General features: G+C 41.9%; 3 protein-coding genes and 1 non-coding gene across 7 annotated transcripts; 2 read left to right on the plus strand and 2 right to left on the minus strand.

Annotated features, from left to right (window-relative positions):
• Nucleotides 290-76,786, minus strand: KNL1 (kinetochore scaffold 1). The gene is given in 29 exon segments (XM_021097610.1): nt 290-1,997; nt 1,999-2,095; nt 2,835-2,957; nt 3,868-3,986; nt 4,272-4,381; nt 5,547-5,615; nt 8,690-8,790; nt 9,809-9,910; nt 13,517-13,556; nt 13,723-13,800; nt 18,004-18,091; nt 20,029-20,145; nt 21,479-21,569; nt 24,178-24,293; nt 34,220-34,318; nt 35,063-35,130; nt 35,804-35,942; nt 39,049-39,449; nt 39,452-43,123; nt 43,126-44,104; nt 45,645-45,697; nt 49,834-49,871; nt 53,503-53,536; nt 53,779-53,831; nt 60,173-60,234; nt 66,749-66,808; nt 70,118-70,157; nt 71,484-71,536; nt 76,515-76,786. Coding segments are annotated over 28 exon segments (7,005 nt in total). The 5' UTR covers nt 71,519-71,536; nt 76,515-76,786; the 3' UTR covers nt 290-1,976.
• On the plus strand, nt 76,900-76,981 carry TRNAS-GCU. Its single transcript has one exon. It is a non-coding gene; the product is annotated as a tRNA-Ser (tRNA).
• On the minus strand, nt 88,988-94,771 carry RPUSD2 (RNA pseudouridylate synthase domain containing 2). The gene is given in 4 exon segments (XM_021097613.1): nt 88,988-89,928; nt 92,129-92,364; nt 92,367-92,424; nt 94,136-94,771. Coding segments are annotated over 4 exon segments (1,650 nt in total). The 5' UTR covers nt 94,757-94,771; the 3' UTR covers nt 88,988-89,193.
• On the plus strand, nt 100,904-112,544 carry C1H15orf57 (chromosome 1 C15orf57 homolog). 4 transcript variants are annotated; one of them, XM_021097619.1, is made up of 4 exons: nt 100,904-101,056; nt 103,249-103,504; nt 108,852-109,008; nt 111,570-112,544. In XM_021097619.1, the coding sequence occupies exons 2-4, from the start codon at nt 103,261-103,263 to the stop codon at nt 111,706-111,708; spliced, it is 540 nt and encodes a 179-aa protein (XP_020953278.1). In that variant the 5' UTR covers nt 100,904-101,056; nt 103,249-103,260; the 3' UTR covers nt 111,709-112,544. The 4 variants fall into 4 exon arrangements, with proteins under 4 accessions (XP_020953278.1, XP_020953287.1, XP_020953284.1 ...); XM_021097625.1 differs by having other exon boundaries at nt 100,913-101,056; nt 103,254-103,504; XM_021097621.1 differs by having other exon boundaries at nt 101,012-101,246.

Raw genomic sequence — 144,179 nt, forward strand, 5'->3', positions numbered from 1 at the left:
AAAAAGATTTCATATGGAGTTCCTGTCATGGCACAGTGGTTAACGAATCCGACTAGGAACCATGAGGTTGCGGGTTCGGTCCCTGCCCTTGCTCAGTGGGTTAATGATCCGGCGTTGCCTTGAGCTGTGGTGTAGGTCGCAGACGCGGCTCAGATCCCGAGTTGCTGTGGCTCTGGCATAGGCTGGCAGCTACAGCTCTGATTTGACCCCTAGCCTGGGAACCTCCATACGCCTCGGGAGCGGCCCAAGAAATGGCAAAAAGACAAAAAAAAAAAAAAAAAAAAAAAGATTTCATATAACAAACTTACTTTAATAGTGCAAAAAAAAATCTGCTTCCCATCAGTAAAGGAAAAACTTCCAAAGAATGTTATAAAAATAGCCAATACTTTGAACAAATACAAATGCAAATAACTAGAAAAAGTATTACAATTATGTACTTCAAACCCGAGAAAGCAGAGACCATTATTACAAGCCAAATGATTCTTTGAACTGTCCTTTCCAGGTTACCAAAATGCACAATACAAAACTTTTATTTTTTAGGCTTATAGAAAAGAAATAAAACAACTCCAGTAAGAAAACTAAGTTTCATGGGTAACAGACAATATTAGTGACTTTAAAAATTTTTCAAGAAGTTTGCAAAAATAGAGAACACCTACATCTTTATTTTTATGACAAATGAATTTTGACTTTTGAAGGTAAACGACCATTTGATCCTTTGAGTAATAGCTGAGAAAAAAAGCCAATCAAAAGGAAAGATAACATTCATAGGACCACAGGAATTTAACCTGATCCTGAAGGATAAAGCAAAATATTTAAAAATGCAAATATATCTTAGTTTAGACTTATAAGAATCAAATTATCATGATTAGGATTTGACTACAGATTGGGTAAGGTTTTTTCATATTTGTCTGTCTTATAGATAATACTGATCATTCAATATCAATGGATGTGCTCATTTTTGAGAAATGATAGTTTCATGAGGAACTTCAAAACAATTTTCTTTTACTGTTCTTCAGCGACACAGGGATTAACTATGGTTTGTACCTACTTCCTTCATTAAGGTCCTCAGATATTTTAATCTTATCTGAGTTTTCAAATAGGTGGATGTTCATATGAGAAGGGTATGGCTTCAGAACCAACACTAATATTAAGTTCATTACCATTGCTAGAACTTGACACAACTGGTGTTTTGGGTGTGATATTGTTTGAAGTTGGTTATTAAATAAAAGGAGACTGAGAATCTTCCTGTAAAGCATCCTTCAGAAAGATGAAAACAGCCCAGGCAGAAGGGTATCTCTCTATACAACTCTATGTATTTCTATATATATTTCCTCACTGTATCACAAACACAACAATATGTATATTTACATGTACGTATTGGGCCAAAAATTAATTAACTTTCCCTCAAAATTATACTTATTAGGAAAATACTAATCGACACTATATAAGAAGGCAAGGCCCTCAAGAAAAGATCACAACCATTGCAACAGCCGAGCGCTATTGCTTTCTCTTAACAACATCTCTGGAATGGAGAAAAAGGAGGATAAATAGTTTGTAGATAGACATGTCTACCCCAGAAATACCTGGTAGGCAGAAGCCAGCAACCTAAAAGTCATAGACCTGTATATGGGAAAATGGCTAATGTTTTTGTCAGTGGTGATGCTTCCTGTTATACTTCGAAGTTACTCCTTAGGGCTTGTACTAAAGCAGACAGCACAACTTTAGTTAGGAAAAATTTTCCCTAAGTGTTCTACTTCTTAAAACTTTGGTAGAAGGATGAGCAAGTTGATAGCAAGCTTTTTAAGGCCTTTCATCATTCCTGACTGCAGAGATTTAATAGTTACAAATTAACTATAACATTATCAAAAGGAATTTTACCAGGCTTCTGGAAACTAAAGATAAACAGCATGGCGACTCAGACTTAATATTCTTATCAAGTGTACTGTGCTTGATTGTTACAACTGTAGTCCACCGGTTTAGTGGTAGAAATGGCAATCAGTCCTGAAGCATACTTCGGTAAATTTCCTTGACTACATTCTTTAGGTAGTTGTCTTCCAGTGGCACTTTAGATAGAATGACAGCAATTTCATCTTGGCTGGAAAGAACAAAAGGTTAATTACTGTTTTTGGAAACTTGTCTTCATTTCAGTGGAATTCATGTTTTTGAGTATAGTCTCTGAGTCTCCTGGGAAGTACAAATAGGAATTTACGGAAATAATAAGATTGTCCAGTTTCAACTGAGATTCTAAAAATAAGGCCTAAGAATCAATTCTGTGTGTAATTGTGAGATATCTTGACTTATCTGCTTTCTCTGGCTATAAAAATCTAAACTGTTGGTGTTTGCTGTGGATTTGAGGCAGGCATATTCTAACCTCTGTCATCTTGCAAACTGTCAGCAGTGTGTCCAAAAAGTCACAAACTATACAGTAAAAATTAAATATTTTTAGGTCTGTTTCCATAAACTAATTGAGAAAAGAATTACGACTGCATAGCTTTTTAAGTGATAATTCTGTTTTTAAGGCTATAAAACTTGTTCAAATATTTTTTGGACTAAGCACATGCAGAGTTTTTTTCCTTCTTAATTCCTCTTTTAGGTAGGAGTTTCAAAAAGTAGAGCAAGTATTAAAGAATAGACCAAAAGTCTCTAGCAGCCACTGGATATAGCAATGAAGGTCACTGATTTTAAAAGAACAAATTCTTCAAAATGAAGTCAGAGAGCGGTGACATTTTGCTTTCACTATGATATATCCATTTTCTAACCACTTTGTTATATCAAAAGATATAACAAAGGAAAAAAAGTGGTTGGAAACCCTTTCCTGAGGGTCCTTTACTCACCCAATGTTTCCAAGGTGATTTTGAATAGAGAAAGATAATGGGACAGATGGATAATGGGCCGAAAGAGACAACGTTATCTCAAACTTGGCAAATGCTGCTGAGCTGGAGAATAAAAGCCTCAATCTGTAAAAAGACAAGATCCTCAATTAAAAATACAAAATGAAATTAGAATGAAATACAAATAGTTTCCTTTTATACTAGGTTGGGTTGTGAAACTTTGGTATACATCATTTCTTGTCCTTATCAAATGAAGAGAGGGTAAAACATCTGGAACAAGGTATGATGATGGTTGTACTTTCATTATTAGCAATGAAACTCATTAATAAAATAATTTTAATATGTTTTTGACTAATTACTTACTGTTATAGGTTGATTTGTGTCCCCTAAATATTCATGCGTGGAAGCCCTAACTTGCAGTTCCTCAGAATGTGACCTAATTTGTGAGTAGAGTTATTACAGATTTAATTAGTTAAGATGAGGTCCTTCTGGAGTAGAGTGGGCCCCTAATCCAAAATGACTGGTGTTCTAATAAAGAGGGGATATTTATTTATTTTTTTCCTTAGGCCACACCTGCAGCATGTAGAAGTTCCCGGAGCTAGGGGTCACACTGGAGCTGCAGCTGTCAGCCTACACCACAGCCACAGCAACGCCAGATCCCCGACCCACTGGGCAAGGCCAGGGATCGAACCTCTATCTTCCTGGATACTAGTCAGGTTCTTAACCCACTGAGCCACAGCGGGAACTTCAAAGGGGAAATTTGGACACAGACATGCACTCAGGAAGAACATCATGTGAAGATGAAAGGAGCTATTGGGATTATATATTTACAACCAAGGAATGCCAAAGACTGCCAGCAAATGAGCAGCAGTTAGGAGAGAGGCATAAAACAGATTCTCTTTCACAGCCATCAGAAGGAATTGATCCGCAAACAGCTTGATCTCAGACGTCCAACTCCAGAACTGTGAGACGAGAAATTTCTGTTGTCAGCCACCCAGTTTGTGTTATTTTGTTATAGCAGCCCTAATATACTTACTCAGTGTTGTTCACTTCTATGTTCATCAGGTTATAATTTGGTCCCCATCGTTTTAAAAACTCAATTTCTTCTCCAAGGAGTTTGCAATGGCTTACTACCTGTGAGATTTCTTGAAGCATCTGGGAAGAATTGAAAAAAGAAAAAAAAAAAAAAAAGTAAAAGATACAGCAGAAATTGGTACAACATTGAAAATCAACTATACTTTAAGAAAAAAAAGAAAAAGAAAAAAGATGAAAGTATGAAAACATTTAACTGGCTCTTTCATCCATGAAGAACCTCTAAAAGTTAAACAGTTTAATATGTTTATCATTTCAGGATCTACCATTACTTATATAAAATTTCATTTCTACATTTTTTGAGACAGTTAACATAATTTTCCTTTAAATATTTCAATCAGCATTTACCTTGGGTACCTGATGCTGTGTTGAACATTTCTTCTTCCAGGATTCCTGTTGATCAATATACTGGAAAATAAGGTTATGAACTAAAAGGGAGGAAGGTGGAGCTTTATCCCCTAAGGAAAGGGAAAAAAAATCAAAAGGAGGGTATTACTTATTATTCATATATTTTATATACATATAGAAATATTAATGAGAAATACCTTCAAAGTACTAGATGTATAAGCATACACTCCATTTTATTTTTAAACACAATAAATCAACATATATAGTGAACACAAGAAGTTCTGATATAAACTCAAGCTTTCATCGCATACAGAATAGAAGTTAGTTAAAAGTATAGGCTTCAATGTGACATAATCCTGAGTTTAAATTCCAGCTTTCCTTACTTCCTGAGTGATCCTAAGCACAACACTTACTTTGCTCTTTTTTTTTGTCTTTTTCCCTTTTCTAGGGCAGCTCCCGAGGCATATGGAGGTTCCCAGACTAGGGGTCGAATCAGAGCCATAGCCACCGGCCTATGCCAGAGCCACGGCAACGCGGGATCCGAGCCACGTCTGCAACCTACACCACAGCTCAACCTAACCCACTGAGCAAGGCCAGGGATCCAACCCGCAACCTCATGGTTCCTAGTCGGATTCGTTAAGCAATGAGCCACGATGGGAACTCCAACAGTTACTTCTTTTACGCTTTAGTTCCCTAACTATAAAAAGGGGAGTAGTGTTGATATAAATAATATACACACCTGATACAGAGTAAGTACTCATAATGATAAATTTTTGGGGGGTCTTTTTAGGGCTGCACCTGTGGCATATGGAAGTTCCCAGGCTAGGGGTCAAATAGGAGCTGTAGCTGCCGGCCTGTACCACAGCCACAGCAACTTGGGATCTGAGCCAAGTCTGTGACCTACACCACAGCTCATAGCAACGCTAGATCCTTAATCCACTGAGTGAAGCCAAGGATTCAACCTCCACCCTCATGGATACTATTTGGGTTTTTTACCACTGAGCCATGATGAGAACTCTGGTAATTCTTAAAGTATAGAAATAGCTATTATTAATCATTGCTCAAGATCTAGTAATAACTTTAAAAAATTTTCTGTTAAAACCCACCCAATATTTGGAATAATTTTCAAGTAGTTTTAGGTCTAATACACATTTCTAAGAATAAATTATTAATGTTGTTTTTGTTTATATTTAATTTAGTATGTAAAAGAGTTCTCAAGGAGCAATTTGTACTTATAATTTCCAATAAAGATTAGATTAAATGTTTGGAACTTACCATCTAACAGAGATTGAAAATGCAGGTCAACAATCTTCCTATAAGCTTTGTCCAGGAAAGGAAGACCAACTAGGAAGAACCAGAATTACCAGAATTATTGTCTGATTTATTATTCTCCGTATTTTAGAATCCTACTCTTTCTGGGTAGTAGTTTTTTCACAGGCAGTTGGAAGTTTATCCTTGAATTATTTTATTCTCTGTGTATGGTAATGTCTCCCCTAAGAATGCTGAACTACACTGAACTACACACACACACACACACACACACACACACACACACACACACACACACAAATTTGGCCATGCCCATGGCATTTGTAAGTTCCTGGCCCAGGGAGCAAACCTGAGCCACAGCAGGGACCTAAGTCACAGCAGTGGCAACGCTGGATCCTTAATAGGAACTATAGGGGGGACTCTCTGAACTATATTAACTGGTAGGCCTTTAAAGGAACTTTAAGGTGTGGTACATACTTTGTAAATTTATCAGGGCCTCCTTCTTTGACCCCTAACTTCTCTCTCTCTCTCTCTCTCTTTTTTTTTTTTTTTTTTTTTGTCTTTTTAGGGCAGCACCCACGGCATATGGAGATTCCCAGGCTAGGGGTAGAATCAGAGCTGTAGCTGCCAGCCTACACCACAGCCACAGCAACACTAGATGGAAGCTGCATCTGAGACCTTCACTGTAGCTCATGGCAATGCCAGATCCTTAACCCACTGTGCAAGGCCAGGAATCGAACCTGTGTCCTCATGGATAATAGATTCATTTCCTCTGAGCCATAATGGGAACTCCTGACCCCTAACTTCTATGCAAAGATAATATTATTTTCAGGAACCATATAAAGGAAATGACTATGACTTCCCCATACCTATTACAAATACAGTGAAAATGATTTATGCTTCCAGCATTACAGTAATAAGTTTTAGGTAGCCCGGAGGGCTGATTGTTCTCCCAGACACCAGAGTTATCTCTTGTCTCTCAAATTCTGATTCTTTTCACTTGGTTGAATATTTGCTATTTGGCACTATGGATACAATAGTGAAACAGACATAATCAATCTACGTTCTCAAGAAGTGTACAGCTCAGGGGGACATACAGATAATTGCACTAATAAACACACCAAGAAGTACAAAGTGTAATAAGTGCTATTAGGAAAACTGTAGGAAGAAATGAGAACATAAATTAGGAGTTCCCTTCATGGCTCAGCGGTTAACAAACCCAACTAGGATCCATGAGGATATGGGTTCAATCCCTGGCCTCGCTCAGTGGGTTAAGGATCTGGCGTTGCTGTGAGCTATGGTGTAGGTTGCAGATGCCGCTCTGATTCTGAGTTGCTGTAGCCATGACATAGGCTGGTGGTTGTAGCTTCAACTGGACCCCTAGCCTGGGAACTTCCACATGCTGCAAGTGTGGCCCTTAAAAAAAAAAACCCAAAAAAACTACCAGGAGAGGAAGCAGCAGAGGGAGTAAAAGGAGGGTCAGGGAAAACCTTCCTGAGAAAGTGATAATTTAGCTGAGCTTTTAAAGATTATTAGTAGACATTTATTTAGTGAAAAACAGGTGTTACGGTCTGAAAAGTCATATGCTGAAATCCTAATGTCCAATGCAATAGTATTGGGAGATGGGACTTTGGGGAGATGCTTAGATCATGAGGGTGAAACCCTCATGAATGGGATTAGTGCTCTTATAACAGAAACCCTAGAGAGGTAGCTAGGCCTTTGGTCATGTGAGGATACAATGAAAAGTGTGCAACCTCATAGAAGGCCCTCACCTGACCATGCTGGCATCATTACCTTGGACTTCTAATCTCCAGAACTGTGAGAAATCAATTTCTATTGTTTATAAGATACTCAATTTATGGTATTTTTTTTTTTTTAAATGCCAGCCTGGAAGGACTAAGACAGGAACAAGAACTTCCAGGCGTAAGAAACATCAGTATGAATGTCTTGAAGAGGATGGAATATGTCTGAGCATGAAAGACCATGATTTCTTAAAGAAATGAAATAAATCCACTGTGGCTGATATGCAGAGAACAGTATAAGATGAGGTAGGAAAAGGACGAAAAATTCAATTCATGCAGGGTCTTACAGGCTATATTAAGTATATTGATTATTAGTCTAAGAGTAGTAGGTGCATAATAAGATTTTCAATAATCACTATTGCTACAGGAAAGAAAAAGAACTGGAGAGGAAAAGGAGATGATTCAGAAAGACCAGCTAGAGTGTTACTGTAATCGTTTAGATTAGAGATGACTATTGACAGAGAGATACAAAAAAGCAGATGAGAGTTCCCCGGTGGCCTAGCAGTTAAGGATCTGGCCTTATCACTTCCATGGGTTGGGTCACTGATGTGGTACTTGTACAATCCCTGGCCCAGGAACTTCCATATGCCGCAGATATGGCCAAAGAGAAAAAGAAAGAAAAAAGTGGATGAATATTAAATCAAAATCAGTAAGTCTTATTTATGATTTAGATATGCTGGTGAGGAGGAAAGAGGTATAGAGTGATTCCTAAGTTTTAATTTTGGACTTGAATGGAAGTTAACGGTATTCATTTAGAAAAGGAACTTTTTTTTTTTTTGCCATTTCTTGGGCTGCTCCTGCGACATACGGAGGTTCCCAAGCTAGGGGTCTAATCGGAGCTTTAGCTGCCAGCTTACACCACAGCCACAGCAACGTGGGATCCAAGCCGCGTCTGCGACCCACACCACAGCTCACGGCAATGCCAGATCCTTAATCCACTAAGCAAGGGCAGGGATCGAACCCTCAACCTCATGGTTCCTAGTCGGATTCGTTAACCACTGCGCCACAACGGAAACTCCGGAACTTTTTTTTTTTTGGCTTCACCCGTGGCATGTGGGAGTTCCCAGGTCAGGAATTGTACAAGCACCACATCAGTGACCCAACCCATGGAAGTTACAATACCGGATCCTTAACCTGCTGTGCCATTAGGGAACCTCCTTATTTTACTTTTTATTTAAGAAAATAAAATTCCATTATCACTAATTATGGTTATTGCCTCTTTTAATATTTTCGGCAGTGCCTTCATTATGTCAATAGTTGTTATTATATTAAAATAAAGATATGAATCTTTAGTAAGTTTAGCCATACATTTATCTGCAGAGGAATTATTATACTCTTGCTACTCACCTGCTGGCTCTCCAAAGGTAATGGTGAGTTCTATTGTGTCATAAAGAAAGGTGAATATAGCTTGGTCATCACTCCACTCCATGATTTCCCATTCAGTCAAGCTGAAAAGAGATAAACAAGACAAAAAAACATTTTTTGAAATAAGAGGATTAACTTTTGATATCACCTGAACAGTAACATGAGCAGATGCTGGAGTTGTCTACTGGCTTAGGAAATAATCATTATTTTAATTCAAATATTGTGAATGTACAAACTTATGTGTTTGAAAGAAATAAGAACCGACTCAATCTTTGTTTGTATATCAGAGAAAAACCAAGAATAGGCAATATAAAATATTAAGTATTTTTAAATTATGATTCTTTTTTTTTTGGTCTTTTGTGTTTTTAGGGCCACACCCAAAGCATATGGAGGTTCCCAGGCTAGGGGTTCAATCGAAGCTGTATCTGCCAGCCTACGCCATAGCCACAGCAACGCAGGATCTCAGCCACATCTTCGACCTACACCACAGGTCACAGCAACGGTGGATCCTTAACCCACTGAACGAGGCTAGGGATGGAACCCGAAACCTCATGGTTCCTAGTAGGATTCATTTCCACTGCGCTACAATGGGAACTCCTAAATTACAATTCTATGGCTTTCCCACTTTGTATACTTTCAGCTCTTTCAGCTTAGTGTTGTGTATATTACCTCTTTTTTTTTTTGTCTTTTGTCTTTTTGTTGTTGTTGTTGTTGTTGTTGCTATTTCTTGGGCCGCTCCCACGGCATATGGAGGTTCCCAGGCTAGGGGTTGAAATGGAGCTGTAGCCACCAGCCTACGCCAGAGCCACAGCAACGCGGGATCCGAGCCGCATCTGCAACCTACACCGCAGCTCACGGCAACGCCGGATCGTTAACCCACTGAGCAAGGGCAGGGACCGAACCCGCAACCTCATGGTTCCTAGTCGGATTCGTTAACCACTGCGCCATGACGGGAACTCCTTTTTTTCTTTTTGAGGATGCATTGTATTATAGGTTAAAAAATGATACACTTTATAAATACATGTCTATTGCACTAGTGGATTTACACAACCATGAAGGCACAGGATAAAACACAAATTAATGCCACCTGCTTTTCCTTACCTCAACTGATCCAGTAGCTCTTCAGTTCTGCTTATTTGTTTTTGCACAAAGTCTATTTGAGTAAGTGTCTGCTCTTTCTGTATCTCCAGTTCTAACAGATTTCTGCAAATCAAACCAGGTATTTACAGAAAGATAGAGCCATTGTTAGAAAATTCAGACTTCATTAAAATAAAAGCTTATGACAAACACTTGGAGTTCCCACTATGGCACAGTGGGTTAATGATCTGGCTTGTCCAGGAACTTCCAAGGGCAGCAAGGGCAACAGAAAAAAGAAAAGAAAAAGAAAAAAGAGAAAAAAGGAGCTGAGGTTAAAATCTTGTGCTAAATGGCTTCCTAGTGAGGTGAATGCAATCCATTTTGCATTGTTTGTTTGTTGATAAGCATTAAATTAGAAGTATGGGCCTAATTAGGAAAGGCCTAAATCTCAAATTGGGGTCCATAAAGATATCCTCAGGGGTTTATATTTCCTTTAAGATTATTATTAGACTTCCTGTGTGGCTCACAACATAACTACTCAGTGTTGCTTCTACAGTGGCTGTGGCTCCACCCCTGGCTCAGGAACTTCCATATGCCACAGGTGTGGCCACTTGCTTCAGATTCAATGAAATCCCTATCAAATTACCAAGAACATTTTTCACAGAACTAGAACAAAATATTTTAAAGTTTGTTTGGAAGCACAAAAGACCCAGAATAGCCAAAGACATTCTCAAAAAGAAAAATGGAGCTGGACGAATCAGGCTTCCTGACTTCAGACTCTACTACAAAGCAACAGTCCTCAAAACTGTATGGTACTGGCACAAAGACAGAAATATAGATCAGTGAAACAGGATAGAAAGCCCATAATTAAACCCATGCACCTACAATCAACTAATCTGTGACAAAGGAGGCAAGAATATACAATGGATAAAAGACAGCTTGTTCAGTAAGTGGTGCTGGGAAAACTGGACAGTCACATGGAAAAGAATGAAATTAGAACACCATACACAAAAATAAACTCAAAATGGATTAGAGACCTAGATATAAGACCAGACACTATAAAACCCTTAGAGGAAAACATAGGCCAAACACTCTCTGACATAAACAACAGTAAACATCTTCTCAGATCCACCTCTTAGAGTAATGACAGTAAAAATAAAAATAAATGGGATCTAATCAAACTTAAAAGTTTCTGCACAGCAAAGGAAACCCTAAACAAAACGAAAAGAAAACCCACAGAATGGGAGAAAATATTTGCAATGAATCAACTGACAAGGGATTCATCTCCAAAATTTATAAACACCTCCTATAGCTCAATACCAAAAAAATGAACAACCCCATCAAAAAAACGGGCAGAAGATCTAAACAGACAATTCTCCAAAGATGACACACGGATGGCCAAAAAACACATGAAAAAATGTTCAACATCACTCATTATTAGAGAAATGCACATCAAAACCACTATGAGGTACCACCTTACACCAGCCAGCATGGTCATCATCAAAATGTCTACAAACAATAAGTGCTGGAGAGGGTGTGGAGAAAAAGGAACCCTAGTACACTGTTGGTGGGACTGTAAATTGGTGCAACCACTGTGAAAACAGGATGGAGATTCCTCAGAAAGCTAAAAATAGAACTACCATTTGATCCAGCAATCCCATTCCGGGGCATCTATACAGAGAAAACCATGACTCGCAAAGACACAGGTACTCTGATGTCCATTGCAGCACTACTTTGAATAGCCAAGACATGGAAACAACCTAAATGTCCATCAACAGAGGAGTGGATCAAGAAGATGTGGTACATATACACAATGGAATACTACTCAGCCATTAAAAGAAATGAAATACCAGCATTTTTAGCAACATGGATGGACCTAGAAATTATCATGCTAAGTGAAGTCAGTCAGATATGAGACACCAACATCAAATGCTCTCACTAACATGTGGAATCTGAAAAAAGGACAGAATGAACTTCTTTGCAGAACAGATACTGACTCACAGACTTTGAAAAACCTATGGTTTCCAAAGGAGACAGGTTGGGGGTGGGGGGATGCACTGGGGTTGTAGGATGGAAATCCTATAAAACTGGGTTGTGATGATCATGGCACAACTATAAATGTAATAAATTCATCAAATAATAAAAAAAAATTTTAAATAAGATTAAAATTTACATTTTCATTTTGATGTGAAAAATATAAGAATAATGTAGATGATAAGAATGTCCACTTTAAAACAGAAACATACCATAATTCTGGTGCCTGTATTTGGTTTTGTTTAGTTTACTAGAGCTAAATAGTACTTTTATTTTGTTATTTTGTTAGCTTCAATTTAATTTTAGCCAAATCTTATCACCTGTCAAATAAATGTTGCCAGTTGGAATTTTTTTTTTTTCGGTCTTTTGTCTTTTTAGGGTCCCACCCACGGCATATGGAAGTTCCCAGGCTAGGGGTCCTATCAGAGATGTAGCCACTGGCCTACACCAGAGCCATAGCAACGCAGGATCGGAGTCATGTCTGTGACCTACACCACAGCTCATGGCAACACCAGATCCCCAACCCACTGAGAGAGGCCAGGGATCAAATCTGCGTCCTCATGGATGCTAGTTGGGTTTGTTAACAGCTGAGCCATGACGGAAACTCATGGAATTTTATTGGTTTTGCCATTATTTGTATTATCATTATCATTATTTGCTTTTTAGGGCAATACCCCCGGCATATGTAAGTTTCCAGGTTACGGGTTGAATTGAAGCTACAGCTGCCAGCCTACACCACAGCCACAGCAATACGGGACCTGAGCCATGTCTGTAACTTACATCACAGCTCACAGCAACCCCAGATCCTTAACCCACAACCTCATGGATCCTAGTCAGGTTCCTTAACCAGTGAGCCACAAAGGGTACTCCCTGTCATTATTTGTATCTGCTTTTAGTCTTATAGTTAAATAAGATCCATGAGTATATGAAATACATACTTCATTTTATATTTATTTATATATATATAATATTTATTTTTACCATGAAAACACAGTTTAATGCTAGGTTTATTTTCTTTGCTTTTCAGGGCTGAACCCTAGGCACATAGAAGTTCCCATGTTAGGGGCTGAAATGGAGCTAGAGCTGCTGGCCTATACCACAGCCACAGCAATGCAGGATCCAAGCTGCACCACAGCTCGAGGCAATGCCAGATCCCCAACCCACTGACTGAGGCCAGGGATTGAACCCACATCCTCATGGATACTAGTTGAAATCGTTTCCACTGTGCCACAGTGGGAATTTCTAGGTTTATTTTAAGAAGCTCCTGATAGTATTCAAGTTTGAGACATAGTACCTTGGATTAATGTTCTGTAAACAATAGAAAATACTGTTGACTATATGGCTTCCAAGGTTAAGTTCAAAGTGGAACAGAAGCTCTGACTCACCCTTAGTCAATACTAATGTCCTCAATCTTATCAGTTTCTAGAGGTGGGAAGTCATTTATCCATGTAAAGCTTAGTACATTTTCTTTTCCTTTTTTTTTTTTAACAGCTGCACCTGGGACATATGGACATTCTGGGCTAGGGGTCAAACTGGAGCTGCAGCTGTGGCCTATTCCACAGCTTACAGCAATGCCAGATCCTTAACCCACTGAGTCAGGCCAGGAATCAAACCCACATCCTCAGAGAGACAACATTAACCTGGTGAGCCACAAGAGAACTGCTAGAATATTTTCTAACATTCAAACTGAAGGCTAACCTTTGAAGTTTTTCTTCCTCAGTTTTCAGCTGTCCCAGTTCTTTGAAAAAGAAAAAGAAAAACAAATCTATCAGAATGTACACATTAAAATATTGCTACAAAAATCATGTTTTATTGAAAAGTCTATCTCACTAATCTCACCTAAATAAACAAATTCAGAACAGAGAATTCACCCTCCCATTTATCTCCTTAATTAATTCAGTTACCTTTCTCGGCAGCTCTCACTTTAGAATCCCATTCTTCCATAGGAATGTTTTTCTGTTCATCCTCCAAACTCTTAGTTTCTAAAGTAGACAACATGCATTAGAATAACTCAGTCAAAAATAAACAACCAGAGATGAAAAGAAGAGATGGTCCCAAAATAAAGTGTTAAGAGTATTTTATAAACATTTGTCTTTTTCCACCTTTCCCTGACAAAAAAGCACTAAACTATAACAATAATACTTTCATATGAAGACCTGCTTATAGTGGCAGATTAAGAACTTTGAGCCATATGATGATCTCCAATAGTAGCTTCTCAGGGGACACTTTGAGATGGAAATTGTTTATATATAATTTACATATATCAAAGTTGTTAGGCAACCCCATGGACTAAGAAGGAACAGATACACATATACAATGTACACACACATTTAAATTTTTTAATTTGTTTCTGAAACCTCGAAATCATTCTTAAAAGCCCTATGTCTCTCTATATCCAAACCAAGTCTGGATTTTTACCACAAAAATATTTTCCAGATCTGGAGTTCTTGTTGTGACTCAGTGGGTTAAGAACCCAACTAGTATCCATGAGGATGTGGGTTCGATCCCTGACCTCACTCAGTGGGTTAAGGATCCAGTGCTGCCACAAGCATAGGTTGCAGATGTAGCTTGGATCTGGTGTTGCTGTGGCTGTGGTGGAAGCTGGCACCTGCAGCTCCAGTTCAACCCGTACTCAGGGAACTTCCGTATGCCGCAGGTGCAGCCCTAAAAAGGAAAAAGAAAAAAAATTTTCTGAATCTTTTTCTTCATCACCACCAGGCTCCCTTAATATAAGCTCTTGTCTTAAACATACTATTCCAATAACTATTTGCTCTTGATCTACTCAAATCCAGTATCTACACTGTAGCCAGTGCTTAACATCCTTCAAAGGATATTCACTGTTCTTAGAAAAATTTAAACTCCTTAAGAGGTCCTCCTTGGCCTGGCCCCTAAAGCTAACATCTCCAGCTTTATCTCAGACTATATTCCCTTTCGTTCTCTCTATTCTAGACACATTGGCCTTATTTCAGACCCTTGTACTTGAAATAGTCTTTCCCACAAAAGGGCTTCTGCATGTGCTATTCATAGTGAACAGTCTGCTTTCTGCTTCCTTATACTGAATAGTCTGCTCTCCTGTTGATTCTTACTTTAAGATTCTTACTCAGTCTTCAGATCTTAGCTGAAATGCCATTTCCTCAGAGGGAAGCCTCTCTTGACCTAATTAGGCCAGATTTCTGTACCAGGAACTTAGAGTACCCCATGTATCCACTCTTCTACAGCAGTTAGCATAAAACTATGTATTTAATTCTTATAATCTTTTCTAGACTAGATGCTCCACAAGTGCATAAAGCTTTGTTTTTAAACACCGTAGTATTCTTAGCACTGGCACATAATGGGTACTCAATAATTTGCTCAAGGCACAATGAAGAAAGAAGAAAGAAATAGGAAGCCATTCAGTGGTACTCAGAGAAGGAGTGTGTTTTGGCTTTAGAAATTCCAGCCCTAATGGCTTCTATTATTTTAATTATTACTTTAATTTATTTTATTTTTGTCTTTTTGCCTTTTTAGAGCTGCACTCTCAGCATATGAAGGTTCCCAGACTAGGGGTCCAATCAGAGCTGTAGCTGCAGGCCTACACCACAGCCACAGCAACACCAGATCCAAGCTGCATCTGTGACTACACCACAGCTCATGGTAATGCCAGATCCTTAACTGAGCGAGGCCAGGGATCGAACCTGCAACCTCATGGATGCTAGTCAGGTTTGCTAACTCTTGAGCCACAATGGGAACTCCTATTATTTTTTCGTAAAGTGAAAAAGCAAGGTAATGAACAAAAGGATGGGACAGTTTAAGACTAAGGAATTCATATACTTATTACCAATTCAATGCAGAAAACATATACCAGGCACTTATTCTGTGCAAAGCATAGTGCTAAAAACTTTGAAGACATGAGAAATAAAAGTGGATATTTCCCCCCATGTGGCTTACAATTTAATTAGGAAAATAAACTATACAAAGGTAACTATAATTACTTAATGTGATAGGTACTATAAGAAGTACTAACAAAATAGCCACAGTAGCTCAAGGGAGACAGGGAACACATCGTTTGGTAAAAAATAGAAGAATGCATGAGGCAAAGACAAAGTGGCAGGAATGCATAGAAATGACAAGATTTGGCTGAAATTAGTATGTGTAAGGGAATAATAGTATACCATGTAAGAAAGGAATATCTGAAAATGATTGTACAGAATGTTAAATGTCAAGCTCAGGAGTTTTGACTTTATTTTGTAATAAATGGAAAGACAGAAAAGTTTTCCAAGGGATAACAATGAAAACTGTCCTTCATAATTATTAATCTGGCAGAAATGTGCAGGTTGGACTGGAAAGACATAGAATGAAATTAAGAGTGTAGGAGTTCCCGTCGTGGCGCAGTGGTTAACGAATCCGACTAGGAACCATGAGGTTGCGGGTTCGGTCCCTGCCCTTGCTCAGTGGGTTAACGATCCGGCGTTGCCGTGAGCTGTGGTGTAGGTTGCAGATGCGGCTCGGATCCCGCGTTGCTGTGACTCTGGCGTAGGCCGGTGGCTACAGCTCCGATACAGCCCCTAGCCTGGGAACCTCCATATGCCGCGGCAGCGGCCCAAGAAATAGCAACAACAACAACAACAACAACAAAAAAAAGACAAAAAGACCAAAAAAAAAAAAAAAAAGAGTGTAGAAAGATTAGAAGGCTTAAAACAGCACGTCAGAATTAATGACAACCTTAATGGGAATGGGAAAGAATACAGATGTTGAAGAAGCAGAAATGCAGAATTTGATATGAGAGACTCAAAAATAATAAAAGTTTTGAGCCTTTTACAATATACTAGAATGATGATGCCATTAATAAGGATGGAGAAACATCATAGAACTAGTTTTCCGATTTTATTTTGGAAATAGAAGACAATAAATTTAATTTTTTTTTTCACAAAATATTTAAGGTGCTTAAGGACATTTTTCTTTCTCGGCTTAGCTTGCAGCAACTTGATGTGGAATCTCAGCTCCCGCACCAGGGACTGAACCAGGGCTGCAGCCGTGAAAATGCTGAATCCTAACTATTAGACCACCAGGGAACTCCCCCTGCCCCCTTTTTTCCTTAAGAACATTTTTTTCTCACTTATGTCAATTTTTATTGTTATATATTCCAGATTATTCTATTTAGTTAACTTTTTAAAATCTTTTTTTTTCATTATTATTTAAGTATAGTTGATTTACAATGTTGTGTCCTCTAAAAAAACATTTTTGCAGAGAGATTCAACAGGAAACTGGAAATGTTGTCTGGAACCAAAGATAAAGAGGCTAAAGACGCCCTCACCCAAAGTGACTGTGAGCCACTTAAGGGCAAAAATTTGTGTTATATAGTATCTTTTTTCTGATGCTAAGCATGGTTTCTGCCATGTGGTAGGTGCTCAACAAATGCTTGATGAATTTAACTAAATTTGGGCATTATTTATATAAACCTAATTGTTAAGGCAGATGAAAGCCTTAGGAGAAAGAATATAGAAATAAGTAGATGATAAAAATCTGTCCCCATACAAGGAGTTAGAGAAGGGCCAATAGACGAGCTAAAAGGTACAACCAGGAGAAAATAATAGGGTCAGGGAAGTGCATTATCATAGAGTTCAGGTAGAAGAAAGTGTCAGGAAAAAAAGAATAACCAGGGGGTTCCCTGGTAGTTTATCAGTTAAGGATCCTGCATTGTCACTGCTGTGGCTCAGGTCACTGCCATGGTGAGGGTTGATCCCAGGCGTGAGATGAATAACCAGCATTGTCAAACGCTAAAAGAGATCAACATGACTAAGGACTGAGAGCTATCAAATTTGATGATTATGTGAAACTTTATGATCTGTGAAAAAGCAGTTTCAGGACAATACTAACAAACTGGAATTATGGGAGGTCAAATTGAAAGGATAGATAATTTTCAAATAGAAATAAATTCATTTATTTAAAAAACAAATAAAAAAAAAACATAAAAACCCAACAACACAAGATTATGGTCTAGGTTATGAAGAGCTTTCCAAAGAGACTTATTCTCTTGGGCATCTCTTGTTGATTGTGATATGAATGACCACAGAAAAGGAGCTCTAATTTAATGTCTCAAACTGATACTACAAGCCTTCAGCATAGTACTACCAGCAATGTGTACTATAAGGAAGCATTTAGATACAATTAAATTTTCTTTTGGAAAAGTATTCAAGGTACTTTACCTATTTCCACCTCAGTGAGACAGTCATCCATCTTCTTAAGTATGTTGTCCATCTGGTCTATCCTTATCTGAAGTTTCTCCCTCTCATTCTAAACATACAATTTTACAGACTGTCAAGTTAAACCTCCAAACAAAACACTGTAACATTAAAAATGGTTCAAATTGCTAACATAACTGCTGTGTCTATATCATGAACAGACAAATCTTAAAATGAAGATCAAAGATTCAAGTCTGGTCTTAATTTTTTTTTTCTTTTATTTTTAAAAAAGGCTTCATAACAGATTGTGGGAGTTTCTGCTATGGCACAGTGGGTTAAGGATCTGGCATTAGTGCAGCTGTGGCATAGATCATAGGTCCAGCTCGGATTTGATCCCTAGCCTAGGAATTTCCACATGCCATGGGGACAGCCAAGAGGAAAAAAAGAGCCTTCATAACAGATTAATATAAATTCATTTTTGTACTTTCCTTTATTTCAGCATTTTCATGTAACATGAGCTGCTAATATACATTAATTAAAAAAAAAAAAAAAAAGATTTCAGAAGTCCCCATTGTGGCTCAGCAGAAATGAACCCAACTAGTATTCTTGAGGATGTGGCCCCATTCAGTGGGTTAAGGATCCAGCACTGCAGTGAACTGCAGTATAGGTTACAGGCAAGGCTTGGATCTGGAGTTGCTATGGCTATGGTGTAGGCCAGTGGCTGAGCTCTGATTTGACCCCTAGCCTGGGAACTTTCATATGCCACACCTGCAGCACCTCCCCCTAAAAAAAAGATTTCATAAAAAATATTGTATGGCCAAACATGGGAAACACTGGTCAAATATAATTATAGCATTTTTTTCCTTTTAGACTAGAAAAAAAATTTTCCGACCTTAGATTATAATATGCTAGCTATTATATTTCTCCAAAAGGGGGACACACCATGTAATATTTCCCAGACTTATTTACCAATGTAAAGTTTTTTTTTTGGAGGAACTTTCTTAAAAGATGATCATTTTGGGAAATGCTACTTTATTTTTATTTCTTCTATTTATTATTTTTTCTGTGGCATGTGGAAGTCCCCAGGCCAAGGACTGAACCCTTGCCACAGCAGCAACCCAAGCCACTGTGGTGATAACGCCAGATCTCTAACCTGCTGCACTAGAAGAGAACTCCAGGAAATGTTACCTTAAATACATGAACACGCATACATAACCAAGTATGGACTATGAGGAAGATACTACTACACCATAGTCCTTAGCACTGGAATATCAAAATCGTATAGTTTTATTTCACTATGTAAAATATAGATAACAAATGAGATGAGGCGTAGAGCCATATTAGTAAATATATTGTAGAATTACTGAGGATGCCAGGATTTGCTACTTTTCATAAACTGAACCCCATGTCTAATGAATAATTTTTAAGTTTTTTGTTTATTTTTTTTATTTTTTGTTTTTCAGGGCCACAATTGCAGAATATATGTTTCTAGGCTAGGGGTTGAATTAAAGTTGTAGCTGCCGGCCTATGCCCGCAGCCATAGCAACGTAGTGTGTGAGCTGCATCTTCGACCTGCACCACAGCTCACGTAACACAGATCGAGGCAAGGAATCAAACCCACGTCCTCATGGATACTAGTCAGGTTCGTTACCACCACGTCACCATGGGAACTCCATTTTTTTTTTTTTTTTTTTGCTTTTTAGGGTCGCACCCGCAGAATATGGAGGTTCCCAGGCTAGGGGTCCAATTGGAACTACAGCTGCCGCCTACACCACAGCCACAGTAATAGAGGATCCAAACCACATCTTCGACCTACACCACAGCTCATAGCAATACCAGATCCTTAACCCACTGAGAAAGGGCAGGGATCGAACCCACAACCTCATGGTTACTAGTTGTTTCCACTGCGCCACGATGGCAACTCCGGGAACTCTAATTTTTAAGTTTTGGCCCAACTCTCATTCACATGTCTCCTAAGGAACATTCATCATATTCCACAACCACTATGAAGTAATTATAATAGCTAAGCTCTTAAGTGTCTCGAATTACCTGAGCCGATTGTACCAGCTTGCTATATAGAGCCACTTTTCCTTGATGAGTGAAGATTTTAGTTATCTTGGTAAAACGCGATTTTATTTTGTTCAGGTGAGTGCCAAAGGCCTTGAGCTGTAAGGCAAAGTTAAAGACTATAATTCATTAAAACAAATGAGTTAGAAAAGGCAAATAGTCTGAGAGGCTGGTTGAACTGCCACATGCTAAGCTATGCCCATTCTAGACTGTGATTCTTTTTTTTTTTTTTGTCTTTTTACCATTTCTTGGGCCGCTCCTGCAGCATATGGAGTTTCCCAGGCTAGGGGTCTAATCAGAGCTGTAGCTGCCAGCCTAAGCCAGAGCCACAGCAACGCTGGATCCGAGCCGCGTCTGTGACCTACACCACAGCTCACGGCAACGCCGGATCCTTAACCCACTGAGCAGGGCCAGGGATTGAACCCACAGCCTCATGGTTCCTAGTCGGATTCATTAACCACTGCGCCACGACGGGAACTCCTAGACTCTGATTCTTAAGGCTTCTAATTTGGCAATTTAATTCCATTGAATAATTAAAGAAGAGAAACAAAGATTTCAATTTTTTTTTTTTTTTTTTTTTGGTCTTTTTGTCTTTTCTAGGGCCGCACCTGAGGCATATGGAGGTTCCCAGGCTAGGGCTCTAATCAGAGCTACAGCTGCCAGCCACACCACAGCCACAGCAATGCCAGATCCTTAACCCACTGAGTGAGGCCAGGGATTGAACCTGCAACTTCATGGTTCCTAGTTGGATTCATTAACCACTGAACCATGACAGGAACTCCTGATTCCTTCTTTTAATTAATTTATATTACAAATTAGAAAATGACAGGTTTTTAGCTAATAAAACCTTTGCATATATTAGGATAAATATAAATTGAGTTCCTTATTATTTAATTAATTAATCTATCCTCCATCTATCTAAGTGAAAGGCAAATAAGAATGAGGGAACTCTAAATAAATTTCAGGAGTTCCCGTCGTGGCACAGTGGTTAATGAATCCGACTAGGAACCATGAGGTTGCGGGTTCGGTCCCTGCCCTTGCTCAGTGGGTTAATGATCCGGCGTTGCCGTGAGCTGTGGTGTAGGTTGCAGATGCGGCTTGGATCCTGCGTTGCTGTGGCTCTGGCGTAGGCCAGCGGCTACAGCTCCAATTGGACCCCTAGCCTGGGAACCTCCATATACCGCGGGAGCGGCCCAAGAAATAGCAAAAAATACAAAAAAAAAAAAAAAAATTCAAATATATTTCATATATTAAATTGATCACTTAGTGTTTGAAAAGATTATATATTAACAATGACTCGTATATAATAAAACCTAGTTAACATATTACATCTGAGAAGTAAATTAAATACTCATCACTAATTACTAGTTTCACAATAAACATTGTTCAAAATGTCTACACTGATTCCATTCAGAAAATGAAACAAAAGTACCTCCTCATCAGAGCAGTGTCTCATTCTTTCCCACAGGTTCCTATTTACATCAGTCAATAGTTTATCTTGGTTCAGTGCAGAAAGCTTTAATCTGAAATACAGAAAAGTTAATTAGCATGGAGCTCAGAATTTAGCTATAATGAATCAACTTGGATCTGTAGGCGTACTTAATTTAATTTTTCCTAGTTCTTTTCTACATAAAGTAGGGAATTCACTCAGAAACAGTAGCCAGCCTGATTTGTTCTTTTTCTTTTTTTCACTTTTTTTTTTTTGAGGGCCCCACCAGCAGCATATGGAAGGTCCCAGGCTAGGGGTCTAATTGGAGCTACAGCTGCCAGCCTACACCCCACAGCCACAGCAAACAGGGATCCGAGGTTCGTCTTCGACCTACACCACAGCTTACAGCAATGTCAGATCCTTAACCCACTGAGCAAGGCCAGGGATTGAACCCATATCCTCATGGATCCTAGTTGGGTTCATTAACTGCTGAGCTGTGAAGAGAACTCCCGTGCCAGCCTGATTATTTCAACACTTGTAGAACAGTTCTAGGATGTTATGATTCAAAAATGTCTCTGCCAAATAGAAATCTCATCCTCCAAAATGAAAAAAAATTGTCTTTTTTGGGGCCACAACTGAGGCATATGGAAGTTCCCAAGCTAAGGGTTGAATCAGAGCTACAGCTGCCGGCCTACACCACAGCAACTCAGGATCCAAGCTGCGTCTGCAACCTACACCACAGCTCATGGCCACAATGGATCCTTAACCGACTGAGCAAGGCCAGGGATCGAACCCAGGTCCTCATGGATACCAGTTGGGTTCGGTAACCACTGAACCATGATGGGAACTCCAAAGTGAAAATATGTTGCTTATAAAGAATCCTCAGAGTTCCCATCGTGGCGCAATGGTTAACGAATCCGACTAGGAACCATGAGGTTGCGGGTTTGGTCTCTGGCCTTGCTCAGTTGGTTGGGGATATGGCATTGCCGTGAGCTGTGGTGTAGGTCACAGACGCGGCTCGGATTCCGCGTTGCTGTGGCTCTGGTGTAGGCTGGTGGCTACAGCTCTGATTGGACCCTTAGCCTGGGAATCTCCATATGCCGTGGGAGCGGCCCAAGAAAAGGCAAAAAGGCAAAAAGACAAAAAAAAAAAAAAAAAGAGAATCCTCAAGGCCTGCGAATGCATAATTATTCAAAGTTGTAGCTTTTATTTTAAGTAAAAGTTCCAATTCAGTTCAAAGTCTTATCTCACCTTTATAAGAATAGCATTTAAAAAAAGCAGCAATGCTATTTATTAGTCTCTTGTTAATAAGCAGAGGAAATAAATTTTTATCAGATGATCTTATATTCATGCACATAGGTGCAAAATCAAACAGTAGAGCACATTTAACAGACCTCATTGTATGCAAGATCTACTTATTCAAAACAAAACATTCTCAGACAAATCTTGAGACATCCAACTCTTTTAAACAACATGAAGATAAGAAATCTGTCTTGTTCATGATGAACCTCAGGACTTAGTACAGAGGCACATAGTAGGTGCTCCATATTTATTTCTTTAATAAACAAACCAGAATCAGGCAAATCAAATCTTCAGGACTTTAACAGCATCATAAATTTCTAGTTTTAAAGCTACTTAACTCCTTTAATTTTAATTTTTAATTTTTTAAATTTTTTGTCTTTTTGCCATTTCTTGGGCCACTTCTGTGGCATATGGAGGTTCCCAGGCTAGGGGTCGAATCAGAGCTGTAGCCACTGTCCCACGCCAGAGCCACAGCAACGTGGGATCTGAGCCGCGTCTGTGACCTACACCACAGCTCACAGCAACGCCGGATCCTCAACCCGCTGAGCAAGGCCAGGGATCGAACCAGAAACCTCATGGTTCCTAGTCGGATTCATTAACCACTGTGCCACGACGGGAACTCCATCCTTTTAACTTAATTTATTGAGGTAACAATGGCTTATAATATGTAAGTTTCATGTGTACATTATATTTTGATATTGCTCACACCAAAAGCTTTAAAAATGATTCTTAAGAGTTATTCTATTTATTTTCAGTTTGTAAGATTCAACTTTAGTTCAGCAATTCTAGGTAAGTATGATATAAACATTATTTTGGGTTGCAAGTTCTGATTTACCTGCGAGAATCTGGATATATCTAATTTGTACTCTGCAGCATCTACTTATACCAAACCACTAAGCTTAGTCTGAGTAAACCATATACTTTTATAAATGTAAATTAAGGGCAAATGTGATAAAATCATGAACTCAAAGGCAATCATGAGTTTAGGCACATATAAATCTCTAACGGGTACTATCTTCTTTTAAAGATTTTTTTTTTTGCAATCAGTTTGTTATCATAACCTAATAATTATTGTTTATTAAGGACCTACTCTTTGCTAAGAATGGCATGAAAACTTTCATATACACTATTTCTACTGCTCATTTCTCCCTACTGAGTAGCTATTAATACCCTCAATTCACAGATGTGGAAATGAGGGTTAAATGACTTACATAAGGTTATACAGCTAATGCTATCCAAGAATGAACTTTCATCTGACTACAAAGCTCTTTCCCACATTCCATATGACACTGCCAATTAATGCTGTCAGTTTTTCCTATGCCAGTGTTACTCTAGTCAAACCCCGGCACACAAATTATTCACCCATCCAACAAAACATAAAAAAATGAAAACTTTCATACTCTTCAATCTTCTGGCGAAGAGCTTCACAATCTTCTCTATAAATCTGTATTTTGGGCCGGTAAACACATTGACTTAACATCAGGTCTTCTGGAGTAGGTGGTGTGTTTACAGTAAACTGGAAAAAAAAAAAAAATTCCCTCAAAAGCAGTATTTTGAGGACAAAACCATGCTCAAGAACTGTTTCAAGTCTGAGTGCCTATTTTATTTATTTATTTATTTATTTTTCTTCTTAAGGCTGCAGCTACAGCATATGGAGGTTCCCAGGCTAGGGGTCGAATCAGAGCCGCAGCTGCCAGACTACACCACTACCACAGCAACGCAGGATCCAAGGTGCGTCTGCAACCCACACCACAGCTCGTGGTAACACTGAATGCTTAACCCACTGAGCAAGGCCAGGGATTGAACACATGTCCTCATTGATACTAGTCAGGTTTGTTAACCACTGAATCCTTATGGGAACTCCTCAGAGTGCCTATCTGTAAAAATTATGCAGGAATTCTGTAGTGGCGTAGCAGAAATGAATCCAACTAGGAACCATGAGGTTTCAGATTCGATCCCTAGCCTCGCTCAGAGGGTTAAGAATCTGGCGTTGGAGTTCCTGTCGTGGCTCAGTGGTTAACGAATCCGACTAGGAACCATGAGGTCGCGGGTTCGGTCCCTGCCCTTGCTCAGTGGGTTAACGATCCGGCGTTGCTGTGAGCTGTGGTGTAGGTTGCAGATGCGGCTCGGATCCCGAGTTGCTGTGGCTCTGGCGTAGGCCGGTGGCTACAGCTCCGATACAACCCCTAGCCTGGGAACCTCCATATGCCGCGGGAGCGGCCCAAGAGATAGCAACAACAACAACAACAAAAAGACTAAAGACCAAAAAAAAAAAAAAAATCTGGCGTTGCTATGAACTGTGGTGTAAGTCACAGACTCGACTCGGATCTGGTGTTGCTGGGGCGCTGGTGTAGGCCAGCAGCAACAGCTCCGACTGGATCCTTAGCCTGGGAACCTTCATATGCCCCAGGTGCAGTCCTAAAAACACAAAAGAAAAAAATAAATTAAAAAAATAATAATAAATAAATAATATACAAAGAAAAATTGGAAAAATTCCAATTTTTTTGTTTTTACGTTTTTTTTACAGATGAACCAGAAGCATATGGAAGTTCCCAGGCTAGGGGCTGAACTGGACCTGCAGCTGCAGGCCTACGGCAAGGCAGGATTCAAGCCTCATCTGCAACCTACAGTGCAGCTTTCGGCAATGCCATATCCTTAACCCACTGAGCAAGGCCAGGGATTGAACATGTGTCCTCACAGAGACAACATCAGGTCCTAATTAACCTGCTGAGCCATAATGGACACTCCCAAAAACTGTTAAGCTACTAGTTGGAAACTGAAATCAAGTCTCTGAGGTCAAAGTCCATTTCTTTTTCTCTCCCTCTCTCTCTCTTTTTTTTTTTTTTTTTGTCTTTTTGCCATTTCTTTGGCCGCTCCCGGGACATGTGGAGGTTCCCAGGCTAGGGGTCTAATTGGAGCTGTAGCCGCCAGCCTACACCAGAGCCACAGCAACGCGGGATCCGAGCCGAGTTTGCAACCTACACCAGAGCTCACGGCAACGCCGGATCCCCAACCCACTGAGCAAGGCCAGGGACTGAACCCGCAACTTCATGGTTCCTAGTCGGATTCGTTAACCACTGCACCAAGACGGAAACTCCCCAAAGTCCATTTCTCATAGATGTTGACAGAAACTGGATGTTTCACACAAAGTACTGAAAATGATTTGAAAATGACTACATGTTAACTTGTCAATTATACTTTGATAAAGCTGGGGAAGGGGGAGGAAAATGGCTACATAATATTCTTATAATATCAATACCTGAAAATTCAAATTTACCAGGAGCCTCTTCATTAAAGGAAAGAAAAAAGATGCCAATTTCCCAGATTATCCTTTTCTATTCTCTTTCTCTATTCCTGATCCTTACTTCTATCCTAGGTTGTACTCAAACTTTTCTGGCATATGTAAAGTAAGACAGTAAAAATTTGGTTATTTTTAAAAAGTCTTGGAGTTCCCATCATGGTGCAGCAAAATGAATCCAACTGGGAACCATGAGGTTGCAGGTTCGATCCCTGGCCTTGCTCAGTGGGTTAAGGATCCAGCGTTACATGAGCTGTGTGGTGTTGCAGACGTGGCTCGGATCTGGTGGTGTTGTGGCTCTGGCATAGGCTGACAGCCACAGCTCTGATTAGACCCCAGCCTGGAAACCTCCATATGTTGCAGGTGGGGCCCTAAAAAAGACAAAAGACAAACAAACAAACAAACAAACTATATATATATATATATATATATATATATATATATATATTCATTTATAAAGATCTTATAGCTCTAATACTATCACTTTTGGATGTCCTTGAAGCAACTGCAAAAACCAAGTCAGCTCATTCCAAATAAAAATCAAACTAAACAGGAGTTCCTGTCGTGGCACAGTGGTTAATGAATCTGACTACGAACTATGAGGTTGAGAGTTCGATCCCCAGCCTTGCTCAGCGGGTTAAGGATCTGGCGTTGCCATGAGCTGTGGTGTAGGTTGCAGACATGGCTCAGATCCCACGTTGCTGTGGCTCTGGTGTAGGCTGAAGACTACAGCTCCGATTCAACCTCTAGCCTGGGAACCTCCATATGCCGTGGGAAGTGGCCTTGGAAAAGGCAAAAAGACAACAACAACAACAAGTCAAACTAAACAATATCCCACAACTGTCCATTATTCATAGGCAGTGTGGCACGGAACAAATTGTTTTACCACTATGCTTTGGTCTTCTTATCTATAACATGGGCACAAAATTAACCAACCTATTAAGATTAAAGTAAAAACTGTATTTATTTTATTTATTTTCTTTTTTCGTCTTTTGTCTTTTTAGGGCCGCACCTGTGGCACATGGAGGTTCCCAGGCTAAGGGTTGAATCGGAGCTATGGCTTCGGCCTACATCACAGCCACAGCAACGTAGGATCCAAGCTGCGTCTGAGACCTACACCACAGCTCACGGCAACGCCGGATCCTTAACCCACTGAGCAAGGCCAGGGATCAAACTTGCAACCTCATGGTTCCTAGTCAGATTCATTAACCACTGTGCCTAGACGGGAACTCCAAGTTGTATTTATTTTAAAGGTACCAAAGCTCAGGGCCTGCTAAAGTAATATAACAAATGTTAGTTTCCTTTTATTCTCCCTTTTTAGTTGATAAAATAAAAGGAAATACGAATGAAGTTTTAATCTGCTTTCTCTATCTATAACAAGCTTTCCAACAGATGTGCTAAGAAAGTATAAAGTGCTAAAAGCAAAACAAACAAAAAAAGTGCTAAGAGCAACTATAATTGAAGTATTTTTTAGGCAAAATTTATAAGCAAAAATCAAAGCTCAATGCTTCTCAAAAAGAAATGGCCAACAACTGGAGTTCCCATTGTGGCGCATTGGAAACAAATCCAACTAGCATCAATGAGAAAGCGGGTTCAATCCCTGGCCTTGCTCAGTGGGTTGAAGGGTCTGGCATTGCCGTGAGCTGTGGTTTAGGTCGCAGACATGGCTCAGATCCTTTGTTGCTGTGGCTATGGCGTAGACCAGAAGCTGTAATTTTAATTTTGACATTAGCTTGAGAACTTCCATATGCTGCAGATATGGCCCTAAAAAGCCAAAAAAAAAAAAAAAAAAAAAAAAAAGAACAAAAGAAAGAAATGGCAACACTAGATTTCTTTCTTTCTTTCTTTTTTGATCTGAGGCATGTAGAAGCTCCCAGGCCAGGGATTAAACCTATGTCATAGCAGTGACAACACCAAATCCTTAACCACTAGGCCACCAGAGAACTCCAGATTTTCTCAAAGAAATCAAGCCTCCTTGGGAAATTGTCTGATTGTCCTTCATAGAGGAGCCAAATACTTGATAAAGGAGTATTTCTCTTTATATTAGTATTTGGACAAGAAATGAAAAAAACTAAGAAAACTAGGATATCATTATTTCACAAGTCCCAATGAATTACTGGATAGTGATCTTTTTTTGCCACACCTGCACCCTGCAGAAATTCCCAGCAACAGCAGTGACAACATCATATCCTCAACATGTAGAGACACTGGAGAACTCACAGGTAATGATTATTAATGGATGATCATCACATCATCACCAGATATTATCTCCTGATGGAAGTACAGATATAAAGTAAACTTGAAAAACAAATCATCTGATAAAGCCTCTACCAATTACAAAAAATACAAAAGACAGAGGAATGCATTGAAATGAAAGTTTGAATATGCACAATGGACAAAATTTGTACTTACCACTGGATAGAAAACCTGGTTTCAACATTAAAAAAAAAAGAGAGAGAGAAAGAGAAATACAGAAGAGGACCTTATACTTTAAAAGACAATTGAGAGAGAAAGCTATCAACTGTTTAAAATGTTTGGACTTCACTCAAAAAGATACATGTGCCCCAATGTTCATTGGAGCACTATATACAATAGCCAAGACATGGAAGCAACCTAAATATCCATCGACAGAGGAGTGGATGAAGAAGATGTAGTACATATACATATAGAATATTACTCAGCCACAAAAGGAATGAAATAATGGCATTTGCAGCAATGTGGATGGACCTAGAAATTAGCATGCTAAGTGAAGTTAGTCAGTCACAAACATCATATCCTATCACATGCGGAATCTAAAAAAAGGATATGATGAACTTATTTCCAGAATAGAAACAGACTCACAGACTTTGAAAAACTTATGGTTACCAAGGGAGATAGGTTGGGGGTGAGGGATGGAAATGTTCTAAAATTAGGTTGTGATCATGGCTGTACAGGTATAAAAATAATAAAACTCACTGAATTAAAAAATGTCGGGGAGTCCCTGTCATAGTGCAGTGGAAACGAATCCGACTAGGAACCATGAGGTTGCGAGTTCAAGCCCTGGCCTCGCACAGTAGGTTAAGGACCCAGCATTGCCGTGAGCTGAGGTGTAGGTCACAGATGTGGCTTGGATCTGGCATTGCTGTGGCTGTGGCATAGGCCAGCGGCTACAGCTCCAATTAGACTCCTAGGCTGGGAACCTCCATGTGCCACGGGTATGGCTCTAGAAAAGACAAACAAAAAAAAAAAAAAAAAAAAAAAAAATTAAAGAAATAGAAAAAAATTTTCCCCTGTGATGAGAACTCTTGGATTTGCTCTTATAACAACTTTCTTATATGACATACAACAGTTTTAATTATATTTATCAAGTTGTACCTTCTATCCCTAGTACTTATTTATCTTACAATTGGAAGTTTGTATCTTTTCACTGCCTTGATCCAATTCCCCTTCTTTTCACCCATCCCCTTACCCCGCCCCTGGTAACTCCAAATCTGATCTCTTTCTTTCTTTCTTTTTTTTTTTTTTATTATCTTTTTGCCCTTTCTAGGGCCACTTCCTGTGGTATATGGAGGTTCCCAGGCTAGGGGTCTAATCGGAGCTGTAGCTGCCGGCCTACGCCAGAGCCACAGCAACACCAGATCCAAGCCACGTCTGCGACCTACACCACAACTTGGCAACGCCGGATCCTTAACCCACTGAGTGAGGCCAGGGATTGAACCTGCAACCTTATGGTTCCTAGTCAGATTCGTTTCCGTGTGCCACGACGGGAACTCCCTGATCTCTTTTATGAGTTTATTTTTGAAATAAAATTGACCTACAACACTATTATTAGTTCTTATTACACAATACAGTGATTTGATATTTCTATATAGAACCTTTGCTGGTGCTGCCAGCCCAGCTCCCGCAAACACACATATGGGTGCTGTACATTTGTCTATGAGGGCTGCTACTCATCCCCCACCTGTCTCAAGAAGACTATCCCCAGTTCTCCTCTAAAAGAAACTCACAGGAGTTCCCACTGTGGCTCAGCAGACTCTGACTAGTATCCATCAGAACGTCGGTTTGATCCCTGGCCTCGCTTGGTGGGTTAAGGTACTGGTGTTGTCATGAGATGCAGTGTAGGTCACAGATGCATTTCAGATCCCGCGTTGCTGTGGCTGCAGCATAGTCTGGTGGCTACAGTTCCAATTTGACCCCTAGCCTGGGAACCTCCATATGCCATAGGTGTGGACCTTTGGAAAAAAAAAAAAAAAATTTAAAGGAGAGTCCGTCATGGCTAAGCAGTTAACGAACCTTACTAGCATCCATGAGGATCCAGGTTTGAAATCTGGCCTCCCTCAGTGGGTCAAGGATCCGGTGCCATGAGCTGTGGTGTAGGTTGCAGACATGGCTCGGATCTGGCGTTGCTGTGGCTGTGGAGGAGGCCAACAGCTGTAGCTCCGATTTGACCCCTAGCCTGGGAATCTCCATGTGCCTTGGGTGTGGCTCTAGAATGCCTACACGCATACACACACATAAATAAATAAAAAATTTTAAAAATTAAAAAAAAAAAAAAAAAAAAAAAAGACTCACAGTCATCCAAGTCCTGGAACAGATAGAGAAGCCCATAGCTGTGAACCTCATTTTCTATGACCCATGCATACTCCATTTCTTTGTCCTTTCTCTACTTTGGGATTTTAAAATTTCTTTCCTGATACAGCATGAACTCCCTTATCATCTTGATGGGTCTGCTCCCAGAAGTACTCCCCTAGCACTGCCTCCTCCTGAACTCTGCAAGGCCTGAGACGAAAGAGGAAAACTCATACCCTTAAAGATTAGCCCTCTTCTGGAGTTCCTGTCGTGGGTCAGTGGTTAACAAATCCAACTAGGAACCATGAGGTTGTGGGTTCAATCCCTGGCCTTGCTCAGGGGGTTAAGGATCTGGCATTGCCATGAGCTGTGGTGTAGGTCGCGGCGGCAGCAGCTCCAATCCGGCATTGCTATGGCTGTGGTATAGGCTGGCGGCTAGAGCTCCAATTGGACCCTAGCCTGGGAACCTCCATATGCTGTGGGAGTGGCCCTAGAAAAGGCAAAAAAAAGACAAAAAAAAAAGATTAGCCCTCTTCCACTCTACCAGCATCCTCTTTGTTCCTCCTTTTCCCCTGTGCTTTCTCTGGTCCTTAGGTTACTCTTTCTGCTTTTCCTAAGAAGGGTGTAGACTCTAAATGCATATCAAGGCACCTTTCTACTCCCCATCTACAGCTGAGGCAAGGAGATGCTAGTGAGAAGCGGCACTATGTTGATAAGAATGATGAGGTTGGAGTCCCCGTCGTGGCAAAGTGGTTAACGAATCTGACTAGGAACCATTCGGCTATGGGTTCAATCCCTGGCCCTGCTCAGTGGGTTAAGGATCCGGCGTTGCCGTGAGCTGTGGTGTAGGTCACAGATGCGGCTTGGATCTGGTGTTGCTGTGGCTCTGGTGTAGACAAGTGGCTACAGCTCCAATTTGACCCCTAGCTTGGGAACCTCCATATGCCGCAGGAAGTGGCCCTAGAAAAGGCAAAAAGACCAAAAAAAAAGAATGATGAGGTTGGGGATGCATGACTATCTTCCCAGTTTCCATCTTTGACTTACTTCTCATATTTAGATACATAATCCTCCTGCAACTGATTTTTCTCTAAACAGCTTTATTGAGATCTAATTTATACATCCTATAATTCACCCACTGAAATATACAACTAAACGATTTAAAAATATATTAACAGGGTTGTACGACATCAATCAAAAGCTAATTTTAGAGCATTTTCATTCCCCTAAAAGAAATTTGATACCAATTATCTGTCATTTTCCATTCTCCTCCAGTCCCATCCCAGCCCCAAGTAACCATTAAGCAGTTCACTTTCTGGCTATTAATAATGCTCGTGTACAAGTTTTTGTGAGGATATATGTATTCAGTTCTTTTGGGTATATGCCTTGAAGCAGAACTGCTGGATCATATAATAATTTTATGTTTAACTTTTTCAGGAAATATCCAACTGTTTTCTAAAGTGGCTACATCATTTTCAGTCCTACCAGCGATATATGAAAATTCCAATTTCTCCACATCCTTGCCAATACTTATTTTCTATCTTTCTGACTACAGTTATCCTATCAGGTGTGAAACAGTAACTATTTCATTTCATTTTTTTATTTTTAGGGCCACACGTGTGGCATATGGAGGTCCCCAGGCTAGGGGGTCAAATTGGAGCTGCAGCTGCTGACCTATGCCACAGCAACGCAGGATCCAAGCTGTATCTGTGACCTGCACGATAGCTCACGGCAATGGTGGATCCTTAACCCACAAAATGAGGCCAGGGATAGAACCCAAATCCTCATGGATGCTAGTAGGGATACTAACTTGTTACTGCTGAGCCATAAAAGGAACTCCTCAACTCATTTTAATTTGCATTTTCTTAATGACTAATGATGCTGAATATGATTTGTTTTTTGGTCATATGCATATTTTCTTTTTTTTTAATTTTTATTTACTTATTTACTTATTTTTGCTTTTTAGGGCCACATCTGCAGCATATGGAGGTTCCCAGGCTAGGGGTCCAATCAGAGGTACAACTGCCAGCCTACACCACAGCCACAGCAATGCAGGATCTGAGCCGCATCTGTGACCTACACCACAGCTCACAGCAACACCAGATCCTTAACCCACTGAGCAAGGCCAGGAATCAAACCCACAACCTCATGGTTTCTTGATTCGTTTCTGCTCCACGATGAGAATTTCCATTCGCATATTTTCTTTGGAGAGATGTCTATTCTGATACTTTGAATATTTTTTATTTTTACTGATTTTTGTTTTCTCTTCAGGACCACACCTCTGGCATATGAAAGTTCCTGGGCCAAGGAGTTCCCACTGTGGCTCAGTGGAAGCAAATTTGACTGGTTTCTATGAGGATGCAGGTTCAATCCCTGGCCTTGCTCAGTGGGTTGAGAATCTACTGTTGCCATGAGCTTTGGTGTAGGGCGCAGACACAGCTCAAATCTCACATTGCTGTGGCTGTGGCCTACATCAGTAGCTCCGATTCCACCCCTAGCCTGGGAACTTCCATATGCCACAAGTGTGGGCCTAAAAAAGCAAAAAAAAAAAAAAAAAAAAAAAAGAAAGTTCCCAGGTAGACGTTGAATCAGAGCTGTAGTTGCTGGCCTATGCCATGACCACAGTAACGCCAGATCCAAGCCACATCTGTGATCTACACAGCAGCTCATGGCACCACCAGATCCTTAACCCAAGTCCTCATGGATACTAGTTCAGTGTTACTGCTGAGCTACAACAGGAACTCTGTATATATCTTTATTTTGAAAAATGTTTATTAAAAACTTCTGCTATAGTTGGTTTTTTTTGTGTTTGTCTTTTCTTTTTAGGGCCGCACCCACAGCATACGGAGGTTCCCACACTAGGGGTCAAATCGGAGCTGTAGCTGCTGGTCTATGACACAGCAATGCCAGATCTGAGCCTCATCTGCGACTTATACCACAGCTCACAGCAATCCTGGATCCTTAACCCACTAAGCAAGGCCAGGGATCAAACCCATATCCGACATGGATACTAGTTTGTTAACCATTGAGCCATCGTGACAAAAACTCCAGGTTTTTATAATAGGAAAATAATAGGAAAAAGCATGCATTCAGGAAAATGTATAAAAAACAAAATAGACGGCAAGAAATGACAACAAAAATTCACTTTTCAAAATTTGTGATTTTTTTTTTTTTCTTGCTTTTTAGGGTCTGCATATGGAAGTTCCCAGACTAGGGGTTGAACTGGAGCTACAGCTGCCGGCCTACCCCACAGCCACAGCAACATCAGGTCCAAGCGTCGTCTGCAGCCTACACCACAGCTCAGAGCAATGCCGGATCCTTGATCCACGGAGCAAGGCCAGGGATCGAACCCACTTCCTCATGGACACTAGTTGGGTTTGTTTCTGCTGTGCCACAATGGGAACTCCACATGGTATTTAAAAAAAATCAATTTTATGCTAACTCCAAATGTATCTTCTGTAGGACACTTTCTGTAGGAATTATGTGCTTCCTTAGATTCTTTTTTTGTTTTTTAATAAATGCTTACTTTGATGTAGTTTAAAAAGCAAGTATAATATATTTTAACTAAGATAACTATTTTGCCAAGAAATTGAACTTACTTTGGCCGGGAGATTGCTCTGTCGGGGTTTCTGTATTAGAATGTGGACCTGAAGAAGTATGAAGAACTCCTTTATTGTTATTCTTCCATCTCTGAATTTCTGAGGAAAGAGAAAAAAAGTTTGCATTCAAGGTGAGGAGCTCATTTTGACTACAACCACTTCATTTGTTTCTAAATAGCTTAAAGTACTTTGCATATATTTGTGGAAATATTACCTAGAGAGTTGTAGGCTACAGTTGAGCAGATTTTATCTAATATTCTTTCTTTCTTTTCCGTTTTTTGCTTTTTAGGGCCACACTCGTGGCATATGGAGGTCCCTAGGGTAGGGTTTGAATTAGAGTTATACCCATCGGCCTACGCCACAGCCATAGCAACAGCAACTCAGGATCCAAGCCGCGTCTTCAAACCTACACCACAGTTAACCTCAACGCCAGATCCTTAACCCACTGAGAGAGGGCAGGGATCGAACCTATGTCCTCATGGACACTAGTCAGATTCATTTCTGTTGAGCATGACAGGAACTCCTAATATTATTTCTTAAGGTTATTCAGTAACAGTAGAATTGAGATCTCCCAATTGTGTTTTTTACTCCATATAATTAATTGCCATGTTGGGTCTTTATAAAAAAAAAAAAAAAACCCTAAAAACTAGTTTTATGTATATTTGAAATATTTCATAGTTTAGTTCAGTGAAAAATGTCTTTGGTAATTTGATAGGGATTGCACTGAATACATAAATTGCCTTGGGTAGTATAGCCAAAAATATTTCACATTAAAAAAATTAAACAAGAGAAAATAAAATTAGGAAGTCAGTTGCATTAGAAATGAGAAATATTTTAACATACCTCCATCAAGCTCTGCTCACAAACAGTATCTCTGAGAAACTGTGATTCTATCTGAGTACTGGGGTGTGCTAAAAGTAAAGCAAATTCAGGTGAAGAACAAGTCAAAATTAAACTTAATTTTAGTTACCTTTTAGGTTTATGTATATTTCATGCTTTTTAAAAATTTTCTTTTTATGGCTGCACCTGCACCATATGAAAATTCCCGGGCTAGGGGTCAAATCAGAGCTGCAGCTGCTGGCCTCTGCCACAGCCACAGCAATGCCACATTGGAGCCACATCTGCAACCAAAGCCACTGCTCACGGCAACACTAGATCCTTAACCCACTGAGCAAGGCTAGGGATCAAACCTGCATCCTCACAGATACTATGTTGGATTCTTAACCCCCTGAGCCACAGTGGGAACTCCTGGTTTGTGTTCTTAAAGCTATCTACTAGGATCTTTTTGGAAAGACGGTTGTAAGACAGGGTGTATTACAGTTTGAAGGCTCAATTTAATGTTTCTATACTAATTCAAAGCTTCTTAAGAAAATCACTTCTATAATATGACACTTCTCAGTTTATTAAAATAACTAAGAATTAAAAATAAACTATCATTTTACTTATTGACTATTTATAACTCGTAAAAAGCTGTAACTTGTAAAAAGCTTATACAAATTTCAAATATCTCCTGAATTGAAATACATTTATTATTAGCCAGGTAAGCAGATGATTTCGATTATTTAGCCTTTTTGAAGGTCTTACTGCTAACGTCCAGAGAGGTCCCATCAGCTTTGATTGAATCCAGAGAACTGCTGCAACTAGATGGAGTCCTGCTCAGGCTTTTTATCAACACACTGTTAGCATTTTTATCTATATCCTCTTCAGCATGGTGATCAAAAATCTGAAATGATCAATAAATATCATAAGGATAAAGTCATAACACTGTATACTTATGATTAAATGTTTGTTGAATGCTAAGAGAAACACTTTTTTTTTTTGTCTTTTTAGGGTCACACCTATGCGGCATATGGAAGTTCTCAGGCTAGGAGTCGAATCAGAGCTGTAGCTGCCAGCCTATATCACAGCCACAGCAACGCCAGCATCCAAGCTGCATCTGCGATCACACCACAGATCATGGCAGCACCAGATCCTTAACCCACTGAGCAAGGCCAGGGATTGAACCTGAGTCCTCTTGGGATCTTAGTCGGGTTCGTTACCCCTGAGCCATGACAGGAACTCCCAAGAGAAATACTTCTAACACAAAACTTATCCTCTGATCATATAAAATACCTTAGTAGAGAATTAGAATAAATTACAGCCAAATTATTAGGCTTTTAGAGTTTGAAGTAATTTTATTTAAAAATATATAGAAATAAATAGAGCTCCTTATAAAGAAACTGTCAAGAAAATGAATCTGACAGAATATTTAAAAACTTATTGATGTCTGATGGAAATTTCTGAAAAACACAATTTAGAGACAGTTCCATTAATACAGTATATACTTCCTCACAGTTTTCTATTTCCTTTGTTTTGTTTTTTTTATTTCCTTTGTTTTTAACCATCTTACAAAAATGTTCATTTAAAAGCACCCTAGCTCCTTAAGAGTTCTGTGGGATACTGGTTTTTTCTTTTTGAAGTGGTTTCATTTCACCAGTAACTAAAACTGGAGTAAACCAAAAGAAGTAGATTAGAAAAACACTCCTCAAAGCTGTTTCTCATGTCTTATTAGCAGAAAGTCTTCAAAACAGAATTCTTAAATTTTCCAGTAGATATTGAATTCACTGAGATACTCAAAGGAAATGAAACTTATTAACGTCAACAAAGCTTCATTAATTCACTTTCATGTATTTGCCATTAAATCAATTTATTATTTAAATATATATATATAGTAATAACTTCAGGCATTATACTGCATAAGCAAATGGTTTCTCAGAGGTATTTAGGTTACAGCCAGATCCTATGAGCTACCAAATGTTGACCATTCAATTACTCAACTACTGGCCACCAGGGTCAGGGCTACCACACTGCAAAAAACCAGAACAGAATAATGGTTGTATATGGTGGCCTGTCTAGAATATAGAGAAGAAACTTATTCCCAGGCTTTAGTACTTCCTTCCCCAAGGGATCAAGATTCCTTTGGCTGAAGTCAAATAAGTCATATGGTCCCTATCATTTTAACCAATTGACTTTATAGGCCGTATTTATCTGCCTTCTTACGTTTTTAAGGACAATATAGTCTAGGATGCATGCTCCATGAGAATAGATTTTTGTTTGTAAATTCCCACTGGTGCATTCCCAGGACTTAAACAGAACCTAGGACATATTAGACCCTCAAAAAAATTTATTAAACAAAATAATACAATAATAATAATAATAAATATTTATTATACAAAATAATAAAATTATATCTATGAAATAATTTTCATAGAAGCTACTCAGTTATCAATTTCATATTACCGATACTACTTTCAAAGTTTCACAGATGAACCATTTCCTCAGGGCCTCACCTTATGGAACCACTGAAATCATCTTCTAAGCTTACTTGGTTCTCAAAAGTGTTTAAACTTTGTCTATGAACTTATGATACTTCCTAATCTTTATTTCTCCACCCTATAAAACAGTTTGAGTGATAGGTTGTATTCTCCCCAAGTTATCCAAATCATAGTGTTCCCTCAACATTAAATTTTTTTTTTTTTTTTTTTTTTTTTGTCTTTTTGCCTTTTCTAGGGCCGTTCCCGCAGTATATGGAGGTTCCCAGGCTACGGGTCCAGTTGGAGCCGGCCTACGCCACAGTCATAGCAACTCGGGATCCAAGCTGCATCTGCAACTTATACCACAGCTCACAGCAATGCTGGATCCTTAACCCACTGAGCAAGGCCAGGGATTGAACCTGCAACCTCATGGTTCCCAGTCAGATTCATTCATCACTGAGCCATGTCGGGAATTCCTATGTCTTTTTAAATAAACACAAAATCTCATTTACTTCACTTTGAGATACTGGGCTTGGTCTAGGCATTCTCCCTTCCTCAAAAGAAATGGACTCTCCCAGCTTCTATGTATCCTCATTAGCCAAGAAAATTCAGTCCAGCTTTTCTTTATGAAATTCACATCTTTACCCTCCAAATATTTTAACACTGAAGATGACTTTTGGAACTACACATACAATGCCTAGAGATTATCATATGCAAAGCAACAATAACAAATCATTAGAAGTGATAGAATATTTAGAATTACACAATTTCAACACTAATTTTTGTACTACTTTCCGTGTCATTTTTTTGTGCCCATCTGTCACTTCAAATTGTGTTTAAGTCTAGCTGCTGGTCAATTAATTTCTTAAGATTCTACATAGGGTATTTCTCTAGGCCTATAATTGAAAATGACCAATTCATACTTAACCAAGACTAAAATTAAAATTCAATACTCATAATTTTTTACTTTTTTTTTTTTTAAGGGCTGCACCTTTGGCATATAGAAGTTCCCAGGCTAGGAGTCTAATGGGAGCTACAGCTGTGGTCACCACCACAGCCACAGCAATTCAGGATCTGAGCCGCACCTGTCATCTACACCACAGCTCAAGGCAACGCCAGATCCCCAACCCACCAAGTGAGGCCAGGGACTGAACCTGCATCCTCATGGAGCTTAGCTGGATTTGTTACCACTGAGCCACAAAGGAACCAATGCTCACAATTTTTTTTTTTTTTTTTTTTTTTTTTTGCCTTTTCTAGGGCTGCTTCCTATGGCATGCGGAGGTTCCTAGGCTAGGGGTCTAATCAGAGCTGTAGCCGCTGGCCTGAGCCTGAGCCACAGAAACACGGGATCTGAGCCACGTCTGTGACCTACACCACAGCTCACAGCAATGCTGGATCCTTAACCCACTGAGCAAGGCCAGGGATCGAACCCGCAACCTAGTGGTTCCTAGTCAGATTCATTAATTACTGCGACGATGGGAACTCCACATAATTTTTTTAAAAAAGAACATTTCTTAGTTTTAAGACAGAGCTCACCTCCTGATCTTGTGCAGTATCATTAAACCTAATCTCACTTTTTCTGATTTTTTTCTCATTCTGAATATCATCTTCTTCTTCTTGTACCCAGGTTCTTTTCTGGCTATTGCAGCCTTCTTCCATTTTATTTTCAGATGGTGAAATCTCTTTTTGGTATGTCTCAGTCAAGGCGTTTTCCTCAGTATCTATGCTAATAGAATCTGACAAATTAATCTCACCAGGATATATAGGGAGATTTTCCTTATTTATATATTGAGAGGGACTTAAGTCCAGTTTAGCTGCAACAAATCCAGTGCCTGAATCCTTACTGGAGACTGGCTGAGTTTCCAAGTGATTTAAATCAGTTGTTTCTGCTGGAATCTGCTTCAGGTCATCAATACCGGTGACACTACAATTTCTTTGTTTGGCAGTCTGGGCAAAAATATACCCAAAGAACATCTCTTCACTTTATCTTTTACAACTGTCATTGACGGTACAGAATTAGTTTCAGCTCTATTATGAGAAATTTTATTTTCTTCATCTCTATCATCTTTAACATTGCTAGACACTATGTTAACATTATGTATTTCTGTAGCTTGCACTATACTTATATCACTGTGCGCCTTATTTACTAATTCAAGTAATTGTTCTGGAGAAGGTGGTATATGAACTGGTTGGAAATCTAAAAATTCTTCATTTTTTCCATTCAAATTATTCAGATTTGGTTTGACAGTACTAAAATTTGCAGCATTTGATACCATTACAGGATCTGATGTCTCTCTAGGATTGATAGGAGTTAGAACTTGCTTAGTCAAGTCTGAGTTACTATGGAAATCGATAACTACATTACATTTGGCAGTTTGAATATTTTTCTTCAGTTCTTTTTCTGAAATAAACTGTTTCTCATTATTGAGCATTTTAGAGTCATTTTCACATGAAAGTACAGAAGAATTTCCTCTAACAATATTTACATTCTTATTTCCAGCTTTAGACAAAACTGATTCATCTTTATTGACAATCCTCTGTTCTTGTTGAGGTGAAGGAGGTAACTGGGTTGACCGATGCTGCTGAGAAGCAACACAAATATCATCAACAAAGGCCTCCATCTGATCCCTTGAAAACTTAAAAGATACTCGCTTTGAGTTAAGTTTAGTCATCTCCCCCAAATCTTCACCACCAAGTAAAGTTTCATTAGCTGGTAGATTTGAGGGCTCCTTAATCAGATCTTGATCTTTGAGCACTGTTATGACACGGTCTAACTGTCCTTGGGTATTAGTTTGAACAACTTTTTCCTTCTCTAACAAAGAACAGGGAGCAGAAAGAGGCAGTCCATCAGATTTCAAATAATGTTCACTGGCCAAATTAGTTGCACAAGCAAGATCATTTTGCACCGGGCAATAACTGGCTTTTACATTTTTATCACATAAGGACATGGCATTCCCCTCCAAATTATCAAAAAGGGAAGTAACATTAGGTAAACAGGAATAATTATCACCAGATCCAAAAATAGAAGCTGCAGGACTGTTTGTAAAATCCACATTTCTTCTATCTCTACTATTTAAGTGACAGCTTTCAATTTTGGGTTTTTCTAGTGTACAGGCCTGGCCTGCAACTTTCATGACCTTTTCATTGATAGCAGTGCTATGGAATTTGATTTCTGTTTCACATTGACCTCCAGACAATGTATTAGTAGGAACACAGGTTATCACATGATGCTTTTGCTCAGGGTGGAGAACAATTTTGTTTCCTACAGCCAATGTTTGTTCTTTAGTGATTTCTTGAACAGAGCTATCATCCTTGGGAAAAGAAACACCCAAGGTTTTTTCTTTTGCTGTTCCAAATTTAGGGCACTCTTGAAGTATTTTCTCTGTGGCTTGGCAATCAATGAAAACAGTGTGGGACTTAGTACCTTCCAGATCACTGTGATTATCTACAAACATTACAGTTTTGTCTGCAGGCCTAGTGGTTATTTTATCTGGTGAGACAGTTTTACATTCTAAGACAGTTGTGTGACTTCTGGTGATCTCCATGTCATCCTGCCCACATGTATACAAAACAGTTTTGGAAGTTCCTTCCAAAGGCACCAAACGGGAATCCTCTCTATCTTCAGGAACACATTTGTTATTTATTTCCGTTGTACAACTCTGGATGACATCCATATCATTTTCATCATTCTTTGAAAATGCTATGGTCTTGTCATTCTTGAGGCTAAGGCTTTTCCTTCTCTGACTTTTGTCTGACAGGTGTTCATTCTGAAATCCAGACTGTTGTACATTTTTGTCATTTTTCCAAATGGCTGATTTATTAGATACTTCCACGTTATCATCAGCTATAAATGCTACAGCTTTCTCTAAAGGATGACTATTAGACCATTCCCCTGGTAGTAGCTGGATGACTTTTGCTACTGAACAATCATTTTCATCATTCTCTGGAAAGAAAACTCTCCCCTCAGCAGAAGTTGGCGTCACTTTTGATTTTCCTAGGCTTTTTCTTTTGGATAGTTCAAAGTTAGGTTGGTCTGGAAGCAAAGTTCTCCCCTTTGCTTGGTAGTCGATGAAAACAGTGTGGGATTTTGTCATTTCTAGTTCTTCATGATTATCTACAAACACTACAGTTTTGTCTATAGGCCTAGTGGTTATTTTATCTGGTGAGACAGGTTTACATTCTATGGCAGTTGTGTGGCTTCTGGTGATCTCCATGTCATTCTGCCCACATGTATACAAAACAGTTTTAGAAGTTCCTCCCAAAGGCACCAAATGGGAATCATGTTCATCCAATAAAGGTCTATGGTTTATTTCTACTGTATAACTCTGGGTGATATCCATATCATTCTCATCTCCCTCTGAAAATACAATAGTCTTATCAATTTTTAGTCTGCCAAGACTTTTCCTTCCACAAATTTTGATGTCTTGCTTTTCATTCAGAATTCCAGTTTTCTGTCTATTTTTGCCCTCAGATAAATCCATGGTATCATTAGAAATAAATACTCTTGTTTTTTCTATAGGACTTTCATTACATTTTTCAACTTTCACAGCTATCTGCCTATTTACTGTTGTTAGCTGATTGTTAGTGTCTTCTAAATTAGTCTTACCCAGTTCTAGAACTTCAGAAGGACCAAATCCAATGAAACCAGTGTGACTTTTGATTAAATCTATATTTTGCCCCTTCTTTGAACAAATAATTATCTCATTGTGAGAACAGTCAGGCATGGAATTGCCTACACTTTTCCTCAGTGACTCAGGCAGTTCAGAATTCTGGCCTGATACAGATTCCACTGTTTGATTGTTAACAGCAATATTATGACTTCTCATGGCAGACTGTCCTTTGGATGAAAATAATGGCTTTGTAGTAGGAAACAAAGATTGCTCACAAGAAATAGTATTTCTGTTATTTCCCAGTTGTACTTGTTTATCAAGACCTCCACCAGAGTATACTATACTATGGCTCACTGCTATGTCCTGGTGCATATCAGGTGACTGAGGAGAATTTTTATCAAGACAGGGTGCAATCTTCAAAACTTGATCTTTTTCCTTGTCCCAGGTATCAGTTGGTATGTTTTTAGATATTATGTTTGTTTTCTGAGATAATTCAATATGACCTTTGGTCATTTCTTCCCATTCATCGGAAGGACTTTTGCTATGAAAGTGAGATTTACTGACATTCACAGATGCCAAACTGTAAGAGGCAAGAGGTGACTGACTTCCTAAATTAGCTGTGTGACTTTTAGTCAACTCCATATCTTTATCTGTGAAGATTTCAGTCTTTTTGTCAGTCAATGAAATAAATAAAGGATTTTCCAAGCTCTGCTGCAATCTTTCCTTAGATACAAGGGGCTTTGAGCTACAATTTACTTTCATTTCCCCATCCTCCGACATAATTATATGATCTGGGGGCACCATTTCTTTTTCAGATACTGATGCAGCTGCTCTCTGTACATTTGTCTCATCTTGTTTAAAAATTTGATTGTCTATTGCAACTGTGTGACTCTTGGTAATGTCCATGCTATCCTCTCCTGAATAAACAGTTTTCTCTCTGAGAAGAGAGAAGGCATCTGGACTGGGATATATTTTAGAATAATTACTGTCATGCTTTAGCAATTTTTTTCCTCCCTCATACTTGAGAGACACTTGGTTAGTTCCATTGCATCATTACAAGTAGAATAGAAACATGTCTTAGAATCTTGAATAGCTGGACTGGAACATATAGATCCTGGGATCATGTCCAATGTTCTGATATCTTGGTTGGATGTCTGTGTAACTGTCTGAATTTCTATCCCTGTAATATGACTTCTGGTAATACGTATTTCACCATTAGGGTTTAAGGAAGGGTCTTGAAAAGCATCATTCAGTTTATCCTTAAAGGCTATCTTCTGTCCTGGGGCTTTAGTTCCATAACCTGTTGAAACATCCATCATGACATTCTGAGTTTGATTTTCTATATCAGACAGATTACGTGTTGAAGGTAACTTCTGTATAGTGTGGTTAACTGTCAAGTCCATTAAGTCATTGCCATAAATTGTACCATCATCACCTTTAAATTCCCTTACACTGGCCTCACTTGATGTGGGAACCAAAGTCTGAATATTGGCTGTATGACAATGGGTAAAATTCATCTCATCATCTTGTTCTCTAAAGAATCTAGTCATATTATTGCTATTTTCATCTACACTAAGAGATACATGCATTTGATGTATAGAGGAGGCCCCATTTGAGTCTTTGGAATGAAAATCCATCTCAGAATTTTCTTTATCAGGTCCTGTAAAAGGAGAAGCATTCAATTTTCCTATTTTCAATTTTTTTACAAAATCATTGAAATTTCTTTTCTTTTCTGAGGAAGAGTTTCGATCCATGGGAAATTTTAATTCTTCCTTCATTTTTGAATCCTCGGTGTGGAGCTTTAAGTTAGCCAGAAATGATGTGGTATCTATCTTGGTGGACTTTTCACTTTTCGTACAATCTAAAAGGCCTTTGGTAATCATCACAGTGTGACTTGCTGTCATGTCCATTTGGTTTTCATCTGAAAAGATGACTGTCTGGTCATTTGCATGTTTCCTTTCATGGCTGTATTCTGTTAAAATCTACAACAAAAGCAACATATATCAGATCAAATGCTAAGTTCTAAAAAGGTATTTTACAACATGTACCATGTAGAGAGTATTATATAAATAATTCAAAATAATGGTTTCATAATACATTGGTTAGTTTGAATCAATGGTGTGGTGTATAGCAAATAATTTTTTTTTTCTTTTTCGAGGGCTGCACACACAGCATATGGAGTTTCCCAGGCTAGGGGTCTAATCGGAGCTATAGCCGCCAGCCTATGCCAGAGCCACAGCAACGCGGGATCCAAGCCTCATCTGCAACCTACACCACAGCTCACGGCACCGCTGGATCATTAACCCACTGAACAAGGCCAGGGATCGAACACACAATCGCATGGTTCCTAGTTGGATTTGTTAACCACTGAGCCATGACAGGAACTCCTATTTTTAGTGTTTTTAACAAATAAAAAGTTAAATTATATACCCATTAGAATGACTAAAAAATAAAAAGACTGACAGTAGCAAATGTAATTATAATGAAAATTCTGATTACTGTATTAGGTCATTCTCATTCTAAGTAGAAAAGACTTGGGGAGTGCCAGTCATGGCTGAGTGGTAATAAACCTGAGGATGTGGGTTCAAGCCCTGGCCTAGCTCGGTGGGTTAAGGGTCTGACATTGCTGTGAGCTGTGGTGTACATCATAGACATGGCTTGGATCTGGCATTGCTGTGGCACAGGCCAATAGTTATAGCTCCAATTCAACCCCTAGCCTGGGAACTTCCATATGCCGCAGATGTGGCCCTAAAAAAAAGAAAAAGACTTGGAAGGAATAAGTGCATGATGGCTAATTTAGAATATACTCTATACTCTTAGGGATTGGGTTTTCCTGAAGATAGTGGTTTTAACTGTAAGGACATGATCTAACTCTTTGCTACTCAAAGTATGGTCTGTGGACCAATGCACTAGTATCACCTAGGAGACTGTTAGACGTATAGAACCTCAGGACCTATCCCAGATCTGCTAGATAATCTATATTTTAACAAAATCCTGAGATGATTCATATGCCCATTAAAGTCTGAGAAGTCCTGATAAATTAAATATATTTCCCTATTATTTAAACTAGCAGTGATTTAATTATGCTTAGTTAACTAGAAAGCTGGGTAGTTTTTCTAACCTATGCTGGTCCACATTGGTAAGTAATCCCTAAATCATGTCATTACCTTTAATTTTTTTCTGTCTTAAGTTTTATTTTTTATTTTTTGTCTTTTTTCTTTTGCCTTTTCTAGGGCCACTCCCGCAGCATATTGAGGTTCCCAGGCTAGGGGTCCAATTGGAGCTATAGTTGCCAGCCTACGCCAGAGCCACAGCAATGCAGGATCCGAGCCACGTCTGCGACCTACACCACAGCTCACGGCAACACCGGATCTTTAACCCACTGAACAAGGCCAGGGATCGAACCGAAACCTCATGGTTCTTAGTTGGATTCGTTAACCACTGAGCCATGATGGGAACTCCTGTCTTAAGTTTTAACCATCAAGGAAGATTAAAATATGAAGCACTTGCATGAACTCATACCTCTTTCTGCTGCATCTGGGTCTGAATGGGAGCACAAAGCAATGTATTCATCCCTATTGAGTAAAAAGAAAAACAGTGGGTCAATGACAAAAATATGTATCACCAAGAGCCTGATTTTCCTTTTCTTGGGTGCTTCATCAGTTGTAAGTATTAACTAAAGTTTTTTTAGTTGCTACATCCTTCCTAAGGACTAAGGTATTAAATTTCACTAAGACTTTTAATTGTCCCATTTTAGAAACAGAGAGATCAATGATTACTGTATTTTCTGTGTGACTGAAATATTTTCAGAATGTGGTAGAGATTTTGAAAGGTGAGATTCTAAAGGTGGAAAGTATAAACTACTTATTTTCTTCCTTCACTTTTCCATTTATTTTCTGAACAGAAGTTACATAGTAAAGAGTACCGATAAGATTGAAATGTTAAGACTAAATTTTTGAAGTATCTTTTATACTATGTAAGGACTCTTGATGTTCCCTTTGTAAAATGAGATGTGCATTTTACAAAAATAATTCAAGAGAAAGACAAGAAGATAGATTCAAGAGAAGATGAACCAATGAGGAAGCTACTCTAACTGTACAGATACAACATGTTCAAAGTTTATGTTAACGCAAGAGACAATAAGAATGGAAATAAGAAATTATATTCAAGATACTTTTTCTTTTTTTGGCCACCTCTCGACATATGGAGTTCCTGCACCAGGGATTAGACACAAGCCACAGTTGCAACAACACCAGATCCTTTTAAACCACTGTTCTGGGTCAGGAATTGAACCTGCATCCGGCACTGCAGAGATGCCACTGATCCCGCTGCACCACAGCAGGAACCCAAGACATTTTAGATGTGAAATATAAAGGTTTAGGTGATGGGACTTTGGAAATAAGGAAGGGTCTGAAGATGCTATAATAAAATAAGAAATACATGCAAAATAAAGTTTAAAAGCAAATCTTCAGAGTATTTTAAAGAGTTTATGGAAAACTCAACTGAATATGATGAATTATAGGCTTTGAGTTTTTTTGGCTTTTTAGTGCCGCACCTGTGGCATACAGAGGTTCCCAGGCAAGGGGTTGCTTCGGAGCTATAACTGCCAGCTTACACCACAGTCACAGCAACACAGGATCTGAGATGCGTCTGCAACCTACACCACAGCTTACAGCAACGCCGGATCCTTAACCCACTGAGCAAGACCAGGGATTGAACCTTCAACCTCATGGATGCTAGTCAAATTCATAAACTGCTGAGCCACGACAGGAACTCCCAAATTATAGGCTTTTTATTAAACATCTCCAGAGTTCCTGCTGTGACTCAGAGGGTTAAGAATCTGACATAGCGTCTATAAGGATGCAAGTTCAACACCTGGTCCCACTCAGTGCATTACGGATCTGGCATTGCTGTAAGCTGCAGCATAGGTCACAGGTTTGGCTCAGATCTGGCGCTGCCATGGCCATGGAGCAGGCCAGCAACCCCTAGCCTGGGATCTTCAATACACTGCAGGTATGGCCATAAAAAGAAAATGTCATATTTATAAATCAAGCTTCCCCTCAATTATTTAACAAATATTGATTCAGAATCTGTTATGTGTCCCCAAATTCAACTATATACTAAACCACAAAGAACAAAATTTCTAGACTTAAAAGAGTTCATAGTTTAATAAGAGAGCCAAAAGTAAATACCTAAAATATAGTATAATAAATGCTACAATAGACTGAGAAATAAAAGGGGTGTTGTGCGAGCATAAAACAGAGCGACTAACTCCGTGGTTTTATTTAGCAAAGGCTCAATTTAACCCAATACTACTTAATGTATGATGCCAGTCTGTGAACCACTTATAAGATAAGGAGCTTGAAGCTGATATAAAATTCCTTTCATGGAGTTCCCATGTGGCTCAGTGGTTAACAAATCTGACTAGGAACCATGAGGTTGCGGGTTCGATCCCTAGCCTTGCTCAATGGGTGGAGGATCCGGCATTGCCGTGAGCTATGGTGTAGGTTGCAGACGCGGCTCGGATCCCGAGTTGCTGTGGCTCTGGTGTAGGTGGGCAGCTACAGCTCCGATTAGATCCCTAGCCTGGGAACCTCCATATGCCATGGGAGTGGCCCAAGAAAATGGCAAAAAGACCAAAAAAAAAAAAAAAAAAAAAAAAAAATTCCTTTCATAAGTAAAGTTTTGCTAAAAAAAAAAAAAAAAAAAAAAAAGCCAGCTAACTAAACAGTAGCTTACTGTCTAGTGGATTTACATTCTAGTACAGCTCATTTTCTGTCATGGACCATAAGTTTGTGGACTGGCTACTTTGAATAGCACTAAAGTTAGAAGTGAAAACTGGAGTTCCCGTCGTGGCGCAGTGGTTAAAGAATCCGACTAGGAACCATGAGGTTGCGGGTTCAGTCCTTGGCCTTGCTCAGTGGGTTAACCATCCGGCGTTGCCGTGAGCTGTGGTGTAGGTTGCAGACACGGCTCGGATCCCGCGTTGCTGTGGCTCTGGTGTAGGCCGGTGGCTATAGCTCTGATTCAACCCCTAGCCTGGGAACCTCCATATGCCGCGGGAGCGGCCCAAGAAATAGCAACAACAACAACAACAACAAAAAAAAAAGAAGTGAAAACTAAGTGAAAGATGAGAAGACTGTTAGACAAACTGGATTAGGAAGATCACTTTAGGTAGAGGAAATAGTATTTACAAATGGATACAAGCAGAAGAAAAGTCTACATGGGCATCTGCAAGCAGGTATTCATGGGCTAGAGCACAGGATACTTACATAAGACTAGAGATAAGGCTGGAGAAGAAAACAAGCCAAATTATTAAACGCTTTCTCAGTTTATGCTAATGAGTTTTGGTTTTAACCTGTAAGCAAAAAAGTGTCACTGAAGAACTTTAAGCTGGGAGGTAATATAATCAGATTCAGAAATATGTCAAATACATTAGAAGGATAAGAAACTAAATACAATAGCCCAAGAAAGAAGAGTGAGAACTTGAATTCAAATACTGACAGAAGGAACAGAGAATAAGTAACATAGGTGCAAGATATTTAGGAGACAGAATTGAAACAGAGTAGGGGCAAATGGATAGCAGAAAGAAAAAAAAATTCTTGACTTGAGTTAACGACTGAGCTAGTGGGAGTTCAAGACAGAGGACAAGAGGAACAGCAGGTGTGAGAGAAATATAAGTAAGTTTGTGACATTTTAAGTTACAGATTTTGTATAAATATCAACACTCTTTCCATATATTTTGCTCATGGTTGTCTTACATATCACTTTTCAAGGAATCTAGATGAAGAAAAATATGTATGATAAGAAAATATTCTGATGGCCAACAAACACATGAAAAAATGCTCAACATCGTTGATCATAAGAGAAATGCAAATCAAAACTACCATGAGATACCACCTCACACCAGTCAGAATGGCCATCATTAATAAATCCACAAATAACAAGTGCTGGAGGGGCTGTGGAGAAAAGGGAACCCTCCTGCACTGCTGATGGGAATGTAAACTGGTACAGTCACTATGAAGAACCGTTTGGAGATACCTTAGAAATCTATACATAGAACTTCCATATGACCCCACAATCCCACTCTTGGGCATCTATCCGGACAAAACTCTACTTAAAAGAGACATATGCACCCGCATGTTCATTGCAGCACTATTCACAATAGCCAGGACATGGAAACAACCCAAATGTCCATCGACAGATGACTGGATTCGGAAGATGTGGTATATATACACAATGGAATACTACTCAGCCATAAAAAAGGATGACATCATGCCATTTGCAGCAACATGGATGGAACTAGAGAATCTCATACTGAGTGAAATGAGCCAGAAAGACAAAGACAAATACCATATGATATCACTCATAACTGGAATCTAATATCCAGCACAAATGAACATCTCCTCAGAAAAGAAAATCATGGACTTGGAGAAGAGACTTATGGTTGCCTGATGGGAGGGGGAGGGAGTGGAAGGGATCGGGAGCTTGGGCTTATCAGACACAACCTAGAATAGATTTACAAGGAGATCCTGCTGAATAGCATTGAGAACTATGTCTAGATACTCATGTTGCAACAGAAGAAAGGGTGGGGGAAAAAACTGTAACTGCAATGTATACATCTAAGGATAACCTGACCCCCTTGCTGTACAGTGGGAAAATAAAAAAAAAAAAAAAAAAAAAGAAAAGAAAATATTCTGATCATACTCACCAGTAATTTCACAATGATTTTCTTCTGGGTTGTTATTCCTAAAAATTGAAAAGTAATCTCAAAATCTCTAATTTGGATAATTATCAAGAATCACAACAGCTAAAAGTGTAGGGAAGGTTTTCACAGGGTGACTGGTAGACAACTCCAAAAATATCTTTAAAAAAAAGACTCATCTAGGAGTTTCCATTGTGGCTCAGGAGGTTAAGGACCTGGTATTCTCTCTGTGAGGATGTGGGTTTGATCCCTGGCCTTGCTCAGTGGGTTAAGGATGAGGCATTGCTCCGAGCTGTGGTGTAGGTCACAGATGTGACTCAGATCCTATGTTGCTGTGGCTGTGGTGTAGGCCTTAGCTGCAGCTCTGATTCAGCCCCTGGCCCAGGAACTCCCACAGGCAGAAAAAGACTCATCTAATACTAACAGAAAAAAAATTACAAAACAATTAAAGGACCTTACCATTAAATTTTTTCAGAAATCAAAGTTGCAAGAATATTATAAAAAATGCCTAATACACATCCTGTTTATTGTCTTAAAATGGCCTATTAAGCAACTCATTTTCTAGAAATTTAGCTTTTAAAAAAAGGTAAGTAAAAGGAAACAACCTAAATATCCATCAATGGGGAGCTGACTAAATTGCTGGTGCAGACAAACAACAGATTGTAATAGACTGAGGACAGATCTGTATGTAACAACATTAACAAAGTGGTGTTGCCACAGCTGAGGTGCAGGCTGCAATTGCAGTGTAGGTTCGATCCCTGGCCAGGGAATTTCAACATGCCAGAGCTATAGCCAAAAAAAAAAAAAAAAAGGCTAAAGATAAATATGCACTTGGATAGGCATTCCTGTCGTGGAGCAGCAGAAGCATTTCAAATCTGACTAGGAACCATGAGGTTTGATCCCTGGCCTCGCTCAGTGGGGCTGAAGATCTGACATTGCCGTGAGCTGTGGTGTAGGTCGAAGACTCGGCTCGGATCCTGAGTTGCTGTGGCTGTGGCATAGGCCAGCAGCTGTAGCTCCAATTGGACCCCTAGCCTGGGAACCTCCATATGTCACGGGTGCAGCCCTAAAATGCAAAATAAATAAATAAAGACATAAAAAAATATACACTTGGATATACGTAAAAGCTATAATCCAATATAAACTAAAAATTAAGTGGAAAAAAGATAAACATGCACTTGGATATACAAACAAAATTTCTGCGTAGTTTCTGTCATAGCTCAGTGCAAACGAATCTGACTAGCATCCATGAGGATGCAGGTTCCATCTCTGGTCTCACTCATGGGGTTAAGGATCCAGCATTGCCATGAGCTTTAGTGTAGGTCGAAGACGTGGCTCAGATCTGGTGGCTGCTGTGCCTGTGGAGTAGGCTGATGGCTAAAGCACCGATTTGACCCCTAGCCTAAGAATCTCCATATGTCACAGGTGCAGCCCAAAAAAAGCAAAAAAAAAAGAAATCTGCAGGGACATCCAAGATACAGCAGTGGCTATCTATGAGGAGCCTAAGCAATATGACTTAGAGATCCTTCTGTATCAGCATATGAAGAGCATCTTTTTTTTTTTTTTTTTCAGCTCAAAACTAGTCAATAAGATGGAAAAATTGTTATTTATTTAACCAGTCCCTTACTGATGGGCCTTTAGAATCTTTCACATCTTTTACTATTAAAATAAACATTGCAGTGAATAACTTTATTTTTTTATTTTTTTTGTCTTTTTGCTATTTCTTGGGCCGCTCCCACGGCATATGGAGGTTCCCAGGCTAGGGGTTGAATCAGAGCTATAGCCACCGGCCTACACCAGAGCCACAGCAACGCGGGATCCGAGCCGTGTCTGCAACCTACACCACAGCTCACGGCAACGCCGGATGGTTAACCCACTGAGCAAGGCCAAGGACTGAACCTGCAACCTCATGGTTCCTAGTCAGATTCTTTAACCACTGCGCCACGACGGGAACTCCTGCAGTGAATAACTTTATATACTCATCATTTAAAACACTTACGAGCATATTGGTAGGATAAATTCTGAGACATGACATTGCTAAGCCAAAGGGTATGTGCATTTAAAACTTTGAATGATACTGCCAACTGCTTTCTACAATTTATACCCACTAATTGCCAAACGCCTTCTATAATTTATACCTATATTCTTAACTGATTAGACAAAAAATTATATCTGAATATACTTAAGTTTGTATTTTCCTTATGATGAAGAAACTTGCTAAAAAAATTATTATACTGTATTTACAATGTTCTCTCAATTTCTGCTGTACAGCAAAGTGACCCAATTATATGTGTGTGTTTATATATATATATACACATTCTTTTTTTCACATAAGCATCTTTTCATTTGTACAAGCCCTACTGCTATTTAATTTTTGTATTAACTTTATAATAAGAAAAAACTAATTCAATGAGAAAAATATGAAGACTTGGTATTTATCATTTTGTACTACCTGATGCATTTATTTATTTATTTGTTTTTGTTTTGTTTTGTTTTGTTTTGTTTTAGGGTCACACATGTGGCATATGGAAGTTCCCAGACTAGGGGTCAAATCACAGCTGCATCTGCAACCTACACCCCAAATCACAGCAGCACCAGATCATTAACCTACTGAGCAGGACCAGGGATTAAACCCAAATTCTCATGGATACTAGTTGGGTTTGCTACCCCTGAGCCACAACAGGGGCACCTAATGTATTTAAGGATTTACATGTGAAAGTAGAGTAATTCATCACTCTTAAAAGAATATACTGAATAATACACATACTTATCAGCTATAGCAGTATATTAAACTACACAAAGAATTTGCTTTCTTTTTTTGTGTGTGTGTATGTCTTTTTGCCTTTTCTTGGGCCGCTCCCGCGGCATATGGAGGTTCCCAGGCTAGGGGTCGAATCGGAGCTGTAGCCACCAGCCTATGCCAGAGTCACAGCAACGCAGGATCCGAGCCATGTCTGCGACCTACACCACAGCTCATGGCAACGCCGGATCGTTAACCCACTGAGCAAGGGCAGGGATCGAACCTGCAACCTCATAGTTCCTAGTCGGATTCGTTAACCACTGCACCACGATGGGAACTCCAGAATTTGCTTTCTGAATTAATCCTAAGTCTCCCACATAAAGGAGATGAAAATAAAAAATAAAAATAATATAACCTTAAAAAACACTTCAAAAAGAGGAATACATAATTTCTTTCTTTTTTTTTTTTTTTTTGCTGTGCCTACAGCATGCAGAAATTTCCAGGCCAGGGATCAAACCTATGCCAGAGCAGTGACCCAAATCATTGTAGTGACAATGCCAGATCCTTAACCCACTAGACCACAAGAGAACTCTGGAACGTACAATATTTTTTTTTTTTTTTTGTCTTTTGTTGTTGTTGTTGCTATTTCTTGGGCCGCTCCCACGGCATATGGAGGTTCCCAGGCTAGGGGTCTAATCAGAGCTGTAGCCACCAGCCTACGCCAGAGCCACAGCAACTCGGGATCGGAGCCACGTCTGCAACCTACACCACAGCTCACAGCAACGCCGGATCGTTAACCCACTGAGCAAGGGCAGGGACCGAACCCGCAACCTCATGGTTCTTAGTCGGATTCGTTAACCACTGCGCCACGACAGGAACTCCCAAGGAACGTACAATTTTTAAAGAATAATTTGTATCACATTTTTCTTACTTACTGTATAATTAGAATATTTCCTCCTGTTTCTGTTTCTACAAATAAAGAAAAGATTAAAGGTTTTCAATAACACACCAATAGAGCATTAGAAAAATTCCTTAAAGACATTAACAACAATAAAGGAAATCACTAACCATGTACCTTACTTTCTGGCCTCCATGGCTCAAGTTACACTTTTTTAAGCAATAAGATGGATATTAAGTTATACCAATTATCTGCTTAGCCACTCATGATTATGCAGAAAACAGATTTAGCAGGATTATAGTAACAAACTTACCTGCAATTTCTGACTTTTTCACCATTTTCATGTGAGATTCTGTCTGGAAAACCCTAGAAAAAAATAGATTACTAAAGGAGTTCTTGCTGTGGCACAGTGGGTTAAGACTCCGACTACAGTGGCTCAGGTCTCTGCAGAGACATGGGTTCAATCCCCAGCCCAATGCAGTGGGTTAAAGAGCCAGTGGTGCCACAGCCATGGCTTAGGTGGCAGCTGCAGCTCAGATTCAATCCCTGGCCCAGGAACTTCCATATGCTGCAGGTATAACCAAAAAAGAAAAAAAGGGGGTGGGGGTGGAGGCAGATCTAAATAGACATTTCTCCAAAGAAGAAACAGATAGGAGGTCCTGTCATGGCTCAGTGGTTAATGAATCCAACGAGGAACCATGAGGTTTAGGATTCGATCCCTGGCCTTGCTCAGTGGGTTAAGGATCTGGCATTGCCATGAGTGTGATGTAGGTTGCAGACATGGCTCAGATCTTGCATTGCTGTGGCTCTGGCGTAGGCCAGCAGCTGTAGCTCTGATTAGACCCCTAGACTGGGAACCTCTATATACGGCAGGTGAGGCTCTAGAAAAAGACAAAAATAAAAAATAAAAAAAAGGAGAAATAGGTAGCCAAAAGGCACATGGAAAGATGCTCAACATCACTAATTATTAGAGAAGTGCAAATCAAAACTATAAGAGGTATCAGCTCATACTGGTCAGCATGGCCACTATCAAAAAGTCCACCAATGATAAATGTTGGGAGAGAGTTTGGAGATAAAGGAACCCTCTTATGCTGTGGTTAGAATATAATAAAGCCACTATGGAAAACAGTATGGAACTTCCTTAAAAAACTATAATCAGAATTACTATATGACCATGCAATCCCACTCCTGGGCATATATTCAAAGAAAACCTTATTTTGAAAAGTTGCATGTAACCCAATGTTCACTGCAGCACTATTTACAACAGCCAAGACGTGGAAGCAACCTAAATGTCCACTGACAGATAAATGGATAAAGAAGATGTGGTACATATATACAATGGAATACTACTCAGCCATAAGAAAGGATAAAATAATGCCATTTGCAGCAACATGGTGGCTAGAGATTATCATACTAAGTGAAGTAAGCCAAAGACAAACATCATACATTTGGAATCTCAAAAAAGTGATACAAATGAACTTATATACAAAACACAAATAGACCCACAGACACAGAAAACAAAAAAAAATTTTAAAGGCTATTGAGAGAGTTTCCATCCTGGCTCAGCGGAAATGAATCTGACTAGCATCCATGAGGATGCAGGTTCGATCCCTGGCCTCACTCAGTGGGTTAAGGACCCATCGAAGCTGTGAGCTGTGGTATAGGTCACAGACTTGGCTTGGATCTGAAATTGCTGTGGCTGTGGTATAGCCCAGCGGCTACAGCTCCAATTGGACCCCCAGCCTGAGATACTCTATGTTGCAGGTGTGGCCCTACAAATACAAAAAAAAATTTTTTTTAATTAAAAATTTAAAAATTAAAAAGTAAAAGTCTTCACAGCTAAAAAGTTATCTATGAACAAACAAGAGAAAAGCAAAGATAATTATAAAGTTATCCAACATATTAAGTTTCACAGCAAAAAAGTATTAAAACTAAAAAAGGTTGCTACGACACAATAAGAGGGAAGTTACCAATGAAAACTAATAATAACCCAAATTACATGTAAAGAAAAAACACAGAGGAAAAAAAAAAACGAAAGCAATATAAAGAAGGAAATGTGGAAATACATATATAGATGACTTAAGATCTAAATTTTAGAACACTACATATTAGGTAGGCAAAGAGGAAATTACAAATGTATACAATTTAATTAAAAAACATACTCAAAAAGACCAAAAAAAAAGAGTTCCTGTCGTGGCTCATTGGTTAACGAATCTGACTAGGAACCATGAGGTTGTGGGTTCAATCCCTAACCTCCCTCAGTGGGTTAAGCATCCAGCGTTGCTGTGAGCTGTGGTGTGGGTTGCAGATGCGGCTCGGATCCCGAGTTGCTGTGGCTCTGGCGTAGGCTGGCGTCTACAGCTCTGATTAGACCCCTAGCCTGGGAACCTCTATATGCCACGGGAACAGCCCTAGAAAAGGCAAAAAGACAAAAAAAAAAAAAAAAAAAAAAAGCTAGGGAGCTCCTGTTGTGGCTCAGCAGTAATGAACCTAAGGATGTATCCATGAGGATGCATGCTTGATCCCTGGCCCTGCTCAGCGGGTTAAGGATCCGGTGTTGCCATGAACTGTGGTGTAGGTGCAGACAAGGCTCAGATACAGTGGCATTGCTGTGGCTGTGGTGTAGGCCAGCAGCTGCAGCTCTGATTTGACCCCTGGGAACCTCCATGTGCTGAAGAGCAAAAAATAATAATAATACTAAATTTAAAAAATAAAAAGCATATTTAGGAAACATATGAAGACAACTAATGGAAAGGGCAAAATAATTCTTTCATTTTTCTGTAAATTTATCTTTATTATGGTTGTTCCTTATATTCTCACTTTTTTTTTTTTTTTGGCTTTTTTTCTAGAGCCGCATTCGTGGCACATGAAGTTCCCAGGCTAGGGGTCAAATCGGAGCTGCAACTGCCAGCCTACACCACAGCCATAGCAATGCAGGATCCAAGCTACGTCTGCAACTTAAACCACAGCTCGAAGCAACCCTGGATCCCTGACCCACTGAGGATGGTCAGGTATTGAACCGGCATCCTTGTGGATACTAGTCAGATTTGTTTCCGCTGCAGCACAATGGGAACTCCCTTTGCACTCTAATTTTTTTTTTTTTCATCCTACACAGTATTTACAATGTAAGGAAAGCATACAAAGGTATAATCTGTTACAAAAATTATTTATGAACTTAGAAGGACTTATGCTTTAATAACCCAAAATTTAAAGGGTTCGACCACACAAAAACTTTAAAATATTTTCTTCCATATTGCCTAGGTAGATGAGAAAATTTTTTAAAAAAATTCAAAATGAGAAGAAAAAAGCATACATGAAAAAAATACAGAAAAATAGTGATGACGGAGTACAAATTAAAATGACTAAGTCAAGGAACATTAATCAGCCATTAAAAAGAATGAAATACCCGCAGTTTTAGCAATTACCATGCTAAGTGAGGTCAGCCATACAATGAGACACCAACACCAAATGCTTTCACTGACATGTGGAATCTGAAAAAAGGACAGACTGAACTTTGCAGAACAGATGCTGACTCACAGACATTGAAAACCTTATGGTCTCGGAGGAGACAGTTTGGGGATGGGGGGATGTACTTGGGTTGTGGGATGGAAATCCTGTGAAATTAGATTGTTATGATCATTATTATACAACTACAGATGTGATAAATTCATTTGAGTAATAAATAAATTTTTAAAAAATTTAAAAATACAATGACTAAATAAAAAATCAATTAAGTCAGCTAAAAATAAGTGCTAAAATCTAATCTTTATATAGTGTCTTAGGAAAAAAGGTACATTAGTAGAAGTACTAAAACCAATAACAAAAATGTAATAATGACTACATAACTACCACTTTTTTTTTTTTTTTTTTAAGACTGCACATACAGGATCTGAGTCTTGTCTGTGTCCTACACCACAGCTCAAGACAACAGCAGATCCTTAACTCACTGAGTGAGCCCTGGGATCAAACCCGAGTCCTCATGGATACTAGCTGGGTTCATTACCACTGAGCCACAACAAGAACTCCACAACTACGTCTTTTAAGCCTGGCTATTCTACTTTGGGGAATATAACCTAAAAAAAGTAACTCAAAAGAAAAAAATAATTTTTTTTTTTTTTTGTCTTTTTAGGGCCACACTTGTGGTATATGGAAGTTCCCAGGCTAGGAGTTCTATTGGAGCTGTAGCTCCAGCCTACACCAGAGCCACAGCTACTCCAGATCAGAGCCGTGTCTGTGACCTACACTATAGCTCAAGGCAATGCCAGATACTTAACCCACTGAACAAGGCCAGGGATCAAACCCAAGTCCTCATGGATGCTAGTCAGGTTCGTTAACCACTGAGCCAAGACAGGAATTCCTGAAAAAAAAAAAATTTACATAAAAATATCTAACACACCACAGGAAATAATCAAATCTTAACAAAAATTAAAAATTGTTATTTTTACCTTAACATTATTTCTAAAGCAAGCATATTTAAGAAAAGTCAGTCTGAAACAAATGGGAGAACAAATGAGTTATGACATCAAACCTCTGCCACACCTGTTCAAGGAGTACACAGAAACATTCAAGGCTTGCAATAGGTGTATGGATATACTGTGGAGATGGACTCATTAGGTTTCATAGCATGGTGCCATTAAACATTCTGAATCATTCGAGTAACTAATGGTTCAGATTCCATGATCAGAAAGCCATATTTACATTATAGTTTGTTTGTTTGTTTGTTTGTTTGTTTTTTTGCCATTTCTAGGGCCGCTCCTGCAGCATATGGAGGTTCCCAGGCTAGGGGTCGAATTGGAGCTGCAGCCACCAGCCTACGCCAGAGCCACAGCAACATGGGATCCGAGCTGCGTCTGCAACCTGCACCACAGCTCACGGCAATGCCGGATCCCCAACCCACTGAGTAAGGCCAGGGATCGAACCTGCAACCTCATGGTTCCTAGTCGGATTCGTTAACCACTGAGCCACGACAGGAACTCCTATAATTACTTCTTCAGTAAAAATGCTTATAAGGAATGCCTTGATCTTATAAGGAATGTCTTTTGATTTGCTCTTATTCATTTGATTTTTTTCTCACAAAATATTTAGTAGCAGCATTCTTATTTACACACAAATCTCTAGTGAACCTGTTTAGTTTTAAAGCCTATCTCTAAGAGATCAACCCATTTCTTGGAGGTCCCATTGTGGCTCTGCAGGTTAAAGACCAGACACTGTCTCTAAAGGATGCACATTCCATGCTTGGCCTCACTGAGTGGGTTAAGGATCCAACAGGGCCACAAGCTTCAGCACAGGTTGCAGATGTGGCTCAGAACCTGCACTGCTATGGCTTCAGTGTAGGCTGGCCACTGCAGCTCCTTTTCGACCCCTAACCCAGGAACTTTCATATGCTACAGATGTGGCCCTAAAAAGAAAAATAGTAATAATAATTTAAAAAACTACATATAGAACAATCATATGATCCAGCAATCCCACTCCTTAGCACATACCTGGACTATAATTCTATAATTCTTTTTTTTTGGCTACACCCACAGCATGTGGAGTTCCCCAGCCAGAGGTTGAACCCATGCTGCAAATGAGACCTGTGCCATAGCTGTAGCAACACTGGATCCTTAATGTGCTATGCCATGAAAGAACTTGCTATACAATTCTTTATTTTTATTTTTAGGGCCACACCTGCGGCATATGGAGTTCCCAGGCTAGGGGTCCAAACAGAGCCACAGCTGCCAGCCACAGCCACATGGGACCTGAGCCAAGTCTGTGACCTACACCACAGCTCAAGGCAACACAGGATCCGTAACCCACTAAGTGAGGCCAGGGATCGAACCTGCAACCTCATGGTTCCTAGTCAGATTTGTTTCCACTGTGCCACGATAGGAATGCCTCTTTATTTATTTATTTTTAATTAATAATATTTTTTTTGACAATTCTTAATTTAGCATCCTTCAGTAATGTTTTATTTTTTATACACTATTAATTAATTTACAGCAATAAAATATAACACAATGGAAAAAAGAATATTTCTCTGGTTATTATTTTTATATAGAAAATAAATTAATTTCCACATATTAATTGTGTATCTTACTACTTACTGTTAATAGAGCTATTTCAATTGATACTCTAGGAATTCCCTAATATTTAATCATTCAATCTGCAAAGGTAATAGATTTATCCCCATCTTTCCAATTTTTATAACTCCATTTTCTCTGTCTAGTATTTTTGTTGGTTAGCACTTCCAATAAGATAAGTAACAGCTGTCATGATTTTATAGGGGATGCTTTCCATGTTTCTCTTTTCAGTATAATGCTAAATAAAAGCCTTTTTTTTTTTTTTGTCTTTTTCTTGAGCCGCTCCCTCGGCATATGGAGGTTCCCAGGCTAGGGGTCGAATTGGAGCTGTAGTCACCAGTCTACACACCAGAACAACAGCAACGCGAAATCCGAGCCGCATCTGCAACCTACACCACAGCTCACGGCAACGCCAGATCCTTTTACCCACTGAGCAAGGGCAGGGATCGAACCCACAGCCTCATGGCTCCTAGTCGGATTCGTTAACCACTGCGCCACGACGGGAACTCCAATAAAAGCCTTTTAAACAATAATTTTCTAATGTTTATCTAATAGAAACACAAATTATCTAAATCAGTTAGTACCAGCATATTTGGTATAACATAAAAAAAATTATCTGTAACATTATTTCTCATTTCAACTTACTTTATAGTATCTGCAAAGCTGACTCGACGAGAATTTTTCTTATTTCTGAAAGCATTGGATTCCTAAGGGCAGAGAACAGACGGTATGATTCTTAATGAAACCAGTCTCCAGAGTACTACAGACAGAGATCAGGTCTTATTCTAATTATTATGTTATTAATTTTGATAATTAATTTTATTCTCAAAAAAACTCCATTATAGAAGCACTTAACATGAATATGATTTTCAGTGTGAATGATAATAAGCCCACTGACACAAACAACATATATTTAAGGAAGGTGATGACTATCTTTATTTTTTCTTTTTGGCCGCCCACAGGCATATGGAGTTCCTACGCCAGGGATCAAATCCAAGCCTCAATTTCAACCTAAGCCACAGCTGTGGCAACGCTGTATCCTTAACCCACTGTGTGGGGCCAAGAATTGAACCTGCATCCCAGAGCTCCCAAGATGCCACTGATATTATTGGACCACATCTGGAACTCGGAATTACTGTCTTTTTACTTACCTTTTCTCTCCTCTTTAAATGACTGGTTACTTTGCTATAAAATAGAAGAAAGACTGGAGACAAAACAAGCAATATATTACCTAATATGGTAAACTTACTACACTATTTTTAAGATTAAAAAAATTTTTAGGAGTTTCTGTTGTGGCTCAGCGGGTTATGAACCTAACTAGCGTCCATGAGGATGCAGGTTCGATCACTGGCCTCACTCTGTCAGTTAAGGATCCAGCACTGCCCTGAGCTCTGGCGTAGGTCACAGACATGGCTCGGATCTGGGGTTGCTGTGGCTGTGGCCTAGACTGGCAGCTGCAGCTCAGATTCAACCCCTAGCCCAGAAACTTCCATATGCTGAGGTTGCACCTATAATTAAAAAAAAAAATTATATTGTGGTAAAACACAATTAATATGAAATTTGCCATCTTAACCATGGTTTTTTGGTAGTATTTTTACTTTTTCTATTGTAGTTGATTTACAATGTCCTATCAATTTCTGCTGTACAGCAAACTGACCCAATCATACATTAACCACATTTTAAGTTTATTTATTTTTTATTTTTTGGCCACATCCAAAGCATGTGGAAGTTCCCAGGTCAGGAACTGAACCCATGCCACAGCAGTGATCCAGGCCACCATAGTGACAACATCAGACCCTTAACCTGATGCATCAAAAAGAAATTCCGTTAACTATATTTTAAATTTAAAATTTTTATTTTATTAGGGTAAGAACACTTAACAAGATCTACCCTCTTAGGAGTTCCCTCTGTGGTGCCGTGAGATAAAGATCTGGCATTGCTACAGCTACAGCATAGGTCACAGCTGTAGCTTGTATCTGATCCCTGGCCAGAGAACTTCCATACACCATGGGTACAGTCAAAAAAGAGAAGCCAGAAAAAAAAAAAAAAAAAAAAACCTACCCCACTTAACATATTTTTAAGTGTACAATATTGTTAACTATAGGAACAATGTTGTATAGCAGATCTCTAGAACTTATTCATCCTGCACAGGTGAATCTTTGTACCTGTTGATGAACAACTCCCCATTTTTCCCTCCTCTCTGCCCCTGGCAAACACTATTCTCCTTACTTTCTTTTCTTTTTCTTTTTTTGTCTTTTTAGGGCCACACCCATGGCACTTGCTATTTTCTGTTTTTTTGGTTTTTTTTAATAGTCCATCCTAATGGATACAAGTCGCTATCTCACTATGGTTTTGACTTGCGTTTCTGCAATGATTAGTGATGCATCTTTTCCTTATAATATGCTATTTTTATTTTCCCTCATCTTAACAAGGAAAAACTTTTTTTTTTTTTTTTTTTAGGGCTGCACCTTTGGCATATGGAAGTTCCCAGGCTATGAGTTGAATTGGAGCTGCAGCTGCTGGCCTACACCACAGCCACAAAGGATCTAAGCTGCATCTGCAAACTACACCGCAGCTCACGGCAACACTGGATCCTTAACCCACTTAGCAATGCCAGGGATCAAATACCTATACGAATTGGATTCACAACTGCTGAGCCAATATGGAAGCTCCACAAACATTTTTATTCACATAGATATTAAATACAAAAAGCAAAAGATGAGGAATCCCTCCATGGCCCAGTGGCTTAAGAATCCGACTGCAAGGGCTTGGGGTGCTGCAGAGATGGAGGTTTGATCCCCAGCCAGGTGCAGTGGGTTAAAGGATCTGACATTGCTGCACCTGCAGCAGAGGTTACCACTATGGCTTAGATTCAATCCCTGGCCTGGGAACTCCTATATGCCTCAGGTACGGCCATAAAAATTTTAGCCCCCCCCCAAAAAAAATCCATAGGGAATTTTACAGTGTTAGTTTGGGATAACTAAGCATAAGTTTTATCATAACAAAGAATCAGGAATGTTCATCATCTCTGTTAAGATCCTGGCAGACAATACAGGCAGCATTAAACCTAATAATAATAGGCTGAAATTTGTGTGGTATATTGGAAAAGAGCACTGAGTTTGAAATTAGGAGATTAGAGCTTCAATTTAAAGTCTGCACTAACTAGCTACGTGAGCTTAGACAAAATATGTAACCTCTCTGGACCTCATATCTCTCTTCTATATAATGAAGGAATTAGTTCCAAAATTACTATTGAGATTCTGTTAGTTTTAAAGCTCTATGGAGTTCCCGTGGTGGCTCAGTGGTTAACAAACCCGACTAGCATCCATGAGGACACAGGGTCAATCCCTGGCCTCACTCAGTGGATTAAGGATCCGGTATTGTCGTAAGCTGTGGTGTAGGTTGCAGACATGGCTGAGATCTGGTGTTGCTGTGGCTGTGGTGTAGACCGGCACCTGTAGCTCTGATTGGACCCCTAGCCTGGGAACCTCTATATGCTATGGGTGCAGCCCTAAAAAAAAAAAAAAAAAAAAAAAGGAATCAATTAAATAAGCCAGTATACAGAAATAAAAGGGGGAAAATAAGTCTATTGTAAAAGCAACTATGAACACAAGGAACAGCAAAAGGTCAAACATGAAGAATGAAGATGTTTAAAAAGGACTTCAAAATCATAAAATATGGGGAAGGAAAGAAAATCTAGACTCTTTTTTTTAAGATTAAAAAAAGCCTATATGACTATCAGGCTAAAGCAAGCAGATATAGGAAAGCATTAACATACAGGGCAACCACAAATCAAAACAAAATATTACATCCACAAAATCTAAAAAGGACACAAGCATAAAACAAAATCATCCAACCAAAAAAAGGAGAAACACAGAATCAACTGGAAAACAAGGTTTAAAATGGCAATAAATATATATTTATCAATAATTACCTTAAATGTCAATAGACTGATCCAATCAAAAGACATACAATGGAGTTCCTGTCGCAGCCCAGTGGTTAACGAATCTGACAAGGAACCATGAGGTTGCGGGTTCGATCCCTGGCCTCACTCAGTGGGTTAAGGATCCGGCATTCCCATGAGCTGTGGTGTAGGTCGCAGACATGGCTCGGATCCCACATTGCTGTGGCGTAGGCCGGCAGCTACAGCTCTGATTCGACCCCTAGCCTGGGAACATCCATATGCTGCTACAGCGGCCCAAGAAATGGCAAAAAGACAAAAACAAACAAACAAACAAATAAACAAAAAACAGACATACAGTGACAGACTGGATAAAAAAAAAAAAAGCCTACAATATGATGTCTACAAGAGATGTAACTTAGGGCAAAGGATACATAAACTGCAAGTGAGAGGATGGGAAAAGGTATTTCATGCAAATGGAAAAGACAGCAAGGCAGGAGTTGCAATACTCATATCAGACAAAATAGACTTTAAAACTAAGGCCATAAAGAAAGACAAAGAAGGACACTATTTAATGAGAAAAGGATCCATTAAAGAAGAGGATATTATAATCATCAATACATATGTCCCTAATATAGGAGCACTCAGATACATACAACAACTACTAACAGACATAAAAGGAGAAATTTATGGGAATACAATAACAGTGAGAGATTTTAACACCCCATTCACATCAATGGCAAAATCCTCTAGATGGAAGATCAATAAGGCAACAGAAATCCTAAATGACACAACAGAAAAGTTAGACTTAATGGAATTTTTAGGACATTACATCCAAAAAAATCAGAATATACCTTCTTTTCAAGTGCACATGGAACATTCTCAAGGACTGACCACATACTGACGCACAAAACTAACCTAAACAAATTTAAGAGTACGGAAATTATTTCAAGTATCTTCTCTAACCACAATGGCATGAAACTAGAAATCAACCACAAGAAAAGAAATGAGAAGAAAAAAAAAAAAAAAGGAGTTCCAGTCGTGGCGCAGTGGTTAACGAATCCTACTAGGAACCATGAGGTTGCGGGTTCAATCCCTGCCCTTGCTCAGTGGGTTAACGATCTGGTGTTGCTGTGAGCTGTGGTGTAGGTTACAGACGCGGCTCGGATCTGGTGTTGCTGTGCCTGTGGCAAAGGCTGGCGGCTACAGCTCCAATTCAACTCCTAGCCTGGGAACCTCCATATGCCGCTGAAAGTGGCCCTAGAAAAGGCAAAAAGACAAAAAATAAATAAATTAATTAAAAAAAAAGAAATGAGAAAAAACTGACTACATGGAGACTTAAGGACATGCTACTAAAAAAACAATGAGTCAACTTGGAAATCAATGAGAAATTAAAAAATACCTCAAGACAGGAGTTCCCACTGTGGCACAGCAGAAACAAATCCGAAGAGGAACCATGAGGTTATGAGTCTGATCCCTGGCCTTGCTCAGTGGGTTAAGGATCTGGTGTTGCCATGAGCCTCTGGTATACGTCACAGACGCAGCTTGGATTCTGCATTGCTGTGGCTGTAGCTGTGGCTGTGGCCAGCAGTTGTAGCTCCAAATGGACCCCTAGCCTGGGAACCTCCATATGCCACAGGAGATGCCCTAAAAAAAAAAAGGAGTTCCCGTCGTGGTGCAGTGGTTAACGAATCCGACTAGGAACCATGAGGTTGCAGGTTCGGTCCCTGCCCTTGCTCAGTGGGTTAATCCGGCATTGCCGTGAGCTGTGGTGTAGGTTGCAGATGTGGCTCGGATCCCGCATTGCTGTGGCTCTGGCATAGGCCGGTGGCTACAGCTCCAATTAGACCCCTAGCCTGGGAACCTCCATATGCCATGGGAGTGGCCCAAGAAATAGCAAAAAGACAAAAATAAATAAATAAATAAATCAGTGCACTCACTAAAAAACAAAAAAACAAAAAAAAACTCAAGACAAATGATAATGAAAACACACCCATTCAAAATCTATGGGATGCCACAAAAGCAATGCTTAGTGGGAAGTTCATAGCAATGGAGGCCTTCCTCAAAAAAGAAGAAAAATCTCAAATCAACAACTTAACCCACCACCTAAAAGAATTAGAAAAAGAAAAACAAACAAAACTTAACGTCAGCAGAAAGAAGGAAATCACAAAGATCAAAGGAGAAGCAATAAACATTGTGACACTTGAAAAAAATAAATAAATAAAAATAAAGATCAGAGAAGAAATCAATAAAATAGATATTCAAAATACAACAGGAAAAAAATCAATAAAACCAAGAGCTGGTTGAGAGAGTAAACAAAATTGAAAATAAACAAAATAAGAAATGAAAAAAAAAAAAAATGAAAAAAAAAAAGGAGTTCCCGTCGTGGCTCAGTGGTTAACGAATCCGACTAGGAACCATGAGGTTGCGGGTTCGGTCCCTGCCCTTGCTCAGTGGGTTAACGATCCGGCGTTGCCGTGAGCTGTGGTGTAGGTTGCAGACGCGGCTCGGATCCCGCGTTGCTGTGGCTCTGACGTAGGCCGGTGGCTACAGCTCTGATTCAACCCCTAGCCTGGGAACCTCCATATGCCGTGGGAGCGGCCCAAGAAATAGCAACAACAACAACAACAACAACAACAACAACAAAAATAAAAAAATAAAAAATAAATAAAAATAAATAAAAATAAATTAAAAAAAAAGAAATGAAGATGGAGAAATCTTAACAAACACTGCAGAAATAAAAAAAAACCATAGGAGAGTACTATGAACAATTATATGCCAACAAATTTGACAACCTAGAAGAAATGGACAACCTTCTAGAGACTTACAGCCTGCCAAAACTGAATCAAGAAGAAATAGATCAACTGAACAGACTGATCACTAGAAATGAAACTGAATATGTCATGAAAACACTCCCTACAGAAGTTCCCGTTATGGCTCAGTGATTAACAAATCCGACTAAATCTAGTCACTTGCGATGGAACATGATGGAGGATAATGTGAAAAAAAGAATGCATGTGCACATACATACATACACACACACACACACACACACACACACACATATATGAATGACTGGGTCACTTTGCTATACAGCAGAAGTTGACAGAACAACGTAAATAAACCGTAATAGAAAAAATTAAAAAAAAAAAAGGATCCTGCCTTGTCGCAGCTTGGATTTGATCCCTAGTCTGGGAACACCATGTGCTGCTGGGTGGCCAAAAAAAAAAAAAAAAAAAAAGAGTAAAAATAAATTAAATCAATCAATCAATCAATTACTGAAAACAGTCATCTATAAGGCACTTGTACTTGAGACTTACCTGAATAGTTTCATTCCCACTTCTGAGGTCCTGAAGAGGGCTCCTTGGGGGTTTCAAAATCTAGAAGTAAGAAAATTATTCAAGAAAACCTGCCATATCTATTAATAGTCACCTCATTTCAAGTTATACCATGAGTAGAAAGGTAGAGATGCTACAATTCATGTAAAAACCTCTAAAACTCGTTATATTCATATTGCTCAGTGCTACACTTTGTGGCTAATTTAAATATTCCCTTCTTCTTTCCCACATTCCCCAATTACTTTGCCTACTCTCATTCTATGTAGTTGGGGTAAACCTCTACCCCAACTGTAGGGTTCAACAGTTAGCCCTGGCCAAGAAAAATCTGCACATGATATTCTGTGCTCAACAGTGACTGGTTTAGTAATGAGGACTTGACCCATATCAAGATAATTGAGCCAACACAATGCAGTCCTGAGTATTATGGGTTTTTCTTTTATCTTGAGGAAATACACACTATTTTTCATATAGAACTTAAAAGTTGGGCGAGCTAGATATACTGTAGTAATCACAGGCAGAAAGCCTGGAGTTCCTGTTATGGTGCAGTAGAAATGAACCTGACTAGAACCCATGAGGATGAGGGTTTGATCCCTGGCCTCACTCAGCGGGGTGGGGATCTGATGTTGTTGTGACCTGTGGTGTAGGTTGCAGATGTGGCCTGGATCCTGTGTTGCTGTGGCTGTAGTATAGGCTGGCAACTATAGCCCTGATTTAACTGCTAGCCTGGGAACTTCCATATGCTGTGGGTGCAGCCCTAAGAAGCAAAAAAAAAAAAAAAGGTGGGGAGTTCCCGTCGTGGCGCAGTGGTTAACGAATCCAACTAGGAACCATGAGGTCGCGGGTTCGGTCCCTGCCCTTGCTCAGTGGGTTAATGATCCTGCGTTGCTGTGGCTCTGGCGTAGGCCGGTGGCTACAGCTCCGATTCAACCCCTAGCCTGGGAATCTCCATATGCTGAGGGAGCGGCCCAAGAAACAGCAACAACAACAAAAGACAAAAAAAAAAAAAAAAAAAAAAAAAAAAAGGTGGGGAGAAAGCCTGTCAGATAATAGATTACCCAGAGAAAGTGATCAGAGTATAAAAAATAAATAAAAGGAGGAGTTCCTGTCATGGTGCAGCAGAAATGAATCCGACAAGGAACCACAAGGTTGTGGATTCAATCCCTGGCCTTGGAGTTACTGTTGTGGTGCAGCAGAAATGAATCCAACTAGGAACCATGAGGTTGCGGGTTCGATTCCTGGCCTTGCTCAGTGGGTTAAGGATCCGGCGTTGCCGTGAGCTGTGGTGTAGGCTGCAGATGTGACTTGGATCTGGCATTGCTATGGCTCTGGCCAGCGGCTACAGCTCCGATTAGACCCCTAACCTGGGAACCACCATATGCCTCGGGTGTGGCCCTAAAAGGACGAAAGGACAAACAAACAAGCAAAAAATCCCTGGCCTTACTCAGTGTGTTAAAGATCCAGTGTTGCCGTGAGCTATGGCTGCAGACTCAGCTCGGATGTGGTGTTGCTGTGGTGTAGGCCAACAGCTACAGCTCTGATTAGACCCCTAGCCTGGGAACCTCCATATGCCGCAGGTGCAGCCCTAGAAAGCCAAAAAAAATCAAAGGAAATCCCAGTATTGGTGATCATGTCCAGCACTTTCACTGTAAGTTATCTCCGTGACAGACATCTTCAGGGCAAACATTTTCACTGCATAACTAATTGCCCTATAGCAATTTTGCAATAAAAGAGGATATAAATAAAAGGATATAATGAGGAGTTTCCATGTGGCTCAGTGGGTTGGGGATCCCATGTTGTGATCACTGCAGTGGTTGGGGTTGCTGCTGTGGCACAGGTTTGATCTGTGGCCCAGGAACTTCCATATGCCACAGGTTTAGCCATAAAAAGAAAAAAAATTTGTTTAAATAAAAAAGAAAAATTTGGAGTTCCCATCGTGGCTCAGTGGTTAACGAATCTGACTAGCATCCATGAGGATGCAGGTTCAATCCCTGGCCTTGCTCAGTGGGTTAAGGATCCAGTGTTGCCATGAGCTGTGGTGTAGGTCGAAGACACAGCTTGGATCTGGCATTGTTATGGCTGTTGTGCAGGCCGGCGGCTACAGTTTCAATTCAAACCCTAGCCTGGAACCCTCTATATGCTGCGGATGTGGCCCTAAAAATCAAAAATAAATAAATAAATAAATAAGAAAAATTTTAAAAAGAGAAAGGAAAGAATGTGTGATTCATGGCAATACTACACAAATAATTTATTTTATTTTGTGGGTTGTATTTAAGCACTTGTTTCTGTCTTTTGCTCACAGTATTTTATATGTTTTTAATTTACTGATTCGTTCATTTTCTTCATTTGGCATCACACTTTTTCTTTTTCACTAAAACTTCTCCCTTCATTAAGACAGGTTATCACTTTCCAAATACTAGGATGCATATTTGTAACTAAGCTTTGTATTGCATTGTGAAAGCCTTCAACAATGCAGTTTGTTCTTGGCATACTGTTATATGTCTGTTGAGAGAGATTCCAAAATTCTATGGGAAATGTGGGTTCAACTCTGCTTTGGAGACCCTTGGCCTCTCTCAGATTCACGTAATATAAAAATGAAAGTATTGCATCAATGAAGAAATGAAACCAAACTGTCAATTAGTTACTTAACCTTAATGGCAAAATTGCACTATTGCCAATTAATTATGTGGCAAAAAAGCTTTGTGGCAAAGATGCTTACGAACAACAATAGTTAGAACCATTAGTGCTATTGTTGGAACACCTGGTCAGTTATGTTGTGCCTAACAACATCCCTATCTTTGGATTTTTTTTTAGTTTCTAACAATAAATTTTGTGCTTAAATCAGTTTGAATTATATTATTTTGTATCCTGCTACAGCTTTGTACACAAGTTCAAATATACATATATTATATGTATATATATATATATATTTGTGCCACAGCAAGAATTCCAATGTTTGAGTCTTTATCCAGAGAGCAAGAGAAGCCAGTGGGGTTGGGATGGTGATACCACAGTCAGAATTACTGGGGTATAGGAGTTCTCGTGGTGGCTCAGTGGTTAACGAACCTAAGAACCCCGAGGTTGCAGGTTCGATCCCTGGTCTCGCTCAGCAAGTTAAGTATCCAGCATTGCCATGAACTATGGTGTAGGTCACAGGGGGGGCTCGGATCCTGCATTGCTGTGGCTGTGGCGTAGGCTGGCAGCTACAGCTCTGATTAGACCCCTAGCCTAACCTCCATATGCCATGGGTGCCGCCCTAAAAAGCAAAAAAAATATATGCATATATATTACTGGCATATATACTCATCATTAGATAAAAAGTAACAATTATTAGTTTAAATAAGTATTTCTTACTGAGGAATGTCGTCTTCTAACAGGTCTTTCAACACTGTCACTGAAAGAGGAAAAAAAATTTACATATACATCAGTAAAAGACTGAATTTCTAAAACTCATCATTACAACATCCCTTACACGCTTTTAAACTGGTCATCACTTTCATTTAATAAAATGTGAAAAGTTTACAGACTTAAACTCAGTATTTAGAAAGTCAATGTTTTAAAATACATATGGGGAGTTGCCGTCGTGGCGCAGTGGTTAACGAATCCAACTAGGAACCATGAGGTTGCGGGTTCGGTCCCTGCCCTTGCTCAGTGGGTTAACGATCCGGCGTTGCCATGAGCTGTGGTGTAGGTCGCAGACGCGGCTCGGATCCTGCGTTGCTGTGGCTCTGGCGTAGGCTGGCAGCTACAGCTCCGATTAGACCCCTAGCCTAGGAACCTCCATGTGCCGCAGGAGCGGCCCAAGAAATGGCAAAAAGACAAAAAATAAATAAATAAATAAAAATTAAATAAATAAATAAAATAAAATACATATGGTATACCACTAGTACAATACTATTTACCTATTGATAAAAGTAAAATTATAAGATAAATAGACCATAAATCAAGAGACTATAAGCTCTAGTTTGACAACTGTGTGATTTTTAGACTGGGTTTGAATATTCAAATGGCAAAGAAGGGCCAAACAGATAATTTAGCAGCTGCAAGAAAAATAAGTGATGTTCATACTATAAAGGTCTGACCATCATGCTATGTTACTCCACTCAAGTTAACTGCTGCCAAGAAATAACATGAGCCCAGTAAAACTGTGGGCTGAACAGCCACCAGTTTGTAATGCCAACTTTAGGCAAATCATTTAATTTCCTTGGCCCTCAATTTTCTCATCCTTAAATTGAAGAGATGGGAGGTGGTCTCTAAAGTCCCTCTCAGATTTGACTCTAGATGAGTTTATATAAAGATATGGCAAGGAGTGCTGTTACTTTGTAATACTTACTTCTTTTCCCTGGAACAGAATGGGAAAAGGTTTCAGAAGTTATCAACATGTCTTACTAATTGAGAAGGTATCTTGGATAAAGAGTTTAAGGAGTTCCCATCGTGGCACAGTGATTAACGAATCCGACCAGAAACCATGAGGTTGCGGGTTCGATCCCTGGCCTTGCTCAGTGGGTTGAGGATCTGGCGTTGCCATGAGCTGTGGTGTAGACTGCAGACACGGCTCGGATCCCGAGTTGCTGTGACTCTGACGTAGGCCGGTGGCTACAGCTCTGATTCGACCCCTAGCCTGGGAACTTCCATATGCTGCAGGAGCAGCCCAAGAAATGGCAAAAAGACAAAAAAAAAAAAAGAATTTAATATTTTTAGCTGCATATCATGCACTTACTTTTCTTCATTAGCCTCTGAAGACATCCCATCCATTTCTGAAGAAAAATTTTTCTGTAACAAATAAACAGTATGAGAAAACGTGAAAAAAAAAATGAAAGAGAAATGATAAACTATGAAGAGATTAAGAGCAGAGTTGTGATTTCAGGATTACGTTCTGTGGGAAGGCCAAAAAAAGGAAGGAAGGAAAAACTTCACTATGGGGCTATGAAATGAGAAATTCTGAGTAGTTTAAAGCACTCTGTTACGGAGTTCCCATTTATGGCTCAGCAGTTAACGAACCTGACTAGTATCCATGAGGACATGGATTTGACCCCTGGCCTCGCTCAGTGATGGCTGGGATCCTGAGTTGCTGTGGCTGTGGTAGGCTGGCAGCTACAGCTCTGATTCAACCCCCAGCCTGGGAACTTCCATATCCTGTGGGTGCAGTCCTAAAAAGACAAAACAAACAAACAAACAAAAAAAACCTACTCTGGGAGTTCCCGTCGAGGTGCAGTGGCTAACGAATCCGACTAGGAACCATGAGGTTGCGGGTTCGGTCCCTGCCCTTGCTCAGTGGGTTAACGATCCGGCGTTGCCGTGAGCTGTGGTGTAGGTTGCAGACGAGGCTCGGATCCTGCGTTGCTGTGGCTCTGGTGTAAGCCAGGGGCTACAGCTCCGATTCGACCCCTAGCTTGGGAACCTCCATATGCCGCGGGAGCAGCCCAAAGAAATAGCAAAAAAACCCCAAAAAAACCTACTCTGTTATAATTACCACTTCTGGAAAAATTCTTATATTCAAGATGAAATCAGTGACTATTTCCAATTGTGAGGATAGGGATTTCAGTGGTTCAAATCAAAATTTGCCCAACTTTATAAGAGTTATGGATTATATAGTAATTCAATCTCAAAATATAATCAATCAAGCATCAAAATAATGGATTTGCATAAAACGCAAATTTATGAAAATTTAACTTTACTCAGCAAAAAAAATTTTAAGACATAAAAATAACATTTTAAATAGCAGAGTTGATTATACTTACAATCCCAAAGCATATGGAAGTTTGAGGGTAGGGGTGGAAAAGGAGCTACAGCTGGCTGCCTACACCACAGCCATAGCAATGTGGGATCCGCGTTGTTGCTGTTAAGTCTGCATTGTTTTAAGTCCGAGTTGTTGTTGTAAGTCTGCAACCTATACCACAGCTCATGGCAACACCAGATCCTTAACCCACTGAGCGAGGCCAGAGATCAAACCCGCATCCTCATGGATCCTAGTTGAATTCATTTCCGCTGCCCCACAAAACTTCATTTGTAAAATGCTGTTATAGTTGAACTTTTGATCACTGCCACATTATCTGATTATTGACTGGTTCCAAAATTGTGCACCTGGCGCACAGGGAGGGGAGCTATAGCAGATTCACAAAGGTATTCCGGGATATTTTAAATTTTTGAGATTAACAACAATTCTCAATATCTATCCAGCACTACTAGCTCAAAACAGTACTCATTCATATTACATTAGTTTTCATAACATACTATTGCAAAGCTAGATTTTTGGCAGTTGCTGTAATATAGAGCAAGTACATTTTACCAGTGAGGTACAGGAAATGAGGGTGGCAGTATCCAATCTGATTCTAAGATTTAAAAGCTGTTCAACAGACACACATAACCAATAATAAATAATTGAATAAAATAAAATACTATCTTTCCCTTAAATTTATGTGTAGTTTCAAATGGCTACCAAATGATTAGGATTGCCTAATAAAATTTTTTTTTTTGCTATCCCGGTGGCATATGGAAGTTTCCAGGCTAGGGATTGAACCTGTGTCACAGCAGCAACCCAAGCTACTGCAGTGACAACGCTGGATCCTTAATCTGCTGCATCACAATGAAATAAGAGTTTTAACTAAAGAACAACCCCCCCTTGGCTAAAGAGGCAGCTGCAAGCCTTTCCAGCTATGCTTCTCACTATACCACCCTCCTAGTAACAATGTAACAACTGTGTGCCCTATGTCCAAGCCAGCAGCACTGCTAATCATGTACCCAGCATTGCTTATCAGTTCTGCTTCTGCACCTTGCTTGCTCAATTTCTTAGGGAGGAACACTGTCTGCTTGGGGATGGGGGAGGTCTGGGATGCTTACATGGGAAAATGAAGACCCTGTAGTGTATAAAAGTTAATGAGAACAAAGACCTGGTGCTCAGACTCTGGAGGTGACTCCTCTGAGCCCGCACCAGTGCTGAATAAACCTTGCTTTTCCATATCTCTGAGTGCTGTTTGTCTCCTTCCACTGCCACGGTTTTTGTGGTTTCCACAACAACAAGAGAATTTCAATAACAACTTTTAAAATTGTGTGGACTAGAGTTCCCATTGTGGCTCAGCAATTCCAAACCCGACTAGTACACATGAGGATTCCGGTTTGATCCCTGGCCTCCCTCAGTGGGTTAAGAATCCAGTGTTTCTATGAACTGTGGTATAGGTCAAAGACATGGCTCAGATCCCACGTTGCTGTGGCTGTGCTGTAGGCAGGCAGCTGCAGCTCTGATTCAGTCCCTAGCCTGGGAACTTGGGTGTGAAACTTAGCCTGCGGAACTTACGCCGCAGGTGTGGTCCTAAAAAGCAAAAAAAGCAAAAAAATAAAATAAAAGTAACAAATTTAAAAAATATAAAATTGTCTGGACTTAATCACTTAATAGATGCAACTGTTAAGTATTTCTTTTGGCCTAAGGGCACCGCGAGCCAAGAAAGTTTGGGAACTGTTAGTCTAAATAATCCAGAGGCCCACAAGCTGTAGCTGCTAGGTCAAATGTGCCCTTAACAGCAGCGTTTTACATTTTACATGGGTTGTAGACAACAAAATGAAAAGCAAAGAAAGAAGAAATGTGATGAGATCATGCAGACTACCGAGCCTGCAAAGCCTGAAATATTTACTAACTGGCTATCTGTCCACTCCTTCATTTACACTACCACTATCTAGAGACAATATGCTTCAGTGTCCAGTGATAGAGGCTCTAGACTTGTGGTGTTCAAAACAGTAAAACAGTAGCTATTAGCTATTTAAATTTAAATTAATTAAAAAGAAATAAAATTTAAAATACAGTTCTTCAGTCACAATAGCCACATTTCAGTTGCTCAACAGTAACATATGACTAATGTATAGTGCTGGACAGTACAGAAATAAAATATTACCATTAACATTGAAAGTTTTATTGGATAGCACTGTCCTACTATCAATTATCTAGAGTATCTTCTACTATCTCTTACTTAGCATTAAACACATCAACACTACCACTCCCACTCCAAACATTTTTACTCAGTTTACATCTACTTGTCATCTCATAAACATTTCCAGCCATTCAGAGTCAAGGAAAATCATATTGCTTTGAACCCAACCTTTAATTAGCAAAATCTTACAATGCATTAACTCCCCATCTCTATAAATCATTCTTCAAGTACCACCTCAAATGCCACTGTCTCAAGAAACCTCCTTTAGTCTCCAATGCCAAAAAGCATCAAATAAGCTCTCCTATTCTGTGCTCCTATAATCCTTTAGAATATCCTACAATCCTTTACATAGTCTTGTCTTATAATTACTTGTGCATATTAATTCTTTGCTTTCTGAACTGTAAACTCTAGATGAGGGACTGAATCATCTGCTCCTGGCCCCAGTACAAGACAACAAGGAACCCAACGCATATCTGAGGAATTCGATTGCTCCAATTCAACTGAAAACTTCAATCTTAATAACTAAAGAAAGCTCTGCTTGGAGTTCCCATCGTTGCTCAGCGGTTAACGAATTCAACTAGAAACCAAGAGGTTGGCGGTTCGATCCCTGGCCTTGCTCAGTGGGTTAAGGATCCTGCGTTGCCATGAACTGTGGTGTAGGTTGCAGACTCGGCTCGGATCCCACGTTGCTGTGGCTCTGGTGTAGGCCGGTGGCTGGTGGCTGCAGCTCCGATTCGACCCCTAGCCTGGGAACCTCCATGTGCTGCGGGAGCGGCCCAAGAAATGGCAAAAAGACCAAAAATTAAAAAAATAAAGTAAGCTCTGCTTTTGTCTTCTCTGTCCCATTTCAATAAACCTCTTTTAAATTCCAATCGGCGGCGACAGCAGATGTAAAATGGATATACACAGAATGGATAAGGTCCTAGAGTGTAGCACAGGGAAATATATTGAGTAGCCTGTAATAAACTATTATGGAAAAGAATATTAAAAAGAATGTATATATTATATATATGTGTGTATATATATATATCTGAATCACTGTAAGTAGAAATTACACAACTTTGTAAGTCAACTATACCTCAATTTCTAAAAAATGCAAATAAATCATTTATGTAAAAAAAATTCCAATCAGCAATATATTTTTGCAGAACCTTTTTCTTCACTTCTAGTATTGAGATAAACAGCAAGAAAAGGTTCTTTAATTCTGGCCTAAAAGATATTTGTGGCGAACTAACACTGGCTTTATTAGTTAATGTTGTTCCATCCGAAGGAAACCAAAATTTGCTTAGTGCTGCTGTCACTCGGCTCAGACACTATAAATAAACTACAAGCGGGGAGTTTAAATTCACCTACTGCTGTCACTTCATTTACAGCCAAGAAAAGACTGAGTACAAAATGCCAACAGCCGTGAGTTCCCTCGGGAAGAGAACTCAAGGGCGAAGAAGGGTCCCGAAGCCCTGACAGAAGATGGCGGGGCGGGGCAAGGCGCCGCGGACTAGCGACCTCGGGCGGCCCGAGGGGCCCAGGTGTAGATGGTGACTGCTAGGGAGGAGGGAGGAGGAAGGCGGCAAGACGTGCAGGCCGAGGTCAGAAAAGAAAGAGCCCAGCACCCGGGCAGAATCTTTTCTACTCAGCCGCGCGCGTTCCGAGGTAGCCTGGCTGTAGCAGCGTCCCCTACCTCCCACCCGGGGACCTTCCGACCGCACGTACAAAATCTAAGGTAACCCCTCCCCAGAAGTCCAGGACGAAACTTACCCGCTGCGGCCCAAGTGCTTGACAAAAATCCCAGACTTGTTTGGGGTCAGCACACTTCCCTAGAAGCTACTCACCGCCGCCTCAGGACATCACCTCACAACGCCCAGCAGCCTCAGCGCAGCATTCAAATCTAACCGCCTAGCTGAAGCGCATGCGCAAAGCCGCTCCACGCTTCGGCTCCGCCCCCTAGGCTCCAGAGCTTTTCTAAGACTCCTTTAATGAAACTTCCTTTCAAGCCAATTTTATTTCTTTCAGGGTTATCTCATTTTCTATCGAATCTTCCTTTGTCCTTCCCTACTGCAAATCCCGCACAGCATGGGAGCGGCCATCTTCTTTTTATTTCTTGCTGTAAAAAATTATCGGATCTTTGCTTCCGTACAAAATGGTGGCTTCCATTATATTACGTCACATCCCCCTCGTGTTACTCCCTATAGCTACCGGGAAGATTTAGGCTTCTGGGACGAGGTGGCCGAGTGGTTAAGGCGATGGACTGCTAATCCATTGTGCTCTGCACGCGTGGGTTCGAATCCCATCCTCGTCGAAAATAGCTTTTGCCTCTGAGATAAACTCAAATTTGCCTACAGAATGGAAACAGTTGAATATTCATTTCTGGTAGAATAAACTAGTCAATTTAGTACCTCCGGTTGGACTCTTTGAAAGACGGGTTTTGGAGCACTCTGACATCATAGATAAAGAAAATGGAGAGAAAGAGACTCTGGGAATTAGAGTTTAATTAAAAATGGATTTAATTTAATTTCTCATTTTCTTTTTTTTTTTTAATTCTGTTCTCTCCATCCTGAACAGCATTCTCCAGCCCCCCAACTCAATGACACCTTAGGATGCAGCCTGGGCATTACCTACTGAGGAACCCTTCCGGGCTTGGTGCCCCCATTTTTCCTCCCCAAATTTTCTGAACAATCATTTTCTGCAGTGTCTCACCTCCCTGACATACTAACAGCTCCTAGAGGGTGAGGGCATGTCTCTTTTCTCCACATCTCTACAACATAGCAAAAACTCTGCCACAAAACAGCATTTTAAAATATTTGCTGAGTAAATATATGTTTTTTAAGGGAGCAAGGAATTAGTCTGATTTTAAAAATAATAACCATGATGCTAAAAATATGTCTGGAAGAGACTAACAAGGTAGTTAGTCCCTCTTCAGTAAATGCATATCAGAGGCACCTTCTGAAAGCATGACAACTTTGCTTGACAGCCATCCTGGTGAAACTTGTAGCCTATGACTAACTAAGCAAGAGATTGTGTTTGAGGAGATGGGGGTGATCTGGATCCCCATGAAGCAGTGAGGCAGAAAGGGGCACAGGGAGAGAGCAGAAACAGAATAACCTGGGAATGACCTTACCACCTCCTATGAAGGGAGACATTTATCCAGAGGATTTTCATTTCTTGTTAATGAAGTACGCAACAGTGAGTAAAATTCTGCAATTATTCCTATTCTTGTATGTTCAATGGTCTGCTCCATATTAATTAACTCAGCCTCTGAATGAGGGACTTTGATTACTGTGGACTCTTACCCCAAGGTTTCCAATATCTGTCCTTACTATGAAATATCAGGTTTCACTTCCAAAGCTAGCAAGGGGCACTGTTCAGGATTTTCTTTCAGCCCCCAGCAGGCTGCAGGTACTTAAGAAAAGTATACAACATTAAAAAGATGTTGACAACACATGGAGACTTGGTAGTATCCAGGAGCCAGAGGCTGAAGACACAGCTGCCTTTCCAGAGGAGAAAGTTTTAATTCCTCTCTTGGATTTAAGCAGGGAGGGAAAAACAGGAAGTACAAAACGAACAGAGATTCTTCTCTTGAAAAGTCGTCAGGCATCATATTTAAAAACTTTCATTTATCCAGTACCACAATGAATTTCAGCACTTGAACTCACCATAACATTGTGATCATGATAGACATTTTTACTACCCCATTTTACAGATGAGGTCACTGAAAGATAAACTTACCCAAGGTTATAAAGCTTCTGAAATTGCAGAAAAGGCATTGTAACCCAAGTGTGTCAAACTCCGGTGGCTCTCAACCACCATCCTTTACTGTGCTGGAAATTAGGAAGTAGCACTCATCGATCTCTTGCAGTAATGGTTTACACATTCTCTCTGCACTGTATGGTACCCCAGAACCTGGCAACTGGCAAGTGTCTTCACCAAAGTTTTCAGTCCTGAAGGTGGAAGGCAGCTGCCACTGCTCGCAGGCTCCAGTGGCTCCTCCCTCATCAATCCAAATCTCTTAGGAACGTTGATACCTCCCCGGGCTGAGGGCTGAGGGCTGAGGGCTGGGGGCATCTCAGCACCTGCCTTCAGCCTTGCTCTCCAATCCATTTGCCACCCTGCTAGGAAGGGTTTCTACTTGGATTCTACACATTCCCAAGGGGTCCATGGATAAAATGCAATTATTTTGGTGGGGAAAAAAATTGCAGGTTTATTTTCATTGAAAGCACTTCCTTCAATACAGGTAAGCAACAAACTACAGTAATATTAACCTTACCTGTGATTTTGTCACCAATAGAAAAAGCAGATGGAGTTCCCAACGTGGCGCAGTGGTTAAAGAATCTGACTAGTGAACCATGAGGTTGTGAGTTCGATCCCTGGCCTTGCTCAGTGGGCTGATGATCCAGAGTTGCTGTGAGCTGTGGTGTAGGTTGCAGACCCGGCTCGGATCTGGTGTTGCTGTGCCTGAGCCATAGGCTGGCGGCTACAGCTCCAATTAGACCCCTAGCCTGGGAACCTCCATATGCCACAGGAGTGGCCCTAGAAAAGACAAAAAAAAAAAAAAAAAAAAAAGGAAATAACAGATATTATTATATCAGATCACTGTTATTGCTTAATGCTCATTGCTACTACTTCAAAATAATGGTAGTTATTAGATATGCCATCAGATCTTGTAATGCTATTCATTCATAAGGAAGTAACTGCATTATATTATTGTATCATAGATTTTTAAACTATTTTGATAGCTGTATTCCAACTTGGTTGACTTTATATCCAACAATTTTATGCATTTAGAAACAATATTCTGGAGTTCCTATTGTGGCGCAGCAGAAACGAATCTGACTAGTATACTTGAGGATGTGGGTTTGACCCTGACCTCACTCAGTGGGTCAGGGATCTAGTGTGGCTGTGAGCTATGGTTGTAGATGCAGCTCAGATCTTGCATTGCTGTGGCTGTGGTGTAGGCCAGCGGCTGAAGCTAGGATTCTCCCCTAGCCTGTGAACTTCCATATGCCACAGGTGTGACCCAAAAAGCAAAAAACATAAAAAAAATATATTCTAAGAAGGGGCTCATAGGCTTCACCAGACTGCCAAAGGTCTATGTCACAAAAAAATTAAGAGCCCCTGAGGACTTTTCTAATGTGCCTTCAAGACATTGACCTTAACCTTAACTGCCCCCCCCCGCCCCAACCAGGCCTTTTTCCAAGACCTTTGCAGATGCTTTACCACTTCCTCTCCCTGGATCATGCTTCTGCTGCCCCCCACAGCCCCTTTCCATCAACCCCTGCCTGGCTGGCGCCTGCTTCTCTCTCTCTCTCTTTTTTTTTTTTTTTTGTCTTTTTGCCTCTTCTAGGGCCACTCCCACAGCTAGGGCCACTCCCACAGCATATGGAGGTTCCCAGGCTAGGGGTCTAATCTGAGTTATAGCCACTGGCCTTCAACACAGGATCCAAACCACGTCTGCGACCCATACCACAGCTCATGGCAACGCTGGATCCTTAACCCCCTGAGCAAGGCCAGGGATCGAACCCTCAGCCTCTTGGTTCCTAGTTGGATTCGTCAGCCACCAAGCCATGACGGGAACTCCCTGCTTCTCTTTCTGATCTCAGCTTAAATGTTATCTCCATCAAGATTACCAGGAGCTCCCGTTGTGGTGCAGTGGTTAACGAATCCGACTAGGAACGATGAGGTTGAGGGTTTGGTCCCTGGCCTTGCTCAGTGGGTTAACGATCCGGCGTTGCCGTGAGCTGTGGTGTAGGTTGCCGTGACCTGTGGTGTAGGTTGCAGACGCGGCTCGGATCCTGTGTTGCTGCTGCTGTGGCTCTGGCATAGGCCAGTGGCTACAGCTCCTATTCAACCCCTAGGGAACCTCCATGTGCCGTGGGAGCGGCCCTAGAAGAGACAAAAAAGAAAAAAAAAAAAGATTCCCCTCGCCCTACAACCTGCAGCTCCTTAGGTTTCTCTCTCCTAGTCCAATGCTCTCTTGTTTCTGGGGCTTTGTACCCCTCATAGATGCTCCTGTAGCTTCCTGTGTTTCCCCAGCCCATTGCCAGAGTGAACTTAAATTGCCCAATGGTACTGCAGCCTCTCTAAAGGCTGGTAAGACTGCATCATTTTTCTGAGTTTTGTCTTCTTTTCACAGTGATGACTTCCTGGAAAATTGATAAGGTGTATCAATATGTCTAGTATCTATAAATAAAAAGTGTGTGGGGGGATTTCACATCATAGCTCAGTGGGAACGAATCTGACTTGTATCCATGAGGATACAGATTCAATCCCTGGCCTTGCTCACTGGGTTAAGGATCTGGTGTTACTGTGAACTGTGGTGTAAGTCGCAGAAATGGCTCGGATCTGGCATTGCTGTGGTGTAGGCTGGCAGCTGCAGCTATGACTTGACCCCTAGCCTGGGCACTTCCATATGCCATAGGTGTGGCCCTAAAAAAAGACTAAAAAAAAAGGCGAGTGGGTTATTTTCTCAAAGGAAAATCTTCAGCTATAGAGCTATAGAAGTTCTGAAAATATAAAGCACTGGAAGTGTCTAGAGGGAAAAAAAAGAAAAGAAATTGTGTGTAGAAGCTCAATTTTCTAGTCCTCAGTTTACATGTTTTTTCATGTATAGTTCATTTGCGGTTACTTTCATATGAAATTAGAACAAGTCCTGGCTCTGACAGTTTCCATTTTTGCATTTCTATGATCTTTGATGTATAAGAACTGTGTTTATTACCTCTTTCTAAGAGAATCAAAAGGATTAAGGCTAACACAGAGGGTGAAGTGAAGTCTCCATAAAACCCAGAGAAGAGATTGTAAAACTCATCTTTGGATCCTGTCTGGAGTCACAGCTGGGGAAAATAAGAAAGAAAGAAAGGGAAAAAAGGATTAACAACATGCCAGATTATTTAAAAGCCCCCAGGGATGGGATGGGGGGACAACACTTGCCTTAGTAGTGGAAAAAGGAATTTATAAGAATGGAAGGCAGTAAAAGAGTTAAAGGCGCCATCTACTGGAGAAGCTGCAACTGACGACTTGGACAAGATGGTTCTGTGGGAATGGCTGCTACATTTGGAAAGATCCCCATTACTCTCCCAAACTTGTCAACAAATTACAGCTCAAAGAGGTAGTTCTCCGTTAATATCAGGGTTCTTCACAAGTCCTATCCTGAACTACTGCAGACCCCTTGAAGACCACAAAAGAAAGAACCATTGCACAGCCAAATGCATTACCAAGATATTCCAGCTCTTTTACTACTTCAGTGCTAGGGAATGGGTTTTCATTCTCCAAGTCCAGCTTCAAGAAGACCCATTCTCTCTGGAGAATGAGGTGTTCTTGGAACTGTCCAGTGTTTGTTGATGATGCTCTGCCTCCTGGGCAAGGTCCTATGTGTCAGCAGCCCTCATGGACAAAGCTGACACATAAGGAAGAAGTAAAATCCAGTGAAGTGTGTGTGTGTGTGTGTGTGTGTGTGTGTGTGCGCGCGCACGCGCCCCCAGTTTCTTAAACCCATACCTAGAGTTTTTTTTTAAACCCAGACCTAGGGGTGCAAGACTTGCAAAGTTTGGTTTTGACAATGAAGTGAATTCAGTCTGTACCTGAAAACCCAGAGAAGAGATTGTAAAACTCATCTTTGGGTCCTGTCTTGTCACAGCTGGGGAAATGTCCCACTCACCATCTCTGGAAACAGTCATGACAAGACCTGGAGAGGTTCAAGAATGAATACGGGGAGTTCCCGTCGTGGCGCAGTGGTTAATGAATCCGACTAGGAACCATGAGGTTGCGGGTTCGGTCCCTGCCCTTGCTCAGTGGGTTAACGATCCGGCGTTGCCGTGAGCTGTGGTGTAGGTTGCAGACGCGGCTCGGATCCCACGTTGCTGTGGCTCTGGTGTAGGCTGGCGGCTACAGCTCCGATTAGACCCCTAGCCTGGGAATCTCCATATGCCGCGGGAGCGGCCCAAGAAATAGCAACAACAACAACAACAACAACAAAAAAAAGACAAAAAAAAAAAAAAAAAAAGAATGAATACGGGCATTTGAGTCTGCAGCACCAACCCAAGTCATTCCCTGAGCTGCATGCTATTACAGGAAAACATCCACCTTGCTATAATAACTTCTAGGAATGCTTACTGAGCTGAAAATAAAACAATAGTTTCATACTGAAGATCAATAAAGGAAAAATTGAAAACTAGTTTATAGTAAACTTGCTTAGGAAAGACCAACTTAATGAATGCCAATAGACTAAGGGAAAGGGGGAATAACACTTGCTATATCCCATGCTTTCTCTCTTCTGCAAAGATTGTTCTGGATAGTTAAAAAGCAACAGTTACACCTTTCCCTCTCATCACAGTGAGGATGAGCAATGCCCCAGATTTCAAATTTCAAAATTTTTATTTGAAATCTCCAGAATGAAGTAAAACTAGGTCAAACCCAATTTCAGTGGGGGTAAAATCAATGGATGAAGGCAAGACCTGAGGACATGACTGATGAGTCCATGGTGTTAAAAACAGAAGCAATAACTCCTTTTCTCATTGTGGTACTGTGAAGGAATAAGTTTTTCATATTTCTCTTTGGACTGAATAAAAGGTCATTGACTGAGTACTTTTTTCCCCTCTTTCTCACAGTTCCTCTTTCTTGAATATTTCTATCTGAATCTTTTGATTTTGATTTGTATTTATCAATTCTAGATCAAATTCCTTCAGTAAATGCTTAGAAATGTTATAATGGATAAATGAAGGCAGTGCTTGTTCTGAACTATGACAACATACTGAGTGATAAAAATAGACCATGAATGATTCCAAGTCATCTAAATGATCAACTTCCTATTGGTTGCTAATATAGCCATAGATTTAAAATTCTGACTTAAAAAAACCTTTTTTTTTCTTTTTGGCTTTTTAGGGCCGCACCCACGACATATGGAGGTTCCCAGGCTAGGGGTCGAGTTGGACCTGTAGCCGGTGGCCTACGCCACAGCCACACCAGATCCAAGCTGCATCTGAGAACTACACCACAGCTCATGGCAATGCCAGAGCCTTAACCCACTGAGCAAGGCCAGGGATTGAAGTTGCTTCCTCATGGATACTAGTCGGATTCATTTCCTCTGAGCCGTGATAGCAACTACTTAAATTCTTGGATGATACATAAACTTGACATCTGAAAAAAGTTTTTTTTTTTTTCCTTTTAGCTTTTAGAAAATTAAAATAGCTCCTTGACAGTAGTTTCTGGGTACTCCCTAAAAGGATTACTTCAAATTAACTGTCCTTTCAATGACTATCGGTTATCATTTTTTGGTATAACCTAGCAAGGAACAGAGGCAACCTTTATTTTAGCCCATAATACAGGACTTAATTTTTTAACTTCTTTTGGCTTAAACAACAGATATTATCTCAGAGCTCTAAAGACTAGAAGTATGAGATCAAGGTGTCAGTGGGATTGGTTCCATCTATGGGCCACAAGAGTGAATCTGTTCCATGTCTCTTTTCTAGGTTATGGTGTTTTGCTGGCAATGTTTGACATTCCTTTGCTTGTAAAATTCTTTTTTTTTTTTTTTTTTTTTTTTGGCTGTGCCCACCAACATGCAGTCCAGGGATTCAAACCCAAGCCACACCCACTATAAGTGCCAAATCTTTAACTTGCTAGACCACCAGGTAAATCCTAAAATTCTTAATCTTTATAATTTTGCCTCAATTCTGATTCGGGACAATTTAGCATTTAGGATGAAATATAAAACTATCCTTTTAAAAATTTTAACCTACCTTAACGCCAACATTTCAAATGTTGGAAGGTTTATAAGAAAAAAGAACCAGGGAGTTCCTGTTGTGGCGCAGTGGTTAACGAATCTGACTAGGAACCATGAGGTTGCGGGTTCGGTCCCTGCCCTTGCTCAGTGGCATTGCCGTGAGCTGTGGTGTAGGTTGCAGACGCGGCATTGCCGTGAGCTGTGGTGTAGGTTGCAGACGCGGCTGTGGTGTAGGTTGCAGGTTGCGGGTTCGGTCCCTGCCCTTGCTCAGTGGCATTGCCGTGAGCTGTGGTGTAGGTTGCAGACGCGGCATTGCCGTGAGCTGTGGTGTAGGTTGCAGACGCGGCTGTGGTGTAGGTTGCAGGTTGCGGGTTCGGTCCCTGCCCTTGCTCAGTGGCATTGCCGTGAGCTGTGGTGTAGGTTGCAGATCCGGCATTGCCATGAGCTGTGGTGTAGGTTGCAGACGCGGCTCGGATCCAGTGTTGCTGTGGCTCTGGCGTAGGCCAGTGGCTACAGCTCCGATGCAACCCCTAACCTGGGAACCTCCATATGCCGCAGCAGCGGCCCAAGAAATAGCAAAAAGACAAAAAAAAAAAAAAAAAGAAAGAAAAAAGAACCAGAAAAATTTTATCACTTGTTTACCTACTGAAGTATTTTCAAGAATTTTGTGCCTAGGAGTTCCTGTCGTGGAGCAGCGGAAATGAATCCCACCAGGAACCATGAGGTTGCAGGTTCGATCCCCAGCCTCGCTCAGTGGGTTAAGGATCCGGTGTTGCAGTGAGCCGTGGTGTAGGCTGCAGCTCAGATCTGGCATTGCTATAGCTCTGGTATAGGCCGGCAGCTACAGCTCTGATTAGACCCCTAGCCTGGGAACCTCCATATGCTTCGGGTGTGGCCCTAAAAAAAGGACAAAAAGGCAAGAATTTTGTGTCTAGATGCCATATTAATCAAGTGTTAGAAAATGCAGTGCACAAGGCTCTCTGTGTCTAAAAGCATGTCAAAAATCTGGAATACCAGAACCATAAACTGCTTTTAGATCCCTCAGCTCTTTTAAAGCTATGATAAAGCAGCACTATTTGAATCTACTAAGGCATATTAAAGTGGTGAGTCACTTTTGCACATTATTGTATATTGTTTCTCATTACTGTCTCCAAAATCCTAGACAAAGGATGCTCTCTTTCCATCCCTGATGAAAATGACTCATGGTCTAGGGACTAGCTAGGTAAAGTAGATTTGGGAGTTGTGCAGTGGGTGAAGAGAGTCACTATTTCAGATATAACTAAAGGTTAAGAGAAGAGAGAGAGAGCTCTTTGAACACTTCTTATTTAAAAATTTTTATCTTGGAGTTCCCATGTTGGCTCAGTGGTAACAAACCTGACTAGTATCCAAGAGGATGCGGGCTCCATCCCTGGCCTTGCTCAGTGGGGTTAAGGATCCAGTGTTGCCGTGAACTGTGGAGTAGGTCGCAGACGTGGCTCAGATCCCAAGTTGCGGTACAGGCCGGCAGCTGTAACTACAATTGGACCCCTAGCCTGGGAACTTCCATATGCCATGGGAATGGCCCTAAAAAGACAAAAATAAGTAATTAAAAAAATTTTTATCTTGAAAGATATTACACATACAATGATATAATACATACATGTAATATATTGTGTATGTATAGTTTAAAAGAATAAAACCAATACAATGTATATCCAAGCCAGGTTAAGAAACAGAATTATTACCAGCAACTTTGAAGCTTCCTGTGTCCCTCTGCTGGTATCCTCTTGCCAAAGAGAAGACTACTTCACTAAATTTTTTTTTTTAATTTTATGACTGCGCCCACAGCATATGGAAGTTCCTACTCCTTTAACCCACTGCACTGGAGACAGACCCTGCACCTCCACAGCAACCCAGCAGTCAGATTCTTAACCCACTGTGCCATGGTGGGAACTCCCTAAATTGTGTTAATCACCTTTTTACTTTCCTTATATGTATATATATACATAAATGTTTGCCTGTTTTTGAATTTTATATAAATGGAATCATTTTTTTTTTAATTTTTAGTTTTTGTCTTTTCAGGGACTGGAATCTTTTTTTTTTTTTTTTTTTTTGGTCTTTTCTGGGGCCACACCCATGGCATATGAAGGTTCCCAGGCTAGGGGTCTAATCAGAGCTGTAGCTGCCAGCCTACACCAGAGCCACAGCAACTCAGGATTCAAGCTGTGTCTGCGACCTACACCACAGCTCATGGCAACGCCAGATCCTTAACCCACAGAGCAAGGCCAGGGATCAAACCCACAAACCTCATGGTTCCTAGTCAGATTCATTTCCGCTGTGCCACGACGACTGAGAACTCCTAAATGGAATATTATTCATCTGTTACTTCTTTCACTCAACAGTTTTATCCATATAATTCATTCATTTGCACTGCTACTTAGTATATAATTGTCTGAATTCTTACAAACAGATATTTCAGTTGTTTCCAGTTTTTTGCTATTTTAAGAATGTTACTGTGAATGTTCTTATACATGTCTCCTGAGGTACATGTGTGTTTCTCTAGGTCTATAACCTGAAATGGAATCAATAGTTATGTGCATGTGCATGTTCAACTTTACTAGGCAATTCTTTTTTTTTTTTTTAAGGGCTGCACCTGCAGCAGATGGAAGTTCCCAGGCTAGGGGTCGAATCCAAACTAGCTGCCAGCCTACGCCACAGCCACAGCAATGCCATTTGAGCCAAATCTGCAGTCTATGCCACATCTTGTGGCAATGCCAGGTCCTTAAAGAGGCCAAGAATTGAACCTATATCCTCATGGATACTAGCTGGGTTCTTAATCTGCTGAACCACAACAGGAACTCCAATTCTTAACTATTTTGGTGTGGTTAATGGTTGATAAAAATGTGGCCGTTTTGAAAACATGGACAAGTTTCACATGAAAGGAAGAGAGTACAAAAAGGGTTTGGAGGGTAGGAAAACAAGAATCATAATCATAGACAATATTGTTTGCCATGTGCAAAGCAGGTGTTCTAAGTAGAATGAGTTCCTTGGTGATGATAACTCTGACTGCAATAAACTTATCCATCCAAAATCTGGTCACATTCCTTAGGCTGTTCTGCTCCCATTTTTGGTTTTCAATAATCCTATGTTCTAAAAAATCCAGTCCTGAGGACCAGTGATCCAAAGCCTAAAGTGGCTCTGAAATGAGGCCATTTTCTCTAAAGCCTTCAGGAGCAAAACTGACCCAGGCAAACCTAGGTCATCCATTGAGAGATGCAGACATTCCGGGAAACCCATGATTCCAACACACAGTTAGAACTAAAGCCAGCCTTGAAAATGCAGCTGCCTGACCAGTTCTTTCATAGTCACTATATTCAGCTGCTTCTGCCTCTCACACTACTTACTGATGGAAATTGGTATAATCTTTTTGGAGGGCAGTATGGTATTACCAGCAAATTCACTTCTGGGTATACATCTGAAGGAATTAAAATCAGCATCTCAAAATGGTATCTGTACCTCCTATTCATTGCAGCATTATTTACAATAGCCAAAACATCAAAACAACCTAAGCATCTAAAGATGGATGACTACAATGGAGTATTACTCAGCTAGAAAGAAGGAAATGAATGGAACTTGAGGGCATTATGCTAAGTGAAATAAGACAAAGAAAGATAAATACCATATGATCTCTCTTCTATGTGGAATCTAAATATATATTTATATAAATATATAAAAAAATCATATATTTGATAAGGGGTTAATACCCAGAATGTGTAAAGAATTCCTTCATTTCAACAACACAAAATCAAATAACCCAATTAAAAAATACAAAAAGAACTCAAATATGCTGCTGTGGAAAAGTTTGGTGACTCCTCAAAAAAATAAAAAGAATTACCATATGACCCAACAATTCCACTGCTTAGTATATAAAGAATGGAAAACATATTCAAACAAAAATTTGCACACAAATGTTCACAGCAGCACTATTCACAACAGCCAAAGGGTGGTTTGTAACACTGAAAACATGCTAAACAAAAGACAACAGATACAAAAGGTCATATATTATATGATTCCATTTGTATGAAATATCCAGAATAGGCATATCCATAGAGACAGAAAATTGACTACTTTTATCAAGGGCTGGGAGGAAGAAGAAACAGGGAATAGCTGTTTAATGAGTACAGGTTTCCTTTTGGGTGATGAATGTTTTGCAATTAGTTAAGAGGTGATGGCTGCACAACACTGTGAATGTATGAAATGCCACTAAACTGTCTATCTTAAAAGGTAATTGTGTTAAGTGACTTTTATCTCAATTAAGAAAACAAAAAGAGGAGTTCCCGTCTTGGCTCAGCGGAAATGAATCCAACTAGGAACCATGAGGTTTCGGGTTCGATCCCTGGCCTCGCTCAGCGCTCAGCAGGTTAGGATCTGGTGTTGCAGTGAGCTGTGGTGTAGTTGCAGATGCGGCTTGGACCTGGCATTGCTGTGGCTGTGGCATAGGCTGGCGGCTGCAGCTCAAATTAGATCCCTAGTCTAGGGTGCGGCCCTAAAAAAGACAGGAAAAAAAAAACAAAAAGAAACAAGCAGTAAGAAAACCAGACATATAAGGTGTTAGAAAAAAAAGAGATCTATTTACAAACCAAAAAAAGTCCCCAAACTGTAGCTGGAGGGAGAAGAAAGAAGGAGGTATGAGCAGTTCCTTTAAGAGCCCAACCTCACCCCTGAGAAACTGAGTACAGTGTATGTGGTCAGCTCCTACTACCCATGGCCTATTCCTCTTCCAACCCAAGAAGTAACCCCTCCATTGGTCACAGCCCTCAGCCCTCTTGCCAGTCATCCTGAGCCCAGGCAGGCATTGGTGAAAAGTACTCAAAGCCTGGCCCTTTATAGCAGAGAGCATGCAAGAACATCACAAGGTCCTGGGGCAAGGGGTCCTGTCGCACCAGCCGGCACTCTGCACAGAGTGGGTCTGTTTCTTGATTCACAACATCCATTTTGGCTGCCTTCCCTAGTGCCAAGGGCACTGTGTCCAGATCCTGAGGGGCTGCCTCAACTGCTCCATCCATCTTCTGGGCAGATGCAGCCAACTCTTCTACATGGTCCTTGCTCAGCTCTGAGGAGGGTGCTGTAGAGTCTATGAGACCAGGGGACAGGTCGCCCTCACAGAGATCTAGCACATCCAGGCTCTGTTTGGCCTGGTGCTCTGCCACAAGGTCCCGAAGTAGTTCCTCATCTGTCTTTGGAATGTGGCCGCCTCGGCCTCGGGAGGGGCCCCAGGCAACTGAGTTGTAGATGGGGTCATTGAGGATGGGATGGCCCAGGAACTGGAGGTGGACTCGGATCTGGTGCGTGCGGCCTGTGAGTGGCCGGCAGCGTACCACGCTGGAGCAGCCATTGTAGCTCAGTCGCTGGAACACTGTCTCACAGGGCTTGCCCCGAGGATCTACACGGCAGACCCCTACCTTGTAAGACACCACCAAGATGGGTTCCTTGCAGGTTACTTCTTCAGCAGGGAACTCCCCCTCCACCCGGCACACGTATTCCTTCTCCAGCTAAACAGGAAGAAAGAGGGAGCAAGTCAGCACAAAGCCTAAACTCATGAAGCCCAAATCCCTACAGTGATAACGAATGTACCCATGTCAGACAGAAGAGGATTCAAACCCCAGCTCCACCACTGGCCAGCTGCACAATCCTAGGCACATTACTTAGCCTCTTTCTTTTTTGTGACTGTGCCTGTAGCATGTGGAAGCTCCTGGGCCAGGGGGTCAAACCCATGCCAGAGCCATGGCAGTAACAACCCTGGACCCTTAACTTGCTAAACCATGAGAGAATTCCTATTTAGCCTCTTTAAATCCCGTTAATTTGTCTAGAAAATATTTGATTAGAAAAGCATTTACTGGAGTTCCCATTGTGGCGCAGTGGTTAACGAATCCGACTAGGAACCATGAGGTTGCGGGTTCGGTCCCTGCCCTTGCTCAGTGGGTTAACGATCCGGCATTGCCGTGAGCTGTGGTGTAGGTCGCAGACGCGGCTCGGATCCCGCGTTGCTGTGGCTCTGGCGTAGGCCGGTGGCTCCAGCTCTGATTTGACTCCTAGCCTGGGAACCTCCATATGCCGCGGGAGCGGCCCAAAGAAATAGGAAAAAGACAAAAAAAATAAAAAATAAAAAATTGAAAAAAAAAAAAAAGAAAAGAAAAGAAAAGCATTTACTGGGGTTCCCGACATGGCTCAGTGGAAACGGATCTGGCTAGTATCCATGAGGACACAGGTTTGATCCCCGGCCTTGCTCAGTGTGTTAAGGATACAGCATTGTCATGAACTTGGTGTAAGTCAAAGACACAGTTCGGATCCCATGTTGCTGTGGCTGTGGCGTAGGCCAGAGGCTACAACTCTGATTCGATCCCTAGCCTGGGAACCTCCACATGCCATGGAGGTTTTCCCCCCCAAAAAAAGAAAGAAAAGCATTCATTTCAACAGGGCTGTTTTAAGGATTCAGTTAGCTGTGGTCTAATATACTTGGTGCTGAGCATGGTATAAACATATTATAGCCAGATCCAGAATTACAAGGCTCAAGACCACAATGACTACCATTTAACTTTTCTACCCAAGCTCTTCCACCTCCATCCAGAATCTTTCTACCAAGTAAGCTCTCCCTACATTCTTAAAAACCTTGCTCAGGAATTCCCTTGTGGCCAAGCAGTTAAAGGGTCCAGACTTGTCACTGCTGTGGTGAGGGTTTGATCCCCATTCTGGAAACTTCTGCATGTCAGACATGGCCAAAAAACCTTGCTCAGTCTGCCAACACTTTAAAACTTTAGGAGTTTCTGCTGTGGCACAGTGGGTTAGGAATCTGATTGCAGCAGCCTGCGTCACTGCATAGGCAAGGGTTTGATCCTTGGCCCAGCACAGTGGGTTAAGGATCCAGCATTGCCATAGCTGTGGTATGGGTCATCACAGATGTGGCTTGGATTCACTTCCTGGCCTAGGAACTTCTATATGCTTCGGGTATATCAAAAATAACAAACAAACAAACAAAACCACCTCAAAACAGCAAACTACTGGGAGTTCCCACTGTGGCTCAGAGGAAACAATCTGACTAGTACCCTTGAGGAAGTGGGTTCAATCCCTGGCCTCGCTCAGTGGGTCAGGGATCCGGTGTTGCCATAAACTGTGGTATAGATCGAAGATGTGGCTCGGATCCCATGTTTCTGTGGCTATGATGTAGGCCAACAGCTACAGCTCCATATGCCACAGATACAGCCCTAAAAAGCAAAAAAAAAAAAAAACACAAAAAACGGCCAACTACCAAGAGAGGAGATATAAATCAACTCTATAAATATCTTGTGAAACACAAGAGATAATAACCTGTCTCTGGCAATGTAAGTGTTGACTTTCCTGAAGATAGGAGGCTTGACCAGGCTCACTTCAGATCCAGAACTCAGTGACACTTTTTGTTTGTTTGTTTGTTTAGGGCCACACCCAGGCTAAGGGTCGATTTGGAGCTATAGCCACTGGCCTACGCCAGAGCCATAGCCATGCCAGATACCAGCTGCATCTGCAACGTACACCACAGCTCATGGCAACGCTGGATCCTTAAGCCACTGAGCGAGACCGGATTTCAAACCTGCTTCCTTATGGATACTAGTCAGATTTGTTTCGCTGTGCCACAACAGGAACTCCAGTGACATCTTTTCAACACAGAGCATTCATGAATGCAGGAAGTAACCTGAAGGAGGCAAAAGCTTGTCTCACCTGCCGGTCCCGAACCTGTTCATGAATTCTCTCTGAGACGGCCGCTGTCTTGGCAAACATGAGGACCCCGGACGTAAGGCGGTCAAGTCGATGCAATGGGTGTAGCTCTTTGAGTTGGTGCTCCTTGCCCAGGATAAAGATGACCGTGTTGTGTCGGAAGCGGCCACAGGGGTGGACAGGAATGGAAGAAGGCTTGTCTACAACTACCACATCTTCGTTCTCGGCCAGCAGGCGACAGGTTCTGCTGTAACTGGTGGCTCATGCCTGTGCACTGTGTTCCGTAAGAAGTCATTGTCCTGCGAATGACATAAGGCAATTGGTCAGCCCAAGGGCCAGCCACATGTAATCAGTCGACTTTACAGTTTCCTCCCCTCTTCCTTACTGGCCTGGAAGAATGGTCACAGTACATCCTGAAGCAGAAAAAGCAGTGTGCACAGTGGATCCTCATTTTGTAAAATCACAGACACACAGGCAGATAGGCACTGAAAAAGTGCTAGAAGGACATTCATAAAATGTTAATGGTGACATTTTTGGGTGGTGGGGTATGCATTTTTTTTTGTTCTGCTCATTTGTATTTCTATACAACGGTTATAATTAAAAATTAAAATTTTCTAAAAGGAAAAACATTAATTTTTCTAAATTATTTTTCTAAAATTAAAATTTTCTAAAGTATCACTTATTGTGACTGTGAACAAACACCAAGCTCTAAGTCCAGAGATTTGGGCTCCAGACCTGAATTTGCCACAGGCTTACTACACACTTTTTTTTTTTTTTTGCTTTTTAGGGCCACATGTGCATATGGAAGTTCCCAGGCTATGGGTCAAATGGGAGCTATGGCTGACAGTCTACACCACAGCTACAGCAATGTGAGATCTGAGCCGTGTCTGCAACCTACACCACAGTTCATGGCAATACCAGATACTTAACCCACTGAGTGAAGCCAGGGATCGAACCTGTGTCCTCATGGATACTAGTTGGATTCATTTCTGCTGAGCCACAAGGGGAACTCTTTACTACACACTCCTACAAAAGCCACTTAGCTTTTCTAGGCCTCAGTTTCCTTATCTGTAAAATGTGAGGGTCAGTCCAGAACCGTGCTTCTCAAAATTGGGACAGAAGAAAGGATTCAAACCACTCATTCTACAAAAGAAAAAAGTGCCTTGTGAACTCCCACAACCTTGGAGAGCCACTTCTACTGACACAGGTGTCTGATATCTCTTAGCTGTGATGTAATTTTAAAGGATCAAAGCACTGGGCTAGACAATTCTAGTCTCTATTCCTCTCATTTCACAAGTTTATCACATCAGGCTGTACGATAAATGTAGAACTTGTAAGAACACAGGCATTGGGAGTTCCTGTCAAGGCTCAGCAGGTTAAGGATCTGGCATTGCTGCGAGCTGTGGCGTGGGTCAGAGGTGGCTTGGATCTGACCCCTAGCCTGGGAACTTCCATATGCCGCACCTGAAAAACAAAGACAAAACAAACAAAAAAAGAAAACAGGCATTGGAGGTGGCAGTGCTGCCTTACCTCTGTGAGGTTTACCTTAGTTTCCTCAGCTTCCTAACAGGTAAGAGGTGGCAGCATTATCCACTCCACAAGGCTGTCATTAGAATTAAATGTTAAAGTACATAAAATGCTTAACTTTGTGCCCAGCACAGAGTCAGGGAATAAAAATGATGGTCTCCGTTATTACTATTTGTACAGAGATCTACAATGCAAGGTGGAAAGTCATCTGGGCCAGTGCCACAAGGCTGCATAAAAGAAGCTATAAGAATTCCAACTCCTGGCAACACAGAAGCCCCCTTGATAGAAGGGATAAGTGGACTGAGTTCTGAAGCATACAGGCTGTCTACTTGCAAAAATGGGCACTAAAAGAGTGTTCCAAATGAAAACGAGAACGCTTCAGAATTACCCCTATTTTACCCCAATACTTATGCCCTGGTAACTGTGAAAAAAGCCTTGCCCCTTTCCTTGCCCGCTTCCGGGCAGGCCCCATCAAGACTCCACCTTGAGCACAATGCTGAGGTCCTTCACGGGCTCCTCATTGAGGTGCAGGCGGCCCGCCCTGACCGCTGCCTCGTAGTAGGCCAGGGGCTGGGCTCGGAACTCGGTGCTGAAGACGTGCAGCAAGCTGTGGCCCACCCAGCGGCCTTTGCAGTAAGTCTGAAAGTCAAAATAGTAGGGCCGCACTTTGCGCAGGCCGCCCTCGAAATAGTAGCTGGTCTCGGCAAAGTGCTCATCGCTGAAGCTAACCCCTGCCCGTCGCTTCTTCGGGGGCGGCACGACACGCTCTCCGGTTGCGCCCCGCCGCTTCTTCCGCTTGCCTGGGCCGGGGGCTACGACCGGGGCCTGCTCCTCGATCTCGGAGGCCTGCTTCGCGTCTCCCGGGGCCAGCTCCACTCCAGGGCCCGCAGGCTCCAGGCTCTCTTGCGGTTCCCTAGGTTCGCCACCCGCAACTCCGTTTTGCTGAGCCGGGGCCTCCAGCCCGCCCGCGGCCTCGGCCCGGGTCGAGAGTGTTTCCGCCATGGGGTCCCTGCGGTCACCCCAAGTCCTGGCAAAGGTGAGACGCCGGAGGTTGGAGCACACTTGCCTAAGAACCGGGAGCCACAAGCGGCCGCCCAGCCACATAACCACGTGGCCGCGGCTTCTGGGTCGCGATCTGAGGACGTCACTTGGCATCAACCAATCATTGAGGCCTCGTGCCGGGATGGGACTGAGAGGGGAGTAGGAGCGAAGGGGTGAGTTGAAAGAGTTGAGAGGCTAGGAGAATGACTCATTAAAAGTGGAGATAACGTATAGATATGCTCAAAGTCTTGCGTCTGGAAAAACTCTTGAAAGGAGTTATTTAAAACAAAATAAAATGAGGATTTCTAAACTCTGGATATACTAAGAATCACTGTGTTGTTTACTTTAAAAAGATGTGATAGTTTGTGACTTAACTCGGTAAATTTGATATATATATGTAATTAAACTCACACACCCCAGAAGCAATGTTTTTACACTTGTCGATCCCCCTAACATCATGAGAAAGATTAGAGATCTCCTAGTTGCTTCCCATATGCTCCTGTCCCGAGATTAAAACTGCAAGTGGATCAGAAGATGTATTTGTCAGAGTTCTTAAATGCAAAATACTGAAACCAAAATACTTAAATGCAAAATACTGAAACCAATAATTTTTAATTTATAAAAGAGGAAATTTATTATTATTATTTTTTTAATTTCTTAGGGTCACACCCGCGGCATATAGAGGTTCCCAGGCTAGGGGTCAATCAGAGCTATAGCTGCTGGCCTATGCCCCAGCCACGTCACGAAGATCCAAATTTAGGCTGGGACCACACCACAGATCATGGCAACGCCAGATCCTTAAACCACTGAGCAAGGCCAGGGATGGAACCTGAGGTCTCATGGATGCTAGTCGTATTCGTTAACCGCTGAGCCACAAAGGAAACTCCAAAGAGAAAATTATTGAAAGGATATTACTGCCTCATAGAATTCACAAGAGAAAATTTAAAAAGAGCAGAAAGATCAACTGTTGGTGGGATTGAAGGAAAAACTATACACCCATACATTACTGGTGGAATTGTGCATCTGTCACACTCTTCTCAGAAAGCAATATGGCGTTTAATGAAATTTAAAACCGTACACACACTCACATACTCTTTAACCTAGCTATGCCATTCATGAGAATCCGTCCCTGAGTAAGAAAAAAAAATGTAGGTAAGGGTATATATACAAAGGTGTTTACTGCAATGTTGCTTTTTAGTGACCAAAAAATGGAAGCAAAGCAATCGCCCACTAAAAGTCGAATGAATGGATACATCATTCTTCATCACAAAATTCTGTTCATAACCATTAAAAAGAATGAAATCAAGCAAGTGCGGTTGACATAGGTTTTGTGGAATGAAAATAATAACGATAATAGCAAGCACTCATATATAGTGCTATTTTAAGTGCTGTATGTATTTTAACGCAGTGAATTCTCATAATAACCCTATAAGTGCTACCATCATTTTCCAGATGAGGTCACTGAAGCCCAGAGAACCTACAGGCAAGTAAATGGCGAGAAAAATAAGAGCCAGAAATGTGTAACATGATATAGTCTTTGTAAAAAATCTATTTAAAAAATGTATATTGTGTAATTCATTTAAAAAAAAAAAAGAATTCACAAGAGAGTTGGCGAACAAACTCAGAAACAGCCAAATCAAGAGAAGCCAAGGCCTCTGAGAACCAGCCACATGACAAAAAGGTGAATTTCATGGAGTGTGAATTACATTTCAATAACTTTTTGTTTGTTTGTTTTTGGCTGTGCCTATGGCATACAAAAGTTCCTGAGACAGGGATCAAACCCAAGCCACAGCAGAGGCACAAGCCACTGCAGTGACAACGTGGGATCCTTAACCCAATGCACCATAAGGGAACTCCTAAAGTTGTTATTTAAAAAAACAAAAAAAAAAGAGGAGTTCCCGTTGTGGCTCAGTGGTTAACGAATCCAACTAGGAACCATGAGGTTGTGGGTTCAATCCCTGGCCTTGCTCAGTGGGTTAAGGATCCAGTGTTGCTGTGAGCTGTGGTGTAGGTTACAGATGCGGCTCAGATCTGGTGTTTCTATGGTTCTGGTATACACCGGCAGCTATAGCTCCGATTAGACCCCTAGCCTGGGAACCTCCATATGCCCCGGGAGTGACCCTAGAAAATGCAAAAAGACCGAAAAAAAAAAAAAAGAGTATTTTTCAGAACGTGTCTGAAGCACAGACAAGGAGAGATCTAGAGAATGAGACCCTGTACGATTGTATAAATTCTTGCTACGCCCATGTGGTTTATGGATTAGCAACGTGGGCAACATCTGGCAACTTGGAGCTGCAGAATATTTTTCCTCCTTCCCTCCAGACCTGCTGATTGAGAATCTGCATTTTTTTTTTCTTTTTAGGGCTGCACCCTCGGCAAATGTAAGTTCCCAGGCTAGGGATCACATTGGAGCTGTAGCCCCTGGCCTGCTCCACAGCAACTCGAGATCCAAGCCGTGTCTATGACCTACACCACGGCTCACAGCAATGTTGGATCCCTGACCCAGTAAGTGAGGCCGCATCCTCATGGATACTGGTTGGATTTGTTTCCGCTGAGCCACTACTCTGAGAATCTGCATCTTAACAAGATCCTCAGATGATTCATCTGCATATTAAAGTTTAAAAGGCTCTGCTATAGACCATGCTAAGTAGACTTCTGTCACACTCTTTGGAGATCGATGCTTTGGAGATCCAGCATCAAAGATCTTCTTTGTGTGGAGAATTTCCCAGATAAAGTACTGTCTCTAAGATGTGGAATCCAGAAACTGTCCTTCCTAGCCTCACTTGCAATTTCGTCATCCATCACCTGAGCTCTGATCAGGCAGGATCTTTTGTTCAGAGGCAAACAGCAGAGGAAACAGGCACAGTGTGGAATCCATATCTGACATGCTAGCATTGGTGGCATCTGGTTTGGGGGACGACAATGGGGGAGATTCTTGTGTCCAATGCCCTGATGCTGTGTCTATACTCAGTGGCATTGGGGTGCTCCCTGAGCAGTCCTCAGTGATGTTTAGACACTGTTTCTGGCTGTATAGATCTCTAAGTCTGACTCTTTGGCCCATGTGAATTTCTTGATATCCTTTAATCCTGTAGTGTACAATAGAGAAGTCTTTAGCCCTGTGTGGCTATTTAAATTTAAATAAATTAAAATGAAAGAAAATTTAAAATTCAGTTCTTCAGTTGCACAAGCTGCATCTCAAGTGCTCGATAACAAGATGATGCTAGTGGCTACCTTATTGGACAGATTAGATACAGAACTTTCCTATGATCCTAGAAAGTTTATTGTACAGAGCAGCTTTAGTTAATTCCTTTTACGGCTTAACTGGCTAGAATGAGCTCTATTGTTTGAATTAAGAACTCCACCTAACTTACTATGATAAAGATTTAAGTCTTTAATTTTATTTATTTATTTATTTATTTATTTATTTATTTTTGGCCTCGCCTGCCTCACGTAGAAGTTCTGGGGACAAGGATGGAACCCACATCACAGCAGTAACCAGAGGCACAACAGTGACAGCTGCCAGATCCTTAACCTGCTGAGCTACCAGGATCTTAAGTCTTTCATTTAAGAGATGTGGGGGAAATCATCAAAGAGTTTCTGGGGTGTGTGTGTATGGATGCTTGTGACATGATCTCACCTCCATTCCAAAAAGATGACCCTGGTTGCAACATGGAGATGAGATTAGGTCTAGGCCCAGTTCGGTGTAGTCCTTGACCATGAAGGTTCTAATTTAAATATTCAGACACCATACAAATTTGAACATTTGCTAAACATCACTTGGCTCTAGACATACAGAGGTAAGAAAGACACAGTTCATGGTTTCATTGAAGGCCTAGGCTGGAAGAGGATACAAATAAAAAAAAACATGTGTACAGGGAGTTCCAGTTGTGGCGCAGTGGTTAACGAATCCGACTAGGAACCATGAGGTTGCAGGTTCGGTCCCTGCCCTTGCTCAGTGGGTTAACGATCCGGCGTTGCCGTGAGCTGTGGTGTAGGTCGCAGACGTGGCTCAGATCCTGTGTTGCTGTGGCCCTGGTGTAGGCTGGCGGCTACAGCTCCGATTAGACCCCTAGCCTGGGAACCTCCCATATGCCGGGGGAGCGGCCCAAGAAATGGCAAAAAGACAAAAAAACAAAAAAACCCAAAAAACCATAAACATATGTACAGGAATTCCTGTCGTGGCACAGTAGTTATCGAATCCAACTAGGAACCATGAGGTTGCAGGTTCTATCCCTGGTCTTGCTCAGTGGGTTAAGGATCCGGTGTTGCTGTGAGCTGTGGTGTAAGTTGCAGACGCAGCTGGGATCCGCGTTGCTGTGGCTTTGGTGTAGGCTGGCGGCTACAGCTCTGATTAGCCCCCTAGCCTGGGAACCTCCATATGCTGTGGAAGCGGCCCTAGAAAAGGCAAAAAGACCAAAAAAAAAAAAAAAAAAGTGTACAAATCACATTGTGGTTATAGCTGAGTCTAGAATAGAGGGATGCTGACTGCCCTCATGTGGCTTCCCAGTGTGAGCAGTCCTTAGGTAGGGAGAGACCACCAGGGCCTATGGTTTCAGCTTTGCAAGTCCAGAATCTGGTTTGGATTTATTCAACACACACAGTAATTACGCTCAGAGGACATGGTAAGGATGACTATTTGCTAAATTATAACTGTAACTTTTTTTTTTTTTTTTTTGGTCTTTTTAAGGCCGCACCCTTGGCATATGGAAGGTCCCAGACTAGGGGTTGAGTCAGAGCTGCAGCTGCTGGCCTATACCACAGCCACAGCAATGCAGGATCCGAGCTGCGTCTATAACCTACACCAGCTCATGGCAATGCCAGATGCTTAACTCACTGAGCAAGGCTAAGACTGAACCTGAATCCTTGTGGATGCTAGTAGGGTTCGTTACCTCTGAGCCACAACGGGAGCTCCATAACTGTAACTTTAAATTTTAAAAAAGTATTCAATTTTATACCAGTCACTATTTGTGCCTACTGTTAAAGTCATCCAAATCCTAGTATCAAGATATTTAAGAGGCCAAATTTGATCAAGAGTTTTTTGGGGGGTTTTTTGTTTGTTTTTTTGGTGAGCAGGAAATTAGAGAAAACTTCATAAGTTGAAAGACCATGAAGGAGCTCAATGAAGCACCAGTAAACCTATGACAATGATTCTTTTTATGAATCAGATACTGCCAAATTCATGTCACCAGGTTGGGTGGCAATTGGAAGACTCTGGGGATCCGCCCACTCTTGTATATTCCCTATGAATAAGCACTGCAAAATCTTGCCTATTATTTGCTCCTTTGTTTTCTAACCTTCTTGCTTTCCACTTCCTTCTGTTTGCCTGTTCTCTTTAAGAATGGTTATGTGAATAACAGGATACCTCATAGTTCCCTTCCACATGGTGGTGGTTATTACCACATAGCCACATTGATTGGCTTTGGACACATCTAGATACTATATCCTCAGTCATATTACTTCTATGGATAGTTGGCTGATGTCTTCCTCACATGTTTCTTTGGGAGAGAGAAACCAGCCCTGGAAATTGGGGATTGGGTTGGGAGGGTTGCATCTCAGCAAACTGATAACCCCTGAAGGATATCAAAGCCCATCTCCTTAAAAAAAAAAAGCCTTTTGATACATACCTTCCATGACCACTCTCTCCTTTATGTACTCTAGCCACAGTTCTATTTCTCTATAACTCTTTGCTGTTATTTATAAACATGCCTGTCTCCATGGCTCTTCATCCTAAACTGTAAAGCTGGGACCCATACCAAGTCTTAACTGTCTTCAATTCCCACTTAACACAATGCCTAGAACACAGCAGGAACTTGATGGCTAGTGACTAAATGAGAGAAAGTTTCGGTGAATGGGACATGGATCTCCCGTGATAGTAAGGAAAGTGATCCCCTCTATTCCCCAATCGAGGGGCAAAATTGCTCTAACTTGCCTATAGAAGGGCTCAAATTTTCGGAGACAAACACCAACTCAGAGAACTGCCGAGATTAACCTGCCCAGGGAATCAAGAAAAGTCAAGCCTTTGGAAACCGGGCTTCGCTATTCGAGCAGGAAACGTGGAATGCGCTGTCCTTGATTCTGGAAGGCACATATAAAAGCGGAATCAGCCCCGCCCCAGGAAAGACAGGGGCCCGGGGCGTGTTCTGCATCGTTTCCAGGCAACAACAGTCCCGCCCATCTGCTCTTCACTTCCTTACCCAGCGAGCTCCGCTCGACCAATAGACCAACAGAACATCGCCAGATTGGACGGTAGTTGGAGGACTCTGGGGGTCCGTCACCCCGGAGACTCCGCCCCCCCCATTTCTTCCCGGCTGCTAGAGACTGACCTGAGCTGAGCGTTTGCGGGTCGCTGGGCGGGTTGTTGCGGTAGGTGAAGAGGCGCGGGGGTGCCTATGGTTTTGTATCCCCGGCTCCGGCCGCATCCAGAGATACCACAGAGGGGCCGAGAGGCCTGACTCGTCCAGCCTTGCACGTCCTTCAGGCCGGAGTAAATGAGGCCCGGAATCTGGACACTAGAGTTCTCCGCATTGGTCTGGACCAGGAGACCCGGGCTCTGGTGCGAGCAAAGTTTTGGTTTGGGTGGGTTCAGACGACTTAGGGGTGGGGTTGGCGCTTCATTGTGGTCCTTGACATCAGTTCACCAGGACCTCCGTCACGTATTTGGCCCTTTTACTTCTGGGCCCTTGCGCTGGCAGGGCTCTCTCTCATGGAATTATTCAGACCTTTTTCCAGGCAGCCTTCCTAATCACAAAGGAGCCTCCAGAAAGCAAAGAAAAGAAAAGCGTCCGTTCATTCTACTAGACTAAATAGTTATGAAAGCCCCCAGGCTTTGTGGGTAACCCTTCCTACTTATCTCTGCTCAGGGTACTTTCAGTTAGTCCCCAACAGGCAGAGTGGGTAAAAACATGGCTTTTGGAGCCACACAGATCTAGTTTCCATTCAAGGATTCACTCTATCAGTAATGTGCCTTTGACAAGTTACCTTTCTGATCCTTAGTTTTTTCGTCTGTAAAATGATGAAAATATCTACCTCTTCGTCTTTCTTTCTTTGTCTTTTTAGGGCCCTACCCACAGCATATGGAGGTTCCCAGGCTAGGGGTACAATCGGAGGTGTAGTTGCTGGCCTACACCACAGCCAAAGAAACACCAGATCCAAGCCGAGTCTGTGACCTACACCACAGCTCAGGGCAACGCTGGATCCCACTGAGCAGGGACAGAGATGGAACCCCCAAGCCCATGGTTCCTAGTTGGATTTGTTTCTGTTATACCACCAGGGAGCTCCCTCTTTTTTGTATTTTTAGGGCCACACCCACAGCATATGGAAGTTCCCAGGCTAGGGGGAAAATTAGAGCTGCAGCTGTCAGCCTACACCACAGCTCACAGCAGTGCTGGATCCTTAACCCCTTGAGCAGGCCACAGACCAAACCTGCATCCTCATGGACACTAGTTGGGTTTGTAACTCACTGAGCCACAAGGAGAACTCTTAAAATTTCCATTTTTATTATTTATTTATTTATTTATTTTTATCTTTTGTCTTTTTAGGGCCACACCCTCGGCATATGGAGGTTCCCTGGCTAGGGGTCCAATCAGAGCTACAGTTGCTGGCCTACGCCACAGCAACTTGGGATCCAAGCCACGTCTGTGACCTACATGACAGCCCATGGCAATGCTGGATCCTTAACCCACTGAGCAAGGCCAGGGATAGAACCGTCAACCTCCTGGTTCCTAGTCGGATTCGTTAACCACTGAGCCACTATGGGAACTTCCTAAAAGTTCCATTTTAAAAAGACAAACTTCATTATGAAAACAACTTGTGTGCAGAGCCAGAAGAGCAAACCCATTGAGCAAACCCATTACCCTTTTGTCTCCTTTTTATATATAACATAAGAATATGATAGAAGACATTTTAAATTTTGTTAAGAGAATTTTTTTTTTTTTTTTTTTTTTTTTTTTTTTGCTTTTTAGGGCCACACCCACAGCATATGGAAGTTCCCAGGCTAGGGGTTGAATCAGAGCTACAGCTGCCATCCTACACCACAGCCACAGCAACTCAGGATCCAAGAAGAGTCTGCAACCTATACCACAGCTCACGGCAACACAGGATCCTCAACTCACTGAGCGAAGCCAGGGATTGAACCCACCTCCTCATGGATACTAAGTTGGGTTCATTACAGCTGTGCCACAACTGGGAACTCCAAGAGAGACATCCTTTTTTTTTTTTTTTTTTTTGTCTTTTTGCCTTTTCCAGGGCCACTTCCTGCTGCATATGGAGGTTCCCAGGCTAAGGTCCAATCAGAGCTGTAGCCACCGGCCTATGCCAGGGCCACAGCAACGGGGGGGGGGAGATCCGAGCCGCATCTGCGACCTACACCATAACTCATGGCAACGCCGGATCTTTAGCCCACTGAGCAAGGCCAGGGATGGAACCCGTAACCTCATGGTTCTTAGTCGGATTCATTAACCACTTCGCCATGACAGGAACTCCAAGAGAGACTTCTTAAAACGCTATTAACTTCCTTCCTAAGCCAGTCCTTATTCAATTGAACATCTGTTTTTCAGCTCAGATTCCAAATGAAAATGTTTGAGAGCGTTGACTCCACAACCACAAGATCTGGCCCTGATCTTTGGGCTGAAATCTGTTCCTGTCTGCCACATCCTGACCAAGAGGATGGTGCCAGCAATGCCTTCTCAGACTCCTTTATGGATTCTTACCCTGTAGGCACAGGCCAGAGGGAAGCCCCACACTTTCCTGAGCAGCCAGCTATAAAGCCTTGGGCTCCCTTGCAGGATTCAGAAGTGTATTTAGCGTCTCTAGGTAAGTTAGATGGCTTTCTTTTCTTCTTTTTTTTTTTTAATCAGAATCTGGCGATTTTAAGGAAGCATGTTGAAGTTCTGTTACATCAAACCTTGTTTTCTGTTCTTAAATTTTCTTTTTTTTTTTTTGGTCCTTAGCACATGTATTTGTCAGATGTAATTCTGGGGTGAGGGATTAGGTTGGTATTTGGGAAGGAGCCTCCCTTCCCTTGTACATCCCTTAAAACAGTCTTTGTCACCTCTTATCTCTGTTTTACTTAAATTTTTTTTTTTTTCTTTTTAGGACCACACCTCTGTGGCATGTAGAAGTTCCTGGGCTAGGGCTTGAATCAGAGCTGTAGCTGCTGGTCTATACCACAGCCACAGCAACTCGGGATCCGAGCTCAGTCAGCAACCTACACTCACAGCAACACTGGATTCTTAACCCACTGAGCGAGGCCAGGAATCAAACCTGCATCCTCATGGATACTTGTCGGGTTTGTTACCACTGAGCTACTACAGGAACTTCTGTTTTACCTAAATTCTGCTTCATTTATTCATTTATTCTATAGAATGCTCTTGTCAACTATTAGTCGCTCATATATTCAGATAACCCAAAAGTGTCAAACTTTAAGCCATTCTGAAAGAAAAGGTCATGACCCCAGAGCTACATGAGGATTTTTTTTTTTCTTTTTCGGCTGTACCCGAGGCATATGAAAGTTCCTGGGCTAGGGATCTAATCTGAGCCACAGCTGTGACACAATTCACAGCTGTAGCAATGCCTGATCCTATCCACAGCATTGGGCTGGGGATTGAACCAACGCCTCCACAGAGACAAGCTGGATCTCAACCCACTGTGCCACAGCTGGAACTCCTACATGAGGATTTTTGATGCTACATATGTAATAGATTGTTGGGATGGGAATATATTGAGAAAATTTATTCTGCCTCTTGTTAGCCATTTTACTTTTTAAATATTTCCTGAACACATTTCACTGTCCTGTCCTGCCCTTATGTGTAAGTATTTAGACTCCAAACACAGGAAAGAGATTTACATTGTCTCATGCTAGAGGAAAGAAAAATAGCAGTTTAGGGCCGTGATTGCCAGACTTCATTCCCATCATGGCTCAGCCATTTATAACCCGACTAGTATCCATGAGGATGCAGGTTCAATTCCTGGCCTTGCTCAGTGGGTTAAGGATCCGGCATTGCTGTTGCTGTAGTGTAGTTGGCAGCTGCAGCTCTGATTCAGCCCCTAGCCTGGGAACTTCCATATGCCACAGGTACAGCCCTAAAAAAATAAAATAAAAAATAAAAACATCTATTACAGAGAAAGACTAATATCATATCACTTATATGTGGAATCTAATAAAAATGATACAAAGAACTTATCTACAAATCAGAAACAGAATCACAGATTTTGAAATCAAATTTATGGTTCCCAAAGGGGAAACATGGGGGGGAAGGGATAAATTAGGAGTCTGGGATTAATATATACACATTACTATATATAAAACAGATTACAAACAAGGACCTACTGTGTAGCACAGGGAACTCTACTCAATATTCTGTAATAACCTGTATGGGAAAAGAATCTAAAAAAGAATGGGTATATGTATAACTGATTCACCTTGCTGTATACCTGAAACTAACACAACATTGTAAATCAACTATACTCTAATTAAAGTTTTAAAAAATCGATGGGATGCATTGGTGTGTCACAAAACAAACCTGGGAATAATTATTTGAGGAAGGAAAGGCAATTGAGGAAGAAGAAGCTTTTGAGGAAGAACAGAAAGAAGATTCAGAATAGAGTTTACATGATTGCCAAGACATTTCTTGGAAAAAACAAGAGGAATTTGATTAATGATGTACTGGAGGAAAAAGTTATAAGAAAAACATAGGTGGAATGATGGAAAATGAGAAAGATGAAGGTGTGATATGAAATTTGTTGGGAAGCCATCAGAGATGGGATAGTAATACTTGCAGCAATGGCTGAGGAAGTTAACAATTCTGTTGTGGTAGTCAGAACATCTGTTTAATGATGTTAAGTAGAAGAGGCAACAGTTGGAGAAAGCTGGAGAACCAGATCCTTTGGCTTGTTGGTACTCTGTGCCCAGGGGTTATAAGAAGTTTTCATGGATTCGGTGATGTTTTTGATTGATGAAGACTGGTTCAGAAAGTTAAAATCCACTGATCCTTTCTAAAACCAGTTAAGGAGGTGATTAAAAAGTCCTTTCCTGAAGAAAATGAGAGCCATTTCTGTTGCCTCTGGCAGAGTCTGGGAGGGAGTGGCAGGCAGGTTTGGAGGATGCAAGGGTGTCAGTTCTGCCTGATCACACCTGGTCAAGGACCCAGCACACTCGGAGGGGAGAAAACCTTTTCCAGCTCCCAAGACTACTTCAAGGCCAATATAAAGATTGGGGGGGGGTTGTTTGTTTTTGTCTTTTTGCCTTTTCTAGGGCCACTCCCTCAGCATATGGAGGTTCCCAGGCTAGGGGTCTAATCCGAGCTGTTGATGCCAGTCTACGCCAGAGCCACAGCAACGCGTCTGCGACCTACAGCATAGCTCACAGCAATGCCAGATCCTTAACCCACTGAGCAAGGCCGGGGATCAAACCTGCAACCTCATGGTTCCTAGTCGGATTCGTTTCCACTTCGCCACGATGGGAACTCCTTGTTTGGCTTTTTCTTTTTTGGCCACACCTGCAGCATATGGAAGTTCCCAGGCCAGGGATCAAATCCAAGTCAGAGCTGCAACTTATGCCACAGCTGCAGCAATGCTGGATCCTTAACCTACTATGCCTGGGCTGGGCATTGAACCAGCATCTCCACAGAGACAAGCCAGATCATTAACCCACTGTTCCACAGCTGGAACTCCTGAAGATTGATTTTATTGCCAAATAAACTTATATTAGTGAATCCATTAAGAGCAACAATTAAAAACTTTTAGCCAGTTTAACATGAGATACACATAACCCTTTTCATATCCTCTGGGAAAAACTCAAGTATTAAACATTTATCAACTGCAGGGTGTTTTTTTTTTTTTTTTAGGGGTGAACTTTTTTTTTTTTTTTGGTTTTTTTTTTGCTATTTCTTGGGCCGCTCCCGCGGCATATGGAAGTTCCCAGGCTAGGGGTCGAATCAGAGCCGTAGCCACTGGCCTACGCCAGAGCCACAGCAACGCGGGTTCTGAGCCGCGTCTGCAACCTACACCACAGCTCACGGCAACGCCAGATCATTAACCCACTGAGCAAGGGCAGGGACCGAACCCGCAACCTCATGGTTCCTAGTCGGATTCGTTAACCACTTCACCACGACAGGAACTCCTAGGGGTGAACTTTTGGTGGTAATATATAGCAACAAAAGGTGTTTGTTCTGATCAGTGGGTTCTAGCTGATGTAGCCTGTTTAGAAATGAAAACAAGATTACAAATCATAAGGATTCTATTGGTCCTGGGTTTGATGTCCACCCTTCCCCTCCAAAAAGTCATCATTTACCCTTTTATTATAGTTGAAGGCAAGACCAAATTAAAGCAGAAGGCAAATGGTTATACTTTTCTTGTCTTCTTCAAAATGCAAAGAGTGATTAAACAGCTATCATCAGGAAGCCATATGCACCACTCTCAAAGAGATTACAAGATTTTTTTGTATGTGTCTTGTTTTGTAGGGCCACACCCACGCATATGGAATTTCCCAGGCTAAGGGTCGAATCAGAGATACAGCTGTTGGCCTACATCACAGCCACAGCAATGTGGGATCCAAGCCACGTTTGCAACCTACACCATAGCTCACAGCAACATGGGATCCTTAACTCAGCAAGGCCAGGGATCGAACCCGTGTCTTCATGGGTACTAGTTGCATTCGTTACCACTAAGCCATGATGGGAACTCCAAGATGTTTGCTTTTATTAGGCTCCAATATCCAGGCCACAAGTAGAACAGCTTTTTAAAAATATGTATTGGGAGATTCCTTTTCTTTAACCAAGAATTTTTTTTTTTTTTTTTTTTTTGTCTTTTTAGGACCATACCTGCAGCATATGGATGTTCCCAGGCTAGGGATCCAATGGAGCTGTAGCCACTGGCCTATGCCAGAGCCACAGCAACGCAGGATCCAAGCGGCGTCTGTTACCTACACCACAGCTCATGGCAATGCCAAATCCTTAACCCACTGAGTGAGGCCAGGGATCAAACCTGCAACCTCATGGTCCCCAGTTGGATTTGTTTCTGCTGCGCCACCACAGGAACTCCAAAGAGCTCATTTTTCATGGAAGGCAAATAAAGGGAAATGTACCTTTTTCTTTTTCCTTCACAATGTCTTCATTCTCCATTGTATCAAAAAATGTTTAACCCCATAGGTTCTCATAAATAAATTGATGGCATGTTTTTCTTTGAAATCACAGAGGCCCAGCAGGTACCTCTCTAAGGAATGCTTGTTTTTTTCTGGCTTGACATGTGTATACTATCTTTTTTTTTTTTCAACTCCTGAAAATAGTCTCTCTGAGGAGTAAATGGTTTTTCTTTTGGTTACAGTGTCATAAAGTGGTTTCCAAACGTCTTGAGAAAGAATTAGAGAAAATGAAGATCCAATGACCATTAGACATGATGATATTAGACACTAACATTGACTTGATGAGAACTCAATAATAAGAAACCTTTAAGATTTCTAAACTCGATAATAAGAAACCTTTAAGATTTCTATGTGTGATTAAAGCCTTGAATAGGGGAGTTCCCTTCATGGCTCAGCAGTTAACGAACATGACTAGCATCCATAAGGATGCAGGTTCGGGCCCTGGCCTCACTCAGTGGGTTAGGGATCTGGTGTTGCTGTGAGCTGTGGTGTAGGTGTCAGATGTGGCTCAGATCTGGTGCTGCTGTGACTGTGATGCAGGCTGGCGGCTGTAGCTCCAATTGGACCCTAACCTGGGAACTTCCATATGCCACACCCATGGCCCTAAAAAAAAAAAAAAAAAAGAGTTCTTGGAGTTCCTGTTGTGGCTCAGTAGTTAATAAACTCAACTAGTATCCATGAGGATTCGGGTTTGATCCCTGACCTTGTTCAGTGGGTGAAGAATCTGGCATTGCCGTGGGCTGTAGTGTAGGTTGCAGTTGAGGCTCAGATCCCAGGTTGCTATGGCTGTGGTGTAGGCCAGCACCTGTAGCTCCAATTCGACCCCTAGCCTGGAAATCTCCATATGCCATGGGTTTGGCCCTAAAGACAAAAAAAAAAAAAAAAAAAAAAAGGAGCTCTTTTTCAGGGAGTGTGCAGCTACTCATCATTGAGAGAATCTTTAAGTGGGCATTTTGTATTTTAGATTAGTTTTGTTCCATATTCACTTTCCTTGTTAAGCTCGACTTTCTCTCTCTTTAGAAAAGAAACTGAGAAAAATCAAAGGTTTAAATCAGGAAGTGACTTCCAAGGACATGCTTCGAACCCTGGCCCAAGCAAAGAAAGAATGCTGGGATCGGTTCCTCCAGGAGAAGTTAGCATCGGAGTTTTTCGTGGGTGGACTTGATTCTGATGAGAGGTAAATGGTTCCCAGTATAGTTCCAGGTGACAGTGTGTTTCATTGAAGGCATTTCTCTTCCTCTAAAGAATTCAGGGAGGAATTCTTATATCTGGGTTCAGATATAAGTTGATATCAACATCAGCTTTTCGGAGCTAAAATCATCTTTTGTAAGGTTGCTTTATTTGCTTTTAGCCCAGCAGCAGATTTTTGCGAATGAGTATTTTGGCCAAAAAGCGAATTTGTCACCTACATCTTGATCACAGATTGAGGAGAGTTGAGAATAAACCATCATCTTCATTTTTAAGCACATAGTGTGCTTGAGAAAGTAGTTATCGATCAACAGCTGGAACCATGTCTTTTTACCCTGACTCTCCATGGCCTCACAGAGTTTCTGTCATATTGTAGATACTGAAATTTGTGTAGATACAAACGAATGAATGAATTTCTTAAGCATCTGCTGTGTGGAGGCACTGTGCATGATATCAAAGGAGTAGAGAGATGTAAGGATGGTTTAGACAACCCTCCCCTTTCTGGGGGGTCCTCAGGGAAAGATGACGTACATTGACATACCTAACAAAACAAAACAAGGCAGCATAAAAAAAGAGCAGATGAATGGAAGTAGCCTTGGGTTTTGGGAGTTGAGAGACCATTGAGCTCCCTCTGGGCTCTGGTTTTGGACCAGAGAAAGACAGTATCTGCAGGTGGGCTGGATGCAGAAAGGAGCAGAGGGCATTCTGCTACAAAGAGTAGGATGGTGCTCGACACCTGAGATAGTAACTCTGTCACTTATTTGTTGTATGTACCTGGGTAGTAACCTGTGTGTGCCTCAGGGTCCTGCTCAGTAAGCAGGAATAGTAGCTCTTACCTCATACAGTTATTATGAGCACTAAATGAGTTACCATGTACAAAGCACTTAGAACAGCGTCTGGCACATAATCAGTTCTATGCTTGTTTTTTTTTTTTTTTCAGTTGCACTCAGGGCATTCAGAAGTTCCCAGGCCAGAGATCAAACCTGCACCACAGGAGTGACCTTAGTCACAGCAGTGACAACACCAGGTCCTTAACCTGCTCAGCCACCAGGGAACTCCAGCTATCCTTTTTTTTTTTTTTTTTTTAAGACCACACCCACAGCATATGGATGTTTCCAGGCTGGGGGTCAAATTGGAGCTACAGCTGCCCGCCTACACCACAACCACAGCTATGCCAGATCTGAGCCATGTCTGCAACCTACTCAACAGCTCATGGCAACGCCAGATCCTTAACCCTCTGAGCAAGGCCAGGGATCGAACCTGCAACATCATGGATACTAGTTGGGTTCATTACTGCTGAGCCACAGACAGGAACTCCCCAGCTATTTTTTTTTTTTTTGTCATTTTGCCATTTCTAGGGCCACTTCTGCAGCATATGGAGGTTCCCAGGCTAGGGGTCTAATCAGAGCTGTAGCCACTGGCCTACACCAGAGCCACAGCAATGCTGGATCCGAGCCACGTCTGCAACCCACACCACAGCTTACGGCAATGCCGGATCCTTAACCCACTGAGCAAGGCCAGGGATCGAACCCGCAACCTCATGGTTCCTAGTCAGATTTGTTAACCACTGAGCCATGACGGGAACTCCCTCCCCAGCTAGTCTTAATATTATTCTTCCTAACAGAACTTTAAAGTTTAATAAGAAATTATTCAAAATGAAAATCGGTGAGGGAAACATTTTGTAGTGAGACTGTGTGGTTCCTCATGTATGTGAAGGCCAGGTAGTTGACCCTCTCGTGGTATGCTTTTGGCAACGGAGTCATGGGCTGGGGAATCCTACTGTCTGCAACATAATCCCCCATTTTAGGTGTCAAAAATCTGCTGGTTATGGCTTTATTTCTTGGCTTATGACTTTTTGCTGTTAAAGAGCCTAGAATGAGGTTTACATTCTTTCTAGTCATTTGTATTTTACCATGACTGTCTAATAGCCTTAGAGTGGAAGAACATGGGTACTTAAGGAAGGTGAGAGGGGGACAAAAAAGAGCCCTCTGGCATAGTGGCCATTCCTTTGTGGGAGACATTGCTACTCAGGTGTTTCCTTGGCATCCTGCTGGAGAATGAACTAAATGAAAAATAGAAAAAATCGTGCTTAGCGCAACTAAGCACTGTATGTATAATTGAACCTCAGACTACCTCAGGTGTAAGAGATTTCAAGATGCTCTGGTTTCTGCCTCACTAATAATCTGGTATTTATTTGAATGTTTCCTCCCCTTGACAATTTCTCTTCTCTCCGGTTTTGAGTTAAAAAAGACAGGACTGAGGCATAAGCTGTTCAGCTATTCTCATCAAGCCTTCAGAGACTCAGCATTTGAAGGGGGCCGGGTGCTGCTTATCGCCCAAGTACCCACCAGGGGGTAAATTATGCCAGGAAGCTGCCAGGATGCACAGCTGTCAGAGGAGTAGCTGCGCTCCCCATGTTAGCCGTGAAAAGCAATCATAGGAAGAAATTGGTGGGGGGCAGGAAGGCAGTCTTTGAGTAACTGAGATCATCATTAAGTGATTAATCTGTAAGGTCTGATGCTGCCACCCCATTCTCCTGTTCTTTCCTAGCACCTTGGAACATTTCAAGAGGTGGCTCCAGCCAGATAAAGTAGCCATCAGTACGGAGGAGGTCCAGTATCTGATTCCTCCAGAGTCACAGGTGGAGAAGCCATCGGCCGGGGAGGAGCCAGCAGCGGCGGAACAGTAAATTACACACGCACACGCCAAGCAGCTGTCTTGGGTCCGGAGGGAACAGCAGAGAGCTTGGCGTCAGCAGCAGCAAGGAGAAATCTAGGGAGGGAAAAAGCCCAAGCCTTCCACTCTGCCAAGCAAGCAGCTGTGGGCCCCTGAGGACGTGCAGGGGTTGGCACATGTGACTGGTTTGAGCAAAGTGACTGACCCAGTGAGTGCTGGATCAAAATACCACCTCCCTCTCTGTCTCACAGCTTGCCTGAGCTCTGTTGCTGCAGGAGAGAAGTCTGCTAAGAATCTAGTGAAGGACCAAGTATGAAAGTATTTGGAGAAATTGATGCCCTTGTGTATAATGTATAAGTTAAATGAGCCATTTTTTTTTCTTGCCTCTGGATATTCCTGCCTGCGTCCCAAGCATTCCCTTGGTAAATTGTCAGGGGTGCCTTGGGCCAAAGAAAGTGAAGTCTGCCTCCTTGAATCCAGGCCCACTGGGGCTTCTTTAACAAGTCCATAATAAATACAAGGACTTTAGGAAAGAAGCTAGGCTTTTCCTTCGTCTGATTTGTTCCTTGTGGGAAAAATGGACGAAAGAAGTGTGAAAATGTGGCTGTTTCTGTGTGTACATATACATTTTTTATTTCATGTGTGGTTTCTCCCCTAACTTCCTTCTGCACTTAAAAAGGGCCAGGTTCCAAAGTAGACTTGTAAATATGGTGATAGTGATATTGGAAACCACTCCTGAATATTTCCATGTCTGCTCCTTGTGGCAGCTTTCCTGGCTGAGCCTGTTTCCTTCCTTGTTTATGGTGTTCTTGTTCAGTTTGTATTGTCCATATAAAACTATTCTCATCAGAATAGCTGTGTGGGTGGTGCTATTGACCTGATTCCTCCCAGAGAGATGCTCCCAAGCCATGATGAGGTAAAGGCAAATGCATGTCAGCACAGAAGAGCTGGTAACCTTTGCCAGACTCCTGTTTTCATTTTTTGGGTTTTTTTGTTTGTTTGTTTGGTCTTTTTAGGGCTGCACTAGTGGCTTGTGGAAGTTTCCAGGCTAAGGGTTGAATCAGAGCTGCAGCTGCCAGACTATACCGCAGCCACAGCAACGCCAGATCTGAGCTGCATCTGTGATCTACAGTACAGCTTGAGGCAACACTGGATCCTTTAACCAACCGAGTGGAGCCAGGGATTGAACCTGCATCCTCATGGGTACTAGTCGGATTCTTAACCTGCTAAGCCACAATGGGAACGCCTCGATTCCTGGTTGTTTTTTTATTGGTCTTTTTACGGCCGAACCCGAGGCACATGGAGGTTCCCAGGATAGGGGTTGAATCGGAGCTGTAGCTGCTGGCCTATGCCACAGCCACAGCAACTCGGGATCCAAGCCGCATCTGCGACTTAGACCACAGCTCACGGCAATGCTGGAGGTTGAACCCACGTCCTCATGGATATTAGTCAGGTTCGTTAACTGCTGAGCTATGATGGGAACTCCCCAGATACCTGTTTTTAACATGTGCCTTCTGATAAGCCAAACCTTGGTGCTCTGAGGACAAGATTCTGAGGCCATGGCTCCAGTGGAGCTTGTTTCTGAGTTATAATTTCCAGATCGCTAATAATGAGCATGGCAGCCATAAAAATCTTCAGAGAACATTTGTTCATTTCTAAATCAAATATTTGCCTTGTCCAAAAGCATGGGAACCAACTAGGTGGTTCCATATACTTGCTTAATATATGAATATTGTTGTTATAATAATTTCTAGATATATTTTCCTCTTTTTGCCATTGACTAACAGTGTTAAATTTATTCCTACAGCATTGTATTAGTAGGATACCTTTGATGTACATAGTGACCCTCTGTGTTCTCCTGACACTTTGAGGAAGCCATCCACTGACAATCATCTGGCCCTTCCCTCAGCTTGCAAAGGGGTTCTGCCTGGGATTGAGGTGCAGACCTCATTCTTCCTACAGAGCATCTAATGGCTTTGCAGGCAGTTTAATAAGGAAAAAAAAAAAATAGAAAAACTAAGATTTTTCTACTCCCAGCATGATAAACAAAATTATTCCTCTTTGGTAACAACAATTTAAGAAAAATAGCAATAAGATCCCCAAATACTCTCCCAAAGAGCAGCTGATCATAGATGGTTAGAGATTGTTTCTGAACCAGAAAATAGTGTTTCTATCATTCAGACAAGACTCTTGCCTTGCCTTTTCCCTACCTCCCATTTTCTATCTAAGAAACAGAAATCTCACTATGAGAAGGTGGGGAGTTGATTTAAAGGAGCTGAAAAGGAACTGTGGAACTGAAAGGTGTTTACCCCGGGGTATAAACCCAGGGGAGGTGTGGGGAGTAGGCGCCAGATCTCCGGCTACCTTCTCACTTCATTTGTCAACACTACTTAAGTGATGGCTCTAGGAAAAGAGTGAAACTCCACTTACTGAAAACAAATTTGATATTCGTTCCCAAAGCTAACTTTTTAATATAAATTTACAGCGGCTCGTTAGCTCAGTTGGTTAGAGCGTGGTGCTAATAATAATAACTTCTCAATATAAATTTAACCTAGGTGATGGAAGTAGTACTAAATTCTTTTTTCTTTTGCCTTTTAGGAAGTTCCCAGGCTAGGGGTCCAATCGAAGCTGCAGCTGCTGGCCTATATCACAGCCACAGCAATGCCAGATCTGAGCTGAGTCTGTGACCTACACCATAGCTCATGGCAGTGCCGGATCCTTTAACGCATTGAGCGAGGCTTGGGGTGGATGGAACATGTGTTCTCATGGATACTAGTTGGATTTGTTACCACTGAGCCATAAAGGGAACTCAAAGTAGTACTAAATTTGAAACCAAGAATCTTAGGTGCTATCTTTATCCATCCTGTGGCTTACTGTAGGGTCATAAATAAGTTAAATGACCTCTTTCTATTCCAGTTCCCTTTCTGAAATTGGACTAACCATAGCAAAAATCATATTGGGCAAAAATGCTGATCTGTTTCCTTTGACCCTAGAAACTCCTAAGGAACTCCAGTTAGGACTTCCTCAAAGCAGTAAAATTTATGAGTTGAGAGAGCCTTTCTTATCATGCTGAACTTTCTTCCTTCCTCATGTCCTTAGTGAAACAGACAGAAAATTAGCACAAATGGAGCAATAGTTAGTGCTAAACCTTAAAGCCAGAGAAGGGCAGTTACCAACAGTAATGACTGGGAAAGTCCAGAGAAGGTTGGGTTGGAGCCTGAGAGATAAGGTATGCAAGTGCTGCCTTTCTCTCCTGGCACAGGGCTTGGCAACATCAGTGCTAGAATGGCACAGGCTTGTGTCCAGTACCTGCTCCAGAAATAGGCTCTGGATGTAGGCACAGCAAGTAAACAAAAGTCCCACCAGCTGTTGCTGAGGTATGTCTCTCTCAGGCAGGCCTGGCCACCAGGACTCTTACCAGAGGAGGGAAGATACCCTGGAGCCACTCCCTGGCCCTTCCTTGGTGTGAGTCCCCTAAAACCTCAGGAACAGCTCCAGCCACAAAACAGCCAATACTTCCCCCCAAATTCCATACTATCCCAACCAACTTTGGCCCTTCCTCAGTTACAAGACTCAAGACAGGTCACTGCCATGGCAATCTTAGGCTAGGGGGAGGGCTGTTAACTTGAACCCCGTAGGCTATTTAAGGCACAGGTCCATTCATCTAACCGATATTTGTTGAGCCCCTGCCATGCTGCAGACACTGCACATGGTGGTGAATAAAACAAAACTGCATCTTCCACTCAACATGGATTGATGGAGCTATGGCCTCATTAACTGGTGCTGTAATCACTAATGCTGCATAGCACATTGAGAGGATATGGGAAGAAGGTATGACAGCCTGAGGCCAGTAGGGTGGGAGGTGGGAGAGAGGCCGGGTTAGGGAAACGGAGTCCAGAAAAATGAGTGGCAGTTTGAGGGGATGGAGGGATAAGAGCGTGGGGGCAGAGAAACATCCTAGAAGAGGAAAACAGCAGTACAGAGGCCTAAAGCAAAAGAAAGTTTGGATACTGGAAAGTGGTCTAATCAGAGTGAAAGGGACAAAGGAGGAAGAATCAGAAAATGAGGTTAGAAATTAATAAATAAGGCACCGTGAAGGGCTTAATAAGCCATGTTAAGGAGTTTGGAATTTATTTGGGGGGCAACAGGGAGCCAAAGGATCATTTTAAGAGGGGCAGTAATGTGGAATTCCCACTGTGGTGCAGTGGGTTAAGGATCCATTTGCAGCTGCAGCTTGGATTTGATTCCTGGCCCAGGAACTTCCACAAGCCACAGATACAGCCAGAAAAAAACAAAAAAACAAAAACAACAACAACAAAAAAGCAAACAAGAGGGGCAGTGACAGGATCAGAACTGCATCTAGAAAGATGATTACAGCTGCCATGGATTTGACATGTTTAAATTGATGAGGGGAGCACAAATTCACACTGGGCAGTGATCTGTTTATGTGAAATAATGCAATCCGATGGCTTGTGGGTTTCCTTTGTTTTTATTTTCTGGCTTGATTTCTCTGAAGTTATTTTTCACTATTACAGAACACAGAGAATCACGTATGGCAGACTGTATTTTCCAAAGATGGCCACATCAATCCACCACATCCCACACTTTCATCTTACCGTGTGGTGTGGACACTCTTCCACTGAGCTGTTGGGTCAATACTCCCTCCCTGGGAACCTGGGTAGACCTATGTAACTGCTTTACTTACAGAGTACAGAACAAATAATATGACTTCTGAGGCTAGGTCATAAAAACATTCCACCTGGGACCTCTCTCTTTCTCAATATCCTCCTTGGTAGTTTGTTTGTTTTTGTCTTTTTGCCATTTCTAGGGCTGCTTCTGCAGCATGTGGAGGTTCCCAGGCTAGGGGTCGAATGGGAGCTGTAGTCGCCAGCCTATGCCACAGCCTGCAACCTACACCACAGCTCACGGCAATGCTGGATCCTTAACTTGCCAGATCCTTAACCTACTGAGCAAGGCCAGGGATCGAACCCGCAACCTCATGGTTCCTAGTCAGATTCGTTAACCATTGAGCAACGATGGGAACTCCCCTCCTTGGTAGTTCTGAGCCAACACCTAAGAGGTCTATCTACCTCAAAGCCTCCACATTAGAGAGGCCCCACCCAGAGCTAGAGAGGCTCCCGCAGTTCAGTCCCCAGCTCTTAGGGTCTTCCCATCCCAGCTGTCAGCCATACAAGTGATTCAAATGATTTCAGGCCTTCAAACCAGCCCAGCTGACACCAAATGGAACAGAGAGACAAGCTGTTCCTGCAAGCCCTAAAGATTTCACGAACTGAATACATGACATGGTTTAAGCCACTACGTTTTGGTTTGGTTTGTCACTCAGTGATAGATGACTGGCACACCATAACCTGGTTTTCAGATTTTATGTAGTTAATTTCAAATATTTTACTGCAAAGTCTCTTTTAATTTCTGATGGTTACAGAATTTTTTTTTTCCTTTTGCCCACACCCGAGGCATGTGGAAGTTCCCCGGCCAGGGATCAAACCCATGCCACAGCTATAACCAGAGCCACAGCAGTGACAATGCCAACATTCTAGCCACCAGGGAACTCCTGATGGTTACAGAATTTTAGTAGTTATGCTGAATGCAGTAGGAGGAGGACCAAAATTGGATGCAGAGACCAGCTGTGAGGTGGTTGCAGTTGCCTGAGAAAGAGGTGACAATGACCTGAGAACTTGTATTTCTAACAAGGATGTACAACAATGCAAGAAAATGTCACTCCCACCGTGATGAGAAATAGCCAGGTAATCTACAAAATCATAGCCTTTCTTTTCTTTTCTTTTTTTTTTTTTTTCCGTCTTTTTTACAGCCGCACCCATGGCATATGGCTAGGGCTCCAATCGGAACTACAGCTGCTGGCCTACACCACAGCCACAGCAACGCCAGATCCAAGCCACGTCTGCGACCTACACCACAGCTCACGGCAACACTGGATCCTTAACCCACTGAGCAAGGCCAGGGATAGAACCCATGACCTCATGGTTCCTAGTAGGATTCATTTCTGCTGCACCACGACGGGAATTCCTCATAGCCTTTCTTGAGCCCTCAGAATACTGAGGTCACGAGGCACCTAAGTAAGGCCTCTTCAAGGAGAGACACACAGGAACAGTTTTCAGCTTTAGCAGAGCAGACAGGGGTGGCTGTCCTATGAGCTGGCAAGACGAAACCAACGAAAATTTTAGCAAAAGTTTAAAGGCTGCACACGGGCTAGTGTGTCAGTTTAGAATAGCTGGAGACTATTTCAGACACAAGGGAGTTTATACTCAAGGCAAGTTTTCTCCACAGACCTACCCCCACCCCTAAGGCTCATGAGAAAAAGTGTGAGCAGCGCAGGAAATGGGAGGGAGCTTTCCTCCTTGGTGGCGCAAGCATGTAGGAGTTGATTAAGGCAGCTGCTGGAGGAAGACAAAAAGCCTCAGCTGCTTCCACAATCCTTCTCTCCAATAAGCAACTGCCTTAAGCCACTGAGGGAGGGGTGTTCGAGTCTTGCTTTAGGGGGAGGAGTAAAAGCAAAATTCAAAAAATTAATTTAAAAACAAGCAAAACTCATCTGCCTCTGGGTGAGGGATAAAAACCTTCTTGTCCTTTTTTTTTTTTTTTTTTTTTTTTTTAAGGGCCATACCTACAGCATATGGAAGTTCCCAGGCTAGGGATCGAATAGGAGCTGCAGCTGCCGGCCTACACCACAGCCACAGCCATGCCAGGCCAGAGACATGTCTGCAACCTACACCACAGCAACGCCACATCCTTAACCCACTGAGTGAGGCTGTCAAACCCGAATCCTCATGAATACTAGTCGGGTTGTTTCCACTGAGCCATAATGGGAACTCCCTTCTTGTCTTTCTTGAACACAGGTTAAAACCCCATTGCCTCTGGGGGAAGAAGAGAAGCAAAAGTCCTCTACCCCGAGGGGAGAAGCAGGAAACTGTTTTAGGCTGAAAATTCAAGCAATTGTCTGCTCTGTTGGGGGATAGGGCAAGAACATTTGGCCACCCCCAAACCAACCAAAGAAATGAGGCAGAAGTCAGTTGTTATTTGGAACAGGAGTACAGATACTGAGAAACCCCAGTCCTGAAACTCACACAGGACCTGCCTAAGGACCAAAGCTGAAACGGGATATCAGAGACCCTGTCCTGCCCTGCACCCCCTGAGTCTAGCACCAAATAGCTAGCAACACAGTCTCCTCTGGGTGGCAGGGCAGGCCTGCTGGGATGGCTGAAAAGGGGAGGACCAAGCAGGAACACAGGAAACCCTCTGACACCCTGGTCTCCACTCTAAGCAGCCCACCCCTTCAAAGTCTGTGATGCACTGAGATTATGACAACAACAACCAACCCCAAACCCTGCCTGACTCCTGTAGATTGACTCCACTGCCCCAGACCAACAGGCTGGTGGGAGAAGCATGCCCATTTCCAGGGATAAATACATTCACCTCAGTCTCTGCTGTTCCACACAGGATTAGCACTCAATTTACAAAACATGAAAAGTCAACAAAGAAAAAACCCCAATCCATTGCCAAAAGATTAAGAAATCAACAGAACCAGACTCACAGATGACATGGATGTGGGAACCACCAGATAGGGACTTTAAAATAAAGATTACTTACAGGGCAGTTTCCTTGGTGGTGCAATGGGTTGGGGATCTGGCAGTGTCACTGCCGTGACTTAGGTTTCTACTGTGGCATGGGTTTGATCCCTGGTCCTGGAACTTTTGCATGCTGTGGGTGGGGGCAAAAAAAAAAAAAAAAAAAGACTTGATATGCTAAAGGGCCTATTGGAAAAATGTTGGGCAACTTGGTTGAATGAAATGGGAATTTGGGCAGAAACATGGAAACAGTAAGAAAGCCAAATGGAAATGTTAGAAATAAAAATTGCATGCTATCAGAGACGAATTCCTTCAATAGGCTTTTCAATTGGCTAGGCACAGCTGGGGAAAGAATCAATGAACTTGAGAAAGGTTAATAGGAATTCTTCAAACTGAAACACAAGGACAAAAAAGAGAGGGGAGTGGGGGTGAGGGAGGGAAAAAACAAAGCCAAGCTTCCCAGAGCTGTGAGACAATATCAAACAGTCTAATTACATATAATTTGAGTCTCAGAAAATGAAGAGAGTGAGAGGGGCGGAAGAGATATTTGAAGAGATGATGGTTACATGAATGAGGATGCAGCAATGAGGTGAGAGAGAAGTGGATATGAAGAACCATTTAGGAGGAAGAATCTCTGGAACTTGGTAACTGAGTGGAATGAAGTGTGAGTGAGTGGGAAGAGTGGAGCCTGGCACCAGATAATACCCCAGGGTAGTGGTGGGTGGTTAGGAAGTGGTGCTCCAAGGACTAAGAACCAGGTCTAGCTCTCCCCAGACCCTGTACTCTCCATTACTGCCTCCTGGAGCACCACTGGGCCTCTGCTCCTTGATTTCCCCACCTTCTAGCGCCAGGCTTTACTAAGTTGTCCGAGTGTCAGTGAGCAGCTGAGACACTTACCTTCTTTCATTCTCCCCACCTCCCATTCCTCCCTGTGCTAAATAGCACAGACGGTTCTGAAGTAAAAGTTGCTTCTTCCCAGACTCTTTTCTGCCTTCATGCTACCCTTATCCACTTAAAAAGAAAAATTGGTTCTTTTGCAGATGAGATAAGTTGGGTGGGAGGCAGCAGAAATGAAGTTGGGGGACGGATGTGACTATGTGTGTACATGCATGTGTGCCCAGGAAGAGAGATGGATTACTGAGAGTTTCTGAGCACTTTTTTTTTCTTTTTCTTTTTAAGGCTGCACCTTTTTACGCTGGCATATGTAAGTTCCCAGGCTAGGGGTTGTTTTGGAGCTACAGCTGCCAGCCTATGCCACTGCCATGCCAAATATGGGACCTATGTTGCCACCTGAAGCAATGCCAGATCTTTTTTTTTTTTTTTTTTTTTTTTTTTTTTTTTTTTTTAGGGCCACAGCCCGAAGCATATGGAGGTTCCCAGGCTAAGTGTTGATTCAGAGCTGTAGCTGCTGGCCTACGCCACGGACTCAGCGACATCAGATCTGAGCCATAACTGCGACCTACACCACAGCTTGCTGCAACGCCATATCCTCAACTCACTGAGCAGGGCCAGGGATTGAACCCACATCCTCATAGATACTAGTCAGGTTCTTAACCCACTGAGCCACAATAAGAACTCCAACACTGGATCCTTAACTCAGTGAGTGAGGCCAGGGGTCAAACCCACATCCTCTTAGACACCATGTCGGGCTCTTAACCTGCTAAATCACAATGAGAACTCCTCTGAGCACTTTTAAAGGCTAGAACTAATTTTGGGTTTTTAATTTTATGAACTTTTTGGATGTTATTATCAACATGTAGCTTGGCAGAATGCTGAGGTGTAGCATGGTCTCTGGAGTGGTGCCTGATCAAGTAAGAAGATCTAGGAGATAGGATGGAGGGTCTAGGCTGGATAAGAGTTGAATAGGTTCATGATTGTTTGAATAACCATCTCAAAAGTATACTCATTGTTTGATAAACTGACATGATGTTTTTTTCCTTTTCATTCTGCCCAACTCAACATTTTTATCAATGAGTTGGATAAACATCCTTATCAAAAGTGAAAAGAATAGATAATTGATTGAATCAGAATCAGAACTCTAATTTTTTTTGGTCTTTTTTTTGTATTTTTAGGGCCACACCCTTAGTATGTAGAGGTTCCCAGGTTAGGGGTCCAACTGGAGCTGGAGCTGCCGGCCTACACCACAGCCACATCAATGCAGGATACGAGCCGTGTCTGTGACCTACACCATGGCTCACGGAAACACTGGATCCTTAACCCACTGAGCGAGGCCAGGGATCGAACCCACATCCTCATGGATGCTACTCAGGTTCATTAACCACTGAGCCACAACAGGAACTCCTTATAATTTTTCTATAGACTGGAATGATGAGACAAAATATGAAACCTATGAGGAATAAATGTAATAACTTTCATTTATGATGGAAGAATTAACTACGCATTAGAGGACAGAGAACTGCGAATTTGTATTGGTGACAGAAGCTAGACTCAAGCTAGATTAAGTCGTAAAGGGACACTGGGAGGACAGAAGTAGAGATGGCCTCAAGGTCAGCTCGATCCAAGGACTCAAACTGTATCTTCATTTTTCTCTTTCCTTCACTATTGACTTTGATTACTGTGTTAGTATAGCACAGAGAGTTCTACACATCACCCCAGTTTAGCAAATTCAGAGGCAGAGCTCTCATTTCCAACTCCATATAATAAATCCCAGGGAAGGATTCTTATCAGTCTGTCTTGGGTCACATGCTCATCATTGAACCAATTATTGTGACCAGGAAAAGATACCCTTTTATTAACCAAGCCTAGGTGATAGGCCCAAATCTATGACTAGGTGTACACAGCTTGGGGGGTGGCAATCTCACCAGACACATTGAAGAATGGCAAGTAGGGGAGAGTTGCTGCTACTAGAAAAAAAGCAAAAGAGATGCTGTGAAGCCAAAAGCACAGATATTCAGTGTCTTCACAGTTCAATTGAGTTAATACCTGCAAAAAAAGCTAAAATTATAGAGATCTATAATGGAAAATGTAGTTCTCGTCATGGCTCAGTGGTTAATGAATCCAACTAGCATCCATGAGGATGTATGTTCGATCCCTGGCCTCAGTCATTGGGTTAAGGATCTGGCGTTGCCCTGAGCTGTGGCGTAGGTCGCAGATGTGGCTTGGATCCTGCATGGCTGTGGTGTAGGCCGGTGGCTACAGGTCCAACTGGACCCCTTGCCTGAGAACCTCCATATGCCATGCATGTGCCCTAAAAAGACAAAAAAAAAAAAAAAAAGGAAAAGTATGTAGGGCCATAGAAGTGAAAAATATATTCTGCACGGTCATGCTACCCTGAAGTATATTTTGGGCACCACACTGAAAAGGAACACTGACAAACCACAGTGCTCCCTGGAAGAGGTCTGGGTTGAGGAAGCTCAGAAGACTGAATTATCTGAAGACCAAGGCAATAAGATTTTTGGCCTAGAGCAGAGAAGATGTAGTAGACACGTTTGGCCTTAAAATATTTGGAGCAGTCTTGGGTAGAAAGATGGGACATTGATGTACAACTGACAAACAAGTTCCACTGCAGGGAAGTTTCAGGGAAACCAGTTACATTTTGTTTTTCAGAACTGCACCAGTGGCATATGGAGGTTCCCAGGCTAGGGGACAATTCGGAGCTATAGCTGCCAGCCTATGCCACAGCCACAGCAATGCAGGATCCAAGCCATATTTTTGACCTATGCCACAGCTCAGAGCAATGCTAGACCCATGACCCACTGGGCAAGGCCAGGGATCAAACCCACATCTTCATGGATACTAGTTGGATTTGTTTCCACTGCACCATGATGGAAACTCCCCAGTTACCATTTAGTATAATGAGAATTTTCTAAGAGCTGTCCAAGAATGGACAGGGCTGTCTTATAAAAGGTAGTGAGTTCCCTATCACTGGAGGTGTTTAAGCAAGTGTCAGACAGGATGTAAAGGGGATTCCCGTATTGCACAGAAAGTTGGCTTAGGTGACCCCAAGGTCCTTTCCAGTTATGAGAGTTCATGGCTGTCCAGGGGAGACCCATGTCTAACTAAAAAGTTAGTGCTGGCCTCCCCAACATCTGGGAGGTAAAGCTGGTGAGCTCTTTTCCTTCCCTAGATGATAATGACCCCTTCCAACAAGTACCAGATCACATACCAACGAGCAGGCAGAGGCAGAGCCCTCTAACACTTGGTATCTTTGCTCAACCCCATGGGACAGACTCTGGCTCTGAAGATGCCAGAAAGACAGCCCTTATGCTACTTTATGTTCTCTGACCACACGTCATGAGACAAGGACTTGGATGTGGGCATTGTTTGAAGGGATGAACAGGAATGAGGGAGCAGTGAGACAGGGAAGTGAGCACTGAGGGGTCCACTGTGAGAAGTTACAGCTCAGTCCTCCTGGGATCAGTCTGAGCCAGAAGTCTGCAGATCCAAACTCCCCATGGAGTGATGAAGAAATCTGGGATGTAATTCCACCAGTGCCATGCCTTATGGGCTGAGGTCTGCCCTTTGGGAGAGCTAAGCTCCTGCTGCTCCCAGGCTGCCCTGCAGGGGCTGACGCAAGCCTCTGACAGAGAGGAGAGGATGTGTCAGAACTGTCCACTGCTGCTGCAGTTGGACTCAAAAACAGGCTGAAGGGATGCAAGGCACCAACAGCTCCTGCTGCAGCTCCTCTCCCAGGACCCACCTTCCCTGGCAGTGTGGGACCATTGCTTTGCCCATCCCGGCCTCTGTGGGGCAGAGTGCTCTCCAAGTTGGCTAATTCAGCACAGCCTTGTCTGAATGTCCACCCACAGCTCTCTTGGGCTCACCTCTTCCTTCTGGGCCCCCCTCCCTTACTGGGCTCTGGGCTGAGGACACGGGGCTGGGCCCGCCAAGCTGGCACCTGTTCTCTTCTCTACCCACATGTGAGCTGGGAATGTGGTGACATTAGGGACACTGGCTCCATTGTCCTTTCTATACTCTGCTCAAAGTCAGGACAGGTGAAAGGCTGGATGGGCTCCAAGTTTCTTCTGCTGATGGTCTCATTCTTTCTTTTTGTCTTCTTCTTTTTTCGGCCATGCCCATGGCATATGGAAGTTCCTGGGACTGAACACACACCCTAGCAGTGCCAATGTCGGATCCTTAACTGCTAGGTCACCAAGGAATTCTCCTCTCATTATTTCTTTTTTGTTTGTTTGTTTTTGTTTTTTAGGGCTGTAGGTGCGGCACATGGAGGTTCCCAGGCTAGGGGTCTAATCAGAACTACAGGTGCTGGCCTACACCACAGCCACAACAATGACAGATCTGAGCCATACCTGCAACTTAAACCACACCTCACGGCAACGCCAGATCTTTAACCCACTGAGTGAGGCCAGGGGTCAAACCTGTAACCTCATGTTTCCTAGTCGGATTCGTTTCCACTGTGCCATGATGGGAATATCCCTCTTGTTATTTCTTAAGAAGAAAAGGCTATAAATGACCAAGAACTCAAAGACCTGGAGAGATTGAACTCAAACCCATGGAGACCCTTGGAAGATGAAAAATCCTGGCCCTAATGTTGGAGTCAGGGTTCCTGGCCAGACCCAGAGGACAAGTCCAAGTTGGCCCATGACTCCTGTAACTTCTCTGGCCTGCTTTGGGCAGAGAACCTGTCTCTCTCTTCCTCCCGCCACCCCTTCTGCTCACCCTTCTACCCCCACTTTCCTGTTTGGTACTCATTGTCTTCCCAGCCCATCTTTTCTCTCTTCTTTCATATGAACTACTTTCCGGGGCTTCATCATGTCTAATGTTCACATTCATTACTCTCGAAAAAAAAAATGGGGGGGGGGGCGCACCTGCAGCATGTGGAAGTTCTCAGCCAGGGATTGAACCTGAGCCACAGCAGTGACAATGCTGGAACCTTAACCACTAGGCCTACAGGGAACTCCCTGGCTTCATTTCTTACCATCCCTGCTCAGTTTTCTGATGCCTATTTCACTACCTGGGTGAGGTGAGTCTGAGATAGGTATTTTATGCATTTGGGTTGTATGCAACCAAAGGCTTCCCAAAGGCAAGGATAGGGGTGTGTGTGTGTGTGTGTGTGTGGTGTGTGTGTGTGTGTGTGTGTGTGTGTTGGAGTGTAGTAGGGGTCAAGTTCACCATGTTAGCTTAGGACAAAATCCCTCCTCGAAGGTGGCATATGTTAGAGAAGAGCCAGAGAAAAGCCTGGCCAGCCGATCGGCTCAGACCCCACCTTGGAGAGGATGAGACAAAGAGAAATATCAGATCCAAGCCCTGCGCATAACAAGGTAATTTACTAGATGGGATTAGGCGGTGTGAGAGCTGAGTTCTCTCACTCCTCTTCCCTCCCCACCTCGGGGGCTGCTCCATTATCCTTTTAGTCTGGGGTTCTCTCTCCTTATGTTGTTGATGTCATCATGGATCCTCCATCCTCTCTTTGTCTTTTCTTATTTCCATCTCCGACGGTGTTTCACTTTATTTATCTCTCAGTCCCCTGTCAGGAGGCTCTGTCACCATCTCTTTTGCATCTTCACAGTCTCTGGGTTTCTAAGTCTGCTTATGTCTCTTTTGTCGCATCAGTGTGTGTGCCTTTGACTTGGTCTGTTTTTCTGTGTCTCTGTCTGTCTGTCCCAGAAGTCCCATATAATTCCAGAATGCCTGGCAGGAATGGCTTTTCTGAGAAGGGAGCCTGGGACAGCCACCCAATGTGCTGGGTAGAGGTGGCTAAGGACATTTCCAGCCCAGCAGTCGTCATGGTAACAGCCAGGGCGGGCCAGGCAGGGATGTGCTGAACCACGTGGGCTTGACCTTTCTGTGGGTGTCAGGTTTGAGCGGGAGCTGGGGAAAAACAGCAACAACTGCTTCCCTTTGGCCCAGCCTTCAGGCTTCTGGGCTGGGCTGAAAGGAGAGAGGGAGAGAGGAGAACTGGGACAGCTGGCAACAGAGTGAGAGGAGGGACAGAGGTTAGCCACAGCCTTCTAGAGAAACCACGGGAGAGAGGAATCGAGCGCAGGCATGCACATGCTCCCTCGGCCAGCACCACGTCTCCCATTGCGACTTGACCTGTGGAGGGCACCAGACCTCATTCCTGCAGGCTCATCTCACACTTCGCAGCCGGCACTCTGGGCGGGTAGTTACAAAAGGTCAGTTCCCCACACTCAGTGATTCCCCTCCGGACTCCTTCAGATCAAAGGTCACTTTTTCCATATTGCCAACGACGCCTTTATTGCTCCAAGGAAAAGATGCTAAAATAAAAGGAGCCAAATGATTCTTTCAAAAATAGAAATAGAAGATGAAAAAATGCAACAGTCCAAAGAGAGACACTCAAAATAAAAGGCATGTCTCAGTTTTCACGTCTGCCTCCCTTCTGGGAAGGAGGTGTGATTTCCGGAATGGACTGGGTTCTTTGGATCTGTGGATCTCCTGAGGATTGCTCCAGGAGGATTTGATATTGATGTTGGTCCTCATCTAGAGCAGACCCTTGGTGTCCCAGGCTCCATAAAGACAGTGGCGGACCTGCATGGGTAATGAGTACTTGTGTCAGCCTCCCCTTTCTTGCCAGACCTCAGCCCCACGGTGCTGTAGTGCCAGGCTGGTTGCAAGAGAGGGTGCTCCTCAACTATGACCAAACTAAAGCTTGGCCCATTGGCACCCCATGGGATGGAGCAGCAACCCCTGGCTGGCTCCTCCATCCCATGGTTTGCAAACTCCTTGCTGCACTAAACAGAGTGGGTTCAGAGTGGAAAGAGAGGGCCGGGGCCCTCCTTCCTGTCTTCCTCCTTCTCCCTCCTCCTGTCTGGCTGCAGCTGTGCTGTGTGATGTGGAGCTGAGCACAGTCTTAATTACCGCTTAGCCCTGCTCATTAGTGCCTCTGGAAGCCAGAGAAGACCTGAATTAGGAAGTCTTCCTCATAGTGCAGGCCTGGGCCCCAGATTTCCTGGGTGATTGCTAGATCCATTTCTGGTGGATTGGGTCTGTCTGACTTGGGCTCCCTTTGGGGGCCTCCAGGGGGTCCTGGGATGGGGGAAGGGCTGGAATTGGAGGGAGAAGAGGGAAGGCTAGGCCTCCTTGTGGGCTCTCACTTGTGTGTGCAGAGCATTAGGGGACAGCATATGGTGGAACATGCGAAACGCCACTGCAATCAGAGAAAGATGAACAGATGATTAAATAAACCAAATGAGCTCAAATCCAGCACACCGATCAATGGCTTACCTGCCTTAAGCGAGGAGACTGGTGCATTGTTCAGTCACTCATATATATATATATATATATATATACATTTTTTTTCAGTGAAATGGAATAAAGAACTATGGCATGCCTGAATATTGAACAAAAAAAGGATGCTGCGTGAAGAAGAGGAGGGGTGGGCCCTGGATATTATGAACCCATAGGCCTGGGTTGAATATATGGGAAACCTTCACACGATTAACTTATAAACACCCTAGAAGATCAAACGAGATAATGCACATGAAAGCACCTTTTTTAAACTGTAAATGGCTTTAGAAGTATAAGGTGTTGTTATGTAATCTTTCTGCTTGGTGCAGACTGTAAACCAGATGCTTAAGGGACGCTGGAGATTTATGATAATGGCTCATCACCCACAAGGTACTCACATATTTAGGCTGTTTCATTTAATTAATCATTACTTCTCATATAGACTACTGCAGAAACTGCCTTCTTTTTTTTTTTTTTTTTTTGGGTCTTGTTTAGGGCTGAACCCGTGGCATATGGGGGTTCCTAGGCTAGGGGTCGAATTGGAGCTGTGATTAGCCACAGTGATGCCAGATCTGAGCTCTGTCTTTGACCTACACCACAGCTCACAGCAACACCACTGAGCGAGGCCAGGGATAGAACCTGCGTCCTCATGGATACTAGTCAGATTCGTTTCCACTGAGCCATGACGGTAACTCCAGAAGCCTTCTAAGAGGCTTCCTCACCTCTACCTTCTCACTCATTCTGTTCATCTTACTATTATTATTTTTTTGGCCACAGCTGTGGCGTGTGAAATTTCCTAGACTAGGAATCCAACCTCAGCCACAGTAATGACAATGCAGGATCCTTAACCCATTGAGCCACCAAGGAACTCTGGGTTAATATTACTGATGGGGAGCTCTGATCAAACATTTACAATGTACTTGCCAATTGCATTGAGCTTTTTCTCTTCTTTGGAAAAATTTCCTAAGGACAAATTCCCAGGAGTGGGATTACCAGGTCAAAAACAGTAATATTTTTAGAGTCTGGAGACCTTGGCTTAGCAGTCAAGATCCTCCATCATCTGGTCCCAGCCAACTTTCTCAGCCTGGTTTCCCTCCTTCCGTCCCGACAGACATAGGCTCAAGTCATTTATCCAAGACCACACAGATACTGAGTGGCTGATCCCCAAATCAAGCCCTCAAACCTCAGACACCTGACTCTAATAAAAGCACTGCTCTTTCGAGCCCATCACTTTTTTACTTTGATGAATATGGCTGCAATGAAGATCTTTCCACATTGAGCTTTTTCACTTATTTGGAAAAATTTCCTCAGGACAAATTCCCAGGAGTGGGATTACTAGGTTAAGAACAGTAATATTTTTATGGCTGCATGAATTGATACACACTTTGTAAAAGGGCCGAGCTGATTTATATTTCAGCCAGTGATATCAATACACATAGCTCTCACCAGACCCTCCTCTCCACTGGTGGTAACCTTTGAATACATTGCTTATTGAATAAGATATCTCTTTGTTTTACTTTGGCTATTGAGGTGGAATATTTTCCACACTTCAGTTAACTATGTGTATTTTATCCTGTGTAGATTATGTGTTCATATCTGTTGCTCGTGTAATTATAAAAATCTTCATGTTTCAGAAGCTGAAATTAAAAAAATAAAAGGAACTCTTGAAGAGCAGATATGGTGGACCCTGTGAAATCAGAAGTCCCTATCTGATAAAGGCACATAAATTCGCTGTATTTTGGAGTTCCTGCCATGGTGCAGTGGGTTAAAAATCAGACTGCAGCAGCTTGGGTTGATGCAGGGGTGTGTGTTCCATCTCTGGCCTGGCACAGTGGGTTAAAGGATCTGGTATTGCTATAGTTGCAGTGTAGCTTGCAGCTGTGGCTTGAAATCAATCCCTGGCTCAGGAGTTTCAATATGCCATGGGTGAGCCCATAAAATTAAAATAAATAATAAATCTTTAGGGATTAGGCATCAACACCTTTTTATTTTTTGCTATTTCTTGGGCCACTCCTGCGGCATATGGAGGTTCCCAGGCTAGGCGTTGGATTGGAGCTGTAGCCGCCGGCCTATGCCACAGCCACAGCAATGTGGGATCCTTAACCCACTGAGCAAGGCCAGGAATCGAACCCGAAACCTCATGGTTCCTAGTCGGATTCGTTAACCACTGAGCCATGACAGGAACTCCCATCAACATCTTAATTTGACTGTGGTACAAACATTCTGTCCATAACAGTGTCATTCTGTATTTACATCAACTAGAGCATGCATATGAACATAAATAAATAAGCTGTATTTTAAGTAAATCTTTTTTTTTTTTTTTTTTTTTTTTTTTCTTTTCAGGGCCGCACCTGTGGCATATGGAGGTTCCCAGGCTAGGGGTTGAATCAGAGCTAGAGCTACTGGCCTACACTGCAGATCTGAGCCACACCTGTGACCTACACCACAGTTCACGGCAACACCGACCTTAACCCACTGAGTGAGGCCAGGGATCAAACCTGAGTCCTCATAGATGCTAGTCAGATTTGTTTCTGCTGAACCACAACGGGAACTTCGTTACTTATATTCTTTTTTTTTTTTTTTTTGTCTTTTTTTGCTATTTCTTGGGCCGCTCCCGCGGCACATGGAGGTTCCCAGGCTAGGGGTCTAATCGGAGCCGTAGCCACCGGCCTACGCCAGAGCCACAGCAACGCGGGATCCGAGCCGTGTCTGCGACCTACACCACAGCTCACGGCAACGCCGGATCGTTAACTCACTGAGCAAGGGCAGGGACCGAACCCGCAACCTCATGGTTCCTAGTCGGATTCGTTAACCACTGCGCCACAACGGGAACTCCCTTACATTCTTTATCATACATCGCCCTCCCCCAGAATGTAAGCTTCGCTGTATACTGAATTGCTGACATGTCCCAAGAATCTAGAACACTGCCTGGGGCATACTAGGCCCTCCATAGATACAGGATTTGTTGAAAGAATAAGTGATGGGAGCTTCTGCTATATGCAAGGCACTGGGCTAAGCTTGTTGAGGTGAGTCTCTTCCAGAGATGAACATGCTGTTAACCTATCCTTAAAGAGTCCATAGTCCAACCTCAGAGTTGAGACATGGAATTAATAACAATATAACAGAAACTGCAGTACAGAAAAAGAGCTGTGAAAAAAAAAAAAAGCTGCGAAGTTAGAGGAGGATAAAAAGAAAGCTTTTAGGTATGAAGAAAACTGAGGGACAGCACGAGCAGAGACACAGCGTGGGCTGAGGAGTCAGAGCCTGGAATTGTATCCTGGATCTTCCCTAGTTGAATGAGGTTGGCTTAGTATAAGCTCCTCATCCACACATCATGGGTAAAAATATTTATCTTAGTAGGATCGTGAGGGTTAAATAAGATAATGCTAAGCCTGTGGTGGATAGCACCTGGTACCAAGTTCATGCTGAGTTAATATCAATCCCCTTCTTCCTTTTGAGTGTCCATCAACAGGAGAATAGAAATTATGACACAAAGTGGAATGCTGGAAGTCATTAAAATTACACTTACAAGGAATGTGTACCAGATGTACAACAGGGTATAAAACGGATGTTCAGTTAAAAAAGACTATAAAATTGTCCTTGTAAAAATAATTCAGAATTTGCAGAGGTGAGGCATATATATATAAGCTTCTTAAGAATAAAGATATTCTTTTACATAACCACAGGATGGATGATTTCCTACTATTTTTACAAATAAGAAGGTTGAGAGACGACCTTCCTGAGATCCTGGGCCACATTCTCACTAGGTTCAGGGTCCAAGGCTCTTCTCTGCAGCCCTTGGGCCTCTCACATCTAAAAACACCAGCAAACTACCAGGTCAGCTATGATGCTAGCGGGCAGGCCCCCTTAACACACTTGGCAGAAAGAGAAGTATATCGTGCCCTTACCTCTGTTGTGTGGGAGAGGGGCTGTGTTCAAGGCCCAGCTCTCGAGGGCTCACTGAACCTCAGGTTTCAAACCTGTAAAAGAAGGAAAGTACTTCCCCTGTAGGGTTTTTAAAGGAGTAAATAAAATCATAGAATGTGTTGGGGAGGCGGGGGGTGTTGCCATTCTCAGCAGCAATGAATCTGACTAGTATCCATGACGACAAGGGTTTGATCCCTGGTGCTGCTCAGTGGGTTAAGGATCTGGTGTTGCTATGAGATATGGTGTAGGTCACAGACGTGGCTTGGATCCTGTGTTACTGTGGCTGTGGTATAGACCAGCAGCTGCAGCTCTGATTCAACCCCTAGTCTGGGAACTTCCATATGCCACAGGTGCAGCTCTAAAAAGACAAAGAGAAAAAAAAAAAAAAAAGAAAAAAAAGCACTGAGTTCTGAAGACCAGTCTACAAGAACCAGAAGTGGTTAAACAAGAGTCTGTCCTTGGAATTCCTAGACTTAGAGTCACTGTTACACAAGGGTTGTTCAAGGAGGTGCTTTTATTTGGAGGAGCCAGGTCTATCCTAAGGGCTTTGGGCAGTGACTGAGCAGCAGCCAGCTAGGAAGAGGTTTCCCCTGAGCTTGTAGACAAAGCCTGCACACATATAATCAACTCATACACACCTCTGCCGTCACCAGGGTAACAGTCCTCCCCACCCCTCCCTCAGTCCTTCTGAGTTACTGGACCCAGGCTATTCATCTCTTCACATTCACAACCTCTGCCTCCTGCCCAACCAGGACAGAGGTAGGCAGAACAGATCCCATACTCTGAAGCCCTGGAAAGGAATTTAGCATCATTTCTGGCTCCTACCCCCACCCTACTGATCTGTCCTTGAGGCCCAGGCCTGGTCCCACCCAAGCCCCATGGTTGCTAATGGCCTTGCCCTTGAAACTGCCCCTTCCTCCCTGGCTCTGTTACTTGTTAACTTTGCGATTTGGAGGCATCATCCTCCCTGGATCTGTTTCTTCTTCTATAAATGAGTTAATGACATTTACCTTAGAGGGGGGTGGGGAGGGAGAAAAGAAACCTTGCTTGCGAAAGCACATGGCTAACCAGAGCCAGTGTTAGTCAAACCTGAAGCTCACCCATGGGAGTGGCCAGAGTTTGACCTCTCTTAATTTATACTCTACAAGTGCCCTGTGTTGAAAGTCATAAACCGCTCAGTTAATATGAGGCTGATTCCTATTGAAAAGGTTATTGCCCATTTTCCTCTCGCAGGTTGACAAAATTACTTATAGACCTTGGGGAGCAGGGTCCTCCAACAGCAGTAGGAGAATAAATAGGCACAATCTTGATGCCTGGGAACAATGATTAGGACTATTCAGCACATTCCCTTTAATTAAGCAATTCCCCTAAGAGGAGTCTATCAGAAATATTTACAGGGAGTTCCCGTCGTGGTGCAGGGGTTAACGAATCCGACTAGGAACCATGAGGTTGCAGGTTCGATCCCTGGCCTTGCTCAGTGGGTTAACCATCAGGCGTTGCCGTGAGCTGTGGTGTAGGTTGCAGACGTGGCTCGGATCCAGTGTTGCTGTGACCCTGGTGTATGCCAGCGGCTTCAGCTCCAATTAGACCCCTAGCCTGGGAACCTCCATGTGCCATGGGAGCAGCCCAAGAAATGGCAAAAAGACAAAAAAAAAAAAAAGAAATATTTACAAATGTGCACAAGATCATATGAGATAGGCACTCATTGCAGCACTACTTGTCATAAAAAATTATGTGGAGAGAATGTGTCTAAAATTAAGGAAACAGTTAAAGAAACTGTGGAGTTGTGATGCTACCATGCTGTGGGGTACTGTGCAGTGGTCAGAAATCTGAGGTCTGTGCCTGGTATGTGACCTACACCACAGCTCACGGCAACGCCGGATCCTCAACCTATGGAGAGAGGCCAGGGATCGAACCCACATCCTCATGGATGTTAGTTGGCTTTGTAACCTGCTGAGCCACAAAAGGAACTCTTACATCACACTTCTTGATTTAACATTTCATTACAAATCTATCATAACCAAAACAATATGGTATTGGCATTAAAAAAAAGACATATAGACCAATGGAGCAGAATAGAAAGCTCAAAGATAAACCCATGCACATAAAGTCAATTAATTAACGACAAAAGAGCCAAGAATATAAAATGGGGAAAATATAGCCTCTTCAGTAAATGGTGTTGGGAACACTGGACAGCCACACGCAAAAGGATGAAACTGGGCTGCTAAATTACACCATACACAAAATCAACTCAAAGTGGACTAAAACTTTTTTTTTTTTAATTTTCCCACTGTACAGCAAGGGGATCAAGTTATCCTTACATGTATACATTACAATTACATTTTTTTCCCCCACCCTTTGTTCTGTTGCAACATGAGTATCTAGACATAGTTCTCAATGCTATTCAGCAGGATCTCCTTGTAAATCTATTCTTTTTTTTTTTGCTATTTCTTTGGGCCGCTCCCGCGGCATATGGAGGTTCCCAGGCTAGGGGTTAATCGGAGCCGTAGCCACCGGCCTACGCCAGAGCCACAGCAACGCGGGATCCGAGCCGCGTCTGCGACACAGCTCACGGCAACGCCGGATCGTTAACCCACTGAGCAAGGGCAGGGACCGAACCCGTGACCTCATGGTTCCTAGTCGGATTCGTTAACCACTGCGCCACGACGGGAACTCCATTGTAAATCTATTCTAAGTTGTGTCTGATAAGCCCAAGCTCCCGATCCCTCCCACTCTCTCCCCCTCCCATCAGGCAGCCACAAGTCTTTTCTCCAAGTCCATGATTTTCTTTTCTGAGATGTTCATTTGTGCTGGATATTAGATTCCAGTTATAAGCGATATCATATGGTATTTGTCTTTGTCTTTCTGGCTCATTTCACTCAGTATGAGATTCTCTAGTTCCATCCATGTTGCTGCAAATGGAATTATGTCATCCTTTTTTATGGCTGAGTAGTATTCCATTGTGTATATATACCACCTCTTCCGAATCCAGTCATCTGTGGATGGACATTTGGGTTGTTTCCATGTCCTGGCTATTGTGAATAGTGCTGCAATGAACATGTGGGTGCATGTGTCTCTTTTAAGTAGAGTTTTGTCCGGATAGATGCCCAAGAGTGGGATTGCGGGGTCATATGGAAGTTCTATGTATAGATTTCTAAGGTTTCTCCAAACTGTTCTCCATAGTGGCTGTACCAGTTTACATTCCCACCAACAGTGCAGGAGGGTTCCCTTTTCTCCACAGCCCCTCCAGCACTTGTTTGTGGACTTATTAATGATGGCCATTCTGACTGGTGTGAGGTGGTATCTCATGGTAGTTTTGATTTGTATTTCTCTTATAATCAATGATGTTGAGCATTTTTTCATGTGTTTGCTGGCCATCTGTATACCTTCTTTGGAGGAATGTCTGTTCAGGTCTTTTGCCCATTTTTCCATTGATTGATTGGCTTTTTTGCTGTTGGGTTGTATAAGTTGTTTATATATTCTAGAGATTGAGCCCTTGTCGGTTGCATCATTTCAAACTATTTTCTCCCATTCTGTAAGTTGTCTTTTTGTTTTCTTTTGGGTTTCCTTTGCTGTGCAAAAGATTTTCAGTTTGATTAGGTCCCATGGGTTTATTTTTGCTCTAATTTCTATTGCTTTGGGAGAATGACCTGAGAAAATATTCATGATGTTGATGTCAGAGAGTGTTTTGCCTATGTTTTCTTCTAGGATTTTGATGGTGTCTTGTCGTATATTTAATTCTTTCAGCCATTTGGAGTTTATTTTTGTGCATGGTGTGAGGGTGTGTTCTAGTTTCATTGCTTTGCATGCAGCTGTCCAGGTTTCCCAGCAATGCTTGCTGAATAGACTTTCTTTTTCCCATTTTATGTTCTTGCCTCCCTTGTCAAAGATTAATTCAAAGTGGACTAAAACTTGAACATATGACCTGAAACCATAAAACTTGTAGAATAAAACATAGGTGGTAAGCTCCTTGACATTAGATGATATGGTTTGACTCCAAAAGCAAAGGCAATAAAAGCAAAAATAAACAAGTGGGACTACATCAAAAACTTCTGCACAGCAAAGAACACCATCCACAGAATGAAAAGGCAACCTAATGAATGAGGGAAACTATTTGCAAATCATATATCTAATAAGAGATTAATATCTAAAATATTACAAAGAACTCCTACAGCTGCCAAAAACCCCACAAAAACCCAATAATCCAATTAAATAAGGGCAGAGGAATTAATAGATATTTTCCAAAGGAGACATACAAATGGCCAACAGACACATTGAAAGATGTTCAACATCTGTAATCATCAGGGAAATGAAAATCTTTTTTTTTTTTTTTTTTTTTTTTTTTTGCTTTTATGGCCACATGTGTGGCATATGGGAGTTCCCAGGCTAGGAAGTGATTCAGAGCTACAGTTGCCAGCCACAGCCACAGCCGCCAGCCACAGCCACAGCCACAGCAATGCCACCATTACATTCCTAAGCCCCATCTGTGACCTACACCACAGCTCATGGCAACATTGGATCCCCACCCACTGATCAAGGCCAGGGATTGAGCCCACATTCTCATGGATACTGTGTCAGGTTCTTAACCTGCTGAGCCACAATGGGAACTCCAGAGACAGTAGATCTTAATAATTCTCATCACAAGAAAAAATTTTAACTATTTGAGGTGATGGATCGCTAAACTTTTTGTGACGATCATGATATATATATATATCTCAAGTCATGTTATACACCTTAAACTAATACCATGATATATGATCATGATATGTACATATATATATGATCATGATATGTACATATCAAGTCATGTTGTGCACCTTAAACTAATACCATGTTATATGCCAACTATATTTCATTAAACCTGGAAAAAAATAAAATAAAACTCTAATCTTACCCCTGCTTAAAACACTGCAATTACTCCCACAAGTCTTTGCACGGCCTCCAAAATCCCAGGTGCTCAGGGCTCATCTTACTTCTCCAGCCCTATCTTGCCCTGCACTTGTCCTCCAATTATATCAAATTCCTTCAGTATCAGCTATCACAATAATGTAGATCATAAGTGGTTATACTGACCTAACAGATCCACAGTAGAAAGCAAAACTGAAAAATGTATTTTAACCCATTTGAGAAAAAGATCTTATGACTTAAGTCCATAACCCATGCTGTTGCCTAATTCCCTAATCTTAGGGAAGGTGCTCATTGCATCCCACCCTATGCTGGTGATCGAAAGAGCTGTAGGTTCCTCTGTCAATTCCATATTTATCAGAGCATAAAATACATCGAAGTGATAAGTGCAGTAATGTTTTACAATGATGAAAAGATGACAGATTTTTATAAATGTAATAAACTTCATTATCTATTTATCCTCCCTCTATCTATCTATCTATCTATCTATCTATCTATCTATCTATCTATCTATCTATCTATCTCTATATTTTCTTCGCTTTTTAGGGCTGAACCTACAGCATAGGGAAGTTCCCATCCCAGGCTAAGGATTGAATTGGAGCTACAGCTGCTGGCCTACACACAGCCATAGCAACAAAGGATCTGAGCTGCATCTGCGACCTATACCACAGCTCACGTCAATGCCAGATCCTTAACCCACTGGGCAAGGCCAAGGATCGAACCCACGTTCTCATGGATACTAGTAAGATTCATTTCCACTGCACCACAATGGGAACTCCCAGATTATTATATATTGACACAGAATGATTTTATGCTTTTAGGCAAAACTGCAAGTTGCAGAATGATTTTGATTTTCAATGATTCCAAAGTGCCTAGCCTATAGTAGATAATCAATAAATACTTGTTGAATTGAAAGATAATGACCCTAGTCTTTTTATTTCCTTATTCTTATTTTATTTTGTTTTTTTAGGGCCACACCTTGACATATGGAAGTTCCCAGGCTAGGGGTAGAATCAGAGCTGCAGCTGTCGGCCTACACCACAGCCACAGCAATGCTAGATCCAAGCTGCCTCTGTGACCTATGCTGCAGCTATGCTGGATCCTTAACCCACTGAGTGAGGCCAGGGGTTAAACCCGTGTCCTCAAGGATGCTAGTTGGATTTGTTTCCACTGCGAGACAATGGGAATTCATTTTTTCTTTTTTTTAATTACCACCCAACACACACTTAAAAACAAGCCAGTATATTTTCATATACTAAAAAAGTTCTGGAGGGACAGTGACCACCGTTGACTGTGTTTACCCCTAGGGTATGAGCAGCTTTAACCTTCCCTGACTGTGGTACACAGAGCCCACATTGTGTGAGGTGAGGCTGCAGGGAGCAGCCCATGTTCCACCAGGTAGCTCAGAGGAGTCGTTGTTGGACGGGATCGTCAGTCCTGCTCTCTTAGTACAAAAGAACAGTACAGCCCAACTGCTTCCAACCAAGACTCAGGTTAACTTCTAGGGTCAGGGAGAAAAAAGCCAAGGACAAGATGTGCAATTATTCAGGACACTGTTTTATTTATAATATCTAAGGAAAGACAGAGTATGAACACCTGGGGGCCTGGGCCATGGGTGGGGCCAGATATTGTTGGGGGGTTACCTGGAGGTGACTGTATGTAAGCTAAGATCCTGGCAGGAGGACAGCTGGAGGGAACTCTCAAGCATTTTTTTTTCTCTTTTCTTTTATTGCTTTTTTTAGGGCACGCCCAAGGCATATGGAAGTTTCCAGGCTAGGGGTCCAATTGGAGCTGCAGCTGCCAGCCTACACCACAGCCACAGCAATGCCAGATCCAAGCCATGTCTGCAACCTGCACCACAGCTCATGGCAAAGCCAGATCCTTAACCCACTGAGCAAGGCCAGGGATCAAACCTGCATCCTCATGGATACTAGTTGTGTTTGTTATACTGAGCCATATTGGGAACTCCCATTTCTTTCTTTCTTTTTTTTTTTGGCAAAGCTGAGGTATATGAAATTTCCTGGACCAGGTACCGCATCCTCACCACAGCACCAACCTGAGCCACTGCAGTGACAATGCTGCATCCTTAAACTGTTGAGCCACAGGGAACTCTCTCTCAGGCATTTAGGTCAGGATTGTGGAGAGTTGGAAAAGCTGGAAGCCTAGGGGATCTCTGACCTACAAGCCAAGGCTTACTTGTAAAGCCCATCAAAGCTATACTTACATACGTTATCACATTTGATCTGTGCAACAATACTGAGGGAAGCATTTTTTTTTTTTTTGTCTTTTGTCTTTTAGGGCTGCACCCGCAGCATATGGAGGTTCCCAGGCTAGGGGTCTAATCGGAGTTATAGCCACCAGCCTATGCCACAGCCACAGCAATGCCAGATCCGAGCCGAATCTGTGACCTACACCACAGCTCATGGCAATACTGGATCCTTAACCCACTGAGTAAGGCCAGGGATCAAACCCGCAACCTCATGGTCCCTAGTCGGATTCATTTCCACTGCGCCATGATGGGAACTCCAACATTTATTAATTTATTGACCGATAAGTATTTTCACCAAGGAAAACCCATTTGGAACATTTATTATGATAAGTAATGAAGCACCTGATACAGATAAGATAGAGAGGTAGCTGGAGCAGTTGTAGTAGCCAAATCCCAAGTGTGGATTTTTTTTTTTTTAGGGCCTCACCCGTGGCATATGGAGGTTCCCAGGCTAGGGGTCCAATCGGAGCTACAGCTGCTGGCCTACACCACAGCCACAGCAATGCAGGATCCTTAACCCACTGAGTGAGGCAAGGGATCGAACCCAAACCTCACAGTTCCTAGTTGGATTCACTTCTGCTCTGCCACAATGGGAAGTCTAGTGTGGACGTATTTATTTATTTATTGGTCTTTTTGTCTTTTTAGGGTCCCACCCACAGCATATGGAGGTTCCCAGTCTAGGGGGTCAAGTCTGAGCTGTAGCTGCTGACCTATGCCACAGCCATGGCAACTCGGGATCCAAGCCGCATCTGTGACCTACACCACAGCTCACAGCAACAGGATCCTTAACCCACTGAGCGAGGCCAGGGATGGAACCCATGTCCTCATGGATGCTAGTCGGGTTCGCTAACCACTGAGCAACAATGGGAACTCCTGGTGTGGACTTATTTATTTATTTATTTATTTTGTCTTTTTAGGTCCACACCCTTGGCATATGAAAGTTCCCAGGCTAGGGGTAGAATTGGAGCTATAGCCACCAGCCTACCCCACAGCCACAGCAATGCTAGATCCAAGCCGTGTCTGTGACCTATACCACAGCTCTCGGCAACACCAGATCCTTGACCCACTGAGCAAGGCCAGGGATTGAACCCACAACCTCATGGTTCCTAGATGGATTTGTTAACCACTGAGCCATGACGGGAACTCCCATGGACTTATTCTGAATCAACCTTATTGAGGTATGATTTACATATAATAAAATGTACCCATTTTAAGTATATTAATTTTAAAATACATCAGATGAACTAAAAGCAGCTCAATGAGTTTTTTGAAAGCTATAAACTATATAAGCCCCCTTCAATGAAGACAGAGCACTTCCATCATCTCAGGGACTGTTATCCAAAAGGTGTCCTAAATGACACTCACCTGCTTAGTAGGCTTTATTCAAGGTACTCAGATATTTGAGAGTGAACCAGAACCATCTGATATTTTAGCTTCCTGCCAGTGAAAATAAAGAATCAGATGTGTACCTAATTAATAGTTATCCTACATTTATGAAACAGAGAACTTAATACGTTAAGATGCCAATGCTCCTAAAATTGATCTACAGATTCAATATAATCTGCCTAAGACTCCTAGCTGGATATTTTCCTAGAAACTGACAGGCTAATTCAAGATTCATATGGAAATTCCAGGGACCCAGAGTTGCCAAAATCATCTTGAAAGAGAACAAAGTTGAGGAGCTCCCATTGTGGCTCAGCAGAAATGAGCCTGACTAGTATCCATGAGGATGCGGGTTTGATCCCTGGCCTCACTCTGAGTTAAGGATCCAGCATTGCTGTGAGCTGTGGTGTAGGTCACAGACGCGGCTTGTATCCTGAATTGCTGTGGCCGTGCTGTAGGCTGGTGGCTACAGCTCCGATTGGACTCCAAGCCTGAGGGAACTCCATATGTCGCAGGTGCAGCCCTAAGAAGTAAAAAAAAAGAGAGAGAGAAAGAGAACAAAGTTGAAAGATTCGCATTTCCCAATTTCAAAACCTGATACAAATTCACAGTAATCAGGACAGTATGGTACTGGTATAAAGATAAATATGGAACAACCAGATACAATTGAGAGTTAGAAATAAATCTTTTTTTTTGGGGGGGGGTTGCTCTTTAGGGCCTCACCTTTGGCATTTGGAAATTCCCAGGCTAGGGTCAAATTGGAGCTACAGCTGCCAGTCTATACCACAGCCACAGCAATACAGGATCCGATCTGTGTCTGTGAACTACACCACAGCTTACAGCAATGCCGGATCCCCAACCACTGAGCAAGGCCAGGGATTGAACCTGTGTCCTCATGGATACTAGTCGGGTTTTTTACTGCTGAGCCACAACAGGAACTCCTAGAAATAAACTTTAACATTTACGATCAACTATTGTCAGTGAGGGTACCAAGATAATTCAATGAGGACAGTGTGGAAGGTAACACAATGTCTTTTCTATCAAAGGAAATCTTTTTTTTTTTTTTTTGTCTTTTGTCTGTTGTCTTTTTTGTTGTTGTTGTTGTTGTTGCTATTTCTTGGGCCGCTCCTGCGGCATATGGAGGTTCCCAGGCTAGGGGTTGAATCGGAGCTGTAGCCACCGGCCTACGCCAGAGCCACAGCAACACGGGATCCGAGCTGCATCTGCAACCTATACCACAGCTCACGGCAACGCCGGATCGTTAACCCACTGAGCAAGTGCAGGGACCGAACCTGCAACCTCATGGTTCCTAGTCGGATTCGTTAACCACTGCGCCAAACGGGAACTCCGGAAATCTTGGTTACTCTGTTTTGCTCCCCTGTTTCCACTGAACACCTTCCCGTGACCCCCTACCCCTTTCCCTCTTCTCCCAGTAACAATTTGTTTCAAATTAGCCAACCAAGAAGAATGTGCACCCTGACCCGACAAATGGGAAAGGGGACAGGTATATCACCTGTGTTAGGGATAAATAGGGAGGGTCTTTTCTTCTTTGCACATGCTTTTTGAGCACCCGTGCCCTTCTGCAGAAGTAAAGAGCCTTGTCGAGATCTCGCCGTGTTCATGTGTCTCATTTTCCGACACTGATGATCCGAACCATGTCCCTAACAAAATAACAGTCTTTTCAACCAATGGTGCTGGGACAACTGGATATCCAATTGTAAAGGAATGAAGTTGGACTCCTACCTCAAACCATAAACACCATGTATTTCTTAGAAGAAATATAGAAACTGTAGGCATAAATCTTTGTGACCTCAGGATGGGCAAAACACAAGTGACAGAAGAAAAAATAGATAAATTGAATTTCATCAAAATTAAAAAATTTGTGCTTCAGAGAATAAACACTATCAGGAAAGTAAAAAGACAACTCACACAACGAGATAAAATATTTGCAAAAATATTTGCAAGTCAGATGTCTGATAAGGTGATTTTATCTAGCATATATAAATTACTCTTACAATAATAAAGCGACAAATAATACCTTAAAAAATGAGCAAAGAATCTTAATAGACTTTTCTCCAGAGCAGATATGCAATACTACCCAAAGCAATCTATAGATTTAATGCAATCTCTATCAAATTATCCATGACATTTTTCACAGAACTAGAACAAATAATCCTAAAATTTATGTGGAACCATAAAAGACTCAGAATTACCAAAGCAATCCTGAGAAAAAAGAACAAAGCAAGAGGCATAACCCTTCCAAACTTCAGACAATACTACAAAGCTATAGTAATCAAAACAGCATGGCAGTGGCACCAAAACAGACATACAGACCAATGGAACAGAACAGTCAGCCCAGAAATAAACCCATCACCTATGGCCAGTTAATCTTCAACAAAGGAGACAAGAATATACAATAGAGAAAAGACAGTCTCTACGGCAAGTGGTGTTGGGAAAGCTGGACAACCGCATGTAAATCAATGAAGTTAGAACACACCATCACCATGCATAAAAATAAGCTCAAAATAACTTAAAGACTTAAATTTAAGACATGACACCATAAAACATCTAGAAGAGAACATAGGCAAAACATTCTCTGACACAAATTGTACCAATGTTTTCTTAGGTCAGTCTCCCAAGGCAATAGAAATAAAAGCAAAATAAACAAATCAGACCTAATTAAACCTATATACTTTGTCACAGCAAAAGAAACCGTAAACAAAACAAAAAGGCAACCTATAGGAGAAAATATTCACAAATAATGGGACTGACAAGGGCTTAATTTTCAAAATATACAAATAGCTCATAAAATTCAAAACCAACCAAACAACAACAACAAAAAAACAACAAAAAACAAAACCCCAAGCAACCCAATAAGAAAATGGGAGAAGACCTCAATAGACATCATTTCTCCAAAGAAGGCCTACACATGGCCAAGAGGCCCATGAAAAGATGCTTAAATTTGCTTATTAATAGAGAAATGCAAAGCAACACTACAGTGAGGTACTGCCTCTCACACCAATCAGAATGGCCATAATTAAAAAGTCCACAAACAATAAATGCTGGAGAGAGGGTGGAGAAAAGAGAGCCCTCTTACACTGTTGGTGGGAATGTAAATTGGTGGAGCCACTATGGAGAACAGCATAGAGGTTCCCTAAAAAACTAAAAATAGAATTGCCATATAATCCAGCAATCCCACTCCTGGGCATGTATCTGGACAAAACCATATTTCAAAAAGATACATGCACCCCTATGTTCATAGCAGCACTATTTACAATAGCCAAGACATGGAAGCAAGTAAATGTCTCTGGAGAGATGAATGGATAAAAATGTAGTATGTCTTTACAATGGAATTCTACTCAGTCATAAAAAAGAATAAAATAATGCCATTCACAGCAACATGAATGGACCTAGAGATTATCACACTAAATGAAGCAAAAAGAGAAAGACAAATACCATATGATATCACTTACATGAGGAATCTAAAATATGACACAAATGAATTTATCTATGAAACAGAAACAGACCCACACACATAGAGAACAGACTTGTGGTTGCCAAGGGGGTGAGAGTGGGGGTAATCAGGGAGGGATGGACTGCGAGTTTGGGATTAGCAGATACAAACTATTATATATGTGTATAACTGAATCACTGTGCTGTATACCAGAAACTGACACAATATTATAAATCAACTATACTTCAATAAAATACATTTTTAAAAAATATGCAAATAACCAGCAGCCAGCAGGGAAATGCAAATCAAAAACACAATGACATATTATTTCATACCTGCCAGGATGACTATGACCAAAAAGATTATAAAAAGCACTGTCAGAGTTCCATCCTGGTGCAGCGCAAGTGAATCCAACTAGGAACCATGACGTTGCAGGTTCATTCCCTGGCCTTGCACAGTAGGTTAAAGACCTGGCGTTGCCGTGAGCTGTGGTGTAGGTCGCAAACTCGGCTCAGATCTGGCATTGCTGTGGTTCTGCCGTAGACTGGCAGCTGTAGCTCTGATTAGACCCCTAGCCTCGGAACCTCCATATGCTGAGGGTGCGGCCCTAAAAAGATGAAAGACAAAAAAAGAAAAAAACAAAGGCACTAGATGTGGAGAAACAGGAACTTACAATACATTACTACTGGAAAATGGCCTGGTAGTTCCTCAAGAGTTAAACATAGAGTTATAGAAGTACATTCGTAGGAGAAATGAAAACATATATCCACACA

Source organism: Sus scrofa, chromosome 1 (genome assembly GCF_000003025.6).
Source record: "Sus scrofa isolate TJ Tabasco breed Duroc chromosome 1, Sscrofa11.1, whole genome shotgun sequence".
NCBI classification, from domain to species: domain Eukaryota; kingdom Metazoa; phylum Chordata; class Mammalia; order Artiodactyla; family Suidae; genus Sus; species Sus scrofa.

What these genes read in the sequence shown, in the direction of transcription:
- C1H15orf57 (XM_021097619.1), top strand. Translation starts at nt 103,261, where the DNA reads ATGAAAATGTTTGAGAGCGTTGACTCCACAACCACAAGATCTGGCCCT. An exon ending in AGTGTATTTAGCGTCTCTAG is followed by an intron (nt 103,505 to 108,851) that starts GTAAGTTAGATG and finishes CTCTCTCTTTAG; the next exon opens with AAAAGAAACTGAGAAAAATC. An exon ending in GGACTTGATTCTGATGAGAG is followed by an intron (nt 109,009 to 111,569) that starts GTAAATGGTTCC and finishes GTTCTTTCCTAG; the next exon opens with CACCTTGGAACATTTCAAGA.